This window comes from Aythya marila (genome assembly GCF_965140915.1).
Source record: "Aythya marila genome assembly, chromosome: 22".
NCBI classification, from domain to species: domain Eukaryota; kingdom Metazoa; phylum Chordata; class Aves; order Anseriformes; family Anatidae; genus Aythya; species Aythya marila.
This window is the reverse complement of record NC_139063.1, coordinates 5,529,173-5,647,329: the sequence shown is the minus strand read 5'-3', so window position 1 is coordinate 5,647,329 and position 118,157 is coordinate 5,529,173. Positions and strand designations below refer to the sequence as shown.

The window sequence follows — 118,157 nt, the reverse complement described above, 5'->3', positions numbered from 1 at the left end:
GACAAGGCCCACGAGGAGCCCTTTGGGGTGCTCCCATCGCCTCCAGTCCCTGGAGGGTGACACCAAGGGGACCCTGCCCACACCTTGGCCCGTCCCATGGGGACAAGGCACAGCTCCAGGACCCAAACCCACGTCCTTCACCCTGTGGGAGCTGCCCCACACCGGGCCCAGCCCCGTTTGCCCCAGGATCTGGCTGTTCCCCAAACACCCTGCCCATATAACAGATATATGGACTGCTGGCCCCCTTGCTCCCTGGAGAGCAGTTGGGATGCCTCCACCACGGCAAAGCGTGTCGTGCTCTGCTCCTGAAACACACCTGGACTTCAGCTCCGGAGCACCAGTAAGGGGCCAGGGGTGGGATGGAGCCTGCCTGGGAGCAGCTCCATTGCCAAAACCATGGGGAAAGCAGAGCAAGGTGAGGGCTGAGTTTGCAGCGGGTTTGGTGCCAGAAAGGTGGGAGCCATGTGGGTGCTGGGGGGACAGTAAAGGCCCTGTTCTGCCCCCAAAAGCAGAGCTGGTGCCAGCCGTGTCACACCATCCCCGAAGCTGCCTCCCTGCCCTGTTGCCATGGGATTCCCAGTGCTGCTCCTGGCACCGTGCCCCTGCTCCCTGCAGACAGGGAGAGGCTGCGCCCAGCACATGGAGCTCGCTCTCCCCGTGGTTTCCTTACGTTCCCTGGGGGTTCCTCCATGGAGCTGCTCTCCTGAACCCCCCCCGGTCCCACTGCCCTGCACCAAAGGCAGCATTTGCAGGTCCAGCTCGTGCAAAGCTCCCGAAGGCAGCTGCTGCCCGTGCTCCATCTGTAAAGCCTGGGCATCGCCCCCAGGAGACCCCGCACTGCTGCTGGCCACATGGCAGGGTCCCGGGTGGTCCCCCAGATACCAGCAGAAGGCTGCACATCCCCTCCTCGGCACACACAGCACCCAGCTGCCACCCAGCCCCTGCAGTTATGGGCAAGAATGGTGTAAAAAAGGGGAATAATGGGCCAGCTGGGGAAGGCTGGACAGTTTTCCTCCCTTGGCTGCCACTCCTGGGCCGTGCCCAGCTCCTCTCGCTGCTCTTGAAGCCCTTGGGGTCAGCCTGACAGCTGTCCTGTGCCTCGTCCCAGGGAGGTAACACAGGGCTGCCTCCAAGAGCCCTGGGTCAGTGGTGGTTGGTGGTTCAAAACCATGGGAAATGAGGGGTTCACACCACTTCAGCAGGCAAGGTGGACGGGACACATTTTCTTTGATCTCACACATGCAACAAATGGGAAAAGTGCTCACGGCTGCTCTTGTCTCCTGGGGAACGTCCTCGGACCACCCCAGGCCAGATGTCCCTGGGGTCTCTGCAATGCATTGCCCCTCCACATGTGCAAAGCTCTTGCCAGCACCCATTGAAGCTTTGCTCAAACAATGCAGCCTCCTGGTCTGCAGCCGGGCACCCTGAGGAGGAGGAGGATGTCCTGAAGCCTGGATTCGCCCCGTGCTGCATCAGGCACCTCGGCTGGGTGCTGGGGGCAGTCGGGTTCCCCTGCTGGCAAGGACGGTGCCAGCCCTGCAGGGGAGCCAGCAGTAGGCAGAGGTGCAGGAGCCGCTGGGTTCTCAGCTGGAGCAGGAAGGCGGAATAAAGGCAGCTCCACCCAGCGCCCAGGCACGTCCGGGCACCCAAATCAAAGGGGTGTGTGGGTGGAGGGGCGCTGAGCAGCACGGCTGTGCACATGGAGCCACGCGGGGAGGCAGCCAGGCAGCCCCACGCACCGGGAGGGTGGTGAGGGGGCTCGGGGTGCTGGCTGCAGCAGGGTTTGGGGGTGCAGCGAGGAGCCTCTGCCTGCCCCAGCCCTGTGGGAGCTGGATCCCTGTGCTCCATCGCAGCACTTCATAACCAAACCCTCCAGCACCCCGAGTTTTAGCCAAATCTCTGGGGTTAAAAAGGACTAGAAAAGCAGGCAAGCATTTCAAGCATCAGCAATGCCTTTTCCCTCCTCCCAGCTCCTGCAGGAGGGGACGCGGGGGTCCCATGGAGACGTCCCCCCCCTCGCAGAGCCAGCCCGGGCACTAACTGGGCCACAGGCGTCGTGGGAAAAACTTCGTCTGCGAACCTGTAATTAAAGGCTGGATCACAAAGCACGCGCCCAAGGGGGCTGAATTAAGGTTGCGCAGGCAAATTTAATTCTGGTATTTCCTAAATTTGAGCGGGCGAGTCTGCAGCTGGGCCGGTGATCTGAACAGCTTGGGTTTTTCTTTTTTTTCTTCACCGGGAACGTAACAGGAAGCAAAATGCAAAGGGCAGACAGCTGTGCCGTGGGGGGGCCACCACCACCGTGGGCTGGTGGCAGCACCGTGTCACTTCCCTGGGGTGACAGAGACAGCAGCAAACTGAGCTCTGCCTCAGCCTATACGTAGGCAGGGTGGGCGATGTATAGCTGGCTCTGCGGGGGAAGGACCAGCTGCTATCAATGCCAGGTCCTGCTCCAGCCCAGCTCAGCCCAGGAAATGCCACGGAAGCAGGAGAAGGTGGGAGCATCCCCCCCGTGCACCCCGCAGCACCGATTTAATGCAAATGGCAACGCGGAGCCGACGGAGGGAAATCGCTCCCCACGAGGTGCAATCAGGCTACGGGACTTGTTGAATTCCGGCTGAGAAGGCAGAGAGCTTCCAAAGGGCTTAGTCATGTAATTGCCTGTCAAGAAAAATCCAGAGCTGATGTGCTTAATGATAACAAACAATCTGGAAAGCTTAATCAGCCTCCTGCTTCAGAGCTCTGACGATTAGAAACCAGGATGAGCCACCACGTGGGGGATGATCCTCCGAGAAGGGGAATCTCGCTGCCCCCCGTTGTGCTGCTTCCACCTGCGATGAGATATGGGGACAACCTGCCCCTGGTGGACACAAAACCCCCCCGGCAGCATTTCCCCACCTCGCTGCCCCCGAGCCGGGACAAATCCCTGCTCCAGCTTGGCACGAGCCAGCCAGGAGCAGCCGCGGAGCCTCTGCCCAACTGCGTATCGCCTGCCGGGCAACACGGTGACACCACCTGAACCCCCCTGCCCTGCTGAGCAGTGGGATTTTGGGGATCCCCCCCTGCTCCTGGGAGCACCCCGGTGTCCCCACGAAGCGTGGTCCTGCCCAAATGCACGGCTCTCTGTGGGGAACAGGCGCTTACATCCCAAACGTTCGGTTTTGTTATCCTCAGCATCTCTCTGAGCTCCCGTTCTGTCCAGGCTCTGGGTGGCTCAGCAGCTCTCCGAGATGCCTGACGGAAGGGTGGGGACATGGAGCAGGGCCCCGTCCCCTGGCTCTGGCCCTGTGGTGCTGAGCTGGGGTCACCGAGCCTTGCACCCCAAAAAACCTGCACCCCAAAACAGGACAGCCCTGACTCCCTCCCACTCCTCACTGCAGCGATGCTGCTCAGCAGCCAGGTCCAGCGGAAAAACCCATGTGGTTTTAAAAAGAAACAAGAATTTCCTTTTTCCTGGTTTATGCCCTTTGTCAGTGGTTTCTGCTGCTGTTTTTCTGCAGGTATTTCTGCTACCTTGCCCTGCATGGACTGTGTCCTGGTCCCCTGGTCCTGTGTGCCTCGAGTGGCCAGCGACCTCACAAAAATCATTTCTCACCTCCTGGTCTGTGGGGAAAACTTCTTCCTGACCCCATAGGAGTGGGAAGAAGTCCTATATGTCTCCTCTCATCCTTCCCATCCCCGGACCTAGCGAGGCGGAGGAAGGCACTGGCATGGTGTGGGTGTTATTCTCTGACCGTGGGACGTGTGTCAGTGCTTCGCCAGCTGCCCTGCTGCACAGAGAGAGGAAAGAGCTGGGTTTGTGGGTACAGACCCTTGAGACATTGCCCAGAGCTTGGCTGCTGGGGCTGTGCCCAGGATCAGGGGATCTGGGCTGGGCTGAGCACAGCACGAGGCTGGGAGGAGTTGCTTCCATCTTAGGGGGTGTATTTTTTTTGCAAGAAAAAGTGATTTTTTTCAGCCAAAATGAAACTTTCTGCCTTGACTGTCGTCAGGTGGGTCTGCAGCCAGGATTTCTTTCAGCTTTCAGGAACCACAAAACTCCACCAGCTGCTTTCAGACACTTGGCTGCTGACTCCCAAAAACGTCTGCGTTGTTTCTCAACAAGAGCGTGGAAACCTGTAGGCGAAAAGCGCCGGCGAAAACGGTGCTTTATCTGATGGTGGAAAGATGCTGCAGAACTGACGTGATGTTTCCCGTCTAGGTCTGCCAGTGATGACAGGTCCAGCCCCGAAAGCATCTCCGTGCATGCCCCGTGCCCACACCTGCAGGACAGGACTGGCCCAGTGGCGTTTCCAGGAACGGGGACGGCTGTTTCTTGGAGATGAAGCTGTCGGTGTCTTGGAAACGGGCAAGCTGCGAGCCCAGAGAAATGCTTCTTCTATGGGGTGCCTGCAGCTACCTGCGAGGAAGCTGGTTTTTCCACCTGGCCACAGTTTTAGGACCCTGGCCGTCTTTGCAAGGTTGCTGATGCGGCGATCGATGTGCTGGCACATGGCCCCCGTTTGGGAATAAGTAGCAGAGCCGCCCAGCCGCGGGGCTGGTTGCTGCTTTTTTTTGGCTGAAGGCAGCCGGGTTTGAGGAAATGCTGTCCCACTGGTGAAGCTGGGTGGTGTAATTGGTGCCTAAAGCTTTTTGTTCAAGCATATTTTGAAAGCATGCCACGTGAAGATCTCAGCAAGTTTTGGCTATGTTTAGGGAAAAACAAAACAAACAAACAAAAAAAACAAGAAAACAACAACAACAACAACAAACTATTTCAGTAGATGATTTATTTTGGAATTTATTTATGGTGTTCCTGACTAAACATTGCTGCTCCACAGAAGAACTTTGCAGCAGGGAGAAATGCTCTTTCCTCTAATTTCACTTTTAATTTCAGAGACAAAAAAAAAAATTGCACTTTTGGCCTTGAAATGAAAGTGCTCACTTGCCCCACCTTCATGTCCCCAAGGCTGTGCAGGGCCAGATCTGCCTGGGGACGCTGAGGGAGCTGCAGTGGTAAGCCCAGCTCCTGCTCACCCATGATTTATGGGATCACTCCGTCCATTTTCTTTTCCATCCAAACTCCCTGTCCTGTGCACGTGCTTCCTCCATGGGGCTGTGGGAAGTTGTGCTGGGTTTATTTGCTGTAATTCTCTCTCAAAGATCAGCTACTGCTGTGCTGGGTGTCACACTGCAAGAAACAGATTTGGGCAGAGCACGTATAGGGGATCTGGATTTGGACACATCAGCTGGGTGTTGGATGAAGAGTGCACAAAGCCCCCCCTGTAGCCCATGGGGGGAGAAAGGAACTTCTAGGGAGAGCTTCAGGGGTCGGGGTGGCAGCAGGCACCTCCTGGGGGCTGCCTTCTCTTCTTAGACCAGGGACGAAGCCCAGGGTGACTGATGCCAGGTGGGGTGGTGAGCCAGGACGTGGTGCCAGGGCTGTCTGTGATGGTCCAGTGGGGACACAAAGAAAGGGAGGCCCTTTCCACCTCCCAGGCCCAAGCCGTGGGGCAGTGTTGGTAAGAAATGGGTCTTCATTGCCTAGCACCACCTGCACCCTGAGCAGAAGGCTTCCCATCGCATCACACACGTTGTGGGACCGCAGCATCACCCCTGAGCTTGTTTCCACCTGGCTATTGCTGAGGAAGGTCCAAGAGGACCAAGAGGAAGGTTTGGATCCACTGAGCAGACCCAAGGTGCTTCCCAGGGAGCTTGAAGTTATTTCTGCTGTTTGGCAGGGAAGGGATGCACGTGGTGACTTCGGGCAGGATGGAAGTGAAGGCAGGGCTCAGCACCGTGCCGCAAGGCAGGAGCAGCCTGGCCATGGCCAGCCCTGTCCCCAAAGCCCCAGGCCCACGCTGCTGCTGTCCAGGCCAGCTCGCAGCCCAACACCCAGAGGTCAGGGCCCCGTGTTTTTATTGCTGGTGCTCCACGCTCTGAGGCTGTAGGGAGAGATCTGGCTGAGGAAACCAGGTCAGACCTCCATCCCGGCAGCATTATCCCAAACCAGAGGGCTGCCAGCCCCTCCAGCAGTGACCGTGAAGGAGCCCGGGTGGTAAGCTCAGCGGTCATCAGTCTCTGCAGGAAAATGCTGCTCCAGCCTTTGATCACATCCCGGGAGGGGAACAGGCCCTCACTTCAGAGGAACTGAGTAAACCCAAGCATCCATTTAGTGTCATGATAAAAGGCTCACATTTTCCCTTTATCGCCCTGCCCAAGGCACCCTCAAACCGCGGCTCCCTCAGGAAGGTGAGCACAGCACGAGGGGAGGCCCTGGTCCCGCACAGCTCTGGTGGCTCGTGGCTCATCCACCTGCAGGAACCCTGTCCTTTTCCCCGTCCCCATTTCATTCCTGGAAGTCTTTGCTGCTGTTCTGCCATCCCCATGCTCCAGCACACCACAGACAATACAAATAACAACTGCACTTCCAGCAGCACAAGGGAGCACGGGGGCAGGAGGAGACGAGCTGGTCCCAGGTGCTTCCTGCTGCTGCAGCCCCAGAGCCTGGGCACATCCCCAGGGGCCATGGGGAACTTCCCAGGGGTTGTAACAAGCTTTGGCTCATGGCAGGGGCTGAGGGTGGGAGGGAGAAGGGGCTGCTGGCAGGAGGGAGGTGCTGGAGGAGAGGCCCAAACCCAGGCTTTGAGCCGCGGGGCCCGCCTTGTGCCATTTCCCCAACCTGCATAACCCACCTGCTGACCTAACTGGGTTTTAACCACTAATCCTTCACCCACAGACAGACTCCTTCCCTCCCCCTCTCATTACACGGGCATAAATGCCATTATCCCAGGTGTAATTAACACAAACCCCGTTCCTAGTGTCAGCAAGCCACTTGCTGCAGCCTGGGTGTGTGCTGCAAACCCGCTGCGGTGCGGCTGTTATCTCTGACCCACACCGGGTGCTCGCGGGCCTCTGCACCCCCAGCGGCACGATAGCCCTGGGCCACGCGGCCACACCAGTGAGATGGTGGCCAGTTTGTACGTGTTGTGCCCCAAAACTGGCCAGCAGCAGCGGGTATGGTCCCACCAGCCCCCCTTTCCCGGACTGTGTGGTGGGGACACTGTGACAGCGTGTGAAACACCTCCTGCCCCAGCTCTGGCTGCTTCCCAGCCCAAATATTAGTGACCCGGCAGTCAGCGCTGATGGATTGTAACATATCAGTGCCGTGCAGGGCTTGTTGCAAAAGTTCAACCCTGCTTTGCAGGGGTGCCAAAGGAGAAGGGTGTGTGGCCAGATTTATTTCCCCTGGTGCCAAGATGGCAAGATTTTACTGTCGGTATCTCCCGTGGGGTTCTGTTACACCATGAGGTTGGGCTTGCTCACACCGCTGTCATTTGGGGATGTTGGACGGGGCACCAGGACAAGGCAGAATTGGGTTTAGGGCTCTACCGACTGGAAGCTGGAGAATCGGTATGGGGTCACTGCGAAGCTGTGCTTCTGACAGGGTGACTGCACCACTGATGTGGTTTTCCTGCAGCAGGACAGTGCAGCTTTGCAGAATTAGCTGTCTTCATTAGGAACGCTTGCCAGAAGAACCTGCTGATGTTCTTATTCTGGTGAAGGGCTCAGAGAGCCTCGGGGTGGCCCGGCCTCGCGAACTTGTTGCACAGGATCCATGTTGGCAGCAGTTCTTAAGGTGCTTAGGGCCCGTCAGGGCTTTGTGTCAGCAGAGCAGCCGGCTCGGTGCTGCACGTTACACACCTGTACGGGCAATGTGCTCCTGCGGTAAACGGGGCTGAACCCAGCAAAGCTGAGCTGAATCTATTACAGCAGGACTTTGCCCTGCTTTAGGTTGAATAACCCACACCAGCTCCAGCAGAAGAATGCTTTGGGAGGATATACGAGGCTTGGCTTTAAAAACAGTATCTGCAGTGAAACCCTTTTCTAACAGCTCTCTTTATCCCAAAAGTTGCCAGTCACACCCGGCTTGGGGTACTCAGAGCTCCCAGGCTGCAGCCACATCTCCCCAGGGTTTTGGGGTGGCCGGGATCAGGCCTTGCTCCCTGCAAGCCCTGCCTGATGGCTGCACAGTGTGCCCGGCTGGCAGAGGCAGCGTGGCAGCAGAGGGCTGGATGCCCGTCACCCTGGTAGCCATTCGGTGAGGAAATGGATACGAGCTGAGCTACGCAGTCAGATCGCAGCTGGATCCAGCCCCGCTCAGGCTTAATTCCCGTGATAAACGGGGCTCAGACTAACTTCTTGTACCTGAAACCACACCAAAAAAGCTCGACCCCAAAAAGCTCGCACTTTGGGGACGCAAAATCCCCCGCTGAGATTTCTGCAGCTCGAAGGACGCCGTTGCCTGACAGAGCCCTCTGAGAGCCGCAGCGGCCGTGCCGTGCTGCTGTTTGTTTGCTTACTTTGTGCATGTGGCGGCATGCCCCGTGCCGCTTCCCTGCGCCGGCAGCTTCCTCCTGCCGCCGGCGTGCTTCGCTTGCCTGGCGAGGAGGGATGGAAATGATCCTTTTGAAGCATCGGGTGCAGGTGGCAAACTGCCCCGAAACGTATGAGGGGAACACCAAAATTGGGGAGAGGGATCAGAAGTGATAGTGGGAGGTTTTGACTGAGCTGCCCCTTTAACATGGAGGTGTTCTGGCAGAAACTACTGGTCCCAGGGTGCTGCGCTTTGTTTTATGCCCAGGCTGCAAGCCTGGCCGGGGAGGCAGCGCTGCATGCCGGGGCGCGTAGTCTGCAGTTCAGAGAAGGGGAGCGAGGGGAACAAAGGGAAAACATCCAAAAGCTGTGCCTGGCTTTTAGGGCTGGGCTTGTGAATGCACAGAGCAAGAAAGAGTGCCTCTGGTGCACCTGCTTGTCTGTTTAATGCACCTCCAGTCTGGGGCTGCATCCCCTCCGGCTCTGTGCGGGCAGGCCCGGCACAAAGCCGCTGTTTGTTGTTTGGGCAGGGTGAGCCCAGCTCGCAGAGCTGGGGACGGGGGCTGCAGCTGCCCGCAGGCATTTCCACAGTGGAACGTGGGTCCGTGAAGGGGCTCGGGGGGGTCTGACGGGGTCCTGGCAGGGAGCACAGAAGGGCACTGGGTGTGAAAAGCGTAGTCCTGCGGCAGTGCTGCGAATAAATAGAGTTTGTGTCAATAACGCAGAGTTCAGCGCCACGCTGCCAGGGAAGGAGAGCTGAGGACAGCTTGTGCTTTCACCTATCGTGCTTGCCCAAAGCTGGGAAAAGGCAAAGTTTAATGATTAAAGTACCTAGCTGGGAACTGGAGAGATCTGGCTCCTCTGATCACCTCACTGCCCCAAACTAAGCCGAACTCTGCATGCACTTGATTTTACTGATCAGTTTCACCAAAAGCAAAATATTCTTACAGTAGTAATTGTTTTAATGACCATACTTATAATACAAATAACGAACTATTATACCTAGCAAGGAATTGCCCTAATGGCAGTTAACGCCTGAGCTAGCTCCAATCCAACTTTGCTGTGCCCCCAGTAGCCCCCACCCAGGGCTGGGCCTCGTTTGCTGTTAGTGCTTGAGTGAGAGGCTTGGAAGCAAGTGAGCAGGGGGCTGGTGGTAAAACTGAGACAACACTGGAGGCTCTCAAACTGGGGCTTTGCTGGGAAATGCCAGGCACTTCAGCACGGCGTCCGTTCCGGGGTAGGAACAGATACCCCAGTGTATCGCGCAGAGGCATCTCTCACGCGCTGCAGCGCTTCTGTGTGGGACAGCCCGCTGACCTGCCAGTGAAAGGTGAGTATATTTTATTAAATATGTGGGGATGAAGCAGGGGTGCAGGAGGTGCCCCCACACGCTGCCTCTCCCATCTGGCGGGCCCAGAGCACACAGCCGGTGCTTGGGACCCGCTGTGGGTCATCACTCAGGGACCGTGCTGCTTCATATTTCCACGTAGGTAGTGCCCGTGAAGGTGTTTGGCAGGGAGTGCGCACATTTTGGGGGAAAAAAACCACGGAAAATGGCGTTGGGGAGCAGCGGGTGGCGAGGGCCCGGCGCGGGGAGCTGCAACAACCGGGACGCGGCGGCGCCGCGCGCGGCCGGCCGCCTTCCACGGGCTGTGCGGGACGGTCCCCGGCCTCCGGTCGCCACCCCTAAGCCCACGGTCGCCATCCCCGGGCTTCGGTCGCCATCCCCGAGGCCCTCTGGCCGTCGGCGGGCGGCGCGGAGCCGTCCCCGGGCCGCGGCCCCTCAGCCGGGGCCGGCCTCGCCTTCCCGGCATGCAGCGCGCCGCCCGTCCCCAGTGGGCCGCCATGTTGTCGGAGTGAAAGGCCGGGGGAGAGGCAGGCGGCGAGCGGCCTGGGGGGGGCCGAGATCCATCTTCATCCTACCGCTCCGCCCGTGAGTACCGGCACCGGAGCGGGCCCGCGGCGCGCCGCGAAGCCCAGCGGAGCCGCCGGTGGGGCCATATTGGCGGGGGGGCCGGGAGGAGCGGCGCCAGGCCGCCCCGAAGGCGAGCGGTGGCGGCGGGGCGCCCCGGCCGGCTCGGCGCCTCGGCCGGGAGTCGGGGCCGGGCCCCTTTTGTTAGCGGGGAGCGGCCCCCGGAGGGGTGGGGGGCGGCGATTCGGGGCCCGGTGTGGGTTTGGGGGGCGTTGTTTTGGGGGGGGGGGGCGTTGTTTTGGGGGGCCTCGTCCCTCCCCGGGGGGGCCGCGGCCCCGCTTTGTTGGCTGGGGAGGAGCTGGGGGGGGTGGGGGGGAGTTAAGGGGGAGTTGGGGGGGGGGGATTGGGGGGAATTGGGGGGGTTGGGGGGGATCGGAAGGAATTAGGGGGGTTTGGGGGGAAGCTGGGGAGGTTTGGGGAGGAACTGGAAGGAATTGGGGGGCCCTGGGGGGCCCTAACAGGCAGCGGGGACGAAGGGGAGGGAGCGAAAATCCAGACAATACTTTTGGGATGTGCTGGGTGACCCTGGGGGGGTTGTGTTTTTTTTTTCGGTGGGTTTTTTTTTTTTTCCTTTTTTTCTTTTCCCCCCCCTGCTTGTTTTTCTGGCTTTCTCTTAATCACAGTGTTTGGCCATTTTTAATTACACGCTTGCGATTTTTAACAGGAGATTCTTGTTTTTCACCCCATCGAGAGAAATACTTGGTTTGTTGTTTTATTTTTATTTTTTGTTCTGTTTCGGTGCGTTTTTTTTGTTTTGTTTTTGTTTTTTTGTTTTTTTGTTTTTTTCTTTTGGTCAGTGTTTAATAACTTTGTTCTGAGCAGAGGTTTTATTAGACAGATCATGAGTAAGGAATTTCCTTTATTAAGAGTGAGGGAGGTGGGGTAAGGGGTAGAATTTATCTTACGATGTTTTAATGGTGGCTGGAGCGGTTGGGCTGGCTATCGATTTACCCACTTCCTGCTGGGTCTCCCTGGGTTTTAAGGAAAACATAAGCTTTAACGTTAAAAGTTCTTGTAGGCCACACGGCTCTCAAACAATGGGTAGGCAGCTTTAATTTCCAGCCTAACTTTCAAAAAAAAAAAAAAAAAAATCACTGAAACCCTCTCACCTAGCCCATGATTTAACTTCCTGAAGCGCTCCTTGGGTGCTGATGTGAGTTTTTTAACATTGCCTGGAGTTTTTGGAGGAGCGGCGGGGTCTGAGCACAAAGCTGGGCTCTCTGCGGCTCGGAGCTGCCTGGCGGGGAGACGTCGCTGCTCGCACTTCAAACTTGCTCCGTGATGTCTGCGAAGTTCTGTTGGTTGTGGAGAGTCTCATAATCTAAACTATTTGCCTCGTAATGATAACACAGAGCAGCTTATTTACATACTATGTTTTTTTTTCTGGGGAAAAGGAAAGCTGCCTGCTTCGAGTGCTTTGTAGCCGTGTTCTCTCAAAATCTGCGACTGCTCTGCCTTTGTTTGTAGATGTGTAACTTTTCACGGGGAGCTGTTTATGCAGGAGAGGTTTATTGCATATTTTTGCTAAGAGTTTGGAAATGAAAAGGGCCCTGGTAGCCATTAGCTCTTTGCAGCAGTAGGTCTTGCAGCTGCTGGGTAGCTAATGAATGTGCGTTGTGTAGGTGACTGAACGTGTTTCTGATGCTCTGTGCGCTTTGAATGACAGTATTCAGCTGTCTGCTACATTTAACATGGCATTTCTATAAAAACACATCTTGGAACTAAACTTGAACTACCCAGAATGCTCCTTTCCCCTTTGCTCCCTTTCAAAATGTCTCCTTTGCCAAGTTTTCTCTCTTGTTTAGAGCTGCCTCGTCTATATTCGACGAAAGAGGAAGCTGCTTGGAGTAGGAGTTGCCTGTGCAGAAATTCGTAGTACCTTTACCGGATCTTGTCTGAGATTGTCTGGAGGCTCAGACGACGTGATTTTTATAGCAGTGCAGTTCCTAACGAGCTGCGTGCAGATTGAACAGCCGAGGTAGCAGGGCAGCACCTGTAGTGTTAGGGACCTCATTAAGCAAATAAGCAGAAATCCAGAATTTTACGAATTTTAAGTTTGCATTTAAAAAGAACAAAACTTGCCAGGATACTTTGTGTTGGCTGAATGAGCGCCTGGTACTACAGTGGCACTCCTGCCTTGATTGAGGACCTGCCTTGTAATTTGCAAGGTGTAAACAAGGACGGCAGGCACTGGCGGTGCAGTTTGTGTCACGCGGTGTGTTCTTGGGGATTTTTTTCTCCTAGTTTTGTGGCAGCACTTCAGTCGGTGTCTTGTCCGTCGCATAAAGCGACGTGCTGCTTTCAGTGTCACGGGCGCCTTACGTGAATCCCACGCGTGCTGACGAGACCTGAGAACACAAAATGTGGGAGTTCTGTGTGTTGGTACCTGGTGTCACGTGGAGTTGCTAGGTTAATAGAGCAACTGGCGGTGTTGTTAGGAGTCGGACGTGGCCTCGTGGCCATTCCCCTCGGTTCCAAGGGGGCTGTGCTGCTGAGCGTACGAAGCCGAATCTGCGAGGATTTAATGTTCCCTTTTCCTTCTCCCTTTCTCTCTGTCTCGCCTCCCTCCCCTCACCCCCGTAGGTGTTGGTGGAATGAGCGTTGCGTGCGTGTTGAAGAGAAAAGCAGTGCTCTGGCAGGACTCGTTCAGCCCCCACCTGAAACAGCACGCTCAAGACACAGCTAATCCCAACATGCCTGTTGTACTGACATCTGGAGCAGGGTCCCAGGCTCAGCCGCAGCCAGCTGCAAATCAGGCACTTGCAGCGGGGACGCACTCCAGCCCTGTTCCCGGATCCATAGGAGTCGCAGGCCGCTCCCAGGACGACGCAATGGTGGATTACTTCTTTCAGAGGCAGCATGGTGAGCAGCTTGGGGGAGGAGGAAGTGGCGGAGGCGGCTATAATAACAGCAAACATCGCTGGCCTACTGGGGATAACATTCATGCAGAACATCAGGTAAAAAAAAAAGTTAAATGTTTCCAAACCGAGCACGTGAACGCACCGGGCTTGTGATAGATGCTTTTAATGACTTTCTTTTTCTTTTAAAAAAAGCTTAAGGTGTTTTTTGTGTGGTTGGAATTACAACAGTCCTACTTCTTGTTTTCTCTTTTCAGGATTGCAGTGCCTTGCTAGCTATAAACTGAAATGTTTCTGCTCTAGACAATGTTGAAATCCCAATCCTCTCTCTGACAGTCGAATGCATGTTTGCAAAATTTATCGTTCTCTTTATTGATTTTTTCCTTGTTTCTGTGTGTATGTGTGAACCAGTTTAGCAGTGACTGCTGCTGCTTTTCAGATCTGTTGCTGTAGTTAAATAATTCTTATGTAATGCTATTACAAAACTGCCAATGCATCTAGGTTGAGCTTTTACCATTCCCAATATCGAAAAACACAGTTCTGGACGTTGCTCGTGGTGTGTACTTCTCTGGTTTTCTTGCTTGTTTGTTTTGGGTTGTTTTTTTTAATGTTCTAATTGGGAGGGGAAGGTGCCACCAGTGTGCTCATCTGAACTGAGAAGAGAACAGCACAAAGAACATCATGAAACAACAGCACTTGTACAAACCCGCCTAACTCAGGGACTTAACGTTTCTAAAAGGGTAGTGGGCCAAAACATGCCTTGGTAGTAGTGTTTACTAGAAGTCCTTTCAGTAGTTGCATTGTCAGATGTGCTGCGACTTAAGCGAGCGCATGAGTCACTCTGGCTTGCCGACTGTGACCTGTAAGTAACTCGTCAAACACAGCAGTGAGCTAAGGAGACGTGCTTCCTCTGCTGAGGGTGGCGCGAGAGCAGAGCCGAGGTGTAAGCACATTTTTAAAATGTATGATTCCCACAAATCTATTCAGAGCAGCAGACACAAAGCTTTTGCAACCTTTATTAATATCTCCTGCCTCTAATTTTTAAAATAAAAATGATCAAGCCCTTGTGCCTCTGCTGTGCCTCCCCGGGGGATGTGTTGTCATCCGGACCATTTAAAAGCAAACATTGCAGGGAATTTTGCAACCTCACTGAAGTCAGTGTGTACATCAGTAGAGAAGAAAGCCCAAGTGCCCTGTTAATTTGTTTTGTAAGAAAACCCATATAAAATGCTGCCGTGTGAAATAAGCAGCTGGAAGAATATTGTAGTTATTCCCTTCTGTGGAAGCACAGTGCTGAGTTAAGTTATCCTTCCACAGGAGATAACTGTTGAAATGAGATGCAGTTTTATCAGTTAACTAAGCTTTCAGTCACTAAATGTACAGCTTGTTTCCAGAGACAGAGATGGAAGAGATTTGAATGTGCTTTAAGCAAAAGAAGCAATAAGCAAAAATTCTTCCTCGGTGGTTTTAACTTGTAGGTTTTAAAGTAAAAACTGTCTTGTGGTCTGATGTGGAGATGTTTAGGCAGGAGCTGCTGTTGTTTGGTTATTTGTGTAAAGATGACTTTATAAACTGAAAGATGTGTCATAAAATTCTTAGTTCTGTTTTCCTTCAACTCCAACTTTCATCTTCCTTTCTCTGAAAAGCACTAAAAGCAAAGAGGACTCATGAGAGGTGGAGGGGGTGAGGTGGGGTGGACCTTGCAGGCATTACAAATTGCACTGGCATTTGAACTCTTTTTACTGCATTCTTTTATAGTCAGGAGACTTAAAAACTCTCCCTGAAAGGATGCTACCTGTCCTCACAGTGGCTGATGTGCTGCTTTTCCTCAGCTTGGTTTTATTCAGAAGTTTCTTGAACCCAGTGATAAAACCACTTGTGGCACTTACTGGGGAAAAACCAGCATGCACCAGTTTGAAGAAACTTTAAAAAACCATGCACGTAATCTTTGAAGGCAGAACAGTTCTGAGAAGATTGTCTGGGTGGAATATACCTGCAAGATTAAGCCCCAGATGCTGTGCGTGGTGCTTTCTTTTTTTTTTTTTTTTTTTTTGTTTCCACATGTTCTGTGACCTGATGCTTAAGCAATACTCACCCTAATGTAGTTAAGTTGGAACCGTCTGTCCTATTTCCTGGGGGTTTGTCCGTCAGCTGTAATGTATTTGCTCTTCAGTCCTGGTGTTTTGCATTCAGTGTCCATCCGTAAACCAATCTTTGTGTTTAATTTCTTCGAAGTTAGCTCTGAGATGGGGCAGTAACCCTTTGCGCTGGTGTCTTATGCTGTATACACCAGTGATTGGTCTTTTAAAGTACACGTCTTGCTTCAGCCTTTCTCGGGTGCCTTTTTTTCTGCAGTTCTTGTTGCTTCAGGGTTTTACTCATGGGAAGCAGAACGCAGGATACATGTAATCCTGATACTGCCATTCCTTTTGACTTTTTGGCCACCTCTGCATGTGTTTCTTAAATTATAAGTTCCTTGGAGCGGGAGCTAGTCTTATGCATACAAACTGGTTTAATTCAATCTGGGCTTAATCAGGGTAGAATTGAATTTGTCCTGCAAGAACAGAAGAAGTGGAAGGAAGTGGTGGGACGTGCAGAGAGGTGGGGCATCCTTCTGGAGGTCTGCTGGGTCCTGATTTCTTGGAGATCAGGATACATTTGTATTACTGGACACTTGATTTAAAACTTCCAAATATACTGCAACTGTAGCCCTTCTCGTTGCCTCGAAGACTGGTTAAGAAAATCAGTAGCTAAAAGATAATGGAAAGTCAGAAAAACTAATTATAGGGTAATATAGGTTAATGTTTGCCTAGAGCTTAGGACCTCGTAATTAAAGGTAGAGGGATTTTTTTTTTTAATTGTTGAATCCCAGTTTTCTTCTTTATGTATGGAGACAAGCATCTGTCCCTGTCTGTTGGTGATAATACTCCAGTGGTTTTACAAAATGAGAGTATTTCATCATGTGTTATTAAATGCTTGAGTGCTATGAGTCAGAAGTTATTTACACTATCTTTGCTTTCCATTTTTTATTGTGCTGGCTGTTTCTCTCATCTGTTTGTCCTTTGACTAGCAGCTCTGAGAATTGAGCTGTGAATGTCTTTAACAGTGATGACTGAAGAAAGTGTTTTTTTCTGCTCCCTAGAAAGTAGGTAATGTCCTCTTGTTGTAAACAGGAGGAAAGTTCCATTTCTTTTATATTTTATCCAAAAAGTTACCTTCCCTTTGTATTTTTGCCTTCTCCTTCAAAGGAAAAATGTTATATGGTAATACAAAATTTAGGAATTGAAGATACTTCTGTCACTTTGCATATTTAGTTGATAGAGACACGGCCTCTGTCTAAATAGCTTGCGCTGTAAGTCCTTCAGCCTCAGCAGGAACAAAGAGGTGATGTTGAAATTCGACTTCTCCTAGACTTGAATGCCTGAACTCCTGAACAAACTTCCAGCTTTCTGCAGCTACAGGCATTTAAATTGTCAGACTCTTACATGGAGGACCCTTCTGCCAGCTGGGTCCTGGCTGCAGGACGTACGTTTTCCCCCCAGAAGCAGCCAGATAAGGCTGAGTGTCAGTGTCTGCCAGTGATTCTGAGATTCAAACCAAGGCTGTAACTCATCTGCAGTGCCTCACGACTTCAGGCTGTGTGGGCAGACTGCTCGGCTAGCTGCACTAGGGTGTTTTTATGCTGTTTGTCCTGCAGAAAATGGTTGGGGACCTGAACTTCCCTTTGCAGGGGTGAGTGGAGAGGTGCGGGGTGGTTCCTGACCACTAAGGGCCCAGCTTGGATTTGACTTGCTTATGGAAGTCGCCTGTCTCGTTAAAAATCCAGCCAGCCACACATTCTCCTGAGGGAACTGAACAGGCAGTCGAGACGCTCAGCTGGGAGAAGTTATCAACACCGAGCAGGCTTTTAGGGAAATTGGGTGGGTTTTCTTGGATGGGGTCTCCTGTGGCTTGTTTGCGTGCGTGCATGTTCTTGAACTGGAGCAAAGAGAGTTTCTCTGGTGGTGGTCCCTCCTGAATTGCAGTAAATGGATATACTTAGACTGTCTGAATTGCAGTTAGAGTAATATGGGAGTTGCTTAGTAGAAGCAAATGATTTGAGGGATTAACTTTCTTTGAGAGCATGTTTAATTAATAATTTGAGACAATAGAACTCTGCAGGGATCATCTTCTTGAATGCGGGGAATTTTTCACATGCAGTTGGTGAAGAATAGTGAGAGCAACACGGCTGGAACCGGGTTTTCTGCTCGGATTTGCCCTCTGGCAACGTGGCTGCAGCTTCTGAACTGAGAAGTTGCATTGGAGTGGAGACAGAAGGTGATTCTGGCAGCTGCCCTCATAGAGCACAGCTATGCCAGCTGTGGTGCTGTGCAAACGTCTGGATGTGGTGGCACCTAACATTGGGGTGCCTGCTGGCTGGCACCGTTACCAGGAGATGCCTTGAAGTCGTGGCAGGGCCCTCTGCAATGATCGTGGAAGCTATGGAAGCCACAGCGTTCCTCCACAGTGAATCCCATTCAAGTGACCAGATTTTGTCATCTGTCTGTGGAAGGCACCCTTGTGGTCTAAATAATTTGGCTAACTGGATGTGCGAGAGGTGAGGGCACCCAGAGAGTCCTCTGGGTGCCACAGTGCATGGCTCCATTCCTGGGCCTTTTCTCACCTAGGTTTCATTAAGGCTGTTGAATTTGGATGCAGTAGCTCCAGGTATCACAGTCAACTCGTGAGGGCCTCTCTTACATGAACGCGGGGTGACCGTGCTGCTTTGATCCCAGGTAATGCAGACCAGTGCCCTCCTGAACTGAAATGCCTGGTTTGGCTGATGTATTTCACGGTGTTCCTCTCTAGTGAAGGAGAGGGGTGTCTTGGAGGAGGGGATTCAGAGCATTTAACTGAGTTTTCTGCGTTACACTGCCCTTTGGAAACCCCTGCTGGGGTCGGGGGCATGAGTAGCTGGCCGCGTTCTGTGTTTGTAGCTGGGCGCTGGGAAATCCTTTCCCTGTGGGGGAGAGGGGAGTGGGAAACAACCCTGACATTTTCAGGAAGTCACTTTAAGAGTTTGTTCCCCCTGAAGCTGGGGGTCTGGCTGTCCCTGCCAGGCAGTTGCAAGCTGTCTGGCCGTAGCCGTGTTGGTGTGAGCAGCCCGGCAGCGGTGTGTCGGCTTTGTGGTCGCTTCCTTGCTGCGGCGCTAGCTCAGGAAGAGCAAAAGATTTTCACACTATTGAACTCGCAGATTTCAATGCTTCAGTAAGACTTCAGGTATTTCAGTTAATACGTGGTGCCCAAGCGTGCTTTGAAAAGAGCTTTGTTGGAGTGCAGTTTCTACTTGTTTTCTTCCTCCCCTGTATCCAGCTTTGGCTTCCACTTACCCGCTCTCTTGTGGTTTGAGTTGGTGTGGCCTATCTGGGCTTCTGCAGAGCAGGTTGTGATACCCGTAGCGTTTTTGTAAATGGGTGCCTGTTACAGAACAGAAACTTCACACAAGATGGCAGCCGAATAATCCATCCCCGGGAGTGCCGCAGTGGTAAATGTACACAGTGAAGTTTGACCACTGATCAGAAATCTCCTTAACAGAGCTGTTCCAGAGCACTGAACGCGGTGATGCTTCTGAGGACTGGTGCAGGTTTGTGTCTAGGTGTATGGTGAGAGGATTTTAAGGCTGTCTTCTCCGAATGATGTTCTTGCAGGTCTGTGAAGAACAAACTTGCCTTTGTTTGCGGATATCATGTGATGCTGCACTCCCTCTCCTCGAGTGATCTGCTCAAAGATACTGTGTTACTCCTCTTCCTTTGTTAAGGGCAACTTTTGTTCTAAGGCAGTTGTTTTTATTGGGAGCATCTGCCTTTGTTATTGTCTCGTACTGAAGCTCTGCTTTAGCCCCTGAGTCTGTAGTGGGGTAAAACTCGACTGGTTGTAACCCCCCAAATGAGTCCCTCGCCCTGCTGCAAGCAGTCAGCGTGGCAAGGAGCTGCTTGAGTCTGTTTCTGACAGCGGTACTGAGCTTGGCACCGGACTGACACCTCGCTGGGTCCCTTGCTTACACCTCTTCCCCCTCTGAACTTAAACCTCAGAAGGTGAGAGTGAAAGGAAGAGCCCTCCAGGGGTCGGACGGGGCAGCCCTCCGTGGGGTGCTGAGTGCCTGCACACAAACGCCGACCTGAGCGCACGTCCCCAGGTACTGCCAGCTCCAGCGGGGCAGAATTAAGGTCGCCCCTTCTGTAATCTAATATTTTGGAGATTTGTGCCCCAACAATACGTGCCCAAGACATCAGAGGGTAACCTAAATTCCACGTTAATGAAGTGCTTCCCTCAGTGAATAAAATGTGAAGAAAAACATAATTAGCTAACTAAGCTGCGCCATGCTGAACGGCTGCCTTTCTTGCGTTTATTTCTGTACCCTGAATCATTAATCATCTTGGCTACATGCCACGCAAAGCATCAGCCAATCTGTAATTTCAATAGCTTTTTGCTTCGAGTGCTAATGGTAGTAGCAATTCTAACGATGAGCCCTTTACTACAAAAATAGTAGTTAAACCACCTAATCCTGCCTAATACTTGTGACTTCACGTTCTCTCTTTACTGACTATTGTTATAGGAGAGGACTAAAAATAGTGCAGTAATCAGTTGGTGGAACAACAAATTTTAACCCTGGATCTAGCTGTTAGTGGAAAGCCTGTTGTTGAGTGTGTGCTGCTTTTCTTATTGTCAGCTGGTAAATACTTTTTTTTTTTTTTCCTAGGTACTATATATAGTGTGCATGCATGCAAAGCAGATTTTTTTTTAAATAACGTGCTACAAGAGCTGTTCAAACAAGACAAATGCAGGCAGTCTCCCACAGCTGAGCAAGAGACATTTGTTTCCATCTGAAATTTGTAAACCCTTGGTGATAGTTAATTTAAAAGTCTTTAACAACTTGTAAGTATATAAATCAGGTGCTACAAAGTATTTAGGCTGTTAAACCACTTGAAGTTACCTTTTTTGTTTCCCCCTTCCCTCTCTCCATTCTAAGAATGTTTTAATCAGGCAGCTGTTTGAGTATTTCTGTTTCTTGTCCTTACTGTCCTAATCCTGGCATTCGTGGAGTAATGTTTACTTTCTTGAGAAATGTTTCAGCAGAAAATAAAAGTATTTTCCCCCTCATTACAAATTGAGCAAGACTTAAATTGTGGGAGCCTAACGAATGGAAACTTTTCAAGACACTTGCCTTTTCATACTTGCACATGAGTTAAATAAATATCCAAGAAATAATCACACTTTGAGGTTATGTGAGCACCTGTCAGGTACCTGTGCAGACTGAGAGCTTGGAATGTTATTTATCTTCTCACAGAAACAAACACACAAACACTACTCATTTTAAGAGCAGAGAAATCACAGTTTTCTCTCCTGCCAAGTACAGCAGTAAGGTGATTTCGTGTATTACTCTGCAGGAGTAGAAGAGCAAACCAAGTGGTCTCGGGACAGGGAGGAGGTCGGTGCATCAGCACCGGGCAGAGCTTAAAATACAATTTTTGGAGGGCTTCCTGCAGGCTCGCCGAGAGCACAGCAGCAAAGGCCGAGCATTTCCCATGGATTTGTGGTCCTAGGGCCCTGCCCCTGCCTCTGCCTGTGCTGTTTGCCAGGACGGGAGATAAGGGGCTCTGGGCAGAGTGCTCAGAGCTTAGGGCAGAGTCTGTGGGATGCCCCGGAGTTCCTTCGCTTGGCTGGCAGGGCTGAGGGCAGCAGTCAGCCCTGTAATTTACTGCACATCAAAGATATTCTGGAAGCAGCCACTGGCGTGTTCCAGCACAGCCCAGTCCTGCCCTCGCAGTGCCCGGCCTCGCGAGGGTTTAGCAGATGGAGGCCTGGGTGCTTGCCTGCTGGTCGGAGGGGGAAGGAGAGCTGTGACCCGGGGCAGAGGCGAGGAGGAGTGGAGGAGCCTGGTTTAAGAAAGTGCTGGGGAAGGAGAAAGGGAGCCTTTGAAATGGGGCCGCAGAGCTTCAGGGGGAGGGGGAATGGGGAAACTGGAGTTGGGGCTTGCAGAAGCAGCCTGCTAGCTTGCTTTGGTTACCCAATGTAATGTAATTGGCTTAGTAGGAATAGATGGTTTCAATCTTCCTCAATCACCGGTTGCTGCTAATAATGCAGACATTTGGTCTCTTTAACATCGTACTACGTACAAAAATAAAAACCAATCCCTCAAGCTTCATGGTGTGCTCTTAGAGATGATTTTTATTTATTTATGGATCATTGGCAGTAACTGTCTGGGTAGTTTTCAGAGAGAAAGCTGCTTTTCCACCAAAGAACATTTTTTTACCACTATGTTGTTTTTTTTAATTCAACCCCAGTCCCTCTTACAGGGAAATGTTCCTTGCATGAGGAGAGGAAGAAGAAATCCTGTGACTCTCCATTGTGATTAAGGATGAAATTTAGCTTTTGTTAGTTTTGCAGCATGTCAGTCTCAGTGAATATGAGCTCTGTAGAAATGAGGATTCCTCAGTCTATAAGGCCAGCGTGCGATCCCCGGAGCTACCTGCGGATCCCGGAGCGTGGTGCAGCGTTACCTTTGCATTCGTATGTAAAGGTCACCTGAGGAGTCTGTAGCGCCCGTGTTTGTTTAATGTAAGGTACGGTGTTACCTTGGATTATTGACACTAATATTTACTTAAAATTACAATTCAGCTACTTTGCTGGTAGCTATCACTGCTGGGGGAAAAACACATTTCTGGAATGCATTTCTAGAAGCTGCAGTGCCATTTCTCCTGGCGCTGGAGATGGGGAAGGTAAATACACTGGTGCCCTCCTGTTAATTTGGTAGGTCCTTCAAGTCCCTGTTTAGTAATCGCGAGGACAGTTCAGGGCCCCGGTTCCTGTTAATTTAGCTGACTGCAGAATTCCTTTTGACAAGTGCCATTTAGCCCTGTGGGCCTTGTTGTTTGCTGGGTTAAATTTAACAGCAGGTTTAAGCTGGCAGCACAGCGTGCCCGCTAGGTGCTTGGCTTTCGGGTGGGTTTGCACCCAGCTTGCTGGGGGCGATGCTTCTGCAGGGAACCCGTGGACGCTGCCTGCTGCTCCTGGGGTCACAGCTCCCCAGCACTGCTTTGTGCCAGAGCTGTGCCACAGCTGGGTCTGTGACAGCGTCCTTTGGGGGCCCTGGGGACAGGGAAGAGAGCTTTGCCTGGGTTTGTGCGTGCCGGGTCTGGCACCAAATGGCAGAGCGCAGCTGCTGGTTCACTGCCGCCCCCATTTCTGCTGCGTCCATGCAGTGAAGTGCTCCAGGTACGGGCAGGGTCTGGGTAGTTTGGGAGTGAGGAAACAGTTGTTTTGGAGTTGTTGTCATTCAGTTTTGCAGTGATGAGGCCCTCGGATCTAATTGAGAGGGGGGAAAAAAAGAAGTGATTGCCCTGTGTGAGCTGGCTCCCTGGCAGGACGAGCTGCTCGAGGGGATGCAGAGCCCGGCGTGGGGCTGCCGGGAGGCTCTGCTGCTGCGTAGGAGGCTGAGTTTTGAAAGTGGCCATTGACCTAGAGATAAATCGGTTTGCGTTGCTGAAATCTGCAGTGGCAAAGAGTAGAAAGTGTTCTGCTTTGTCTCGTCCTCTCCAGAGCAGGCGGTGGGCGTCAGCGCTGTGGAAACTTGGAAGGGCCGGGGTTCCTCCATGGCCTCACGTGGCTGAGACCAAGGGGCTTTGATTCAGGGGACTGAAAACAAGAACTGGAGGTGTGACCTGGAGTGACCGTGTGCTGAGCCATGCAGCTGAATCCTGCTTCATTTTTTTTTTTTCAGAGCAAAGGTGAAAATGGGTTAAGAGGCTTTGGAGAGGCCGGGGTGAAGCAGCCCTGGGGTTTGCTGTAGCTCCTCAGCAGGGCACACGGTCTGGGGCATGCGAGGAAGCAGCTGTGAGCTGGAGCGTGCTCCAGTGACACACTTTGGTATATTGGTGTGCATGGAAATCGCTCTCCTTGAATGAGATCCTCATTAAGTTTGAGATTTACATAATTCCTGAGCGTGCAGGCAGCGCAGCGTGAAGGTGAGGAGCGCTCCCGCGCAGTGACATCGCGTTGTAGCGCTCATTCAGGAGCTGTGCTTCTGACAGACGGCCTGAGTGGTGCTGAGCTGGCTTCAGAAGCGAGCTTGCTGGCTTTCTGTGCAACCAGAGAGTGGAAGCACTCCTCAGAGGGGGTCAGGAGGTGTCTGTTCTGTGGGGCTGGTAAGGACGGGCACGTCGTTTCACTCCGCAGAGGCACGGTGCCGCGAAGAGGCTGCCGTGGGGCTGGGAGCAGAGGCTGGATGTTTAGGATCCCTTACATGGTGGCTGTGGCAGAGGCCTGACCTCTCCTTGTGCGATTCCCGATGTTTCTCGGGGTCACCTCTTCCTCCAAGGAACCAGGTTAGCATGTCACACACAGATAGCAGGGCACTGCTTCCTTGGGCAGCTGGTTTATCTTGGCACGGCCTGCTGGACTTCTTTCAAAACTCGCGATCAGTGAGAGAACCAGAGAACCAGACTTTATGGTAATCAAATCTCGTACGCAGCAGTGCTAACCTGTGAATGAGCTCTGCCTCAGTGCAGCTCCTCCTTTCCAGTGCTTGCACCATCGTGGCTCTGTCTCGCAGGTCTGTGCTCGTTCTAGGCCAAGGAGAGTTAGCAGGAATAGATCCCGGTGAGGTGCGAGGCCGTCTGTGTGTTTCAGTTAGCAGAGTGCGGCCTGCCTCTTGGCATACGAAGGTGTAAGCACTCGTGGCTTTGGTCTTGAGCTCTGCTGGTCCCGAAGGTGTTTGTTCTTTGACAGGGAAATAAAGGAACTCTGCTATTTGTGCACGTCGTGTGAGAAAACAGGGTGAAGAGGTGTTGCTGTTTGATATTGTAAAAGCGGGAAAGAGGTCTTTGCAAGTGGAATAATAAGACTATATTGCAAACAAATCAATGAGATGATCAGGAGAGAGAAAGGACTGATGTGACTGAGAGGGGGCCTCGATATTGGTGGTAATGGGCTGTTTGAGCAGCCCGTACATGGAAGTCGAGACAGAAACCTGATTTAGGAAATAGTTTTATCCATAATTGGCAGGATTGATCATAGGAGTGTGACATAAATATCTGAAATGGATGATTTCTCCTGTTACCTGATATACCTGACAGCAGACAGAGAAGCTGAAACCTTTTTTAATAGTGACTGGAGCAGCTTTGGGAAGGACGTGGTGGCAGCCCATTTTCCCCATGTATCACTTTGTGGGGAAGGCTGGGATCTGCAGGCTGTGAGGTGTTTGACAGAAGGCTTCCTTCAGACCTTCAGCAGTAAAAATAACAGTGCTCAGTTAGGTGTACAGTCAGACCAACCAGGTGTGAAGCAGGCACTGGGCTTTCGTGGTTCTGCTTTTTGCCTTCTGCCACTCGTCTCATCTCAGTCCCTGTATCCCTCGGTGCTGCTAAACCCACTGCAGCTCTCCTGGCAGTGTTCTGTTGGAGACAAACGTGCTTCTCCACTTGGAAATGGACAAATGGTCAGCACTGTGAGGAGAGCTACCTATGCTTACTGGTCTGTAGCCCTTCAAAAACCATGACGATGTAGCAGCTGATGTTTCTCCGTGGAAGATCTTGAGCTTGCATTGGAGGTGTTCACCATTTTAGAGGTGATGGTGGTGTTAACAGTTGCACCAGCTTTAGCTTCTCTGCTACCAATCCAGCCAGCGTGGGAACGTGGCTTCCCACTCGGATGTAAATCACGTCCTTGTGCTGCTGCAATTGGTTTAACTTGGTGATAACATGGTTTCCTACTCAGGACAAATGCTCAAACAAGACACCTCTGAAAATGTTCTTGCATCTAACACAAACAAAACAGCGATTCTAGCGTTTTCTTAAATGAATTACGTTTGGTAGAGTACAAGCAACCTTGTAACACACCAAAATGCTGTAAAAAAGCAGGGAGGAAAGGGGCTGAGGCAAGAAGGAGAGTTCTTGTTCCAAGATTACCTTCATAACCTGAGCGGGGATCACCGGGGATGTGCGTGCAGCTGAAGCTGGGGAGGGGAATTCATGTCGGCAGCCTGGAGTCACTGGGGCTGGGACGTGACCAAAATAAAAAAGTCTCTTAAATTCCTTGCAGAAATCTGAAGACTTGTAGTGATAATATCTTTCTTGTAGCTTTCTTTCAAGGTTCCCATAGCATAATATCCACCTCTGGGAGTGCATTTGTTTTGGTGAAGCAGGGGGGACACAAAGCAGCCTCTTTCTGCATTGTCACTGTCTACAGCCCTGCGAGTCCTGGATCGGTGCCACCGTGGCTGCATCTGTGGTTTGCTGGGACATGGCTTTAGCAGTGAGAGTAATGCACATCACCCACCAAATCTTTGTTTAGCCTCTCGATTCCTCACGTCTCATCCAAATAATAATGTGCTACTGATGGGCTGTTGTGGCTTAGCGTGTCTGGGGGTTGCTGCGTTTTCCGCGAGTTCGGCTGGAAACGCTTCGCAGAATTTCCTGCACGAGGCAGCCGAGGCGCATTAGCTGGCAGATGAGCGGTGGGGCTGGCAGCAGAGCCGAGTCTTTCTTGTCTGGTGCTGTAGTTTCTGGAAAGCGAAGTCCTGTTTTCTCCAAGCGTGCTCGCAGTGCGCTTCACCGCAGAACAAGGCGAGGCTGAGGCAAAACTGGAAGCACCTTTGAACCGAGAGAGAGATTAAACTCTTGCAAAGCGGTGCTGTCACCGAATAGTAACAGAATTCACACGGGAGGGGACTTTGCTTTCCTTACATCTGATATTCTCAGATGATGTCTACTGAACCTTATCTTAAAGTAGAACCAAAAGCATGCTCACAGCGACGTCTTGACTTGGTTCTGCTGGAAATAGTAGCACGAGGATCAGGAGCCAAGGTCAGGCTTAAGCTCAGTGCACACGGTGTAACCGTATGGCACCAGCCCATTAGTGAGGTGGGGCACGGATCAGCTAAACCATTTTTTTTCCCTTTGTGCCCCAAACTGCCCAGTGGGTGCCATAACTGACCTGGCTTGGCTTGGGGGCGGCTGTGCCCAAATCTTCTGCAGGTCTGTGGCGGTGCCGTGGCTCAGCACTGTCAGTCTGCAGCGTCCCAGAGAGCTCCCGTAGAGGACCGCAGTGAGCAGCAGCGCGTGGGTTACTCATAAACACAAGTCTTATAAACTCTTACCACTGCGCCAGCAGAAACGTGTATCAGATCTGTTGGGTTGCAGGGTTATGTAAACACGGAGTAGGAGGCGCGTCGTGCTGCTGGGGTGCCATCCGAAGGGCTTGTGGCTGCTGTAATAACCTGCTCCGAGACGGCGTGGTGGCTGGCGAGGGCAAGGATTATTCCACCTCAATCCTAGCACGTAGCTGAACCTCGGTGCTTCGTCCTCAAGTCCCTAGTTAGGGCTCTTGCTTATTGTTTTTTTCTCCTGCACATGTGCTCAGTGGTTCCATGTGTACGGGCTTGCCCGGTGAGATTTGGGGATGCAAATCAGAAAAGTTTTCTCGTGTTTTCAGCACCATGATTTATGTAGCTAACACTCTCTGCTGCTTTTTGCTGTTCTCATTGAACCTGTTTTCATCTAATCATGATCTGCAGCAGCAGCACTTCAGGTAACTGCTCAGGTAAATGCACGGCCGTGGGTCCTCCCATGCGCACAGGGCACCAACCAGCACCTTCCCCGTGCCCCTCGGTGCCCTGCGGGGACCTGGACGGACCCCTCTGCCATTGCGCTTTTCCTCGCACACCTTGGGTCCCCTGGTATGGCCGTGGCACCACGTGGCTGCCATGCACGCCCCTTGGGAAGGAGCGAACAGTCCTGCCCCATCAGGAGCCTTCCCAAGGCCTCCTGCACCCCTGGGGTACAGTTTGTGCCTCGGGGCTCGTGCTTCGAGGCGTTGGTACGGGTGTAGTAATGAACAGCAGCTGATCTCGAGACACTATTTGTTCTCTTCATCCTCAGCCTTCCACTTCACACAGTTCTGTTTCACTTAACTTGCTTTCTGTCCTCTTTTGTGTTGCTGTAAGTGGAATATAAACCTGCCTGGTTTGTGAGTCTGTATTTGATCTTGCCTGAAAGGAAATGATCCTGACTTGCTTACGCATTGACTCCCTCAACCAAAATTATGCAACTCGATGTGAAATATTAATCTTCATTATAAACTGAGCAGAGGCAGTTGTGTTAGACCTCGTGTCTTAAAATAATTGCTCATTTTGCCCTTTTTGTGCATGTATAAATAACACTAGAAGTTGGAACTTCTAAAGGTAAGTTGTCTTTCGGAGCTCAGCAGCTTTGTTGTGTGCTGCGATGTAGAACGTAGCTCAGTCTGTATCAGAAATGGCTGTAAACTATAATTGTCATTGGAAGAAAAAAAGAGCATTTCCTGATGTATTTTTCTTACCCATCTCTAAATAGGTGCGTTCTATGGATGAACTGAATCATGATTTCCAAGCGCTTGCTCTGGAAGGACGGGCTATGGGAGAGGTAAGCGAAAGACATACAGAAAAAATCTTGTGTTTTGGGGGGGAGGGGGAAAATAAGAGTTTTTTTGAAGCTGCTGGTATGATTCTGAACTTGAAAGTTCTCCATTGTGGCTGTGAAGGTTGTGTGTGTGTGCTGTAACAAAATAAAAACCTGTCAGGCTAGAATGCGTCTTAGTAGGAGGAACAGCTAAGCCCTCCACCTGTTGTTATCACTGACCAGCAAAATGGTGGTTGTAAAAGAACAGTTAGAAATCTGTCTTGTGACAAGTGTTACAATACTGGTAGCATGTTTATTTTGGGATCCGGTGATCTCAGACCCCGTAATGTTGTGGGGTTTAGCTGTCTGTCATTGTCTGCTGCCCGGTTTCTGCTCCTGGCCACCTTCTGGCTCTTGCCATAAAGCGTAGGCTGTGTTTAGTGTTTGAAGTAGCTGGGCAACATAATCGAGGGTTGCAGAAGTGATAAGTGCTTCGGACAGGTCAAAGGACTGAGCAGGAGCTGTCAGAGAGTGGGTCCTCCAGTTCCAGCTTCAGAGCAAAACAGGAAGAATTACCTGAATCTCGCAAGTGCAGTGAGCAGCAGCAGATTTGGGGATCGTGACCTTTGGTTTTTCTTTGAAGAAAGAACTTGCGTATTTACGGTGACTTGGAAGAATAGCAAGTTACTTCAGTTAGCTGTTCTAGGTTCCTAGAAGTGGGATGTAAACGCTTCTTTTCCTTGACTTCTTTCCTTTCCTTTGTAGCCAGTCCCTTCAGAGGTTTGTGGAAGAACAGAGATGAGAAAATCATGTCTTGTAGGAGAGGGTTGATGTGCAGCAGGTCTGCCTCTAGCTTGCTACAGGTCTGTTTTGCTGGAGAGGCTTCCTTCCTGTGCTCCTGTCTGGCAAATTCAGAGTAGTTTTTCTGCATCTCGAGTGCATCCTATTTCTGCAGCCCAGTTTATGAACCAGGTTAAAAAGCAGTCTGTAGAATCCAGAAATGATTGGTGTGGAGGAAACACAAAGCCAACATCTTTGGGTAGTGTGCCTCTGTCAGGTGAAGGACCTCTGTGAGTTCCTGTTGCTGGATGCCTGGCTTCTCTGCTCTTCTTCCATTCTTCTCAGCAAGATTGTAATACTGAATTGTTCAGTGTGGTGCTGTTTGGTAGGAAAATCTCTGGTTCTCTAGGTTACATTAGCCTACACGGAGACTCTTGACTAAGAGTAGATGAAGATGATTTAGAAAGGAGAAATCACGACGTTAAAAAATCCATCTAAAGCTGCTGAAAAACAGCTGATGTGCCTCCATATGAAACATGCCGGGGAATGACAGGGGTGTGAATGTTCTGTGAATCCTCCTTTTCTTTTTTTTTTTTTTTTTTTTAACACCTCACTGGGGCAAGACGTTCGTTTTCAGATATAGAGTGTACAGGCTCTTCGAAAGCCTGCTAAGAGTAAGTATAGCACTTATTTTGTGCTTAATACGGCATTAGATCGTGCCACTTTAAACGCCTAAAGGCATTCCGAAGCTTGCTGGCTTCTACCAGCCCTGAGTGATTTCTGGAGAGAAGTGAATTTCGGGTTTTGGGGGTGGGGTGTTGGATCCGAGGTTTTTTTCACTGGATCTTTTTAAATGATGACTCATTCTTTTTTTTCCTTCTCCGTTCTTGTTACTGTGATACTGGAAGTTCTGGAGATGGCATCCTTTTGTCACTGGGCTTTTCCCCATTCTGGCGTGTCTGTTTTTTCCAGGAGAGGTGACATTTCACATTTTCTTTGTCTGAGCTAAGACACCATTTCTTACTCCTCTTAGGTTTTTCTCTGTTAGTCACCGCAGTTTCCTTTCTTTATCCATTGAATTTTCTCTGTATTTCCTGAGGTATTTCAGCACACATCCAGCTGGCCAATTTAAGGAGCTGTAAGCCGAGATCTGTGCTTCTGATTCTTACCTGCAGGAAGTGTTGATAATCTTGTACTTTGAGTTGATATTGAAAACCCTGGAGGAGAACGATGAGGAAAAGAGTGTTTATTTATACATCTGGGAAAACAAGGCATTTAGTGTATCTTTTATCTTCCCGTTGCCTTGCTTCTCAGTAAGCAATATCATAATTTTAGTGGTTTAAGGAGTTTCTGCCTCTGAACACATCAGAGCTTTTTAAAAGGGCGCTGTCAAACATTTAATGTCTGATCTGTGCTGCTGTCAAAATCCAGATAACTTTTGATATGTGATGAACAGATATCCTAATCTGGGGAAATTAAGAGTAGTTTTAAAAAAAACCACCACAGCTTTGATCTGCAGTGCATCTCTCTCGATCTCCAGAATCCTGCTCTCCCGTTGCAGCTGGCCTTGTGCCCCCTCGCTGTGTGTGCAAGTGGCAGCGCGGTGCTTTTGGAAGTGAAGCTGAAAAGATCTGTGGAAAACCCCTTTGCCTTGCTCTGAAATGGAAACGGTTTGGTTCATGTGTAGCAGACGTGGTCAGTAATGTTAAAAGTCATCTTCCAAAGGGGACATCTGATTTCCCTCCTTATGCTTTTAGCACTTGGTCCAGATTGCTAGTAATGGAAGCATCCTGAAGTCTTCACTGGATCTGTATCCAACTCTGCTTCTCAGCAGATGTTGCACTGGAGAGTAATAAAAGAGACGGTGTCTGGCAGTTGGTGAAGCCAGAAGCAAAACGATGGAGAAGGGCATTTCAGAGAGAGCACGTAGGGGCTGCCTGGCTTTGCTGCTTTAGCACACGGACCAGAATGTGTGTCCTTGCCTCTTGTGCTGTCTTCAGAGGTCTTTGATCATGCAGCAGCGATGTTTATCTGAAGCTTAACACAAGCTATGCGAGTGTTTTTTTCTTTTCAGGCCTTCAAGACAAGGAGCTGGATGTCTGCTTTTCTTCACATAAATCCCTCTTATCTGGAGCTTAGCGATACTGAATATTCGTGCGGTGTCTTTTTGGTGTAGTGGACAGTGCAGAGAGACTGAGGTGGCATTTGTCATCGTGCATTACACGAGTTTTGAGCTGCGGAGGCATTCTTGGTTTGCTAGGCGGTTATGCTGGGCCGTGAGCCTGCAGCACTGAGCAGCTGGGTGAGCAGCGAGCTGTAACGTAATCCAGGAGGGTGGGAGGGGAATGGGAATGGGAAGACATGGGGTAGCTGGGGGGCCCGTAGCTTCAAACCTGCCAAGAATTGAACCAAAGATTTCCAAGTAAGAATATCTGGGGTAACAGCCCCGTGGTGCCTTGCAGCAGGTATCTTAATGGCAGAGGCTGAGGCAGTTTGTGTTCTCCATGTCTGTGCGCCCCTTGATGCAGCTGGTTGGGGCCTCAATAAGACCCTGCCTCCAGTGAGCAGTGCTTTTTCTGAATCACCGTGGTTGTAACGTTGGGCTCAGGCTGCTTTTATCTGGTACAAAAGCAAACAAAGCCCACGTGGCGCTGCTTTCACCAGCAGTGATCGCTCCCTTCTCATCGAGTCATCGCTGGAGCTGGGCTGGGGACTACTGGGAGGTGTGAATAATGTTTCTGTGCAGTGTTTTAGCTACCTAGTGCTAGCAGCGTGAGGAACAGGAGGACTGAAGCAGTCTGTAAGCACCTGGTGGCCCAGGTGCAGGGGCTGAGCAGGAGCCCAGCAGGGATGGGGGGCCCAAACTGGTGCAGACTGGCAGCTGCTGCTCACGGCCGTGGGTTTGGTGGCACGCAGTTAACAGCACGTTGTGGCAGGGTGGATTTTTTTTGTTTAACCTTCCCCAGTGTTCCCAGACGTGACATCCTGCCTCCTGCTACGTGCAGGCTCTTCTGCCAGAGCCCTGCGAGGTGGGAGCTGGCAGGGGCTGCCCCTGCTTGGGGTCGGGGACCAAGAGCTGGGGGGTGGCAGTGAGCATTCACCCCGGTGCTGCTGCCAGTGGGACGCCAGCTCTCCTTGCACGCCGCGTCTGGCCATCGTGGCTGGTTTTGGGAGCAGTGCGCTGCTGCCTGAGTGTGACCGTGAGCTCTGCCCCCTTGTACCTGTTGCTGCGGGTAAGCCGAGTTCCCCAGCTGCTGCGGTGGGGCACAGGTGGCTTCTGTGATCGTAGCGTCCCCTTGTCTGAAGGGGATCAGTTCACTTAATTTGTCTAATTGATAATCCCATCTCAGTGGGGTCTGTACGCCCAGGCTCAGTACTTGTTGATGGTAGAATTGCTTTTGTTGATGTGTAAGTCGCCCCCCCCTCGCCTCCTCCCCCTCTGCTAAATTGAATATTGGCCTAAATCTGTAAGTCTTCTGTAAGAGGGCTTAGAAGGATTATTTTTGTACTAGATAGGGTCAATTTTAATAAATAAATAGGAAGAAAATCACCAGGGAACAAATAAACTGGTTTTGTATCCTCTGCATTTTCTCTTTTTAATTTTCAACCTGAAAAACTGGATTATTTTTACTTAAACAAGTTTTCTTTTTCTCCATTGCAACTAACAACTTTCCCTGAGGAAAAATTCATCATCTTGGCAGCCTGTTGTGTAATTCAGTACAAGATAATTACTGCCTGCTAAACCTCTAGTTTTGGATGGAGCACTACTTGACAGAGCAAGGACCCCCTTGCCATCTGTTTAAATTGTCTCTTGCTTTATTTTTCCCCCCCGATATCAGTAAATACATCCAGAATACAGATGTAAATTAAACCTTAATATTCTGTTTCTTTCTGCTAATGTTACAGAGCTTTCAGTCTGAAATTTTATGTTCATCTTCTAGGGGAAAAGAGGAAATTACAGGGGGGCAGAGTTGTGGTTTGCTCGTTGTGCAGTGGCACAGCGAGTATCAGAATGTTTTTTCTGCCCCTTGTTTGTGATTCAGCACAGAACTGTAAGGTGGTCAGGTACAGTTCTTCAGGATGGCATTGTGAAGTGTCAAAACACGTGCACGTAACCACTTAACGGAGTAAAAGGCAGTTGAAATGAAGGATTCAGTCTCAGCTCATCCTCTAGCTAGAGGAAAGGATCTTGCTACCTTCTGTGGTAGGGAATCAGTTTGGATTTTCAAGAAAATAGCAGTGTTTATTATAGAAGCCACCAGAATGCAAATAAAAGCGTGCTCTGTATGTGGCACTTCGTGGCAGAGCTTGTTGCTGTGGTTCATTCACACGTCTTCATGGGAGGGGTTGTTCTCTTCCCTTCCCTTCCAGTTGTGAGTGCACCTAGTTCGTGCAGCTGTGTAGCAGGTGTGCATGTGAGCATGGGGGTTGTATCTGTGGATATCCCTTTCCACGTGTTCACTGTATGATTTTATAATTGAAATTTGAGAGCATTTTGTGAGAAAGTGCTTTGGAGTTCTGCAAGAGGAAAAATCTCATTTTGTTGCCACTGCTGATATTGTCTGGGAAGGCAGCGAGCTGAAAAGCACCAAGGACGGAGACTGAATGTAGTTACCTGCAACAGGCTTCCTTGGGAGAAGGAGCTACTCCTAATAATCTGAACCCCTAATCATGTTTGCTTCAGATTTTAGGATTGCTGTAGAAATGTTGAGATTCCACAGTGCTTCGGCTCTACGGGCCAGGCAGTTCCTGGGCTCCCCGGCAATCCTCGGGCTGCTTTACAGATGCCAATTTCCCCTCCTGCTTGATTTTTTTTTTTTTTTTTTTTAGCTTAAATTTAAACTCCCTTTTTCTCTTAAAATAGAAATAATTTTTGTAAACTTAAAATTTGCTATTGCTTTCTGGAGCATACGAGGGAAATTTATTTACATTTTGGAAACTCAAGAGCTTATGGTAGGAGCTTAATTTTCCTCTAAACGAGATGATGCTCGTGGATAAAAATACTCTGTTCTGCTCAGCTCTTCCTGCCTCCTTTCTGCAAGTCCACACTCCTCATCTTTTTATTTCAGGCTTGTCTGCCAAACAGCTCTCGTCCTTTTACACTGCGAGGTATTGTTAAAGGGCTTGAGAAGTTGTAGCTGCAGCTGAGGTTTAGTTTAATTGCTCCATGTTGCTTTCTTCTCAACTTCCTGAGAGCGAGGAAGGAGAGGACCTACGGTGGGGCGGCGTCAGCAGGAGTGGAAAAGCCTGTGGCATCAGTGGAAAAGTCCTGTGACATCCAGGAACGGCAGAGGCTTTAAGAAACAAAAATCCCCGCGATGAGCTTGTAACGCGTGCTGTGTGTTTATGCAGATCAGTGCTGGAAAGGCCCGACCCGACTGCCTCACCTCCTCCAACCTGACCGCCTCACCTCCTCGGCGGTGCCCCTGGCGCCGATGGAGCAGCAGCAGGCCCAGGGGCTCTGAGAGGCGTTCGCTGCTGGGCTGCTCTCGTCCTTGCCGCTGTGTTAGAACTGCAGGGGCACAGTGCAGCTTCTCCTTGGGCTTGAGAGCCTTATAGGCAGGCTTCTGCTGTGTTGCCAGTGCAATAACAGATCCTAAAATCACCGGAGGATGCCTAAAAAGAAGTGGCTTGCTGGTATCTTGTGTTCCTGCAGAGGAGGAGCAGCCAGGGAAAACACTGTGCTTCCTACTTAGTGGTTTGAGAGTTAAAATAACAAGCTGAGGCTTGTTCTCGCAGTAAAAAGAAGACGATAAAACCCAGAGGAAGCTTAGTGCTTAGACTACAATGCCTTCTTGGTGTTTTTTTCCTCCTCCTTGAGAAGTTTGGGTGGAAATGACTCACTGCCAAATAAAGAGCTTGAAAATAGCCTGGGACACCTTGTAGGGCAAACAGGCCATTAAATGGCCTCGCTTGGACAGACTGTGTGCAGGATGGGAGTTCGTGGGTGTGGATGGTGTGCCCTGTGTCGAAGAGCTGGGAATAGCAAAAGTTTGGTGTTGGTGTGTTGAAACTTTTTGGTACAGAAAGCCAGTGTTTAGTTCAGAACTTGGGAAAGGGCCATTGTCTCCTTCAGTGTGCTAAAGAGAGACCTCTCACACGGCGTTTATACCTGCTGGGAAGCAAGGTGGGTCCGAGTCCCGTGTGTTCCTGGCACTAATAAATCCGTGTATTGAAGCGTTTGTCCCTGCCATAGGGACAGACGGGTAACAGGGCACGTGTGCGGCTGTGCTTGGAGCGTCACATCGCTTCAAGGACTTTGGAGTGTGCTGCGTTGTGCTCAGACATAGAAAAGGTGAATGAGCTTATCTCATCCTTTACTTCAAATCTGTGCTCCAAAGTATTTTGCTCCTGAATTAGTAGATGGGAGGCTGTGACAACAGTGTGAGCTGGAAGAGGAGCTTTACGGCGGGGAAACAGCTCATACAGGCGCATGTTTTAAGAGAAACCACGGCGTTGTTGAGCTGTATTCATCTGTAACTAGTTTTTTTGCAGCACTGTGGCAGCAAACGATGTCTCCTTTTGCTAGGGACCGCGTGTGCAGACGTGAGTGGTGTTCCCAGCCCTGCCAGGAGCGTCTGGGCTCCTCCGGCGGGTGGGCAGCGGGAGGCTGGGGGCGGAGGCGCGGCGCTGTGCTGGCGCTGTGCTGGCGCTCCTGCTGCGCCCGCTGGGAGGAGCGCTGCTGGCACGTGGCCTCCGAAAATGTGACCTCCTGGATGCTACGGTTGGAAATGTTGATCTGCCCCGCGTGGGTGCGGATTGCTTCGGTTTACGTTCCCGTCAGCGTGCAGAGCCCACATGCAGGTGTCCGTGCACGAGTTGTGCCCGGGCTGCGGCGTGCGGCTGGCACGAGGAGCTGGGAGCGAGCTTCAGCCACCCCAGCACTGCGTGGAGCCAGTGGTTTGGGGCATGGCCGAAAGCTTCTGCCCCGGGTTCTGCTCAGATGGCCTGGCTGTCCTCCATCTCGTGGCTGCACGAGCTCTTTCCCAACGTATCACGCTTGCTTATCTATTTTTTCCCTGTGCTTGTTTGTTGTGGATTGATTTTGTTCTCGGCGCAAAAGCGGCATTACTCTTAGGTAACAGGCAGCAGCAACTTGGAGTGTCTGTTCGATAACTGGATGGAGCCTCCCTCTTATCTGTTCTGTGGTGGGGCTTTCTGAGAATTTGGAAGGAATTCTGCTTCTCACGTGCTGGCTGAGATGGGTGGTGTTCCCATCCTAATACCCAGTTGAGGTGTAATCATTCCAGTTATCCAAACCTGTGTACCTCAGATTGTATCTCACACACACAGACCTGCTTCACAAGATGTTTCTGACTAAACAGATCTTCCTTAAGTAAAAAGTAAATAGTGAGCACGACCTCCCTGATTGTCGGTGTTAAGGCAGCGTGCTGTGAACGCTGTGAGCTGGGAACTTGTTCACGCTCTTTGTCCTCATCCAGCACTCTGTTTGCTGTAGCCTTAAATTTGCACGCCTGCTGATGGAGTATGGAGTTATCAGCACTTATAATATATAGAAGACGTTGAGTAATCTAATGATTGTTGTTTGTGCTATGGTAATTTTGTACAGATGTGAGTACTTGTTAATCTTCCAGTTCCTTTAGTTTTATTCCAACTTCAGCAGGCGAGGCTCATTTATCTTGTTAATTTGCTATGGATGCGCTGTTGTTTGCCGTCTGAATTGCACACATCTCATTCAGCCTGAAGATTTAATTTGAAGATTGTACACTTGACATCTAAGGCACTTAAGGAGGGCTTGAAATTCCTTCTGCCATATGTGGATGCCACACGGCAGGTGTTCCTTCTGTGAGGCTGGGATTTTCAAAGCACATCCCCTAAATAGGGCACGTTGTTCTTTTAGCCATCTTCTGGACTTCAGTGCGAGCTTCCTTGGATTCATCCAAGCCAAGGATGTCTTTGTCTCGTTCTCAGTAAGTGCATAACCTCTCTCCTCTCCTCCCGTAGGAGCAATGCATGCGTGGCAGGTGTGGTGGCCCAGAACTGTTCACTCTTATTAGCGTTTAAAAATAACCTTCAGAGCATTGAGAGTCCTCAGCAGTCATTAAATAAGCAAGAAGTGAGAGCTCTTGGCACCTCTTGATGTATTCTGTCCCTGCTGGCATCACAACCTCGGGTTTTGTTCCTGCTGGAAATGCGGGGTAGTTTGAGAGGAGAGGTATCTGTGCAGCTCAGGTGGAAGTCACAACAATATTCTGCTCAGAACAGCTTTTCTGCTAATATTTTTTCTCGCAAGTAGCTCTCGTGTTAAGAGGCTGGAGAATGCAAATTGTATGTGTGCGCTTACGTGTGTGTTGTTCATAAAGCATTTAAGAATGTAAGAGGATTGCTGAGATTGAATTACTGTCTCAGTTGTATGGCTTTCGCCCTAGGAGTGTATAAATATTTTGATTATAAAGCATGTATCAGTTTGTGTTTAATGATTGACTCATGTTTAGAAGGGAGACGCTTATGGTTTATGTTTGCATTTTATACTTATTTTAATCATGCTTTGTTTTTTTTTTAATTGCAGCAGCTGTTGCCGGGTAAAAAGTTTTGGGAATCTGATGATTCCAGCAAAGATGGACCAAAAGGGATATTTCTGGGAGATCAGTGGAGAGACAGTGCTTGGGGAACATCAGGTAGCTCAATTATTTACTTAATGTAGTTGGGGTTGAACATAGAAATGTGCAATTCATCTACTCAAAATTGCTGGCCAGTCTGGACGACGCAGTTTTTAAGAAAAAAAATATAAAATAAAATCTTGTGTTATGTGATAGAAAACTTTAAAAACCCACATTGCTTTGTGATAGAGTTAAAAAGATATCTGTAGCTATAAAATAAATTGTCTAACATGAACGTATGTACCCTTATGTTTATCTGCTTAAAAATTTTAGATTGCAACTCAAATTTGAATTTAAACTTTCTCATGCGTTTCCTGCCCTAGGATGGATTGAAGTTTGAACAAAGATGTTAGAGAACAAGATTAGTGGGGGGATAAAAACAATTTTTAAATACTTAACCAACCAAAGCCCAACAACATAAATTTTAAAATAAATAAATACAATGATGTTTTGAATTAGCTTTGTTGAAGTTTATCTGCCAAGAATTTTGTTCTTGGATGAGAGACCATCCCATATTTTGAACTAAAGGGGAAAGCATTCAGGTTTGTTTTAGTTAAATGGCAAAAAAAAAAAAAAAAAAAATCACATGCATGTGCTGAATTTGAAATGCTAACCTTTTACTCTTTATTTTTTGTGCTTTCCATGTGTACTGAATATGCTCCTTAGACACTGCTGAGTATCCTGGGCAGTTTCCAAACAACTGTGCAGAACTACAGCTCCAGAGGAGAGCAACTTTACTGTTGTTTTCTTTTTAGTTATTGTTTTTTTTATTTTGCCTGCCAAAAATATCCTTATTGGAGCAAAGGCATTGGGATAGAAAGACTATTCTAGTAAACTATGTGATAAGAGCATTTTTTATTGTTTAAATTTCAAAATGGCTGTGAAAAAGGGTTGTAGCTTCTCAAAACCTTCTCGGCTGAACCTTGCAGGCTCGCCGAGTGCTGGGGAGATTTCGGGGAGCTGCAGCCTCCAGCTGTTTGGCCTGCCTGCAAGGGGTCTCCCTAGCAGCACGTGCATCCAGTCCTCAACAACAGCTTGTGCATGCTTGTATTAATGTAAACTGAAGCTGAGGGTGGATTAAAAAGGGCTGGAGCCAGACTCTACAGTAATAGCTGAAACTTTCTCCTTTGCTGCCCCTGCTGGGCTGGCTGCACCCACTAGCCAAGCAGGGTAGACGTGGGGGAGGCAACCTCCTACGCTGGCTGATCACAGATCTCCATGAGTCAAAGCCCTCAGTCTCACGTCTTCCTTTGTTTATTCTCAATTAGTCCTGTGCACCTCGCAGCCTTTATTCCTGAGCCATGACCTGCGCTGCTGTGTGTGAGTCAGGGAAGTCAGAGTTTCCCCTTTTGCTCATCTAAAACGAAGAAACGGCCGTGGTCTGGCAGTGACCCCAGGGAGCGAGGAGCACGGTTTGGAGGTGGGGTGCAGAAGTGTCCTGGGCCAGCAGTCTGCTTTGTTCCACGAGCAGTGGAACTGATGAAGCCCGGCCTTCTGCTGCATCCCTTTCCCCTTCTGTCTGCGTCCCCAGTGCTGCAGGCATCCCACACGGCTTTGGTTCTTCGCTGCTTTAGCTTGTGGTAGTTTGTGGGCACTTACAGCCAGTACCACTGAAAGAAACAGTCCTGTCTGATGCAGGCTGCTCTCTTCTTCTCCTCGTGGTACAATTAATTACGCAGCAGTGTGATGAAGTCTGCCGGGGAAATGATCTAGGTTAAAACTAGCTCCTCTTTTTGTTAGCTTTATCCCAGAGAAGCCTCCTCAGCCCCGCTTTACTTGCGGCCACAAAGATGCTCGTGCTGGATTGAGAGAGAAGGCAGGGAGTGCAGCTCGGAGCAGTGATGGAATTTCTTCTCTTGATGGCTTACGCCTTACAAGAAAATGACAGCATCGATGACATTCCATGTCCCTTCACCATCCCCGGGCACCTACTATGTCTTCTGCCTGTAATTTTTGGCTTACTGGCTGCTACCAGTCATAACACGCAGGAGCTGAGTACACGTTCCCTTCCCTCGCTGGGATGTAAGGTCACCTCCTGCCCAGGCAGCAGTTTTCGCAGAGCCTGCTAGGACTTGGAGACATCTCTCCTTAGTCAGCTCTGGTGCAGAATCTCAAACGCTCAGACTGCAGAGGGGATAAAGGGATGGGGCTGGTGCAGGAGGCCAGAGAAAGAAGTGAAGTTTTCAAACTTTTCCTTGAGGAAATAATAGCTGAGAGAAACTGTGATCATGAGTTACGAGAATGTGAACTCATACGACCAAGAAAACAAATGGCAGCTGGTGTAACCATAGGATGACACTTGGGATGACAGTTAAAACAGAGACTGATTGTTTTTCGCACTGTATTAACACAGGAGTTCTAGTATTTACATTTAATAAAACTTTTTAAAAATTACATCCTTTACTTAGACACACATTTCTGAAATTTTATGATTTTAGAGTTCGAATGCAGTTGTCACTTGTAAGCTTTACAGGTTCTAGTATTTTTTGAATGAGAGAGCAATCCTTCTCTTCCCAATGGACATCATCAGAGTCAAAAAGCTGGCGCTTCTTAGTACAATTAAGACACTAGAGTACGTATTAATGACTTGTCTCCTTTGAATAGTTGGATCTGCTTATAAGAATTGCACATGTTTTTGTTCCAGATCACTCTGTTTCCCAACCAATTATGGTTCAGAGAAGACCTGGTCAGGGCTTTCATGTGAATAGTGAAGTCAACTCAGTGCTTTCACCACGGTCAGAGAGTGGAGGACTTGGAGTTAGCATGGTGGAGTATGTGTTGAGCTCATCTCCGGGAGATTCCTGCCTAAGGAAAGGAGGATTTGTAAGTGTGCCTGATTCTGAACTTTGAGTTCCCATTGTGTTGTTTTCTCCATTTGCTGCTTGGTTTGTTTGTTTGTTAATCCATCCCTAGAGGCAGATGTTCCTTCTTCCTTTTACGTGCTCCAGTAGCTCAGCAGTTCGGCGCTTCTCGACGGAGGGGTGCAGTGGGGGAGGCGGCTGTGAAGGACAGGGAGGTTGCTCTGAGGATAAGCACGCCTGCAGTAATGCCAGCTGAGCGCGTGGTTGGGAGAGCATGCAGACGTACCTGTAGTGAGCAGCGTGGTTCTTGAGTGAGCGTGTGGATGCTTTGTTGCTGGCTAAGAACAGAAAGCTCCATGTAACGATGCTAGAGACGTAACGTAGCTGCAAAAGCCACTGCAGGCTGGGAATGCTGTCAAGGGCATATTGTTTCCTGAGGAGGAATGGCATTAGTCACTGTGCTCGGTGGGGTGGGGAGGAGAGTGCAGTCACTGCTGCCTCTAACATAAGGATGTGGCAGGAGAGGCATCATCGAGCCCCGTCCCCATACTGGGGGAAAAAAGAGCTGCATCTCAGCTCTGCCTCGTCAGCCGGGTGCTGGGTCAGTGTCGGAGAACAGAAAAGCTGAGTGGGTTTGTTACTGTTGGAAGACTGCCGTGCTCATCCCTTCAGGGAGATGGTTTGTGGCCTCCTTCATCCATCCTCTTAGTTTTGACCCTCATTAGTGGGCACCTGGTAACTTCCTTGAATCCAGAGCCTAGGAAAGATGACTTGGGGGAGGGGAGCAGTCAGTGGAGGGAGCAGATTTATCATCCAGAATTGGGGTCAGGGAGGCGTCTGCTCTGCAGCACTGGTGGTCAGGATGGCAGTTCTGAAACAAAGGGAAAACTTATAAATACCGTGTTGTGTGGGTGAAAATAGGGCTCCGAATTTGTGTTTGTAATTGGCATTTCCAATTCTGCTCTCTAGTATCAGTGAAGAAGGATTGGATTTTATTTAAGAAACATCAGAATATGGTCACTTTTAAAATGATCTTTTTTTTTTTTTTTTTTTTTTTTTTTTTTTTAAGTATGGGAGGAAAGCTACCCCTCCATCCCTCCAAAAAAAAAAAAAACCCACAAGACTAACAAAAAACAAACCAACAACAAAAAAAAAAGAGAATGGAAAAATGATTTAGCTGATACAGGGTCCAAATGCCCTGGTATGTATGCGGAGTGTTTTTCCCTCTGTTGAAGTGGAAGAGAGGGTTTCAGTGTCTGTCTTTTGACAGCACCAAAACTATCTATGATAAATATGTTTATATGCCCCTTGCTGTTTTTTTATCATAAATTTTGTTGTTTTTCCTCTTCCTTTTGTTGTTCAAAATTGTGCCCCTGGCATAATCACCCTTTATTCTTCTCCCAAGTGAAATAAAATGCAGACATTAGGGGTGGGAACGCTGCAGATGCCATGCCACTTACAAAATGCTCAACAAGAAATCAAATCCTTTTTTTTTTTTTTTTTTTTTTTTCCCCTGCAAAAAGTGCTGTAGGTTTACATGATCTGAGCCAGTCATTGACTCGGGTGCTCTTAGGAGCTGCACCGTGGAGTTTCCTGTGCAAATCCCCGTAATGCCCCCCAAAAGCGAGGCAGCTGCGTGCTGCTCCTGTTTGCTCCTGTTGTGCTTGGGTGCATGCACTTGCCCAGTCAGTTCCCGCATCTCCGACGTGGAGGCATTACCAATGGAGAGGCTCTAGTTCAGTTTTTACACCTCCGTGCATGCTGTTGTGTTTAAAAGCTCCCGAGTTAATTTTGAAGTGTGCTCAAGTCCCATTTCTAAAGAGGATTTGGGTAAATTCTCTTTAAAATTATCTTGGGGTGGGATTTTTTTAGAGCTGATAGAGTTGGACCCTGATTTACTGAATGGAAAAACTGAACAGGTAGCTGAAACCTCTTTTGGAAGGGAATGAGAACCGATTCCCTTGTTTCTTTGATTATGACTTATGATTTTGCTCTTTTTATGTTTTTATTTGTAAGAACTAATGCTCAAAAGCAACTTAACTTGATTGTGACATGTTTCTTTGATTTGTTAATGTCTTGGAACGAAAGCAAAATTGATCTGAAACCTAAGCTTATTAAAATATTGTCTCTTTTGCCTAGGGGCCAAGGGATGCAGAGAATGATGAGAATGACAAAGGGGATAAGAAAAATAAGGGCACATTTGATGGCGATAAATTAGGAGATCTGAAGGAGGAGGGGGATGTGATGGATAAAACAAATGGTTTGCCTGTGCAGAATGGAATCGACACAGATGTCAAAGACTTCAGGTATGTGCACCATCAGTTAATAATTAATCAGTGTCACACTTTTCTGAAAGATCTTTCATGCTCTGGGAACAGTAGTGAAAAGCCTTTGTTGGCTCACTGAAGCAGTGTCCTAAGGACTATAGCATACGCAGGGACGTGCTTGTGAGGAAGTGGAGGATAACTGATGGCCTGCGCACACCTGGTTCCATATTGTGTAGTCTTGGGATTGTTTTCACATGCAGTTTTAGCTACTTTGCATGGGATTCTTCTGGAAATACCTACCGAGATGTTGACCCTGCCTGTAGAGTGGTCTGAGCTGTAGTTGAGTTCTTGGACTTGTTCCTCGTAGCTCTCGAGATTAAGGCCTTGTGAAATCTGGCTATTGATAAAATCAAAGAATGTATTTCTGTTTCTTGCTAGCTCACCTGCTTGCTGAGCCTTGTGTTGGCATGTAGGAAAGCTGTAAAAGGAAAACAAATGCACTGCGAGCCCATACTGCTGGCCCTTGAATAGAGACGAACCAGTTCTCAATTCAGCCCAGTGCTTGTGTTAGGCGAATAGGAAACCATGGCAGCTGTTTCAGAAAGGTTTCAAGTGAGATACAGTGTCAGAGCTTTATGTTGTTAGTAGTTATGGAATAGCTTTATGAAAAATAACATTGCCATTTCTGAAATGTCTTGTTATGGCTTTCTCCTCACTTGAGGAGGAAAAAAAGAAGAGTACTTGTACACTTGTACTGGAGCAGGTCTTTGAAGTGCAGAGGGTTGGGGATTTTGTGGTGTGTGTGGTGTTTTGTTTTTTTTTTTTTTTTTTTAAATACACAAATTATTCTGTAGAATTCATACCAGGAGGGTCTGGAATAGCTGCCTACATCTTCTTTCTTTTTTCCCACGATCTTTGAGTATCTCTGGGTAGTAGTGTCTGCTGCTGAGAGCTGATGCTGTGTGACAGAGCATTAAATGGATGTGCCCAGTGATGGATGTGTTTTCTCTCCGTGTAGCCGCACACCTGGTAATTGCCAGAACTCTGCTAGTGAAGTAGATCTGCTGGGTCCAAACCAGAACGGATCCGAGGGCTTAGCCCAGCTGGCGAGTACTAATGGTGCCAAGCCGGTGGAAGATTTCTCCAACATAGAGTCCCAGAGTGTTCCTCTGGATCCCATGGAGCACGTTGGCATGGAGCCTCTGCAGTTTGATTATTCTGGCACTCAAGTACCCGTGGACTCAGCCGCAGCCACCGTGGGGCTCTTCGATTACAATTCCCAGCAGCAGGTAACGTACCGACAGGGCTCCTCTGCCGGAGGCATCCTGGGGTCAGTGTGAGCTCAGGCTCTCGCCTTGGGGCGTTACGGAGGAAGACTCAGGATGGTTTTATCGTTCCTGTGCCATACGTGTGTCTGCAGCGTGCTGCACGTAGCCTCCTCGTCAGCTCGACGCAGGAGACCTGTGTTAATTGCAGTCCGAGCGGCAGGTGGAAGGGCCTGTAGCGAACAGCCAGACACAGCAGGGTGCTGGTGATCGATCATCTGTAGCTTTTGAGTAAGCTTGCCTTGGAGAAGAGCTTTTAATTAGTGAGGTGTACTAAGCAACAAAACCCTTGAGCCCTTAACGTGACTTAGAGGCCAAACCACTGCTCAGCCTGGGTGCTGCAGCCCCGCTCTGGGGTCTCGGCAGTACTGATCAGAGGAGGCTGAAGGGATGGTGAATCTGAACCAGCTCGATCTTACTGGAGCGTGGTTCAAAACCCGGGGTCAGAGTCCAGCACTACAGAACTTTATCTCAGCCCGGTGGGTTTGTTTGACCTTTTCTCCCATAACAGCAGCCCAGACTCCTCAGCCCGGACAAGTAAGGCGAGTCCTGGCCTTGCTGTTTGGCCTCTCTTGAATGCTGGGCCTAGATCCAACGATCGACTTGTAATCTGCTCCTGTTCCTGCCCGTTTGGGTAACGACTGTAAATGTTTATTGCTTTCCTTTTGTAAGCGTAATATCCTTCAAAGAAGAATAAAAACCTTTGTTGGAGCTTATTGCAGGAGTATATTACTGGCCCTGGGTTTCCTGAAATATCTGATCGGTTTTTAGCAAAACAGCCTGATTGACACCGAGTACAGAGGAAGGACTGTTGCCATGTTTATATGAAAGCCCTGCCTTCAGAGACTTATCGTAGTCTTAAAGGCAATGTAAATAACCGTTAGTTTAGTCGGTTGTTCTCTTATGTAGCACGTTGGGGAGGTTAATGGAGGAAATTTTTTTAATGATTAAGCTAAATAGTCGCTGTATAGCTCAGAAAGGAGAAAAAAGCAAGCTGTTCCCAAGTCTTTGTCTTACTCAGGTGTAGGACCTTGAATGCAAAACTTACTTTGGCTTTTTTTTTTTTTTAAGCAATTAAACAATGAAACTTGTTTTGCTTATTTTTAAGCACGTTGCAGCTATCTGACTTTTAAAGAACCATCCTGTATGGGAAAACAACCGCAGAGATGCGAAGCCTGTGATTTCTATTTTGTCTGGCAGTGTTTTCTGTTTAAGGCTCATTTACAAGTTGGTTCAAGCTAGTTTTTTTTTTTTCCTAGCCTTTAAAAAATAGGACTAAAAAAAACCTGTTGAAGCAAGGCATCCCTGGAAAGCATGTTTTACCAAAGTGCATTTCTGGGTTCAGGCTCTGGATGGCCCTGTAGACATGCCTGTGTTTTCTCTGTATAGTGCATAGTAATACCGGTGTGGGGCTGATGTAATCTCTATGTAATCATCCGTAAAGCTTTTTTCTGTGTTGCCTGTGAAGCTGTGGTTCTGTCATTTCTGTAAACCGAAATTTGGTGGGAGAGCAGGAGATGTCCTGGTGCTCTGAGTGTGGCTGGGTGCCTTCTGCCTGGGTCTGGCACGCTCAGCGCTGGCTGGGAGACGCGGAGGGCAGGCAGGGCAGGCTGCTCAGTGCGGGCTGTTATTGTAAAATTCCAGCTTTGTTGCAACAGCTACTCACAACGACAGTAAGCGCGAATGACAGGCTTTTGTAAGCATGAATGTTGCATTAAAGATAGAAAATCATTAATTTTTTTTCACTGCCACACGACCTCTCACTGCACGCCGGTGTAAGCGCAGCGTGCCTTGGCTCAGAGTTGGACCCATTTCCTTAATATGTTCTATCCAGCAGCCGGGGCTCCTTAGTATTTGCTGCAGCTTGGATGAAAGAGGTCTGTCTTCTGAAAGTACAGGGCTTCTTCCATTCATTTGTCAGAAACACATCCCGAGTATCCTGAACAAAAAGATCTCTTTAAAAGCGTCTCTCTTGGTTCTTTGGGAAGCGTCACATACGTTGAAGGGATTACAAGCAAGTGCAGCTAAAAGCAATATTAAGAAGGGAAGGTCTTAATCACGTGTAATCTGATTAGAGATGTCAGATGTTTATATTGCAGAAGAAACTGGATTACAGAAATCTAATTGCACAGTGTTTCCATAACCACGTAACACGGGCCGGGCTGTGCTGGTTTCTTGGAATTCCCTCTGAGCTCCCCCGCACGCTGCTAGAGATACTTCACTCCTGTACCTGTGTGAGAGAGAAAATAGCCTCAGTCTTTGAAATGTCAAGTGACACTGCTGAACCCCTCCAAAGCTATGGCACTTGTTCGTGGGTTGTCACCAAATGCCATTTGTAAGAGGTTAAAATGCTCCTTGTGGGGATTTGTGTGAATTCCAGCTAATAGCTCTTTAAGGACTATTCTTCTCTTTCTTTCCACTTACTGGAAACTACAATTTAACGTGGAAATGTAGTTTAACCTTGATTTAATGTAAGTTTCTGAGTAAGATGACAAAAATCTTTTACTGGAGATTGACCTTTGGTCTTCTGCGATCTGTTGGAACGTGGGGCTGTGCTGGCAGCAGACCGAGACCGTGCATCCAGGCCTTGGTAAGGCTGCCATTAAATACATCGGGTTGATGATTCCCAGAGCTCGTGTGGCGTAGGGGCTTAGCTGGCTGAGCACGGCCTGAAATTCCGACAGTGTTGGCTCTGCTCCCCTGCGTGTGGTACAGGCAGTGCACAACCCCCAGCTGCACAGAGCTCCAGCTGCTCACACAGCTGGGGAAGTCGAGTCTTGGTTTGGAGGCTTAGAGAAACTGCCTTTTAAAGCATACGGGGGGGGAGAGAGAGGTGGCTGGCTGACGCTGCCAGAGTCCAGGGCTTAGGTATCAACATTCACCTGTTCTGCCTTTGAAAGGAAAGCTCTGTACAGATTTGAGAGGTTTTCTGCAGCCAGGAGGAATGCAGCCCTGCCTGCGGCGCAGTGTAAGCGGCCGAGTGTTTGCCCGTGGCTTTACAGAAGCTCAGGAGCATGGTCTGGGGAAGTAATGGTAACAAAGCTGGGGCCAGATCATTAGTTCTCTTACTTAGCTTAGGATGCAGATGTAGAGATTCTCGTTTGTTTTTTTCTGAAGCAGATGAAAGGGCTCTGCCCTGCCATTGTGTTCCATATTCTTCCCTTCTGTTACACCAGTTGCAACTTTAGGTAAAGGAGCATCCTTTCTGTCTCATCTTTGGGTCTGTGAACTCTGCAGCAGCCGTTTGCAGGGTGCGCTGGGCACTGTGCCTTCATTTCAGCAACAGCACAATGCACGTGGGTACCTGCGGGGCTGCAGGTCAGATCCAGCGGTCATCAGCTGTGGTCACAAGAGGGAGAGAGGGCAAGCAGACAGCGATGATGATTAAAAAAAAAAATATAAAAAATATTAGGTCAAATATTTATGTTTTGAGTTTTTTTGCTGCTACTACTAATTTAAAAATGAATCATTGAGATGCATTTTGGAGGTGTAGAAATCACTGCATGTGTAGGCTGGGCAAAAGATAACTTCGTTTCAGAGGAGACAATGAGCTGCTGAGCTGAAGGGCAAAAAGAAAACCCACTTACCTAGCCATTTCTTCCACTGTTCGCTTGACAGAACGCAGCTTAGCGTGATGGAAGATCTGATACCAGGGATGCAAGAGCACGGAAAGTTAAAAGTTTGAGTCAAGCTTTTGCAGCTGAAGAAAGCTAGAATATTTGATCACTGAATTCAGCCCAAAAGCAGACCAGAAAAGCAAGCACGGCTGTTCTAGATGTGTCTAGAGCAATGAAGCAGTTGAAGGTTGTTTCTTGTTTTGTTTTTAAACTCTTCTGCTGGTTCTGATCCCAGCGACATGCTGCTGGAGACTCCTACAGCGCCGCTACCCTTCAGTCCATTTCCTGGAGGTCACGGTGTCCGCGATGTGCTTGCTTTATTTAACTAAGAGATGTCACTAAGTATTTGATCCAGCTGCTAATGACAGATGATATATTAGTGAAGATTACACCCCTTGCAAGCACTCAGCGTTGTGTAAGCATAAAGTATTGTTGAATGGTGTTTAATTAAAAAGAATGAAAGGCAGGGGGAATGTTTTCTGAGTAAAGACTGCTAGGAATGCTTTCTGAGGTTAGGCCTGGGGAGGTGAGAAAAGACCTGTGGATTTGATGCATTTTCCATGAGCAGCATTAGGGCCCTCCTTGGACATGTGGAGCCATCCTGGCATGTTTGGGGTAAGCAGCCTTTAGGGAAGGCATAGGTTGTGATCCCCCAGGTATTGAGTTTCCAGTTCTTAAATCTGGGTCTGATCTGTTGCATGTTGTTTCTCCTTTGGAACCTAAAATAGACTATTACTTTTTTTTTTTTTTTTTTTCCCCACATTTTCTCCTTAAAAAGCACAATTGCTTATCTTCTTAGGAGAACCGTGTCCAATTTTCACTTACAAAGCCCCTCGCTTCCGAACTGATTCTGTCCTTGTTGATAGCTGCAAGTTTCTGCCAGAAATCTGGGCGGAATTATTATTGCAGCTTCTGACAACTGCAGCTTGGCTGTCTTGCTGGAGACCTGAGAGGAGGGCAGAGATAATAGGTGTGAAAACTCTGTAGCGTTTAGGCCCCTTTTATTTCCAGGTGATTAGAGAGAGAAAACACTTATCACAGCAGCTCGTGGAGTCATTCACACTTCAGAAATGATCACTTTTGGAAATAAATGGGTATGAACATTGCTTCTGGCTAGTTCAGAGTGGCCGTCCGCATGTGCTTTAAATGTTTTTACTGGAGATGAGCAGTGGTCTGCTGAGGTTTTGATTCAGGGAGTTATGTTTGCGTAGAGACATCTAGTTGGGCACAGGAGAAGGGGAAGTAAGTTTAGCAAGTTCAGTAAGTTTATGCAGTGTCTCAGTAACACTGCACGTCGCTCCTAAAGGCTGTAGTGAACATTAAGTTGGCAAACTTGTATGTGCCTTGGGTGACTTAACCAGAAAGTCCCAGGGGCTGTTTTCTGACTGTGGCAAAGAAGAATTCATGCTCCTCGCCTGGATTTATGTAGGTGATTTTGGGGATGAAGGCAAGAATGGAAAGAAAAAAGCATTTTGTCCCTCATTTGTCCGAGGGGCTGTGGGCTCCTGACTCTGGAGGACCTCTGAAGCTGTCCCGAGTCTATCATCTCTCCCGCTCCAAGCTTTACACCATGCTGGTGTCTCGCTGGCCGTTTCAGAGCATCTCTGAAAGCAGCTTGGGCTGCCTGGTGCTGCAGCTGTGTTCTCGGTGTACCTGGTGCTGTTGGAGCTCTGAGAGAGGCTGTGGCAGCCACCAGTGGTCCCCCTGCTGCAGCGAGGGGTGCGTGTGCCTGCGGAGCTGGGAAGGCGAGGCCTTTGGGCAGCGTGCAGAGAGCAGAGAAAACCCTGGGTAGGGCTCAGCTGTATTTCAGAAATGCTTTCTTTTTAGGCGGATTATTGTGGGCAATTGGTTTCAAATACGGTTTTGTCATTTCACTTTGAGATGTTTCCTGTTAAAGAGGAGTGGCTGTGGCTGTGGAAATGAATCTAGTATAAAGGGATTGCTGTAAAAGACTGAGAGAATGCTTTTTGTGCATGAGTAAAGGATCCTATTTGTTCTTTTGTCCCTTCAGTTGTTCCAAAGACCGAATGCACTTGCTGTCCAACAACTAACAGCAGCCCAGCAGCAGCAATATGCATTGGCAGCTGCCCATCAGCCTCACATAGGTAAGTCTAGCACTCGATACGTTACCTTGTATTAGATGTCTTTTAGCCCTCAACGTCCTGGGAAAACGGCAGGAAAAAAGATTGGGCCGATTTTAGAGAATCCTAAACATGTTTTTGCAACTGGTAAGTACTTGACATATAAGCAGAAGAATATTGTTTGAAGATATACTTGAAAAATTCTGGAGATGTCTTTTGTGCACTTTAAAAGCTCTAGAGCATTCTTGTCTGGAAGGAACGACACTCGCTCTTGCTGAGAGTGCTGTTCAGTAATGAGAGCATTTTGAAGTGCTTGCTTGCTATGAATTGGGCTGAGCAGCATAGTGAAGTGAGGGGAAAAATGCTCAGTCCAGTGGATGCCTGAATGTGCTTCCTGTGGTTCAGCTGTAAAACTCATGTTTAAATTATCGCAGGGTAGAATTTTAGGCTGCCTGGGGTCTGACTTTAACTTAAAGCAGTAATTTATGCAAGCACATGATCCGTATCATTAAAACAGTATGGATTGACTGGGAAGAAAGCACTTGATCCTCTGCAGAGAAAGAGAACTGTGAAAGGGTCTACTCCTGGATGATTAGAGTTTAACTATCTCAAGGTTAAATGTTTTTTAGCACAATAGGCAAATTAATCTGTAGTTCTTGGTACCCAGAAGCCCATTACAAATGTGTTGTGGCTCTCAGCTCTGTGCAATGCAGTTCTGTAGTTTTTGGAGTTCAGGGATAGAGCTGAATTAAGCTCTTCGGCTTTAACTTATTCTTCTTCACCTTTACGTGGCCACCAGTAATTTCTCTAATGATTAACTCTTTCCTTGCAGAGGAGGTAATGCCTGCAGGCACTGTCAGTGCCGTGATGCTGTCCATACATTGCTGAGCTCCTTCCAAAGTAACGCATTGAGTGCTGGTATTGTGTAGTTGGCCTGGAGCTCAGAAAGTAGGCTAAACTGGTTCTTGATTAACTTGCTACTCCAAACAAGCAATTAGATAGCCTTCATATCTAGCTGCTGTTAATAAGCACTTAAACAGTGAGGGTTTATCTGCACTGCAGAGGTACCCGAGCAGGTATGGGTACTATATGTAGACTGTTTTGCCAATCTAGCCTTCCTTATGGGGCACTGCGGTGTTAGAATTAGGTTGATTTTTCAATGTAAACCTTATTCTCTGTAGTTTCCTATAATAAGACTCTAGGAAACACAGAGGCTACTCACTGCCTATAGAGAGCAACCTATAAAAAGCTTGAAAATAGTAAAGCAACATGAGCCTTTCTTCCACACTGTTCAGTCAGACAATTTGTCAGCCAAATAGCCAGAGGTATTTTGGTAGGGCTTCAGTTCTAGTCAAGTCTGTTTTTACTGACAGGTATGTTTTCAGCAGGTTTAGCTCCTGCTGCCTTTGTCCCCAATCCATACATCATCAGCGCCGCTCCTCCAGGCACGGATCCCTACGCAGCCGGACTTGCAGCAGCTGCAACGTTAGGTGAGGTACTTCCAGTTGTCTGTGCATTCCTTGCCATGTTCTGTACCAAAACTGTTTTTGAGACTCTGCTGATTGTGGCAATAAATTATTAGTACACTGTAACTTCTGCAGGGAGATAATTGTATATCATTGTGGAGTTGAAGCGGAATTTGTCTCAGAAACCATGTTTTCTGTAGATTAAATGTGATAATTCTTGTATAGCACTTGCTGTGGGCTCTCTTTCTGCTGAGGATAAACAAGCAGAGCAAATTTGAAGTGAAGCACTTGCAGAGATAAGTGTTGCTACATGTTTGGGACGCTTGGGTAACTGACAGTAGTGAAAGATACCTTTATAAATACACTTTTTAAATGCTATGAAGATGGAGGATGTGTTTTCCTGCCAGGAATATTGCATCTTGTTGCTACTTAGCTTGATTTACTGCAGTGTATCCTGCAAACGATATCTTTTCCCTTTGCTAGCTGCCTCTTAAAAATATATGCTTTTTAGATCGTGTAGGTGAAAACATCCCGTGTCTGCTGTGAGGCTTACGCGATGAGTGTGTCGCTTTCCAGATGGCAGGCAAAGATGGTGGTTCTAGGCTTTGTGCAGGATCTTTCTCCCAAACGTTCAAGTATCAGTTTCCAAATTCTTTCCAACTGTCGTAGCCAAAATTGTTGTATCTCGAGATGACAGCTCGGGAAAACAGCTTATCAGACGGTGTGAAGAACACATTGCACGTTGAACTTCTGCTGCATATGCCACAAAGTTCTGGCCTTAGCGGTGAGGACAAAAGAAGAATGTACTTTCAGAAGAGTATTTTTATAATCATGCTTCACTTTTTTTGAGCCACCTGGAGTGGAAGCCGCCTTAGTTTTAAATAGAAGCCGCTTAGCTGAGAGCAGTGGTTATTTTGTAGTGAAAGCTGCACACCGTTGCCGCGTTCCACTTACATGTAGCTTGCTTGCTCCTTGCAAACCTCTTCTGCTGTGAGATAGTTTGTGCCCAATGGGAGCTGTGAAACCTTGGGTGTACGTGAGCAGAGCGCTCTGTCAGACAGCATTGTAGGTTTGGGCTGTGACTCCTTACAGCTTTAGCAGTTAGGTACGTGCTGCTGAGCTTCTAAGCTTTGGGGCCAGTATCAGGTCAGGCTTTGAAATGGGATTTTAGCAAGTGCTACCTGCTTGTATGGCATTTTTAATAGATCACAGGGAATTATGTAAGGAATCGAGTTTGTAATTCAAAGATGTGAGCTTTGGACTTCTTTGGCTGTTGTGAATTTTGTATGCTGATTGCATAATGGCAATGAAAGATAAGTGTAAGTAACAGTGTGTTGTGGGCAAACAGATGATGCTGTGATTAAATGGAGGAAAGCCAAGAGCTAGAGTACAAGGATATTTCTAATAGTCCAGGAGTCAATAAATCAGCACGTGATGAAGAAAGCATAACAATGAATGAATGACCTGAACTCATTGTGGAAAATGTAGGGAGCTGTAGGCAGGCCTTGCTGGGGAAGAGGGTGCTGGAACGGGATCAGGGCCAGTTACAGTCGGCAGAGTGCTGTGGAGCACTTCCTAAGGAAGTATTATAGGAAGAGGCTTCTGGGTGGCCTTTTTGTGTCACCTTAATGTGCCTAAAGCTGGTGTTTGTTCTTAAGCAGGACACTGAAGTGCAGCGGAGCAGGAGGACAGGGTCTTCTTTTCATAGAAAGACCACGTGTAACTGCTGCTGGATTTCTAGGAAATGGCAAGGGTGTTCTCAGCCCCCCCTTTCCCCTCCCACCCTTTTCTCAGCAGGGTTGAAGCTGCAAATGCCCGAATCTCTGACTGAGGCCTTATAAATCTGAACTAGAAAATCCCCCCCCAGGATAGCTGAAGCTTCCCAAAAACTGGCAGGAAAGTCTCGACCTGAATAATTTTTAAACTTTATGGCTCTTGAAAACAAAGTGAAAGTGTGTAACGCACTGCAGTGTGCTCACAGCGTTACAGCTCCGAGATGTGAGTTACTTGGTCTGTCCTGTTGGGCTTTGGACTCGGCTAAAAATGGCAATGCAACAAACTTTGCTTCTGGGTGGTGTTTGTTTTAGCGAAGGCACCTCTTCTGTCTAGACTCAGAGCTGTTTGGAAAGCCTTTTCTCTAATAAGAGTGAGTGATGCACTGCAGGGGGGTGGAACTATTTAGCTGTTCAGAGTTACAAGTCTAGCAGACAGCCTTCCTGATTTGTATGGGAGCATTAAATTGGGAAGACTTGGAGAAGTTAATGAGATGGAAGAAATGAGTTTGGAGTTGTCGGTAGCCTATTGTTCGCAGCTTCTCTTAAGAGTGGAGGGGAAACTTTTGTGTGTTCTATGGCAGAGATGATTCTGCCAATTAAGATTCGATCATTATGGCAGCTTTTTCATGATTGTAAGGCTGTCAGCCCTGTGATAATACTCTTTTCTTCTCAACAATAGCAGCACTTAAAAGAAGAGCAAATTTGAATAGAGGGAAGGGCATCCTAGACCTAGGAGAATAGCTTGTGAGTTTAAACTTTGGGGAAGATGCTGCTGGCTTTAGGAAGTGTTGTGAAATTGCCTTCTGTCACTTGAGAGAGACGTCAACAACAGAAAAAGAAATTTCGCCTTTAGATTTTCCCTCTAAGTTGGAGAATGTTGATTCCTTCTGAGGTGATGCGTTACAGGTGGAAAAGTGTTTCTGTTCTTTGTAGAAAAGTGGATGCTGGAATAATCTGCACGCAGGAAAAACAGTGCTCCTAGACTGAAGGTAGAGTCTGTTCGGAAGTGTCTGTGCTGGGCTTCTCAACTTGGGTTTCTTGGAAGCCTCGTTCACTTGGTGCCGAGCTGTGTCCCTTGCAGAGCCAGCCTGGAGCTGGAAGCGGGTATGGTCGCATGCACATAGCGCCTGGGACCGGGCTTTGGGGAGCACGCACAGCTGGATCTTTCCCAGCTGCCTTGGGCACGGGGTCGTGCAAGGGTGCTTCTCCTGGTCTGGATTGGTGCTGGCCCCAGAGGGTTTGCACGGGGCTGCACAAGAGCCTTGTAGTTGAGCTGTTTCTCCCTCCCTCCCTAAAAAGTCACCACTCCTGGGACTCCTGGGATGTCCGTGGTTGCCCTACTGTTAATTCTGAAGCCGTCAGCCCACAAGCTGTAAATATTTGATAAAGCTGCTGTTTGCAGCCTCGCATTTTCAGACATGGGGTACCTGAGGCTCTGTAGCTGGGTGTTCACTAGGTCCAGGAATCCCGGCACGTCTGGTGCAGCTCTGCTGAGAGCAGCTACGGCTTCTGCTTAAAGTGACTGGAGAGGGAAGGCCGAGAGTAAAAGGGGAAAGCCTGCCCCAAACACACTTTGATATGTTTTTCCTGGTGTTTCCTGGAAGAAGTATTTGTGGGTGTCTGTGGCCAGTAAGTGAGACACGGTAGTGGGAACATTTGATTGCAAAGACACTAAATGGCTTTTGTTTTCTCGTGTGTGTGTATCATTAATAAGTGTAAAAGCAGGTGTAACATCTGCAGTAAAGAAACACTTCGCATGGTTTTTTTTATGTCTGGCGATGATGACACACTTGCCCTCACTGAGAACGTGGTTCAGTAATGAGAACCTCATCGAGTACTCAGCTGAGCCAGACTTGCAGAAATACCTGCAGCTCTTTTAAGCCTAGCTACCTGCAGACTTCAAAGGACTTGTCTCTTCTCCTTTTAAACACCCAAGGCTTTTGCAGATCTGATGAGCAATCTCTAACTAGGAGGGAAAAAAGAAAACACTCTAGACTATGCTTGCTTGATAATTAAAACCGAGATTAAAATAACCCAGAGAGCTGCCTAAATTCTGCCCAGGTAAGGTGTATCGCAGCAACTTCCCAGTAGCCCAAGGACAGAGGCAAACCAGTTCCCTGCATGTGATGGAGCACTTAGAACTGTTTTCTCTGGAGTGCAGAACCACTCCAGCGTTTTGCATCTGATCTGTGTTAGCTGGATGCAAACAGGGTGTGAGCCATCGATAACTGCGTGTCTGGAGCTGCTCAGGTCAGGAAGGGCAGGGCTGGTGGGGTTAAATCTGTTCTCTGGTGCAGTGACTTGTAAGACATAACTAACAGTGATACTTAAATGACTTAGTTAGAACTCAAATGCTAACTCTTAAAATAGTTTTTTTTCTTCATCTAAGAACAACTGTGGTTCAAATTCACTAACTACTTGTTTATTCGACAGTGTTGACCATGTGGCACTATCCTAAAAGGCTCCCCTGCTGTAAGGTGCTTTTGCTGTGGGGAAAAAAGCCACACATCATGGGATAGGTGTTGTGCTTGAAAAGCTAAGGAAATACTTCTCCTCCTCCGCTGACCTTTCCAAAAGATACAGAGCAGGCATATTAAAAATATTATTAGATTCACATAGGTGTTAGTTGGTGGGAGGGACCCCGCTGCTCAGCGCCAAGGACTCGTTTCTTCTGCCATGTTATCGCAGTTCTTCACCAGCCAGAATTGGTTAAGGATATGTTCTGCTGTTTTATTATCACAAAATTAAGGGTACGATGTCCTGAGGCTTGAGAACTTCTGAAGATTCCTTGTGTTTTATGTTTTCCCTATTTTCCAAGATTATTATTTTTTTTTTTAAAGTCCCTTAAATGTAGCCAGCAGTTCAAGGACAGTGGAATAGGGAAAGATACAGAATCTTCTGGGCTCTTTAATGGTTATTTGTGAATACAAGGTAGGACTCGGTGGCTAGAGGAATGGCATTTTAGACACTTGCGAATTGATGCTATCCAGCTATGAAGAGGGATTTTTTAAAATGATGATCGATGTTACTGAGCCATGAGTGTCAGCTGAGATCAGGAGAGACTTGCACATCTCTGTTGTGCTTAAACAAATTTCCTTCTCCTTTTTGTTAGAGGCTAAAAAAAAAAAGTTTTGGTGCTTCACTATGTAATTAGGGTTCAGCAATAAAAACGTGGAATTTCAGCAGGATCACCGGCAGCAGAATTGGACTTCATCTGGTAAGGTAAAAGCGAGTAAAGATGAAATTTCAGGTCTGACTTGTAAGCTCTCTTAAAGTGAATAATGCAAATGGCAGAATGCCTTCGTATTTTCAAAGGATTTAAAGCAGATCACCTTGAAATAGGATTTGTTAAACCAAGCATGAGGTGCAGGTATTTTTGGTGACCGTTTGCTGTGTGACGGCTGTGACACTCCACAAGCTCACTGATTCCCTTGGCGTTTTAGGCCCTGCGGTTGTCCCTCACCAGTACTATGGAGTTACGCCCTGGGGAGTTTATCCTGCCAGTCTCTTCCAGCAGCAGGCTGCTGCAGCTGCCGCTGCAACTAACTCGGCAAATCAGCAGACCACTCAGCAAACCCAGCAGGGCCAGCAACAGGTAAGTGGGCGGATGCTTTTGCACCTGAAGTCATTCGCAGCCATTTGTTGGCAAACACGTGTCCTTGGCGTGCGAGCAGAAATCATCACCGCACAATCGGTTTTCATGGTGAAGGCCCCGGAGAGGATGAAAATGCCCGTCAAATACTAGCTGTCAGTAAGTGGTGTGCTCTCATCTTCAGGATGATGCTTTTCCCGTCAAGACTAGATTTAAAAGGGTCAAAATAACAGCAAAATGAATTAGTTTGGTATCTGTGCGAGGACTTGGAAACAAAAGTTGTGTGAAAAGAAAACACTGAACTTGCTATTTTTATAAGGCTAAGCCTACAGCTGTTATGCTTTAGTCACACAAAAATAGAAGAATTTAACACCTAAAAGGACAAAATTAAGGATTTTTTTGGTGAGATCAGTTGTTACCCTATAAGTATGTTAGAGTTGAATATAGAGGTAGGTGTGTGTTGTTTAAATGGCGTTTACATTTCACAAAACAGGCAACGAAGGGCTGATGAGGGGACGCTCCTGCTTACACACTTCGTAAATGAGGTTGGTGGGGTTTGCACCATCCAACTGTTCTGTCTTAATCTCTTGGCAGGGGCAGAATATTGGCTTACATAGCTTGTATGTTTTCCAACAGAAGAGTAAAAGAATACGTTTTTTGTAATTCTTTGTCCATTTTTGTTCTGAACTAGAAAAATCAACCTAGGTAAATCTTAATTTTTACCTAGTAAACCTTAATTTCAGTTAAGTAAAATAAGCATTTTGAATGTCTGGTATTTAATCACAGTTGTAACTCTGCAGATGACACTTGAATTCAGCAACTGCTGGAGGAAAAGGTGGAAAATGAGAGACTGCTTTGAGAATTAATACAGAACAATTTATATATATATATATATATATATATATATATATATATATATATATATATATAAAATATATATAAAAGTGTAATTCAGCTTTTCATTAAAGAGTATGGGAGTGCAAATCATAAAACTATGGAATCGTGGAATATCTGATTTGAAAGGGACCCACAAGGATCACTGAGTCCAAATTCTGGGACCCTAAAGGACCACCCCCCCAAAAATTGTCAAGTTGCTGTTTATACTGGCACTAAAAAAAAAAAAAAAAAAAAACAACAAAACTTTCACACTAAATCAATGGTAAAAGTGTAATTATTGTTACTAAAGCTCTGTAGTCAACTCAGGTGCTAAAGGATTAGAGGCGCTGTGCTGTCACTGCGTTGGGCTGTGCTCCCATTAGACGTGCTCAGATATATTCCACTTCTCCCCTTTCATGCCAAAGGAGGGGTCTGCAGGGCAGGTGTCAGGAGCTGGACCGGGCTCCTGTTACTTGGCTGCCTCTGCTGCCCAGCTGTCTGCTGTTTGGTTAAAGCACTGGGCCTCCTGGAGCTGGCTTTACACAGTGTTATCAGCTGCTGTCCCACGGTAGTTCCTGCTTGGAAACAAAATGGGTTCATTATCTGACTGAAAAGCGAGGAGATTGCGTCGTAGCAGCGCAGAGCCTTCCCTTCTGGTGCTTGTACTTTGGAGATTTCAACCCTCAGAGAAGATCGCAATTGGTAACTGCATTTATTAGCTTCTGCTTCAAAACAAAAAAATCTAAAGCAAAAAAGTGGTTGTGTAGTATTATAAGGCCTTTTCGGATAATAAAAGCAGTGATGTTTTCACACCAATGATTCTGGACCAGTGACCAGAAGGAGAACACTTTGCTCCTGACAAAGTTAATCATCAAACCTCCCCACCTGGCAGGTCACTGACAGGAGCGCATTGAGCAGCCCTTCTGCACACATCCATGCACCCAGGTAAACGGAGTTGAGTGTGGCACATTTATGCTTTGGCATTCAGACTGGGAGCCTTTCCCCTTTAAATAGGTATGTGCTAAGAGAGCTTCTGCACAGGCTTAAGCTATTAAAACAACACATATCAATCATAGTAGCCTTGGTGATATTTTTCATTACTTCATAGCCACGGAGCAGGTGTGAGTGGGGATTGTGTGTATTGTTTTTAATGCAGGCCTTCCCTCTGTAAGAAGATGAGTGGGTAATTTTGGATGAAATTCTTCAAAGAAGTGCTGAGGCACGTGTTTTAGAAACCTAGAATGATGATTATGGACAGTTGATTTGTGATGCTCACGACATCTTACACAGGGGGGTGTATTTATAAACATGCCAGCGTTTCACTTCTGCAGCACGTCGTCCATCACACGCGTTCTGCAGTGCCCGTGTGCCGTGCCTGCTTACCGAGAGCTGCAGCTCGTTTCCAGCCTAGGAATTCTCCCAGGTTAGGAGTTCACATTCAGGCTTTGACAGCCATAGCTGACTCTGGGATGTCTCCAAATCTATTGGCTTCAGTATCCTCTCCCAGCCTCTGTGCACGGAGTAATTTTTCCTTTAAATAACTTTATCGGGTAACACACATGATGTTAATTTCTGCAACCAGACGTGCTGAGTACCAGAGGACAGCTTTTTTAATAAGCTGACCTCGCAAGTGGGTGCAGACTCTTGCATCACCACTGAGTAAAAGGCTTTTGCAAACAAAGCCTGTCGCAGGTAATTACAGGAAAGGTCAGTTTGCCATCTTCCCCTCTGAGAGCAACATGTGCTTAAACCACAAGAGCTACATACACAAAGCCAGTGTGTGATCTCTGGTCATTATTTCCAGTGAGTAAGTGTCGTGTCACTGGGTCACCATTCTCTATGGTGGCTGGAAAAACCCAGGTCACCTCGTGTCATCAGCCCACAGCTCCAAAGTCAGGCTTTTAAGGTTTCTGCTCAAGTGGGCCTTTCTGGCAGAGACCGAATGCCATCTGTAATGGGACAGAGGCTCGCAGACACTTCTGACAGAGGATGAATGTTGGAGGTATGTCACGAAATGAAAAAGGTCAGAAAATGAAGCTCTTCCAGTTTATGCTCAGGGAGCCTGACAAAGGGTGTATTGTTTCCATCGGGTCCTATGCATTTACCCATGGTGATAGTGTTAAAACGTCCTGATGGAGAAGGCAGGATTTTTCCAAGTAAAGGGAAGGGGCTGTCACACACTGGTTGTGACACAGCTGCTGCTGCGTGCAAGAACTTAAAGTAGGTTGCTGCTGGTGTCCTGCAAGTGTCTGGTTATCGTGGTTTACTCCTGGGGCTCGAGCTAAACAGGCTGATTTTCCTCTGTTTTCTTCAGGTTCTCCGTGGAGGAGCCAGTCAGCGTCCTTTGACCCCAAATCAGAACCAGCAGGGACAGCAGACTGATCCGCTGGTGGCTGCTGCAGCCGTCAACTCTGCCCTTGCCTTTGGACAAGGGCTGGCAGCAGGGATGCCAGGTAGGGAGCCCGAGGGGGCTGTGACTTCTCCAGTGCCCAGCGAGATCCACGAAAATTACATTTTGTGTCTCTGCATGGTGTCATGTTTGCCTGGCGCTCAGCAGTGTTTTGTTTTTATTACAGTATTGGTAGGTTTTAATCTGTGGGTATCCAGGGCGTTTTGGAGAGGCTGTTAGATGCGAGCAGAGCTACCTGCGCCGCAGTTAAGTGAAAGCAGGGCTCGGGTCCCTGTGCCACAGGTGAAACAAATGTTATCAACTGGATTGCTGTACTGGCACGTTAGCTGCTTGCCTACCCAAAAGAATTGATGGCTTCTATGGAAAGTTGTGTTCAGGTTTTTCTGTGGCTCATGCTAGCTTATGTGATCTTTATTTTAAGACCACCGAGACACCTTAGTCGTGTTCATTAGCCTTGTCTCTGCATCCTGGTGGGTGTTAGACTTTAACAGATTAAGGACTTCCTCCTCGTAATTTCTTCCAGACAAAAACTGGTGGCTTAAAAAATGAGAAAAAGAGACAAAGGCAGGGGTTTGTTATAATTTATTGTTCTGCGAGAGAGAAGCTGCAATATAAGCCTTAGCTCTGATCCGTGAGGCTGTACAAATGGTAAGACGTCGGTTATACAGGATGTGGTTGTAATGACCAAGGGCATACGTAAGTTTTTTGAATAATGTGCAAGTATGTCCTGTTGGTCAAATGTAACCAAACCAGATCATTTTGGCTTCAGACCTTCCCTCTAGAAGTGTCACAGCGTTGCTTCATGGTGGTTTTATGGCTAAAAAAGAATGCTGCCATATTAAGTTACCCAGTGAGTAGCAGCAGATGTGCTTTCAAGTGATCTGTGAATTTTCTTAAATCTGCTTTTCTGAGGTTCTGGGGGCCGTAGTTTCAGAACAAATATCCACAGAACAATTTCTGCTTTGTGACCTCGCTGTGGAGAATGATGTAATTTTTTCGTGAATGTGGGTTTCTTATGTGTGTGTGGTGTTCTAAACTATGGGATTCTGGAGCTGGGTACCTAAATTAACAGTTGTACTCTATAGAAAGTCTGCTGCTGTGTGTGTTACCAGCATATTTAAGAGTATTCATAAATACTGAAGGATGCTTTATTATAAATATGTATCTTTTTTAAAAAAAAAAAGCACCTTAGATAAGTTTGGTGTCTTGTTTGCACGTGTGCACACAGCCCCTCCAGCATACAGCGGGAGAGTTGGAAGTGCGGTGTGCTCACATATGTGACAAGTGCCAGCACAGGCTGTACTTGTCAGGGGAAAGAAATAGTGCTGTAGTATTTTAAGACATTTTTTTATCTGGATAACAGAATTTACACAGAGGATAATGTTAGTGTAGTAGTTTCAGGGGAAAAAAATCTTCCCTAACTGAAAGACTTAGTAAGGTAGAAATGGAGGTATGAAAGTTGTGGAATAATTCAGGATATAACTGTTAATTAAACAATCTTGCTTAACAAGAATCAAAACTGTTGTTCTCTCGCTTTATCTGTTGTGATCTTCCTTTAACAATGTTTCTGAACAGTCACTGTCGGATGGTAGCTGTCTGCTGTGCTGCTTGGTGAGCTCTGTGCTGTGCCTTCCCCCAGGTTACCCGGTGCTGGCTCCTGCCGCGTACTACGACCAAACGGGTGCTCTCGTGGTGAACGCAGGAGCCAGGAATGGCCTGGGGGCCCCTGTGCGTCTCGTGGCCCCCGCACCCGTCATCATCAGCTCCTCTGCAGCACAAGCAGGTGAGTCCCAGACCAGCCAGGTGAAAATCTGCCTCGACCTGCGGGGAGTGGGACCGAGCCCCCCCGCGCCCTGCTGGCGATGATGATCCACTTGCCCTCACTGAGATCCAATGCAGGGATTGTTGCTGAGAACTTCCTCTGGACTCACTGTGGGCTGAGCCTCGAGAAATCCCCCTGAGAGGTAGCATGGCTTAGACCGTGTTATTCTGCAGGGTTTCGTGACAGTTATTTAAACTGGTCTGCTGGCATCCAGTTTCCCACGTAATAAAAGGCTTTTAGCCTGTGTGAAACTCCCAGCTGATCACCTTACTTGCATACACTGTTATGGGCCTGGTCTTTGCCATGAGTTCTGTTGGATTTTATTAGGGTTCTTTTGGGAGGTCAAGGCTTTAAAAGGAATTTTTCAGCAAGAATCTGTGTGTGTAAGCAGTCCTTGCCAGTGCTGGTAACAGATTATGAAATGGGCTTTTTAATTGTTTCCTTGTAGCTCTCATTTTGCTTTTTCTTTAGAACTGGCTGGAAAACAGAAGTATTTGGTTTTGATGTTCTTAACACTGCAGGGTTTGGTTTCATGCACCAAAGGACAATTCTGATTGTTTCAAAACTTGTTTCTTGATTAGATATTACTCTGTGTGTGGCTGAATTGATTTGAATCTCAGTTTTTAGGAGAAAGGGAACTTTGTTTGATCTATGTAGCTCCAATAATACCAACAGCAGTAATAACAACTTTGCATTGTTGTTGTTTGCTGTCTCTGTGCAGGACTTGTGGAGCATAGGTGTAAAGTACAGAGATGTTTACAGATTTTTGATGTGAAAGGGAGGTTTTCTTGCTGAGGGGGGAAAAAAAAGTCTGTGTGAAATAAAAGGATCCTGCTGAGGTTTAACTTCCAAAATGGATACAGAAACACATTTTTCAAACTCTGCATGCTGTTACTTTCTCTACAGCAGTTGCAGCAGCTGCAGCTTCGGCCAGTGGTGCAGCTGGTGGCCTGGCAGGAACAACAAACGGACCATTTCGCCCTCTGGGAACGCAGCAGCCTCAGCCCCAGCCTCAGCAGCAGCCTACCAACAACCTGGCCTCCAGCTCGTTTTATGGCAACAACTCTCTCAGCAGCAATTCCCAGAGCAGCTCCCTCTTCTCTCAGGGCTCTGCCCAGCCTGCCAACACCTCCCTGGGGTTTGGGAGCAGCAGCTCTCTCGGTGCCACGCTGGGGTCGGCGCTGGGAGGCTTCGGAACAGCAGGTAGGAGCTGCAGCTTCGTCACAGCTTTGGCTTTAAAAATGGGCAGTCCAGGCTGCTGAAACTTCTTCTGGCAGCTAATATGGTAGAGGTAACATGGCAAGTTTGTTATTTTGCTGTAAGCGTTTGGCGCATTATCAGCCATCCCCTTGTAGCTACAGATGTTGTTAAACAGCTCTGGGTTGCCTTGCCTTTACTTGCATGTGCTCGGTGGAGATACTGGACTGACAGGAACGGGCTCTGGAGGGGTAACTGTGTGTGCTAGCTCTTACCTCAGAGTAATGGCTAAGTAACTTGCTTTTTGTAATTTAAAGACTCTTTTTATTTGAGGTGGTTTCTATGCTTTATTCTGGTCATTATTTCTATCATACACCCAAAAACCAGTCACTTTTTGTGGTTGCAAGAAATATTATGCACATCATTTCTTTGTTCAGATTTGTTCTGATTTGTTTGTTAGCCAGTTGGAGACAAAGATTTTTCAGAATAAAACCAACCCAGAAAGATGTTTATGGGTTGGGGTTTTTTCCTTTTTTCTTCCTTTTAAGTAGAACAATTGTTTTAATTGCTGCTTAGTCTTAGAGGTAGTAATTATATCCTGAACTTTCCTGCTTTCATCCGTCTGAAGGGGAAGTTAAAACATGCCTTTTGAACCTGGTTCATCAAAAAAAAAAAGACAGTGTCACTGCATCAAGTCACGATTTTAAATAAATTTATTCTAAATATTTTTCTTAATCCCAATGTGAACCATCTTGGATGAAGTAAATGCAGTATTCACTTCTTCCATTCCAGTTTATTCAACTAATTGAATTCAGTGACTAGTTTGCCCAAAGCCAAGATGCACAAACCGGTTTTCCCTTAATCCATGAATAAAATGTGAGGCTGTTGCTTCTAGAAATTATTTACAGTCATGGAAAAAAAAAAATCATTAAAATTGTTATCAATTCCAGTATTTACTAAACCAGATTTTAATGCAAAAATGACTTTTTTCCTCAAGTAGACAGTGTTTTTAAAGAGGTTTTTATTTGGCTAGCAAGTAAACTCTTCAAAAACGTTAGTTTTGTGTTTAGCTTGAATTCTGATTACCATCTCAATAAAGCTGGATGCAAATGAGTAAAAAGAAATGACTCTTCAGCTCTTTTAGTACAGTGAAAGGTGAGAATAAGGATTCCAAGTAAACATCCAAGAAACTGTACATGATCTTAAACATTAATAGACAAAATCTCTTGTTGGATTTGTTTGAGCTCTAATGGCCAAAGGATAAGTACGAGGCACTGCTTGTAGGGTGATGCAGTATCTTATGTTGCACTAAGTGATATGCGTAGGGAAGAAGCCCTTTGAAGTACACAGACTTTTCTTTTGAGGGTTCAGATGCAAAGTGCAAGTGGTTGTGCCCAAAAGCCAAAATGCTCGCTGTTGTTTCTCGTTCTGTCGCTTCCTGTAGGTAGTTTGTATCTTCTTGATCTTTCGGCTTTTAGGTTTTTGGGGCTGTTTTTCTGGAAGTGTTCTCTCAGTATGAAAACTCTTCAACTATACGAGACAGACAGGATTCAAGCTAATTATTTAAATTGAGGATTTCTGCTTGATCATTAGCAATGTGACTTTATTAAATGCATTTCACATGGGCTCATACACCACCTGTAGGAGAACAACAGCCTGCTGCAGTGGCGTTGTTAATAGGTGCTGTTCTATTTTTGCCTGTTTTGCACGCCTCCCCAGCTCTCCGGTTGTCTCGGGCCCTTGTTGTCTTCACTCACTTCTGCTCTTGTCCTCCTTCCAGTTGCTAACTCCAACACTGGCAGCGGCTCCCGCCGAGACTCCCTCACAGGGAGCAGTGACCTGTACAAGAGGACATCCAGCAGTTTGACACCCATAGGACACAGTTTTTATAATGGCCTTGGGTTTTCCTCGTCTCCTGGACCTGTGGGTATGCCTCTGCCCAGCCAAGGACCTGGCCACTCTCAGACTCCACCACCTTCCTTATCCTCACACGGATCTTCTTCAAGTCTAAACCTGGGTAAGAGCCCCAGGGCCGCTGCCCCAGCACGGCACGGTGCTGCTGGTCTGCTCTCCTGCCGGGCAGAGACACAAACACCCCCGCTGCTGGGTGGGTGAGGTGCTTGCGGTCTGGTCGCTGCTCTTAGTCCTGCGAGAGGTTCCCTGATTTTGCAGAAGTAGGTGAAACACTGAGGCAGGATCTGTAGTACCTGTGTTGTGTGTCGGTGCCTCTCTGAATAGCTGAGCTGTCAGACAGGAAGGTACATGCATGGCCCGCTTGCTTCCTCATTTCTAAATTCAGGATAACATTTACAAGTGCTTAAAAAAGATTTTTTTTGCACAGATCTCAGTACCAGCACCAGTTGCTTGTTACCCTTGGGTTGAATAGATACGTAGGACTCACCCTTAAACTTGTCAAATGTTTTAAATTATCCATTCAGTAATTAATGAGCTTAGGATACAGCTTCTTTCAACCAAAATAGGTAACATTATCAGGAGTGATACTCAACTTTTAGTGGAGGATTTTGTGAGTTTGCTTTTCAGAAATTCCCATCTGTATGCCCTTATCAAAAGCAGCTTAGTGCATGGCAGAGGCTTTCTTAATTCTGGTAAAGTCACTTGCATAAAGTAATGTATGTCTTCCATTTGAAATTTCAATTGGTCCAGAACTCCTGCATACAATGAAGTAAATCTTTTAGAATGAATAAAGGACATATTAAATAACAAAGCAGTGCTCATCTGAGCTTCCTGAAGTGTTCATTCCAGGGCCTCATAAACAAAAAAGATGGGTTATTCTTTGCCTTTGCACCAAATAATTTAGCAGTTGTTTAAAAAATGACTTTTTGTTTGTCAAGCATCAGTCTGGATGTGGGTGATCAGAATGCTTCCTAGATGCACACACGCTATTACTCATCAGATAGATTTGTTTACCACAAGCATATGTGTTCAGTGTCGATGCTGGCTAAAAGTTTGCATGAAATGGTAACAAATATGATTTTTAGATTTACCATCTCTTGTTCAGAGCTTTAATAGAATTTGAAGGGCTTTTAGCTTTATTTATGCAGCTGTACGGTCCTTCAGCTGACAGTTAAATAGCTACGATAAATTAGTGCTGAAGACTAACCAGATTCAGATTCTGGCACTAGGAAAAGGCTGTTGCCCCTGCAGGCAAACAAAAGAATGAATCTTAAAAACTGGATCAGAGAAAGGTTAATCTGTTCTAAGAACAAACACTGGGAAGGAAGGAGAGTTCCCATTTACATAAATGGCCTGTGCCCCCGAGCAGTGAGCCTGGGTCTTCCCACTCTGACAAAACGCTCCTCTCCTTGTAGCCACGGGTCCTCTGTGCCTGACTTCATGCTTGGGAGCTACTGTGAGAGAAACCTCGTAGCTCTGTGTGGTTTTTACCTGGAAATCTGTAAGAGGTCGCTTTATTAAGGTTATCTTCCACCCATAGCATAAGATGTTAGTGCTGAATGTAATCACCATTTCCTTTGGTTTTAAAGTAAGTTTTAATGCTATAAAAACAGCCCTGACACTACTACTTCCCTACAAGAAGCTTGAGGCAGGCCCCTTTCCTGTTTTGGGGTGATATCAAAAGTCATTGGTGATGGAGGCTGAGGAGAGTTACTAAATATCTAAAAATGAAAGGACAGATGGGAACACGCAAACGTGGTGTTTGCAGAAAGGGAAATGAGGGCGGCCAGGTTTAGAACAGCCCTATCGCTGTGTCGTGGGGGCAGACGACACGACATGGGGGAGCCGTTTGATTTCAGGGTTACACGGTGAGGTAAGCTGGTGTTAAATCCTGCTCACCATCAGCGGATGTACAATTAAATGCCATGTAAGCCGTGGATTTGACTTTGTCCTGTCTCATGGATGTGAAAGTCGATCATCTCTTGGGCTTGTGTGCTTTGTGGAAGTAGTAACGATTCAGCTCCTGCTCCTCTGGCTTTCTGAAGGCTCATAGCTGTGAAAAGCGGTGTGTATTTGTCGCGTTAGGTGTTTGCTGGGCTTGTAAAGTGACCTTGTGAAATGTCTGGGCAATTGCAAGTACCTGAAATAGCCGTGCAGGCAGTTCTTATAAGAAGAACTGCAGGAGGAGGCAGTCTGAGCTAACCGCATGCTTTAAGCTCAAAGGTGTGTGCACCACGTGCAGCTGGGGTACAACAGCTGTCGGTAAGTACGTGCTGAGGGGCTCTGAAGGCAGCAGGGCTCCTCTCCTTTCCTGGTACTGATCAAAATTCTGAAATACCACATACATTATTTAAAAATAAATGAATTGTAACATTTATTTTTGGCCAGGTTACAGCTCCATCAGTTCACGTAGGCAGTGCCAGCAGCAGTTCTGTCACTGATGACCAGGGGCACTGGGTGGTACGGGCAGGGGACACCGGGGATGCCCCGGGGGCTGCTGGCTCCTGCGCTTCCCAGTGGGACCTGCCTGGTGCTGAGCTGCAGTGCAACCCAGTGCAAGACAGTGCCGGCTGTCTTGGAGCTGTCTGTCTGTCTTCCTGTTTTCCACCGCTCTGCCCTGTGCACGCAGGCAACTCCCATGTTTCTGAGCAGTTTGGGGGCCCTGCAAAAGTCCACTGGAAGCTTGCTTAGGAAGTGCTTTGTCTTTCCTAAGCAGCCTAGGAAAGACAAAGCAGCTTCTATGTTTCTTCCCCTGTGTGTTTTATTTTTTTTGCTCATCCTTTTGTCATTTTTTCCTGAAATCAGTAGTTCTTTTAATTTAACGTCTGTCTTAAGTGTCCCAGCAAGCACTAGGAAGATGACTTAGTGTTTGAAAATAGGAAGCAGTTGTTAGGGCTGCAGCGGGCCTCCGAGCATCTCCTCTGCATTGGCGTCCTGGGATAAAGTCTGTGCACATGTCGCTCTCCAGATACAGATTTCTCTGCATATATCCCACACACTGTAAAGACAACCTGGTCTTCCCCTGTCAGTCTGTTCAGAGACAACCGTGCCACAGCTGTGACTGCACAGCTCTGTGTCCTGGCTCCCTGTCGGAGGGGCGGCGCTCAGCCTGGGCAGCCTGGTGTTAGCGGGACCGGGAGGATGGCTGCAGGCAGCTTGCAGAGCTGCTTTGGGGGTTTGTTGGGGCTGAGGACACAGGAGAAACTGTCAGGGCCAGCATCTTGCAGGAGGCATCTCTGTTCTTTGGGATTTTGTCCCTCTATTCTAGCTTAGTGTCCCAATGAGCCTCAGCAGCGCTGCTTCCAGCCCGTGCTGCTCTCAAGGAGGAGCTGTTAGGAACTGGTAAAATCACACGAATTACACGAGCATCCTTTGCCTGTCTCCTTGTGCTCCCACACCCGTTGGCATAGAGGAGCCTGAGCTTCTCCAGGGTTTCTGCCCTTGGTGGTGACAGATGGGTTTCAGAAGCAGTTGCTTTGTTAGGAAACCTGTCCCCCCCCCAGTCTCTAATTCCCAGTACAGCACTGACCCTTGTGGAGAGACTGTGGGTCAGCATCTCCAGCAGGAGGAGGCAGAACTTCAGTGCCTGAATTGGGATCTCCAAAATGATCTGAAGCCCTTACTGGGCAAACCTCTGACCACAAAGGTTTTGCACGTGCCGGTGAGGCTTCCCCTCTGAATTCAGACACAAGGCACAGATGGGAACGGCGTGCTGACCCCTTCCCTCGTACAGCCGTTGGCAGGAGCTGCTCAGGACACGGTTTGTCATTTTAGTGTCTGTGTTCTGACTCTCACCTGCTCCAGGCTTCTGAAAACAAACGCTAACTCTGAGTGCTTCGGATGCAGCGCAGAATGCCGGTACCCCACGCTTTGTTCAGTGTTACCTTGGGTATCCCGCTTCTCCCAGCAGCAAGGAATTTGGGTCACATCAGAGCTCTGGCTCCAAGAGGAAGGCAGGTGGAGGAACCGATGGGCACACCATTGGCAAGGCAGCCCAGGAAGGAGGGGAAGAGGAAGTTCTCGGGTCGCTTTCTCCTTGAGAAAGCCGAGGCTTGGCACCAGCTCGGGAGGTGTCAGAACATGCTTGCCCAGCTCAGAGACAGGGGAACTTAATTAGCCCCGTATCGGATACTTAGTTCTCACCTAGTGCTTCCTGCAGGCAAGCTTCCTCCAGGCATTGTTGGCAGAGGACTGCAGTTCACTCCTTTTTGAAACATTTTTAAATCCTGTTTTGACCCTGTCATTCGCGTGGCTGCCAGGAGGTCTGTTCGTGTGGACAGACCTACAGCCCGTTGCCTCGAAGGTCCTTCCTTCTCTTCCTTTGCAAAGATTCCCTGTGGATTTTTCAGGTGACCTGCCCTTGCTGCCTCTTGTTGGTCTCTCAGGTGGCAGATCCCCAAGCCAGAAGAATATTTTTCTGGTGGGAACCCGCTTCCTCCCAGGAAAATCCCTCTTGCCCAAGTAGCTTGCGGCCTTTGGCCAGCAGAGGGATCCCGAGCCTCACAGGAAAGGGAAGAGCCCTGTGCAGTGCTGCTGCGTGCTCAGAAATCACGGGCAGGGAAATGGTGAGGAAAGGTTTAGCTGGTTCCTGTCAACACTCAGTCTGCTGACTGTGAGTGTTCCCCATCCCCATCACTGGGTAGCAAAGTGCTCTCAGTATGGATGAAAATCTTTAGGGCAATGTGAAAGCACAGGATTTTTTTTTTGTGGTCTTTATTGCTTTTATTTTTTTTAACCTATACTGAATAGTGATTTTCTGTAATCTCTAAACTTTTTGTTCTTGCTTCTTGCTGCCTTTTTGTAGTCTGATTTCATCTGGATTTTGTCCCTACCACCGGTGGGCTTCTGTTTAGCTCAGTCCTTTGCACAGCAGCGAAGGGCTGTGTGAGTGAGAATGGGGGATAAAGCAATTAGAAACTTCACGTGAGCAAAAAGATCCCAGCAGTGGGATTGCCACTTGTCAGTTTTAGGCATTTTGAACACGTGGCGAGGAACAGCAATTGTTCCAGCCTGTTCTGTGCTGAAATCTTGAGCTCAACCCATCTTGGTGGAAGAGGAGTAAATAGAAGCAAAACGGCATGCAGAGGCTGTGCTTCTTTTTTGTAAACTACTTCCTCGGCCGCTTTATTTCATCTTTTGAACCCCCCCTTGTTTTTTATGCCTTGCAGGAGGGCTGACAAACGGCAGTGGCCGCTACATCTCTGCTGCTCCTGGAGCTGAAGCCAAGTACCGCAGCGCGAGCAGTGCCTCCAGCCTCTTCAGCCCCAGCAGTACGCTCTTCCCTTCGTCTCGCTTGCGCTATGGGATGTCTGACGTTATGCCCTCTGGCCGAAGCAGGCTGCTCGAAGACTTTCGCAATAACCGGTACCCCAATTTACAGCTGAGGGAGATTGCCGGGCACATCATGGAGTTCTCCCAGGATCAGCATGGATCCAGGTGGGATTGAGAACGTTGCGCTGTGGGGAGCTTTTGGAACGGCTGCTCTTTGATTTAGCGTAGCTGGCACTTTGTGTCACGTCCTGAAGCAAGGGAAAAGGAGGTGTAAAGAGGGAAAGGGGGTGTGAAGAGACAAAGCCAAGTAGTGTAACACTCAGACCTTCCTTTTTAAAGGCTGGCGACAAGTCCTGGTAGCATGACTCCCCTCTCCAAAGATAGGTTGCTTGCTTCAAAATTTGCCTGGATGCAAGACCTTGCTGTATTACCGAGTTATGATTTGCTTTGCTTAAGATTTTGGGATACAGATGACACGTAGACATAGGTCTCATGACTGCCACCACTCAAGGTTTCAGATCCCTGTTGTACAGGGCACCTGTGATTTAAAGATCTTTGTTCTGTAAGAGCTCAGTGTGTGAGCCTTATGAATGGATTTGTATTAGTGCTTTGAGGGCACAAGTGCCAGTGGCATCATACCAACCTTATGTTTCAGGTTTATTCAGCTGAAACTGGAGCGTGCTACCCCAGCAGAACGCCAGCTTGTGTTCAACGAGATCCTCCAGGCGGCTTATCAGTTGATGGTCGATGTATTTGGAAATTACGTTATCCAGAAGTTCTTTGAAGTAAGTCTTAATTCCTTTCTTCACGACTCCTGTTCTTCCTGCTGTCCTGAGGCACAGGATGAGCTCTTAGAAGCCTTGCCATTTGGCTAAGAGGATGGATGTCTGTCATCGCTGATGTCATCTCATCCCCACATGCTGCTGCATCATTCCTCTTGGGGTGAATGAAATGGGGTCTCAAAAATTCTTATGAAGAGTAAATCCTTGCTTTGAGAGGTGCAAAAGGTATAGGAATAAGTAACAGCGCATCCAGGAGATTTAGGGCCAAGGAGACTTCATTTTCCCATTTCCAAGGATGCTGTGCTGAGCAGTCAGTACTCATGTGTTTAGAAACACAACAATCAGCATTCACTGACAGAAAACGTGTAATTCTGTACAAGGAAGGTGAGCAGACAGCCATCTCTTTATTGAAACTGGTCTGTTCCTTCTACACTAAGCCGTGGTTATTTATTTATCTTGAATCCAATAACTTCAGAGCCCCAGTCTCAAGGGTTGCCGCATTAGCAGACTGGCACGTCGCCCTGGTGGTTGTAGCACCTTTGACTCTGGAATTTGTTTCAAACATGTCAGGCATGTCAGAGACAGAACAGACATCTCACTTGTGCCTGGTGAGATCTGTTGAGCTATGGCTGGTGTTTTTTTTCAGTAGGTGCAGTGTTTCTTGTTTAACACTTCGGCACCACAGGACGGGAGGGCTGCTGTGCTGCTTGGCCGCGTGAGGGTTTTGTGTCTGTAGTGATTGGTTTTAATCTTTCCAGTTTGGCAGCCTGGAGCAGAAGTTGGCCTTGGCAGAACGTATCCGTGGGCATGTTCTGTCCCTGGCTTTGCAGATGTACGGCTGTAGGGTGATCCAGAAGGCCCTTGAGTTTATTCCCCCAGACCAGCAGGTAATTGTAAGTTTCAATTTTAACTTTCTTCTTGATGTTTAACGTTCCTTGCTGTTTGGTGACCCGGACTGCAAACTTCTGTTACTCTTGCTTTTGTTTGTGGCTGGTGTTCTTTTGGTTTGGTTTATGGTATATTTGTTATGTTTCTTGTGGTTGGTAAGTGTGTGATATGTTCTTGGGTCTCGTTGTCATCTCATTGTCCTACTGAGCACTTAATGGTGTTGGTTCTCCATTAATTCCCTTCAGTCAGGTGATGTAGGCTGGCTGAGGGGGAAATTGTGAATAATAGTGAATAAGGAGATATTTTAAATCCCTTGAAGTAAGCAGTGCCAGAGTTCTACCTTCATTATTCACGGAGATATTGCTGCTTTGATATGTGGGTCAATGTTCTGCTTCCCCACAGAGAGAGGAGAATGAGGAGCCCCTGGTTCCTGCTGAGCCAGGCCTAGCATTGGGAAAGGTGGAGAATAGCCTAAATTCTACTGAAAGCTCGTTAATAAAGCTGTTCCTCTAGGATTTTATTAGCAATGAATTAAGATGAAAAATATGCTACGCAAGCTAGCTAATAAAGGCATTAGGAATCACAATAGAAGAATCTTAATGTGGGTTATTAAGTTAAAAAGCTGAAACAGGATTTAGAAATGCGTGTTGCCTCCGAGTCAAGCCTGAGCGCACCTATTGCCTTAGCAATACGTGTGGCTTTGGATAACGGTGGAAGTGTGATGGCACAAACTGTGGCACTGCTGGTCCAAGGATTTGCTAATGTCTTCTTCTAGAAAGCTGTCTGGGTGCGCTGTGTGTTCCCGAAATGCCCGTTTTTGTACCAATAGAATAAGTCCATCATCCTGTTTGTAGTGTTGTTAAATTAGTCAAGTGCCATCCATCCTTTTCCAGTTGCTTTCAGCCTGTGTGTTTGTCACATTAGTCATATCTAAAACTTAGCTGCTCCATTTCCTTAATTACCATGTAATATTAGCCTGCATATGTAAGATGCCAGCAAGTTTTTATCCCAGTGCTGACTCCATTTGAGTGGTGTGAAGCTGATACCTGGGAAGTTTGTGAAGTTTGAACATCTCAGATTTCTTTCTTTATGAGGGGAGCAGATGAGGGAATGAGGGACACAAAAAAAAAAAAAAAAAGCTATATATTTGCGGGGGGGAATCTTAAATTTTATATTTGCACATGGGTGTCCTCTTAAAGTTAATGAAAAGTGTTTCATCTTCCTGTAGTATTTTTCTAGATGGTTTCTGTAGCACAGCAGGCTTCATCTCAGCTCTCAGCCACTGGAAAACTTCACTGAGATAACTGAAATACATCAGTGCATCCTTCATGCCTTTCGTGTTCCTGTACCGTGTGTAGCAGTGAAAACTTTGCATTTATCAGCCGTGAGTCCTGGTGGTGCTTTCTGTTTGTCTTTCTCTCCTCCTAATAGAACGAGATGGTACGGGAGCTGGACGGCCATGTCCTCAAGTGTGTGAAAGACCAGAACGGTAACCACGTGGTGCAGAAGTGCATCGAGTGCGTGCAGCCTCAGTCCCTGCAGTTTATCATTGATGCATTTAAGGGGCAGGTAAGTTCTTAACCAAGATCTAAGTCTCGTTCTTCGTGTTCTTACGTTGCTTTGAGTAGCACAATAGTGACCGTAACTCATTAAAATCTTTGGGAATTTAAATTTTAGCGAGCATTGGGTGAAAGGGTTATGCAGCTATGTGAGTGAGCCTAGGAACTCTTCGATCACATCTCTGCTTGTCATTTTCATGCAGGTGTATCACAGCAAAGCAGCCTTGCAAAAGTCTGTTCTCCTGGAACATACACTATTTTTGACTGATGGGGGAAAAGCAAGTCTGTTATTAATCCATCTTCATAGTAAAGGTGGTGAGCAGAGTGTTTTGTGGTGGGTGTAGGACATTTTCATTAAGATCTGCTCTGTGGGAGTGGATTATCAGGCTGCTGTTTCCCAAGGATCCCAGACCAGGGGCAAAATAAAAGCTTCATCTAGCAAAGGGCAGTTACTTGTTTTATTCCTTTTTTTTTTTTTTCCTTCTTCATTTTCCCTTGTGAATTGATGTTCTGGGTATTAATGCCTTTATTCTGGTTGTAGTTGGCTTGTCTTCCATTCCAAAAGTGCTGTTCAGGGTGTTTCCAGCTTCAGCTTAATTGGCTTTGGTGGGGGACTTTGAAGTACTGAGGGTTTTGCCACAGGGATGTGAGGATAGCCTGGGGTTATTGTAGCAGGAACCAGGCTTTATTAGTTTGGCTGCTCCTGGAACAGCTGTGGTAGTGTGAACTTGCTTGGCTGTGTCAAAACAAGCAGGGCTCTGGCCAGAAACTTGCTCAGCAAATCTGCTGGCTAACCTTTAGTTTTGGACCTTCGAGGAGGGAGTTAGGCAAGGCAGAAATACATCTGGGAACTTGGCTGATGGCACTGCAGTTTCTCTGACTGGCTGTCCCAGGTCCATCTGAACTTTCATGTGCAAGATTAAACTTATCACCTCAAGAACGTTTTTTGGTGGTTAATTACATTTTAAAGTCCTGTTTTCCTGCACGGTTTATTCAAAATGGTTATTAAAAATTTGTAGACTATTTGACTTCAGTGCTTGGATTTGCTATGTTTTTTAATTTATTTTAAGCAAGCAGATAGGACTTCGTGCTTTAGAAAGAAAATTGCACAGCAATAATAAAATGAATAAGGTGTTCTTACTGACAGATTTGATAATCCTCTAGAAATGAGCAAGAAGATTCCTTGTTGTCGCTTCTGCTAAGCACAGTTAAGGCTTTTAAACAAATCTGGGTACTTGAAGAAAATCCTTGTCTGAGCATTTTTAACCTTTCTGTTTCATACTACACTTTCATTACATAGCTGTAATTAGGTAACCAGCAAACTGTGTGCTGAATTTATTCCTCTGAAACTGTTTTAACACCGCTTCCAATAATGCTTGGCTGTCCAAGTGTTCTCTTCATTAATCAAGACACTTTACTGCTTGTGTTCCTGTTTCATGATGGAGAAGCTGAAGCAGGGGTGGGGATGTGATGTGCCTGTGGTCACCCAGGCAGTCCTGGGGCAGCGAGATGTATCCAGTTTCAGTTTGTTACCTGGTGCTGCAAGCAGAGTTCTGCAGCTGGCATTGCCTACCATGCCCAGGAAAAACCACCACGCGTTCATTTAATTCAGAAAGGTTTTCAGGACCCACAAAGACTAACAGATGTGTTGCTGCCTGTGCTTGCCTGTCTCCTCGAACGCAGGTTTTTGCGTTGTCTACACATCCATATGGCTGTCGTGTGATTCAGAGGATCCTAGAGCACTGTCTTCCTGAGCAGACTCTTCCCATCTTGGAGGAACTCCACCAACACACCGAGCAGCTTGTGCAGGTCAGTCTGAGGGGATGTGGGTGCTGCGAGATTTGTGGTTGCTGCTTCGTATTAGGAAAGGTAACACCACGTTTGAGACTGTAGCTGTGGTGTTAGTGGGGCTGTGTGAACATAGGAATTCCGTTCCTGGGGTGGGGTGGAAGGGAAAATGGCAGGCAAGAAATGCATCGTCACTAATTGTTCTGGCTACGTGCAAATATCCAGCAGGTATCAAAGCTGGAGTTGGATCCTGTTCAGAAGGGGTTCTTAAAATGTGTTTTTATGCACATCCCTTCCTGCCCGCCTTTTCTCTTCTTTGCAGTCTGAGAACCCTTTTTTTTTATTTATTTATTTTTTTTTTTAGGGTTCACGCACTGGGGCATGGTGGATCTAACATCAAACAAACCCTGTCCTGTGTGCTCATACATAGCATGTGGATAGTGGGAAGAGGTTGGGTGTGGAGGTGAGGCATCCAAGGCATGCCTCTGGAATTAGAGTGAAATAAACATGTATCTTGTCTGAATATAGACATGTCTAGAATATGAATGTAGATAAGAACAGTATCTTGTAGCTAGAACAAAGAAAAATTGAGAAGAGCAGAGTATTGGCATTTCATGTTAAAGGAAATTGTTTTGAGCTTTATAATCAGGACAAAGATGTAGTATTTTACCTCCTGGTGAAAATCTAGGGTGCATGTTTCTGTAGAAGTATAAAGTATTTGTATGATTTAAACAGTAGATGTTTTAATTAGTGTTTAGTCCAAGTTTGTAAGACTTAATTAATGCACATTGGGAACTAGCTTGGTACTAATGGTTCCTGTCCAGATTTTGTCTCACACTTCTGCTGTCTCTCAAACAGGATCAGTATGGGAACTATGTTATCCAGCATGTACTAGAACATGGTCGGCCTGAGGATAAGAGCAAGATTGTAGCAGAAATTAGAGGCAACGTGCTTGTGTTGAGTCAACATAAATTTGCTAGGTATGAATTTGTTTCTTAAAGTCTTCATGCCCCGTGGGAGTATGGACATGTGCTAGAGTTGCAGAAGTTAGAGGTGGGGTGTAAGTAGGTGAAAGGAGTTGATAAAATAACTTTCTGTTTAACAGCAGAATGCTATTTATAACTGCTTAAAAACTGGGATGAGCAACCTGCAAGGTAAGTTTTACTTGTAACAAAGGAGGATGAGGAAGCAAAAGAGTAGTTCCAATTCAGGCTCCTGAACTTGACCAACAGTTTGTGTGGTGTGTTGTTTTGTTTTATTTTTTTTTTTGTAAGTGATCACTATCCCTTGAATGATAACATTTTAAGAGCCTTTCAGTACCTCTGGGATGTTGTGTCAAGCCACAAGGGAGCTTAGGAAATCGATGTAGCAAGAGTTCTTTTTCATCCTGCTTTTCTTACACAACGCCTTGTGGTCCTTTCTGAGATGCATGCCTGAGGATATCCTCTTAGGGAAGCTGAAGCAGTCTGAGCTTGTTAGACCAGGTGCTATGGAGCTAGTCTTGGGTAGAAGCAAAATTCAGGTACCTTAATGGATGCAAAAACTGAGTAATGCTTCCCACATTTGTGAATTCCTTTTGTGTGTGTTCCTAGCCATTCGAACATGAAGGCTGATGTCTTCAAAGGCGTAACACACCTCCCTCTTTGCATTGGGTAACATAGTGCTTTAATTCTTATGGGCACAAGGGAAGTATAACATTAACAAGAATTAGAAGAGTGCGGTCTGAACGCTGTTATTTCAGCCTCTTTCTCCCTGCCTTGCCTCGCTCTTTTTTCTAACCTTCTTTCCAGATGGAGTGTTAATTAGCGTATCATGTCCCCCGAGCTGAGCGCTAGTTGTGGCAAATCACTTGGTGATTTTGTGATTCAGGGGGTGCAGCAGATAAGGCTAGCAAAACTCTTTTCTCTTTCGTATATCCTATTTAACTCTGCTCTCTGGAGAGCAGAGACTAGTCATCTAATGTATTCAGGAATTTGGGAAGTTCTTTGCTAAGTTCTTTCATTCCTGAATCATATTTCCCTGTTGTTATAACCTTGGACCTCTGTTCCTGCCGAGCTCCACTACTGAGAAAGCCAAACAAAGAGCAGCGCATCTGCTTCTCTAATGGGCGTGCTGTGAGAACAGACATTGATCTCCACTACAGCGTCACTGTAGAGACAGACAAATAAATCTGGGTGAAATAAAACCTGAATTGGTCCTCTACCCAAATTCTCACTCAGATCCTGAGGTCCTTGGACCTGTTTGTTTCACATTACTCAACTTCTGCACCAGCACATACGTCTTTCCCAAATGGTCTGCCCTCCTTAGAAGCTTGAGGAGATCTCCTTGGGGTGGAACGAAAAGCCCAGTGGGGATGTTGCGTGCTCACTGCTCGTCCTCTTATTGTTACAGCAACGTTGTGGAGAAATGCGTTACCCATGCCTCCCGCACGGAGCGTGCCATGTTGATCGATGAGGTGTGCACTATGAATGATGGCCCTCACAGTGCCTTATACACCATGATGAAGGATCAGTATGCCAACTACGTGGTACAGAAGATGATCGATGTGGCAGAGCCATCTCAGCGCAAGATTGTCATGCACAAGGTAAGCAGCTGCTGTCGATTGATAAGGGTACAGGGCTTGTGCTGGAAGAAGTGGCACTGCCACACTGGTTGCAGGGAGAAACGAAGGCTGAGATAATTGTTTTTGCCTTTAGAACTTCCTAACGACCCAGGTATTTCAAAGTTGCAGGAAAGTAGTAGTTGGAATATATTCATGTTATATGAATTAATGAGATGCCGTTTGGACTTAAAACTAGCTGGTTGCTTCTAGCAATCTTCTCTGACCTAGTAACCCAGTTCTGCACTTGTGGCGTAGTGAGCGATGATAAAAAACGCTAAGATGTCTCCTGTAGCAGTGCCACCAATTTGGTGCCTGGCGAGGTGCCTTTTGAAAGTCTGGCAATGATGACACACTTGCCCTCTCTGAGAAGAGCGTTTGCTAATGAGAGATGTGTTATGTACTCAGCGGAGCTGAGCCAGACCTCGGAGCACCTCAAGCACTAACGCAGAACTGCTGGCTGCCTCTCGAAGGGCTGCCAAGCTCTGCCTGTCACTTCGTGTCCCAGCTCTGCAGCGCTGATCAGGAAAGTCAGGTTAGCCGTTTGCATCGTGCTAATGGGGCACGCGTGGTGCTCCTGTAGCTGCTGAGCCCGGAGTCATTAATCAAGTCCCGTGTTTCTCAGGTTTGGATATGTTTTTGACGAGAAACTTCCAGGGATTAGCACTATGCTGCAGTGTTGGAGTGTGTAACAGTTTGAGGACTTCCTGTTTGTCAAAAATGAAGACATTTGGGAATTCAGTAAGCATTGCTGCCAGTCCTGCCTTCCAGGGCTTATAGGGCTGCTCCACAAGGGTGGGAGGCTCTAAACATCAGGTGATGTCTTCATTTTCCTGCTTTATAAACAACAAACACGCAATTGAAATAATCAAGTAGGCTAGTTCTTAGGTTTAGGAATCATCCACAGTAGTTACTTTAAACCAAAGCCTGTATTAGTCCAGAAGAAAAACAAACAAAAGTGTACAGCCTCACTGGAGCAAAATGACCCGTAGCTCTGCTAATCTGTGAGGTGTGTGCACATACATTTAAAATCTTTACCGACACGTTCCTGTTCTTGTCAAGCGGAGTCTTTTGAATAATATGCTAATCAGGTTATCAGTGTGGCTGTCAAAAATAGAAGCAGGATGACAGCTAAATAAGACTGGCTGAATGTGAAGATGTTAGCTGCGTTACCGAGCTGAATGAAAGCCTGGGAAAACTGAGCATTGCCCGTTGGTTTGGGATTGTAAAAATTGTTCGTAGTGCAAACAAGCAGTTTGCATCGTGCTTTTAACAGCACTTTTTTTCTAAATAAAAATAATCTTAACAGTCAGTTCTGTCATTTAAAAAAAAAAAAAAAAAAAAAGGCTTAGAAATGAAGATGAACAAAGAAAGTGCTGTTGGACTTGGGAATGTTCTCCTGTAACCTCAGTGAAGCAGCCTGACCTCCTTGGGAATGCGATGTGGGGAGGGCCGAGACATAAATCCAATTTTTACAAAACTGGTTCTTGAAGTCGAGTAAGAATCCAAACAGCTAGTGACTGAGCTGATGGATAGGATGAGTATGGGGTGGACTTCCCATGGGAGTTCAGTCAGCCCTGGCTAGAGCAAGCAATGGTGATGTGTCCGCCCCAGGAGCAGGGGAGGAGAGGGGAGGGCTGTACGTCGTGTTCTGGCTGCTCCTCGTCCTGTCTGCACTTTCCACCATGCAGTAAAAAGTCTGTAGTAGTTGCCTTATCAGAGGAACTTGCTGGTGGTGTGGGACAGTAACAGTAATGAAAATAAATGGCTCTTAGGTCTCGTTGCTCTGAAGCTCTCCAGGAGAACTTCAGCAGCACAAGGACGCTAGTGCAGCTACTACAGAGGTTTTCCTCATCTGGTTCTTCCAGTAAAGGTGGCTTTACTCCAGCTACAGGAATTCTGGTGGAGCTGCAGATGACTTTTACTCTGAAATAGTATGACTGTGTGAAGTCTGCGTAAAAATAAGGGAAAAAGGTGTATTTAGGTTCAGAAATTAAACGGCTGTTCAGCCCAGGCTGCTTGCCTTTCCCACTATCTCTCCAAATATACTGCTGAAATTGATAGTGGGAGCCCTTCTGGGCTTTGAGCCCTTCAGAAGCTGAGCGTGGAAGGAGGGTGAGGCCCTGCTCAGCTGTCTCACTTCTCGGGGCTGCTGAGGTGCAGTAAAAGCTGCTCAGCTGTACCACCCCTTGCAGTGTATTTTCTGTGGTAGCAGTCAGTCTGTCCCCAGGCCAGAGAGGTGGAGGTGGGCAGGGGGTCAGAGCACCCTTGGGAAGCTCGAGCATCCAGGAGTCCTGTCTTGCCAGCCTCACTTTGGACAATGCTTTAGGTTCATCCACAAGACAGGGATTCAGCTTGATCCTGTATTAGGCCTCAAGATCCCACCTGCTTGACCAGGAATTCATTTTGCCATTAACCTGAAAAATACCATCAGTGAGTTACGAAACGTTGATTTGGTTCACAGATTGAGGTGGTTACAGCAAAGGGTACCCTACTCCTTGAGGCATTTTCAGGTCACCTGTGCTGGCTCCGGCCATGGCGTGGGATGGGATCGCTGCGGCTGCGGGTCAGGTCACCAACCCCAACCCCTCTCTTTTGCCTCCTAGATCCGGCCTCACATCGCCACCCTGCGCAAGTACACCTACGGCAAACACATCCTGGCCAAGCTGGAGAAGTACTACATGAAGAACGGGGTTGACCTCGGGCCCATCTGCGGCCCCCCCAACGGCATCATCTGAGGCGGCGCGCTGCGGGGCTCGCTGCCAGCAGGCACTCGTTCACAACCAGCAACCCACCTTGTTCCAGTACAGTTAGAAAACGGTCTGTGGTTGCTAAACTACTAAAAGAAAAAAAAAAAAAAAAAAGGAAAAGAAAAAAAGAGAAGCCTTTGTAAATTTCTTTAATTTTATTATGCATAACATGTACTAATTATTTTTTTTAATTAACTAATTGCCCTGCTGTTTTACTGGTGTATAGAATACTTGTACATAGGTATCAAATGTACATGGAAGGCCACATTTTTGTTCACTGTTGTATCTATATTCCAAATGTGGAAACTTTCAGGGTGGTTGGTTTGAAGAAAAAAACAAACAAACACGTTTTTAATTCATCTGCCTTGCAGGCAACTTTTTTGCAAATACCTGTTTTTTCTCCTTTTAGTCAAAAGTCAGCAAGAATTTTTGAATTTTAGTTAAATGGCACAAAGGATGCCTTTAACACTGTTTATAAATATAAAAAAAATTCAACTTGCTAAAGCTTCAGTTTAAAAAGAATTAAGTTTTTGAAACTTTTTAATTGCTTTTTTTTGTTTTGTTTTTTTTGAGTATAACATGCTAAAGGAGGTAGCTTAGTGGTCGTTTTTGGAAGAAAACGTACACACCCAGAAAGTTTTTAAAGCAAGGGGGCGGGGGGCGGGTGTACTTGTTTACTGCCTACTCAGTTTGTTCTGTTAACATTGAGAGACACAATTTGATTATTTAGCATGAGGAAAAAAAAAATCCAACTCGGCTTTGGTCTTGCTTCTATAAATATATAGTGTATACTTGGTGTAGACTTTACATATATAAAAATTTGTAGTATTTTCTTGTTTTGATGTCTGATCTGTATCTATAATGTACCCTAGTAGTGGAACATACTTCTGACTGTACAATTGTACATTTGTAAACCTCTGTAATGTAAATGTGGAGAAGTTTGAATCGACATAAACCCGTTTTTTGGTAAGAAAAAAGAATTAGCAAAACCTGTGCATTTCAGTGTATATTCACACCTTTTATGGTCGTAGCATATAGTGTTGTATATTGTAAATTGTAATTTCAACCAGAAGTAAATTTTTTCTTTTGAAGGAAATGTTCTCTTTATACAGCCTAGTTAATGTTTAAAAAAAAAATTGCTTGGTTTTATTTGTCACCTAGTTGAACAGTAGCGATCCTTTCTAAATGTTATACAAAATGATTCAGTTCAAAATAGTGTTTTTTTGAATCTTAAAAAGTAATGTTTTGCTTATTTTGTGACAGTAAGAAACAAAAAGTGCAAAAGTACAGAATCCCCTAGTTTTCCTTACAATCAGAGTCCCTTTTCACCTTGTAAAGTGTGAATCACCTTCCCTTTTTGTACAGAAGATGAACTGTATTTTGCATTTTGTCTACTTGTAAGTGAATGTAACATACTGTCAATTTTCCTTGTTTGAATATAGAATTGTAACACTACACGGTGTACATTTACAGAGCCTTGTGTATATTTCCAATGAACTTTTTTGCAAGCACACTTGTAACCATATGTGTATAATTAACAAACCTGTGTATGCTTATGCCTGGGCGACTATTTTTTGTAACTCTTGTGTAGATTGTCTCTAAACAACGTGTGATCTTTATTTTGAAAAATACAGAACTTTGGAATCTGGCTTGGTGCTTTATTTGGACGCTCTGAGTGGAGTGCCACCGCCACACCTCCCTCTCTGCTTTCGCCTTTCTTTGCAAGCCTCCAACTCTGTGAGCAGCAACGTGCAGAGACGAGGGAGCAGAGTGAGTGCTTGGTGCTGGCTTAGTGCTGCTTCCCCCTTCTGGCACCCGTCCTGCTGCTGTCTGGGGCTTGCTGGCCCCTGCCTGACCTGTGCTCTTGGGATTTCTAAACCTCTTTGGAGCCTGTACCAACTCAAAGCAAACACAACATCCATCCTCTGGTGGTAAGTTCAAGCCGAATAACCACCTTCTGTAGGTAAACTGCCTCTTGGTTGCTTTTTAAGCACTGCAGCTCTTGCTGAGAAGGGCAGGGAATAATTTTCCCCATTACCTCTCGTGCTCTACTCATGCTTTCCTCGGCTTTTGTCATCCTCCTCTCCACCCTGCCCTTGTTGCAGTCCAGGACTGTCACTCCAGGGAGCTGCTAGTTGTGCAGAAGCTTTTTCATACTTTTTTTCATATCCTTTGGTTTGTGTGTGCAGGAGGAAGGGTCAGGGGAGCAGCACCACGAGCTGTGCCCAGCAGGCAGGGTGGGGACGCTCCAAGGGCAGGGAGCGGTTCGAGGAGCAATTTGGGGCTGCTGAGCATCGCCACAACCAGCAGCCTGCAGTTGCTGTGGCTGCAGCTGAGCACGAGCTCGTGTTTCCATAGAAACTTCCCCAGCTCTGAGGATCTCTGAGGATCTGGTTCCCCAGGGGCCGTGTTCAGCCCCGTGCCTGGCGCTGGGTGAGTGATGCTGGGGTTGTTCTTCCTCCAGCACCGTTCCTCACCCTGACCCTGAGGTCAGCAGCAGCCGCTCTGTCCCAGAGCCCTGGGAGGTTCTTGTGCGGCTCCTCAGGGTCCTTTATTACCCTAATTAAGTGCTACAAGGCAGCCCCGTGTCTGTTTCCCATCCCCTTTGCCAGATCCCTTCTGGATGCTTTGAGCAGCCCGCCCCGAACGCAGATCCCCTCAGGACTCTGACCGCGACCTCTGCTCGGAGAGAAAATTGGCCTCTGCTTACCACCAATTTTTCTTCATTTACGAGCATAAAGGATCCTCCCTGCCACTGCTGCACTTCAGGGGCTGCTGGGTCTTAACCCTTTTCTGAAGGTTGCCATCAGCATCGCTGGAAATCCTGATTAAGTTCAAAGCACTTGTGCAAAGCCCCTGATGGAGGAGGGGAGGAAACGTCACATTTTGTGGGATTATTTTTTTTTAATTTTTGCTTTAGCTTGTTAAAACATTTTCAATTTCGTAGTAGAACGTGATGCTGCTTGTTTCCATCTGAAATTAGCATTTTAAAAGAACTGATGCCCAGCACAGACGTCAGTGTGATGGCTTTCACTGGACCAAACTTGACTCCAACAGCACACCGAGCTGCTCCGGGAGCGCAGATGCTGCTGGAAGGGTTGTGCAGGCTCCAGTAACGCCCGCTCCTTTCAAAGGGCTTTTACTTTTTCTGTGTCAAATGCCTACAGCTTCCCACGCTGCCACTTTCCCATCACCAAAAGGCGGTGCCCGTGTGGCCCAACAGTGGTTTTAATCAGTTTTCACACCTGTCGTTAAACTCAGCCGAGCGCTGGTTTGGCTTTCGGACACCTTTTTTTTCACCAGGTTTGGGGCCACGAGGTTTGGGTGGTGCTGGGGCCCCGCGTCCCTGAGCTTTGGGAGTTGCTTGAGCAGCACCTCGGAAACAGAGGGGGCTCAGTGCTGGCCCTGACCCTGTTCCCCAGCACGGCTCTGCGGGACTTCAGGAACCGCCCCTGGAGGTTTTGGTGTTGCCTGCGGGCTTCTGCTCCACGCCTGGCCATGGAAGAAGGATGTGGGTGCCGGCACAGGGACCGTGGGTGCTGGTGGGGGCGTCCTGTTGGGGACAGGATGGGGACCCTGTGGGGGGATGGGGCCCTGCTGCCACCACCGGGGAAGGGACGCGGGGCTGAGGGGTGGAGGAGCCCTGACCCAGCCCCCAGCTCAGCCACATCCCACCCCATGGGGCCGGCATCCCCTTGGGGTCGGCATCCCCGCTGCCCCTGGAGCCGCAGCGAGGCCGAGGATCGGGGCCGGTGGCAGCGGCTGCGCCCAGACCCCTCCGGGGACCCCGCTGGGACCCCCCCGAGTCCCAGCCGAGCCACGGGGCCGCCGCCGGGTGCCCACCCGTGGGTGCCCATCGCCGGGTGCCCACCCGGGGGTGCTCGGGGCTGCTTTTGGGGACGCGGCGGGGCCGGGGGCGGCTGCAGGGAGCGCGGCAGCCACAGCGGGGCGGTGCAGCCTCAGCAACCGGCCCCGGCTCGGCCTTAGCGCAGCTCCGTGCTCTAGGATCATCATTATTATTATTATTACTATTATTATTATTATTATTATTATTATTATTATTATTATTATTATTATTATTATTATTATTATTATCATCATCATCATCATCATCATCCCGTTAATTACTGCACAATGAGGAGGGGCAGAAGGGGCAGCGACGCCCCCGAGATCAGGCCCGGGGCTCTGCCCCCCCCCCCTCGGAGAGACCCCAGCCGGGGCCGGGGCTCGTTTTTTAGCTGATTTTGCCTGATTTCCCCTCTGACCCCAGGTAAGGCCGCTGCTCCTCACCTGCAGTCATTCACCGCAGCGCTTGGAGTTCAGACGGGGCTTTTGTGATTTTATTTGTTCAGATTTGCACAGGGAAGGTGTGAAACCCGCTAGGGCTGCCCCGAGAGAGAACCCCCCGCGTCCTTCCCCCTGCTCCCACCTCTCCCAGAGCCACCACCTCCCGTGCCTGTGACCCGCTGTCCCCTTTGGTGCCAGGTCCCTCCTCCAGCTGCCCCTCGCCCCCCCCAGCTGCCCGCTGCCCCCCATCTCCCCTGAGTACCCGCACCTACCCCTGGGTACCCCCAGCTGCCCAGGGTCCCTCAGCACCTCCCCATTTGCCCCAGGTTTCCCCCATCTCCCCCCGTTCCCCCCACTTTACCCCATGCCCCCCCTCTGCCTCTGCATCCCCCTCTCTGCCCCTGTGTCCCCCCCCCTCTGCCCCACTTTCCCCCACTAATGCCTGTGTCCCCCCAGATGCCCCCATAAGCTCCCCATACACCCCCTGTGTCCCCCCATCTTCCCCATTCCCCCTCCCTACTCCTGGGTGCCCCCCATCTACCCTCACATCCCCCCCCCCGTGTCCGTCCCCATGTGCCCCCTGACCCCCCTCAACTGCCCCTGGCTCCCCCCCATCCTCCCCATGCCCCCCTTATCTGTCCCTGTGTCCCCCCCTCTTCCCCCATGCCCCCCCTATACACCCTTTGGGCTCCCCCCATTCCACCCTACATAATCCCTAAATTCCCCCCTCCCCCCCCAACCTACCCCCGGGTCCCCCCACCTTCCTCATAACCCCCATACTCTCCTTGATCTCCTCCTTTTCCCCATATCCCCTATCTGTCCCTGCACCCCCTCATCTGCCCCCATACCCCCCCATACACTCCCTGGGCCTCCCCATCTTCCCCATATCCCTGTATCTACCCCCATCTCCCCCCATGCCCCCCATATGTTCTCTGTGTCCCCCCACCTTCCCCATACCCCCCTATCTACTCCCCCCCTCACCCTACATACCCCTGCTTCCCCCCATCTGCCCCCATACCCCCCTATATACGCCCTGGGTCCCCCTCCCCCCGTACACCCCTGCACACCCCCCATCTACCCCCATAACCCCATAGCCCCCCCACCTTCCCCGATACCCCCCATATACTCCCTGCGCCCCCCCATCTACCCCCACATCCCCCTATTTACCCCATACCCCTCCATCTACTCCTCGGCTCCCCCATTCCCCCCCCGCGCCCCCTTATTCCCCCCCACCCCATATCCCCACAAATCCCCCCATAACCCCCCCACCCCTCATATTCCCCCCATTTCCCATTCCCCCTACCACCCCATAACCCCCCACCCCCAATTTTCCCCCATCCCCCCCATTCCCCCAACCCTCCCCACACCCCCCATTCCCCCCAACTCCCCATATTCCCCCTGCCCCCCTATTCCTCCAACCCCTCCCATATTCCCCCTACTCCCTCATTTCCCCCCCACCCCCTATATTCCCCCCAACCCCTCATTTCCCCCCACCCCCCAGATTCCCCCAGATTCCCCCATACCCTCCCATTTTCCCCCACCCTCCCATTCCCCCCTGCCACCCCATAACCCCCCCAACCCCAATTTTCCCCCAACCCCCCCATTCCCCCCAACCCTCCCAATCCCCCCCCACACCCCCCATTCCCCCCAACTCCCCATATTCCCCTTACCCCCCCATATTCCCTCAACCCCCCCCATACCCCCCATACACCCCCCCACCCCCAATTTCCCCCCTACCCCCCCACGCCCCCCCCCCTCTTAGGGGCGTCCCCCTCCCCTCCCATCCCCTCTCAGCGGGGCGGGGCGGGGCAGAGCCGTGCGGGCCGGGGGAGGGCCGTGCCGTGCCGTTGCCGTGCCGGGGAGGGTCGGGCTCGGGCTGGGGCTGGGGCTGGGGCTGAGGCTGGGGCTGTGCCGGGCGGCTCGGCGGCGGCCCCCCCCCCGCTCGCACACCGCCTCCCGCGGGCGGCGGCGGCAACAAAGGCTCCGTCCCCGCCCCGCCGCCGCCGCCGCTGCCCGAAGATGCCCGCGGAGCCGCCGCCGCCGCCGCCCGCCCGGGGCCCGCGGGGCCTCGCGGTGCCGCTGCTGCTGCTGCTGCTGCTGGGGGGGGGCGCCCGCCCCGCCGCGGTGAGTGTGGGGGGCGAGGGGCCGGGGGGGTGTTTAGGGGGGTGAGGGTGAGGGGACCCCAATGTTGGATGTCGGGGGGTGGGCGCGGGTCTTTGGAGGGTGGGGTTCGGGCTCGGGGTTGGTTTGGTTTTGGGGGGGGTGATGGGGAGTTTTGGGGCAGAGAGAACCTATACAAATATCTTCAGCCCCCCCCCCTCCACCACCCGCTGCAGCCCCCCTGAAGAGCAGCAGCCCCCACCCCAACCTCTCCCCACACAGCGGGTGCCCCCCCACAACCTCCTCCCCTACAGCCCCCCCCCCCCCAAAGGATGCTCCCCCCAACCCCAAGGGATGCCCCCCACCCCCCTCAGAGGGTGCCCCCCTAAGCCGTGTTCCAGCCCCCCAACGCCTGCCCTCCCGGCCCCCAAGGGATGCTCCTGTCCCCAAGGGATGTCCGTCCCCCCCCCCCCCCCCAAGTGATGCTCGCCCCCAGCCGGGTGCAGGCTGAGGTTTGTGGGGTGCAGGCAGCCGGGAGGGGGGCGCAGGGTGTGCGGGAGGGGGCTGCAGGTAGATGCCGTTTGAAGGTCACGGGGAAATGCGCCTTGAAGCAGCCCCGAGGGGCGGCTGGGGGGAAAATCCCACCTGTGCCCCCTCCCCGCTTCTGGAGGGGGAGAGAAACTTGTGGGGTTTGGCCCCGACCCTGCAAAGATCCAGCCCCGGTGCTGCCCCCCCTGTGGGGCTGAGCCCCCCGGACCCCAGCGTTTCCCATCCCCGCGCTGGTCCCCAGCTCCCCATCCAGGAGGATTTTACAGCCCTGCTCCCAGGAGAGGAATTTGGGCAGGGGCAGGAGGAAGGGGTCAGGGCTGTGGCACTCCCGTCCTCCGTGCAGCCGGGGGAACCCCTCTGCCGGAGCCAGCCTCGAGCAGGTACCCCGTGCCCTGCGCTCCCTGTGCCGTGGTTTGGTTATGGGGACACCCGAGGGACCCGGGTGGCTCTTGGGGTGGCAGCTGTAGGGCGATGCTGTGCGTGCCGGGTCCCGGAACGGGGCTTTCCCTGCGCGCGGAGCGACGGTGGCACCGCACGGCTCGTCGGGGTGTGGGAAGCAGGCAGGCAGGGAGGGATGCAGGCTGCCTTCCCTGCCTTTCCCTCTCCTCGTGAAAAAGTCCCAGGGCCTGGCTGCTTGGTGCTGGACGCCCTGCTGGATTTAATGCTGGATTTAATGCTGGATGTAATGCCACGGAGCCCGCCCCGCTCCCCGGGGGTCCCGGTACCCCCGTTACCACTGCAGTGGGTGTGCGGGGCTGTGGCGGGGGTGTTTGCAGCTCCCCGAAGCAGCAGCTGCAACTTCTGCGTCTCCCAGGGGGCTGCTGAGGCTGTGCCGGGCACACACCGAGCGAGGGCTGCGATTTCCTCGATACAGCAGCCCCGAGCGCTGTGTGGCTCTGGGCACGATGCCGCACGGTCGCGGCGCACCGGGCGTTTATGGCACCCAACATCACACTGGGGAAGAAGGCGTTCAGCCTACAACCCGGGGGGGACCGTGGTGGGGGCTCAGGTCCAGCTTTGGGACAGGTCGTGGTGATGCAGCGCCGGGTGGTCCCAGTCCCTCGCCCATCACAGCCGAGGACCCGCTGGACCCATTTTTGCCGCTGGGTGCCCGCGGTAGTGAGCGCTGTGTCTCCAGCACCCGGTTGTGTGTGTGCCTCCTGCTCCCCCCTCGGTGATCTTAATTTCTTCCATTTGGGGATCTGCAGCTGGCGGGTGGCGGTGCAGCCATTTGCTGAGGATAATTAGCGAGGAAGGGCCGCGGGCTCGTTAAACACGAGGCTTGGAGCTGCCGGGCTGGGGGGGTTCGCTGGGGACCTGGGGGACACGGAGCATCCTCAGCTGGAGGGGGCCAAGGCCTCGCTGCTCCCCTGCTGCTCCTCGCAGTCACTTTACAGCTGTTTGGTGGCACTGGGCAAAGTCTCACCTGTCCCCCCTCCCCAGGTTCTCCAGGATGGGGGCAATGACTTGGAACAGCTCCAGTGCACCCCAGCCGAGTGTCAGGGGGCTGAGAGATGGATTTGGGGACCCCCTTGTGTGTAGGGACAGGGTGACGCTGCCCACAAACCCATCCCTGTGTTGTTGCTGGATCCTGGTCCCCACCTGGCTGGTGGCATCGGGGCCGCAACCTGTGTGAGAGCTGCGGGGTGTGCACAGGATGCGTTTTGGGTGAAAATCCTCCTTGGGTATGGAGCGCCCCATCCCCATCCCCTGAATGCTGAGGGGCTGGGTGCTCTGAGCCCTGGGTGTCCCCGGGGACACCGAGCCTGGGGACGCCGTGTCCTGCCCCGTCCCCAGCCCGGCGGATGTTTGCTGACGTCCTGTTTTGTCTCTGTGCCAGCGAGCCCTGCCCGCGCCTTCTCCGGAGCAGCATCCGTCATCCCTAACGAAGCAGCTCTCCTGAAGAGGTTTATTAAAATTCAAATTAATATTTGCACCAAGCGAGCTGACAAATAGCTCCGGCTCCCGGGCTGGGTGCCAGGAGGAGCTGCTCCAGGATGGGACCATCGGGGCGCTGGGCTCGGGGCACGGAGCGGGGTCCCCGTCCTGTCCCCCCTGCTGGGACAGAGCCCGGCTGTGGCGGGTGGCTGGCCCCAGGCTGGGGGAGGTGGCAGCGTGATTCTGGCTGCTCTTGCCCACTCCCTGCCCCGTGTTTTCGCCTTGGAGCTGGTTCTGTCCCCGTTGGGCAGAGGATGAAGTTTTGGATCTGTTTGGGAAATCCAGGTGGCTTGGTGGAGAGGAGACCCTGCTCATGGGGCCACCAGCTCAACCCCATAGCAGCCACCTGAGAAGCCAAGTGTGGCCCCAGGAGCCAGGCAGAAGGGAAAGGAGCCTGGTCCCAGCTGGAAGATGGAGGCAGGCAGGGAAATGGGCATGAGATGGGGGTGAGATGGGAAGGAGCGGGGCCACCGAGCTCGTTGGGGAGCCCAGGGCTGGGGACGACAAGCGTGGTGCTGGTACCAGGGCTGCTCTGTGCCGGGAGGGCGGGCTGGTGATCACTCCCTCCTCCTCCTCCTCCTCTTCTCATGCAGAGCCGGGGCTTTTGCAGCCAAGTGGCATCCAGGGCTGTTTCCTCATGCTCACATTAATTGGGTGCTGTGGGCAAAGGGTGGGTTAATGAGTGTTAATTGGTGAGGGTGACCCCTGCACCGTGGTGGTGCCACCAGTGCTGGGCTCCCGGAGGAGCGGGTTGGCCTCGTCCCCGTGATGGGAGTCCCAGCTTGGGATGGGATGAGAGGAGCCCCCAGCCCCTGCCACCCCAGCCCCTGGGCAGGATTTTGTCCTGGCCCCTTCTGGCAGCCCGCAGCTTAGGGATCAGCTCGGCACCGTAATCGCTGAGGGCGCAGATCAGCCGTAACCTCTCGCAGGTGCCGGTGGCTCGGGTCTGTGTCCCTGCCGGAGCCCTGCCGAGGTGGACGGACAGATGGACACGTGGCGGGTCTGAGGAAGCAGCCAAGGGCTGTGGATCACCTTTCCTTGCTCTGGCTCCATCACCCCCAGCCCCTCCTGGGATGGCTTCAGGCACGGGCTGGGTTTTTTTGGGGTGGGTTCTGTGGGGTTACATCGCTGTGCCCACCGCGGCGCTGGAGACGGAGCCTCAGCTCGTGTGCGGAGGGAGGAGCGGAGCCTCGGGAGCATTTTCCAGCTTTTCCCTCCTCTCTTTGTGCCTTTCCCTGGTCCCTCGATGTGCATTGACAGGGGGGAGCAGGAATTCCTCCCCCCGGGAGCAGCGTACCCAGCGGCAGGGCTGCTGCCAGCCTCAGCATCCCCGGGGACAGCAGGGGTGGGAGGCAGGGAGCCGGGGCGGAACAGAGGGAGCAGAGGGAACAGAGGGAACAGAGGGAACAGAGGGCTTTTTGTGGCGGCGCGTAGAGCTCGCCCAGTTAATTAATGTGACATTTACGCCGAGCTCCCCGTGCAGGGCTGCGCGGGGCAAAAGCCCTTTGTGGCCAGCACCGCGGAGCAGGATGGGGCCCCCCAAAGGTGAAGGGCAGCTCCTGGGGTCGCCAAACCCAGCCCTGCCGGAGCATCCCCCCCCGCCTCCAAGTGAGGTTTGGGGGAAGAAATGGGTTTCAGGGGGTGGCACAGGATGCCTTTTGTTGTTGTTGTTGCTTTGAAGGGGAAAGCGTTTTCAGAGCTGGTTATTTTAAAGCTTTTTTTTGTTTTGTTTTGTTTTAAAAAAATGATTTCAGCTAATTCCAGTCCTGGTTAAAGCCGAATTTAACCCAGCTGTGCTGCTGCAAGCAGTGCCCGGAGCTGGGGGGTGGCGTTGGATGGGGTGGGCAGCAATGAGGAGCACAGCAGCACCACCTCCTGCCCTGGGGGGTGCTCCCCAAACCAAGCATCCCCCTCTCGTGCTTCAGCACCACAAAATGAGCGATTCGAGCCCACAAAACGAGCGATTTGAGTCCTGCCTGCTCTGGGCCGGGACATTTGCTCTGCCCCGGCTGTGTTTATGTCCCCGCAGCTCTCCGCGGCCGCGCTGCAAAACATCTCCCTGCCTTGGAGAGGCTTGGACGCGGCTCAGAGGAGTTATTTCCAGATAAAAATAACAGCAGTGATCTTGGGGCTGCTGCTTCTTTCCTGGCCAAGGGAGAAATGAGGCTGGTTTTAGCGACAAGAGGGGGTGAATCCTTGCTGAAGGATTGCCCCCGGCCGCTTTCACCTCCTGCAGTCGGGGTGGAGGCAGCTGGGGGAGGCTGGAGCTGGGGCAGCCTCATCCCTCGGGCAGCTCTGAGCAAAACTTGTTGGCAAAAGGGTTTCTTTGCCAAAAAATGCTGTTTTCTGGAGGAGGAGGCCGAAGCTATTTCGTGAGCCGCGTTGGTCGGGCTGAAGAACTGCTGTGAGGAGGGCATGCCTTGCCGAGCACGTGCTCGCCTTGTTTTTTTTTTTAAGTGATGCTCATGTTAGCAAACATCCAAAATACACCAGAGGGCTGTGTTTTGGGAAAGGAGAGTGGGAGTTCTGGTTAAAAATGGTCTTATATATATATATATATATATATATATATATATATATATATATATATATATATATATATATATATATATATAATTTTTTTTTCTCCAGGAAATGTAGAACTTTTTTTTCCTCTTTTGGAGGCTTTTTGGCAAGTAGCATCACCCAACCTCTAATTTTCCTTCTCCCTCTTGTGCAGGCTGCCCGTCCATTTGCTAAAGGCAAGGTGAGGGTTTGGTGGGGGTCCCCCACCCCCAGCACAGGGCTCTGCAGATCTGAGCAGGGTGACAGCGGCGGTGGCACTAGGGGGCATGGGGAGAAAGTGGGGGCCTGCTGGGGATGGTGCTCAGCCTGCTCCGAAGCCCTGGCTCTGTCTCAGTGGAAAATCGTGGAGCTGCCAGGTATTTGTTGATGGAAGGGGGTGATTCTGTGCAGCGATGCTCTCGTCTGTGCCTGGCAGAGCGCAGGGTTCCCTTTTTTGGCGCTGCGGCGAGCTGGCACAGACGGAGAGGGGACCTGTGCCGGGAGGACATCGGGGCGATTTGGGGCTGGGAAATGCCGGGGTTGTGGCTCTGTGAACCAGCATCACTGCTTCCTCCTCCTCCTCTTCCTCTGTGCTGCGGGGCTGCGATACGGACCACCAGCTCCTTCTGCGCTGTGAGCACTAATCAGGCTCTAATTAGCCACAAGCCCGTTGCAGGTCACTGCCCGAGGGGCTGAGCTGTGCCTGGAGGCTCACATCCACGTGTGTCCGCCACTGCCTCCATCCCAGGAGGGCTTCAGACCTCGGGGGGCTCCCGATGTGGGTTAAAATCCATCACCACCAGTGGGAGCGTGCTGGCACACACCTGCAGATGGGGCATAAATCGGGGCTCAAGACACCACGGGTGGTGATCTGGGATGCAATAGGGTCCTGAGCTGGCCTTGGTGGCTGTGGGATGTCACCATCCCACCGGGGATACAGGCGCTGGAGGTGCTGGGACCCGCAGGTGAGCTCCAGGCACTGCCCCGCAGCAGCCGGCTGCCTCTGCTCACAGCGCCTGGCCTCTGTAATTGGTTGTTTTTGTTTGCTCCTGGCGCTGAAAGGAGCTGTTTCTCCCCATTTATCAGCAGATAATTGTTTTGGGTGCAACTTGGTAGTTAGCTGCCTGGCAGGCTGCAATTAGGCTCCTGGAGAGGGCTGCGGGAGGGTTGGCGAGCTGGCTGGGCTCTTGGGTGTCCCTCCCCCGGTACTGGGGTGTCCCCAGCACTGCTCTGGTCAGGGACTGTTCCCAGCCATCGGTGGGGCTGCGGGTTGCAAGGGCTGCAGAAGTTTGAGTGCTAATTAGCAGCTGTAATTGGGGTAACCCAGTATGTTCTCCCTCACCCCCCTCCTGCCTTACATTCAGGGCTGAATTGTTTTTTTCCTGCAGCACCCCCGTGCTCCTCTGACCCCAGACACTTCCTGGCCGTGGCACTTAGAGCCATGTAGGACCCACAACGGGGGTCCCAAATGCCCTTAAAGCCACCCTGCTTGCAAGCCCCAGGGATGTGGGCACTGCCCATGTGGGGTGGGGGGACGAGTCCTGGCTGCAGAACTTCCCCCATCCCTTTGTTTTCCAGGAGGAGGAGGAGGGAGGTGAAGGCTCTTCTTGTGGGGAATCAGGGGACCCCACCAAGTGCCAGCTGGCATGTGGGGGTCCGAGGGGCATTTATGGGCTTGTAGGGGCTACCAGGGGCTGTATTGTCCCTAGAGGGGCACATACGTCCCTATGGATGCTTCCCCTCAGTGGCAGTGCCGACCACATCTGGAGCAGATGAGGCTCCTCGCGTATTTTTGGCAGAGAGGGGATGAAGCCCAGCCAGGCTGTGTGTGTGCAGCATCCAGCCTCAGCTGGGCTCAGCCTGGGGAGGAAATGGGATTTATCCCGCCCGCAAAGGGAGCGCAGCTGGGGCTGAAGGAAGCAAGAAGGGCTCCGTGTCCTGCCTCTCTGCTGCTGGAGGAGTGAGTTTCTGGGCTAAAACTGTGAATTTTGGGGTCTCACTGGGGCTGTCTCCTTGGGGTGCTTTGGGCATTTGCGTTTGGTTTTGCTCTGGGCTAAAGTCACCGGGGAAGGGCTGTGGGCTCCTCCGTATCGCCCCTGGGATGATACCCACTGAGCAGCAGGAGGGTTCCGGGGTTCTGGAGATGGGGCTGTGCTCCCCGGTGGATGAATTTTGGGGACCAGGCAGGGTCCCCCCTGTGCCTCCCTCCTGCAGACTGGGGCCGCATCCTGCCCTTCCCGGTGTGATTCCAGCCGCTCCTTCCCACGTGTCCTCGGAGCTCGCCTGCAGCTATAAATACCTCGGAAAGCAGCAGCCCCCCGAAGGCTCTGGGTGCTATATTTAGTTCCCTGCAGCAGAAAGACATCTTGCGAGGAGGCCGGGTGGTGGTGGCACCTCCTGCATCCCTCCAGGAGGAGGAGAAGGGGATGTGGCCGGGCTGTCCGTGTCCCCTGTCCCCGTGCTGTGCCGTCCCCGGCTGGTGGCACCGCCGTGGCTCCGTGCCGGGTCTCCGCTTGTGCCAAGCATCAGCACCAGGCTGATGTCTGGGCGGAGAGGAAAGGGGCATAAAACATTTATAGCCCTTGAAAATCGTCAAGGAAATGTCTGTCTCGGTTAAAATAGCTGGAGCAATTAGAGGGAGAGGAAAAAAAAAAAGGCTCGGTTTGTGTTATTGCAGCCCGGCTCTTTTCCAGGCATTTCCCATCCACAGGGGCTGCAGCCTCCCTGCTCCCCATGCCCTGCAGGCAGGGGTAAGGTCCAAGCCCAGCTCTCCTACCTCCAGCACCTCCAGGCCTGCAAGCACAACCTTGTGTCCCCCCTGGGGATGTGGAGAAACCCCCTGGGCTCCCAGGGAGGTGTGAACGTCCCTGGGATGGTGCCTGCTGCTACCCGGAGCCTGGAAAGTCATGTTGCTGTGCTGCTGAAGTGTAGGGAAGTGGAGGGAAAAAAGAGCCCTTTATGAGGACGAGGTGGCCTGTTGGGACACGAAACCAGGGGCTGGTTGGAGTTTCAGGCTAATAAACGTCCCGACTTTGTTTGCTTTTGCAGCGTTGTGCCTTTCCCATGCAGTCACAGCTGCTCTCTGAAAACCCTCAGTGTGTGAAAACCCCCTTCAGTTTCCTTCAGAAACCAAGACCTGGGCTCTGTTTCCTTCCCCCTCTGGGCTGTGAGCTCCTTGGGGCCGTGCCTTCAAAGCTCCGCCAGGCAGAAGCGGCGCTGGGGTCTCCCGGCTTTGGTTTCCCTCCTGGTCTGACAATTTGGGGGCTGTGGCGAGGACAGCAGCAGGTCTCAGGAGATGGTGAGGCCGTATCCTGGCTGTGGCTGGCGTGGGGACACTGGTGTGTGCCACCAGTCCACCTGGTGGGATGCTGGTACCCAACCCATGCAGGGATGCTGCTGGATTTGGCAGTCCCCATGTGGGGATGCTGCTGTGTTTGTCAGTGCACTGACCACCCACCCTCAGAAAAAAGACTCATTTCTTCCCCTCTCAGGCCATGACACAGAGGCAAGCCAGGCAGAATCCATCTCTTTTTCCTCTTGTCTCATCCTCTCGTGCTTTCAGCAGCCGGGCGGTAAAGCAAAGTGCTCTGGGTGTGGAAAAGAGCCTCCGACAAGGGGTGCCGAGGAGCAGCCTCCTCCTGCAGCTGCCGTTTGTTCCTCACCTGCTTGCAGTGACTCAAGCTGTGAGCGAGCTGAGATTTTTTATTTTTTTTTTCCCCCTTTCATTAATAAGTTTTTCTTCAACAGCAGAGCCTGGGAGCGCTGCACAGCTCTGAGTAACGCTGAATGTGCCGGGGAGGGGGCTCTCCTGTGGAAGGCGAAAGCTGCTCTGAATCTTTTTGCTGCTGGAGGAATGTGGAGCACAAACCTCCCTCCTGCCTGCGAGCGGGGCAATGCATGGCAGCAGCAGGTTATGTCTTTTTTTTTTTTTTTTTTTTTTAAATGGCAAAAAGCAGCATTTGTGTGGAAACGAGTCACTTTCTGTGGTCCTTGAGGGAAGGAGCACCCCAGAGGCACTGCCAGCAGCTCCTCGCTCTGTGCTCTGCTGTGCGAAAGATTTGGCTGAGCCCCTGCAGCTCGTGACACAAGTGGGGCCAGATCCTGAGCTCCCTTGTGGAAACTGGTGGCTACTCAGAGCCCCTTGGCCGTTTCCCCTGGGTATTGGTGCTGGGGAGGCTCAGAGGGGCTGAGCTGAGCCCCGGTCCCCCCGTGGGGCTCCCCCAGCCGTGCTGTCCAAAAGTAGGTCGTGGCTGTGCTGGCGTGCAGGCTCCGTCCTCCATCTGTAACCCGGGGATGTAACCCAGGGATGTAACCTGGGGCTACTTATGGGGCTGTGGGATCGGGCATCTCGCACTGCTGCCTCCTCACCCCAGGTGCGCTGCACATCTCCAGCGGCACTTTTCCCCATGGGATCTCTTTTCTCTGAGTGATGTGGCTGGAAAAAAAATAAAGAAATCCCCTTAAAGACGCATTTGCAAAGCGTGAAGCCCACCCAGGCTCGTTTCCCTCTGCGTCCCCATCCCCGAAAGCTGGCCGTGTCCCCCCGGGGTGCCCCTTTGTGCCGGTGCAGGGTGAGTGCAGCTGCTCAGGTCCCTTGGGGAGCAGCGCAGGGCTCGGGGCTGCAGCACGCAGGGGTTTGGAAGCGCAGCATCGTCCTCGCCATCCATCACCATTTCCATGACAACTCCGGGGAAGGTGGGCACAGCTCCTTCCGCGGAGAGCAGGCAGGCTTGGAAACGCCGTGTCCTACTGCTGGGGACAGCGGGCAGCAAAGCACCCCCTGGATTAATTACTCCTAATTAAATGCTGTTTGGGAAAGGCCTGGGAATAGCCACCCCTCCTCCAGCAGCGGTCGAGGGAGCTGCAGTTTGGGAGGGGGGCTCTGTATAAGGCTCCAAGCAGCAAAGCTGTGTGCAGGAGGCTCTGATGTATTCCTGATTAATCATTATTAGGAGGTTCGTTAGCTACAGCTCAGCATGGGAACGGGTTGGGAGGGGCAGCGGGACTCCGGTAATTGAGCTGCAGCAGTTTTAGGAGCAGGTACGGGATGGTTCTCGTGGCACGCTTCACCCAGGACCCTGGTCATTTTTTTCCTTTAAAAGGTGCTTAAATGTGGGATGGACAAAGCTGCCCTCCTTGCCCCTCATAGTCCTTTTTTTTTTTTTTTTTTTATTATTATTTTATTTTAATGAATTTCTTGCCTTTTCTATGCTTGCTCTATAGCCCGGACCAGGATGCTGCCTGCATCCCCCAAACGGTGCTGAGCCCGCTGGTGTCAGGGCTTTCTGGTGGCTTTTAAATAACCACAGTTAAGCCAAGCCCAGAAAATGAAATGGTATTAAAAAATCATCCCACAATTGCTTATTGTGATCATTAAGGCACTTTTTGCTCTGTGGTTTTGGCAGAGTAGCCCCAGGCACACACCGACCCCGTGCCCCTTCTTTGTGAAGCCCCCGAGGGGGGGTCCCGGGTGTGTTTCAGCCCCTGCAGCGCCCACCTGCACAGCGTGGCCCCTGGGTTGCATCCCCCCCGGGGGCAGGAGCTGTCCCCATGTCCCCAGCTAACTGTGGGGCAGAGATGTGGGCTCTCCGAGGCAGGCGTTTGCAATCCCTCGTTGGAAGCTTTGCAGAAAAGAGTTTGGAAACACAGGTCCCACGTCCTGTAACAGGTGGGTAATTCCCCTCCTGTGCCCGCACGTTTCCACCCCAAACCTCGTCCCGCCAGCAGCAGTGAGGTCATTTTGGGCTCCCCGGCGGCGCCAGAAACAATTGCTCATTGTGCTCCCCGGGAAGCGAGGAAGGGGATGAGGTGGTGCAGCCAAAGCACCGGGATGGGCTTGCTGGTGGCTGCCCGCTCCCCACCCCACATTCAATAAGCTGGGCTTTGTTTTTTTTTTTCCTGCTCCTGGCCTTCCTGGAAGTGTTTTGGGAAGGGTTTTGCACTATTGGGCCTGCAAGGTTTTCGGGCTGGACCCCCCCCAGCTGGTTCCCAGCCGCGATTTGGCGCTGGGAGCCCGGTGCATGGGGGCGAGGGCTCGGGCGGTGCTCAGCTGCTCCTGCAGGGGAATTGCTCTGTCCTCGTGCTGCCGCTGTGTAGCAGAGGGCTGCAGCCTGGGCAGGCAGTGAGCGGCAGTGAGCTTGGCTCTGTGTTGCAGCTGATCCAAGGCTTCAGGTCAGCGGTTCAGGGATGAGAGGCGACGTCCCCGTCACTGTGGGGTTGTGGAGGAGCTCCAAGTGTGAACTGGGGAGGGCGAGGAGGAGGAGGGTGTACGGGGGCTCCCAGGATCTGTGCACCCAAATGGTGCTTGCAGGGTGCACAGAGGGGTCCTGAAGGGTCCCAGCATGAAGCTCCCGAGCAGCGTTGGCAGCATCACCCCCAGCACCAGACCCAGGGTGTTCTTACATCCCACCCTTTAGGCTCCCGTGCTGCAGGTCTCCCTCTGCAGCTCCCTGCTGCTCTGGGGGACAGCTTCCAGCTCTCCTTTTTTTGTTGTTTTTTTTTTTTTTTTTTCCCCCCTTAATTAAAGGAAACCGTCCAGGTGTTTAACAGCAGCGCCGGCTGACCTGTATTTCACATACAGACCGTGCTCCCCGGTGTGGCAAACCCTCTGTGGCCGTGATTTGGGGGAGGACACCACGGGATTTTGTAATCCACAGTGGGATGCGTGGCAGGCACAGAGCGAGCCCAGCGCTGCCTCCAGCCTCGTCCATCAGCTCCCGTCCCCTCTGTGCCATCCCAAGGCATGGGTCGGGTGGGATGTGTTGTGCTGGGGGGGTTAAGCCTGAAAAAGAGCAGGCAGGCATCAAATCTGCCTTGATGGCATGCGGCAGGGGGGTTATGTGGCTCACAGGGGCTGGTTTTCCTCCAAAGGATGCGGGTGCATGGCCAGAGCTCGCAGTGGCCTCAGCTCCCTGGCTGGGGACAGGGCAGGTGCCAGCCCCGCAGGGGAGCGCTCGGCCTCGGGAAGCTTCCCCATGGATTTTCCCTTGCCTCATCCCCCAGGGCAGGGATTTACCCCAAGCCCTTCCTCCTGCATCCTCCTCTCCAGATTAAATGCCAGATTTGCGGTTTGGTGCCATCCCTTTGGTTGGGCTCTTCCTATCCCCTGGGGATTTTCCCTCCAGGAGATGAGGTCCCGGACCCCTCCTCGCCCCCACTGGGCAGGATTAGGCTCCTGAGCCATCTGCTCCCTGCAGGAGCAGCCCTGGCTCTGCCCCTGCTTTGCCACAGCCCCTGCTGGGAATAGGGGCAGCAAACCTTTTGTGGCCGTAATTAGGGACGCCCCATGTTGGGGACGTGGTCAGTGGGTGCCAGGGATGGGTGCTGGTGCTGGGCACGTTTGTGCTTGTGGAAACCGAGAGGGAAACCCCCTGGGGACATCTCCCACCCACGTTCCAGGATGGTTTGGATCCGGCCCCTCCTGCTGTGGCTGGAAATGAGGTGGAGAACAAGGACACCTCCCCACGGGGAGCCCTGGGAGGATGCTCCGGGGTGGCACGTTGGCTCCTGCCCCACTGCCCCCAGCGCGTTTCGGCTGTAATTAATTCCCTGTAATCCTGCTGGGCTGGCTGCGGGCTGCGCCCCTTCACCTGGGGCCGGCGGGCACCGGGGGCTGGCTGCGGGGAGCAATCGGCTTATGGGAGATAAACCACGGGGACAGGAGGCACGGAGGGAGGTGGTGGGGCCTGGGGGCGAGGTGAGCAGTTGGGAGTCTTGTAATTAGGTTTTGGGCCCCCCCGAGTGACATCGGCATCCCCCCGGTGACAGCGGGCAGGTCACCCCCAGGGGCTGGATTGCCACCGTCGCCCACTGGGGACGTGCCCCGTGCAAGGCTAGTCTGGGGGACAGAGGGTGATGGCTGCCAGCACTGGAAAGCATCTTTTTGGGTTGGGAGGAGCAATCTGAGGGGGGATCACAGCATTCCTGACCTCCCCGGCTAAAGCCTGGCTGTGGGGTCCCTGCTCCTTGGGCAAGGAGTGGAGCCAGGCACAGCGAGCAGCCTCAAGTAGCCAAATATCCCCTGAGCATCCTCTGAGTGTCCTCCAGCATCCCTGCCACAGCATGAACCCAGCACGCCTGGGAGAAGCAAATCCTGCACCCACTGCCCGGTGTTTGGCTGAGCTGTGCCCAGCCCTGGTGGCTTTGGGGCAGCTCCCACCCCGCTGAGGCTGCAGGGCTGAGGGCTCCTTGCACCCACACTGCTGAAACCACCGTGCGATGGGTGAAAATGCTCTGACAGAGACCTCTCTGGGTTCCTCCTGGGCAAATAGCACTGCCCCGAGTGAAGATGTGGGCAGCAGGTCATCCACTGGACATGCAACGTGTGGCTCTGGAAACCCTGATGGCACCTGGGGAAGCGCTGGGGGGCTTGGTTGGGCTGGAGGCTGGGGATGGAGCTGGGCTGAGCACCACCTTCTTGTGCAATGCCCGGATTTCCTTCCTTGTTTTTATTCTGGCTGAGGGAAGCGTGCATTCCCCACCCCAGTGTTTGCTGCACCCTCCTGAGACGTGTCCCTGGGGACGCCTCGAGTGGCAGCGAGCCCAGGAGGTTGCTGACGTGGGGTGCCAAGAACAGCGCCGTATCTGCGCCTGTGTTTTTGGAAGTGAGCAGGAAGGGGAGCTGGGAGGATCACAAAGCCCAGGCTGCTCAGTGCCAGCTGGGTGTTGGGGAGCTTCATGGGGCGTGGGGCTCAGGCTGATGCTTGTGGCTGCAGCAAGGAACAGCAGGGGAAACTCACTCATCCCCTTGCTCGTGGTAATGCTGATGGCAGAGGGGATTTACAGCCCAGCCAGGGCTTTGCCCCGTGCCTCAGTTTCCCCTGGGGCAGAAGGGGCTGGCGGTGGGGAGTTGCTTGGCGTGGGGGCTGGGTTGTGGATTCCTGGGGAAAAAGAGCTCCTTTGATCGCCTGATCCTTTGGTCGAGTGCTGCCCACTCCTCGCAAACCAGTTGCTCGCTTCTGCCACGGTGTGTGCGCCCCAGTGGTGTAATTTTAGCATTTAAAGCCTCCCCAGGTAAATCCTGCATTTATTACACCACGAAATCCACCAAACGCAGAGGCACTGGGGCTTTGTGCTGCCCTCCCCCACGGCACGCACAATCTGCTGGGAGCCGGCCGAGGGCTGCGGTAATCCCTGCGCTCGCAGCCTTAATCCCGGCTCTGTCCCTCGCTGAACCGAGGGGGAGCGAGCCCAGTGCTCCCAGTTTGCTCTCCAAGAAGCCCTGGCAGAGCGATGGAGCCTAAATCTGCTGGAGCAGGGCGAGGGTTTGTGCGAGCCAGAGGGGTCCCAGCACCCAAATGTGGGTCCCCTGCGGTCCCCACCTGCACCAAGCAGCCAAAGAGGACCTGGACACCACGAGACAGATGCTTGTGGCCAGGTCTGGGCTCTGCCTGTGGCTTCACAACGTGCTTACACCCACATTTTGCTGCTTCCTTTGCTTCAAAACATCCCTGGGGGATTTTCCAGCACTGCTTTGGGCACCCAGGATTTGTGCTGAGCCATGTGTCGGGCTGGGAAGGTCTCACCGCTGAACATGGAAGTGAACTGGGAGAGGGAGGTAGATTCTAGGCATAAACTTTTGGCTTTTTAATTTTTTTTTGGCTGGCCAAATGTTGGGCCAGCTCTAATCTTGTCGTTCCTCTGACAGCAGCCTGGGCACGGCGGAGAGGTCGGCGTGGTGGTGGCCGGGTGGCTGCAGCCGTGCCAGGAGAAGGATACGGGCATGGGAGGTTTGCAGGGAGAGGTCACAGCTTTTATTAGAGCAACTGATACAGTTGGGGAAAAAATACTCCCAAGCAGATAAGCTTTTGGGCTCACAAGTCCTTATTTGGGTCCTAAATAGAAACAGCTAAGTCAGATCACGGGGGCTATTTTAATCAATTTTAGAGCTGGAAAAAAAAAATAGCGGTGGGCTGAGAGTCTGCTTGTGGGTTGCTTTGCCTGTGTTCTTGGCTTTTCCACATTTTTTTTTTTGTTTCCTGGGGAGCCCTGTCGCTGCCACAAGCGTCGGGTTTGATGTGTGCAGTGCCGGGTGCTCTCCCAGGTGGCTGCAGGCCTTGGGAGCGCCGTGCCTCAGTTTCCCCTGTGAGCCTGGCTGTCCCCACCTGGGCAGCTCCCTTGGACCTTCTCAGCACAGCGGATGCCTCGGGTTGTCTGTAACCCCTTTGTTTTCTGCAGTTTTTCAGCCCAAATCAAGGATGTCAGCCAGGAAATCAATATCAAAATGCTGCAACAAGCCTGTGGCTTCGCTCTCATTTTTCTTGATGCTTTTTTTTCAGCAGATTTTGATCCTTGCAGAGCAAAAGCCTCTCAGAGACTGGTTTGTTCTGAGGTTGTGGGGCAGGGCTGGATGCCCCAATGTGTTTTTAGCCTGGAAATTAGAGGTTTTGGGAACCCTGTGCTCTTTGGCAACTGTTTGGAGGCACGGAGCAGCTCAGGAGCTGCATGGTGCGTGGGCACTGCTGTGACCACAGGTGATGCCCAGTCCCACTGCAGGGCTCTGCTCTGCTCATCTCCCCACGGGACCTCCCATGAAGGAAAGGCGAAGGATCAAGGCTGTGCCTCAGTTTCCCTCTGCCCACCAAGCCCAGCAGGATGCTCTTCCTCCCGCATTGCATTCACTGCAGGCAGCTCAATGAAGACCAGCTCCAAAGCCTGCAGCCTTCAGCCCAATTCCTGCCCACAGTCCCACTGCTCCAGCTGCTTATTCCCCAACAAAACGAAATGCCCGCTGTGATTAGGGTGATATCCCGCACGGGCTCTGGGAAGAGAGGGTGAGCAGCAATCGGGGCACTGCTGGTGGTGGGGTTAACCTGCAGCACCAAGAGCATCCTTGTATCCTCCCCTCTTCGGCCATGCAGGGTCTGTCCCAGGAGGGTCTGAAGCAGCTTGGATATTTCTTTTCTTTTTCTTTTTTAATCTTTTTTTTTTTTTTTTTTTTTTCTTCTTTTTCTTCTTCCTCCCCTCCCGAGTTATGGGCATCATTGTGTGCATCGCTCTCCCAAAACCACCACTTACATCTCCTGCAGGATTTTGCCTCAGGACCAGTGATGCCACCTCAGTCTCGTGAGCATCCCGTCCACGTGGGCTGCTCTGATTGTTCACAGCCCAAATTTAAACCCTCTCCCAAAGCCCCAGGGCCAGAGCTGCGTGTTAGGAGAAGCTGCCTTGAGGATGCTGGTTTTCCTCTCTGCAGCGCGGTGTTGAAACTCTGCCATCCCTTTAGTGTATCAGCCGTAATTATCGTTGGAAAGGCAGAATGGAAACGGCTTGTTTAGTTACATTTCATTAAAAGGACTTCATCTGGGGGCAGGAAACAATGAGGCTTAGGCTGTATAAATATTTGAAGAGTGCTTTCCAGCAACATAACCCCTCGCGTGTGCATGCGCGCACGCACGCGCCCACAGCCCTGCTCACACACACACACATGGAGGGGAGAACTTGAAACGTTTCCCATCATGTGCCGAAATCCTGAAAATCCCCTGTGCCTGGTGAGGACTCAGCCAAGGCTCGGCCACAGCTTGGGTCGCTTTTGTCCATTAGCAGAAACTTTGCTCGTTTCCAAGGCTCAAACCCTCCTGCCCGTTTATTTTCATAGTAAAATGAGCCCTGCGGGGATGGAGGCGCTTCCTGGGCAAGGTAACCAGAGAAGGCAACACCGGGGTCAAGACTCTGCTCTTGGTTGTGTTCGGGAGTTTGCCTTTCATCTGGAAACCTCAGCCTTACTGGCGCAGCGCAGAGCCCGAGCGGTTGCAGATGGGGTCCCTGGGGGTCGCCTTTCGGGTGGTCCCCGCTGCACAGCCCCCCGCCACCCCCCGTGCTTTGCAAAAGGGCAAGGTTTCACCCAGTGCTTGAGCTGCTCCATGTGGGGAGCTGCCTTTTCGGTTTCTTCTACTTGCATTTCTGTTACTTTTTATTGCACGTCACGTGAGGTTGCTGAAAAGCACGATGCGGAGTGGGGAGCGGGGCTGGATGGGCCGGTGCCGTCGGAAAGGAGATTGATTGCATTTCCAGATGAATAACTGCAGCAGATAAAGTTCAGGGCAGATAAATATAGCCTAACGGCTCTTTGAGTGTGGACTAGAAAGAGGAAATACCTTTTTTTTCTTTTCTTCTTTCCCTAAATCGAGGAGCTCCGGTGGCAATCTGCTGGGGGTGGGAAACGTCTGTCTGCTCCCGAGCGCTTCGTGCAGAGGGAGGCGGGCTGCTTTCGCAGCCAAAAGGATGCAGCTGGAATGAATTTCCCAGCTGGGACCCGCTGCTGTCTGGCCCCGAGGGGCTGGGCAGAGCCAGGATGCGGCCCCGGGCTGGCTCCTGGCCTTTCCCTGCTCCGTGGTGGCCCTGGGCACAGGGACACCGGGTGTCCGGGGGCAATTGCTGGGAGTGGTCTGGGCGGAGGGGCAGACGGAAAATCTGAGGGGGGTTTCACACCACCTTTGCAGCTCCAGCACCAAGTTTCTCTGTATCTGATCATGCATCAGTCTATTTTTAAGGTGCAAAAACTTCAGATATCAAAGTGTCAGGCAAGCAACACTCTCCACTTGCGGGCTGTTTGAGCGCTGCCGGGTTAACCCCAGCCTGGGCACATCCTCTTGTGACAGTGGCACCTCGGTCCCAAAACACCTTGGTCCCAAACCACGGCAGTAGATCAGTGCCTGTCCCTGGGAGCACTCAAATCAGCATCCCCTCGGGGCTTGGCTTTGGGGTCATATCCCCAGGCATTAAATCACTGCATTGGGAGCCTGGAGGCACCGTAATGTTTTCCCAGCCCTGCTGCATGTCTTGGTGGTGCAAAAGCCTCCATGTCTGAGGCTGGGACGGTAGATATTTCCTCCTCACTCGAGAGCTGGTGGACCTGGGGGATGTTGGTGTAACCTGCAAGCGTGTCAGCAGCCAAAACCGGCTGGCTGGGGACATTGGGATGCGTGGAGCATCGCAAGCTGGGGCCAAAACACTCAGCTCGCCAAAATGCTGCTGGAGCCGGCGCTGCTGGAGGCTGTGTGAAAGCTGAACCTTCAGTGGCTGGCCAAGAAAAAGATGGCCCAGAGGAAGAGATTGCAAAATTGTGCTGCTTTTGGGGTGAAAAGCAGAAAATGCCTGTTTTCCTGTGCCTGAAATTGTTGCAGCAGCAGCAGGGACTTACAGACTTGCCAAAAAAACAATGGAGAAGGGAAACTGAAAAGGAAAAGGAAATAAAAGGCGATAAAGCTCAGGAAGAGAGATGCTGTTAGCTGCTTCCACCTTGCTGGGGTTACCTGTGTGCCCTAAGGGGGCTGGAGCAATAAATCAGCGAGGCGATGCAGTGAGAGCCCTGCTGCAGCCCCCGGTGCAGGCAAACATTGCATTTATTTAAGCAGGATCATCTCCCTGCTCCTGGGTGACACTTGTCCCACCCAAACTCTTCCCCAGACTGGGTAACACGAGCCCCTGGGGCCTGGCCGTGCTGCGGGGACTCCCCAGGGAGCTGGAGGAGTGAGAGGGGCATGCAAATTGCAAAACACCCAGGGCATGGTCCTGGAGCAGGGATGGTGCTGGGGAGGTGCTCAGCAGACAGGGTGGTGTCTGCATAAGGAGGGGGGACAGATCTAAAGTCCTATTTCCCGGCTCTTTGGAGAGCTGCGTCTCTTTCCGGAGAGCCAGCTTGGAAATGCGCCTTTGTGGAAGGTGAGAAAAGCCCGAGACGGTTTTGCATGCTAAGCTGCAATAGGATTATGGAGCCGAGCAAATTAAATCAATTCTGGGCTGCGGGGGGAAGGTCCCGCACGGTGCATTTCAGCCGCTGGGGCCATCTCCAACGTGCAGAGCCCAGGAAGGAGCAGCCCTGAGCCCACCTCATGGCGATGAGCTCACCGCACTCTTCCCATGGAAGACCCCAGCCTGGGGCCGAGCCCCAGATCATAGCACGTGCTGGCATTTTTCTGGGGTTGCCTGTGGGAATTGTTGATGCTCCCCACGCAGGGCACATCTCCCCAGCCCTCTGTGCTGGTTTATGGGCACTGATGTGGGTGTGTGGGTCCCTCATCCTCCAGCAGCTCGGGATGCTCCAGCTGGACCGAGGCACCAGAGGTTTGGGGTTTTCAGTGGGCAGAAAGCTTGATGCTCTGGCTGCAGCATCAGTGGGGGGCGTAGGGCCCAGCGTGGCTTTTCCCCTCCCCCAAAACACATCATCCCTGGGGTGGTTGGTGCTTGGGGCGAATCCATCCCTGGGAATCATCCTCAAGTGCCTGATGCAATCCCATCAGCAGCAGCCTCGCTGGGGCTCGTTTGTACCTCATCGTTTGGCGCTTTGCATACAGCAGGAGGTGGTGCTTTGTTTGTGGGTTGTTGTGTTTGCTTTTTTTTTTTTTCTTTTCCCTTCCATCTCCCCAGAGGCAGAAAGCGGAGCGTGCTGGGGGATGAGGTGTTAGCAACGATTTACGTCGAGAGGTTTGCTATTTTTCATGCCAGCCCTGGCTCGGGGATATTTATTGTGTAGCGGGGTAAGCTCTGGCACTAATCCATTGAGGAACAGGAATAAAAGATGCTGCCGGAGGCAGCCTGAGGAGCAGGAGGGGATGTTGGTGGAGGAGCTGAGCCCTCTCCAGGGCTGTGCACCCGGCGGTGACAGCGCTCACACATGTGCAGGGCTCGGGTTTGGGCAGCGCCTGCACCCTGCTCGGTGCGGAGCCGGTACGGAGCCAGAATAATTGCTGCCACTTGGTAACTGCTAATGATTATTTTACTCGCATAAAGTAACCGGCCTATTAAATCAAAATGCGCCAGGGCTTAGGCAGCTGTTATTCGGGGGCTTAATTAGGTTGAAAAAGAATAAAGTTACAAAAAAAAATAATTGGCTGCTGCTCGACTGAGCTCGCTCCACAGCTCGCGAGGTGGATCTGTGCCGGCCGTGAGCATCGGCCCCTCTGCTCCCCACCAGCACCCTACACCCCCAAAATCCCGCTGCCCTCTGCCCGGCCTCCTCAGCTCTCCTCGAGCAGCCCCGATGGTCTCCAGCACCAGTCCTCCTGCTGTCAGCAGCAGCTTCCCAACAGGTTTATTTTTAACTCAGCCTTGGATCAAAGCACGGAAATTCAGCGATTCTGTAGTGGGAAAAGAATCGTGGAGTCTTTAAGGTTCAGGAACAGTGTTTTCATTTCAGCTTTATGCGCAAGTTAATATTATTTCAACTGTTTATAGTATCGCTAAATCATGTGCTGGAATGAGTTACTAAGGCTGTATGTAGAAAGCACCAGAAAGGTGCTTTCAAGGAGCAATTTAATTGAAAATTTTCTCTGGAAAATATCTCAGAAATAATCAAGGCTTTTCCTGGGGTATGTTCTCAGTTCAGTGCACTTCCCTAGAGCAAACAGTGCTCGGCCACGGACAGGTTGGTGACTGGGGCTGTGTCCTGAGCCTCCCAACACTGCTGGCTTTGTCACCCGCCCTGGGTGCTGTGGCTGCGGGATCCTGTGGGGCACACAGAGCTTGGCTTCATCCAGAGGTCCCCATGCCCCTGTTGTGGGGATGGCAGCAGGGGGATGCTCAGTGCTGTTCTGCCTGGCTCAGTGATGCCTCCTGCAAGCTGCCACCTCCCCGTGCATCGCTCCATCCTGGCAAGGGGAGGCTGCTGCCCACGTCCCTCCCCTCACAAGCACATGGCCTTTGGCCTGCTTGTTTTTTTTTTTTTTTTTGTTTTGTTTTGTTTTGTTTTGTTTTGTTTTTTGTTTTGTTTTGTTTTGTTTTGTTTTGTTTTTTTCCTATTCATTTTGCAAGCAAAAGCTGAGTTCCCTGGCCATGGGCAGGGGATGGGATGCAGAGACCTGGAGGAGAAGCTCTGTTTGGCTACAAGGGACAAAGTGGGGACAGTCCAATCCCCACACTCCCCTGCACCACCCCATCCCATTCTCCAGGCTGCTTCCCACCGATTCAATCTTCTTTTTCCTCTTTAACCTCCTGCCCACAGAGACACAGAGCGGGCTGGTCCCCTGCATCCCTGCTGATGCCCTCCACATGCATCCTTACCCCTCAGCCTCGTGTCGTGCCCCAGGTTGTGCCAGAGACTGCTGCATTACAGTGGACATCCATATCACGGGGTGCTGGATGGCCGTGGACATCCAAATCCTGGGGTAAAACCATCTCTGTCTGCAGCCAGCCACACCAGGTCTCCATTCCTATCCCAAACCCCACACGTGGCACTAGGTGCTGGGGCCAGACCCTGTGGGGGGATGCAGGTGGGATCCCTGGGCTGGGAGACCCCTTCCCCTGGGCTTTGCTTCACGCAGTCCCTGGGGTTGCTCAGCCCTGCTCGCTGTGCACGCTGCTGATGGGCCTCAGGTGTGTGCTAGGGAAAGGATTTTACCACGCAGCTTTGTCCCCATTGCTGCCAGCCCAGGCGCTGGGCATGAACCAAGCCTGCAAGCCCTGTCCCCGTGCATCCCAGCTGCCTCAGAAACCACCATGTTTCAGTTTTTATCTCCCTTCTGATTCCTTCAGGGGAAATTCTCAAGTCCAGAGACACATCCACAGTCTTCAATAACTTCAGGCACCCAGGCTGGTGTGGATACACCCCATCCAGGGATGCGGGGAGATCCCCTGACCCTCTCCTAAATCCCATGGAAAGCGTGTGCGGGGCTTTCTGTCAGGATCTCCCCCCTCACAGAGCCTCCTGCCTGGGAGTTGCTCTGTGCTTTTTGGGGTTGCTCTTCCCCTTCTCACCCCTTCTGTCCCCCCTGGGGCCATCCCCTTCCCCATGTCCCCCCTGGGGAAGCAGAGCCCAGGGTTGGGGTGTGTGCGCCCGCGGACATCGCCCATCGCCCGCATCCAGGGATGCGTCGCCATGGAGGCGGTTTCCTTGGCGACCGTTGCCATGCCGATGGCTACCGGAGAAGGACCCGAGAGCATCCCGAGGAGGCTAGCCAGCCTTTCCCTGCCGTTAGAGATGGATTGATTTATGTTTCCTTCCTCCCGGTGTGACTGCAAGATGTTGAGTGGCAAAGCTCGCTTCTGCCACGGCAGCACTTTTTGGGGGAGCATTTGGGGTGAGGGTCCGGCTCCCCAAAAACCCCACAGTGGAGTGGGAATGCAGCAGGGTGTGCATAGGAGTTTGTGTGGGGGATTTAGGAGGACTCGAACCAACCATCCTGGTTCCCCAGGACATGTTCTGAGATGTGGGGAGCTCTGTGGCCACCCGCAGGAGGTGACAGGTCCCCTCCATGCCGTGGTTTCCCCAGCAAAGCACCCAACACTGCTGTGCATGGAAAGGGCTGTGTGCGCCATGGGGACCCTTGTCCCCATCTTTGAATTCTTCTGTGTGAAAAAACATGATAAACGCACCTTGATAAAGGGAGAGGATGGGGTGCTTGGGGGTTTGCTGTGCACAGACACTGTGGAGGGACCGAAGCTTCTCTAATCCCCAGCTCAGCTCTGATGGGGCCAGGCCAAAGGTCTGGAGCTTTCGCTCGCTTTCCAAGGCTCTTAGCGCTGGACTTGGCCGTGATTTCTGCTGCTGCTGCCCCTTGGCTGCGCATCCCAGCTGGCCCAGCCAAGCCCCAGTGTGGAGGCATCGAGGGGACAGCACGAGGCTGGGTCAGCATCGATGTGTGCCCGTGGGGGGCTGCGGGAGCAGAAGGGTCCCCTGGGCTCAGGGGGGCAGGGGGAGATGTCTCCCTTACCAATCTCCGTGTTCTGAGCTGGTGACATGGGAATCCCGTGTGCCTGGCACTGATTTGGGGTGGTTTCAGCTGACCAGTGCAGGGGCTGCGGGGTGGTGGCACTGGTGGGACAGGGTGGAGCTGGCGCCTTGCAGGGCACGGTGAAACCTTTCTGTTCCTTTCCACCTCCCACAGCCCCAGACCTTGCCAAAGGGAAAGCAGGGCCCCAGGAAAGCAGGGCTGAGCTGGTTGGTGAGCCCCCTGCCAAGGGACATGAGGCCTGAGAAGTTGGAGTTGCAGGGATGGGAGCTCCTGGCCCCTGGCTCGAGCTGGCTGTGCACATATCCCCATCCCTAAATTGATGTTTTAGGGTTCGGATGCAGCTTGCACGATGCCCAGCCACCAGCAGGCTTGCCAGGCTGTCATACACCCCATCCTGGCGTGCTGTAGACCTCAGGTAGCATCGCAGCCCGGGGGTGCCTTTGCCACCATGGGGACGTCCCTGTGTCTCCTCAGCACACCCAGGGGTGCTGCCAGCCGGCCCCCCAGCATTACTCTGAGCACCAGCAATAAAGCCTGGCTGAAGTTTCTTCCCCAGGACAAATCCAGCCAGCTGCATCCCTGCTGAGCAGCAGGCTGGGAGCCCTCATCCTTTGTGAGCTGGGGAATCGGCGCTCCCCCCAGCTGTGTCCCCCCTCGATGCCGGGGGGGCTGGGGCACGCAGAGCATTAACAGTCTAAGCAGCAGTAAATCCAAATAAACACCGCCTGGCCCCAAGATTTATTGCATGAGCCTGACCGATGGCGTCAGCGCTGCAGAGGGGGCAGCTCAGGCCGGGAGGGGCTTTATGTAAGGGAAGGGGAATGGTGGGCATCAAGAGGTGTGTGTGTGGCTTTGGGGGAACAACCACGTCCCCAGAACCTCCCCCTCTATACCAGGAACACCTGGAGGTGTCCTCGTGGCAGGGCCAGCCTTTTGCCTCCCTGCCCCAGGGTTTTCAGATCCCGAAGCTGGAGCATCCCTGCCCTTCGCCCATTCCAGATCCTGCTCTGTGGGCTCGGCTGCTGTCCAAGCAAAGTGCAGTGAGGTTGCTCCCATGGCAAGCTCTGCTTTTGGGTTTGGGGCTGGGAAATTCCCACGTGTGCCAGGCAGGCAGGAGTTTTAGGCAGCTGGAAGTAAACTGGCCATTGCCTTTGCCATGGGGAGCGGGGAAAGCACCAGGCATGCCCTGGCACAGCATGGCTCATCCCACAGCCAAGGGGTAATTTGTCTCTGTCACCGTGGGGTGTAGGGGGCTCAGCTGCGCTGAGTGCTGCGATCAGCTGCAGGCATTCTTTGCCCAGCTGCCCTCTTTACCCAGGCCCAGGCGATGTGCAGCGATTTCCATCATCTCCAGGACATCCCCACTGATTTGTCACCATGGGGCCGCCAGGACCAAGCCCAGTCTGCAAACAGCACCCGCAGCTGCCAGAGTTGCTTTGATTTGATGTTCCCAACCCAAAGTTCGGCTGGCTTTGGTTCTTTGCAGCAGGGTGGTGGCACGCTGCATTGCTCCTGCCTCTTCTCCTGGGCAAAACACGGCCAGGGCACACGCCAAGCCTCTCCTTTCCCATGGGATGGATGGATGGAGAGATGGATGGATGGATGGATGGATGGATGGATGGATGGATGGATGGATGGATGGATGGATGGATGGATGGAAGGACAGGTGGGGGCATGCTGGGTCCATGCTTTTTGCCTTTTCCTTTCCCCATCCAAGCACGGGGAGCCGGGGAGCCGATGGCTGGAGCTGCCTCGTCTGGTTCCAATTTAAGGGAGCTCAGCAGAGCTGGGCCATGTGGCTCCCATTACGGTGAGGCTCTGCAGGTCGAGCAGAGAGAATGTGACCTTCGGGGAGCTCGCCCGGATCGGCCGGCAGGGCTGAGGGGTGGCTGGGGAGCGCCTGTGCTACGAGCTCCTTGTTTCTTGGGGAGCCTTGATGTTTTTAGAATAAAAACTGGCTGAAGGTCTGGGATTAAATGACAGGATTAGTCCTCATTTATTTTAAAAAGTCATAAAAGAAGACAGATGCAAGTTTCTGGGCATCTCTGTCTTCTTTGGAAAGCTTTGATGTCTGACCATGCCGTATCCAACAAGCACAGAAATCAAACGGCAAAAAAAAGCAGCTCCAAATGTTCCTTCTCCCGACTCCCAAACCCTGCAATTTTTCCTTGTCCTCCCATCAATTTTGGTGGCCTTTCCCATAATTTATGGATGCCTGGGGGGCAGTAATAGAACCCCCAGTGCCTCCCAAGGCCCTCCTGTGCTGTGTTTGCAGCAGATCAGTCTTCAGAAGACACAGAACCAGCCCCTGTGTTGTCCCCTGTGATCTCCTGGTCTCTCCCTTGGCTTTTCCACGCTGGTCACAGTGGATGGGCTGGAAAAAGGAAAGGGAAATCCCACCTGTGGAAGAGGCAGGCTGCTCCCTCGCAGCCCTGACTACAAGACCTGGCTCATAAAACCCCTCTGGCACGCACAAAGCTTCCACCACCAGGCCAGTGGATGCGAGGTTCTGCGGGACGTCCACACTTCGATCCCAACCCGAGTGCTCCGTGTGGGAACCAGAGCGAGACACAGGCAGTTTTGTCCTTGTGGGGTCAGGCACGGGTTTATAGGTCAGACATTGCTTATTTAGCAAAGCCATTTGCACCGGTCCTTGGAGCAGCAGTTTTGCCCTGCTTTTACCATCTCCTCTCCGGCATCTGGAGCTCGGTCCTCCACGGGTCAGAGCAAAGAACTGCGAAGCTGTTGGAGCTCATGTCACTTGTCACCCCTCAATGACACCTCGATTTCCCCCATGGCAGCTGGGGCTTCTCTATTCGAGCTGATGGGTGCCAGGGGAAGGGACGTGGGGGCAAAGCTTGAGCCAAGCCCCACATTTCTCTATCATGAGACCTTTTGACATCTCAAACTTCATTTTTGTTCCAATCTGGAATGGGAACAAAGAAACTCGAAGTGGTTGTCAAGAGGTAAAACCCTGTAGGAGCGGAGGGGGGACCCTTCTACCCCCTTGTTTTACATTTAAGCACTAACCTGGCTCCTTACATCTTGAAACATCTGATGCTATCTCACAGATCAAAGCCTCCTTGTTTGGGTTGTAATGAAGTGTCAAACTGCTTCCTTGCAACACAAACAGCAGACACTTTGATCTGCAAAACAAGATGCTGAAGAGCCCTACTAGCAAGGGCTCTTCAAGTTTTAGCAGCCGTGGAATATCTGAAGTCTGACATTGTTTCATACTGTGACTTTCTGAGCTGATAGCATGCGTTGCTGTCACACCTAAGCCAGGAATTAAGTGAGAATCGTTTAAAACAGAACAATACCGAGCTGGAGAACTAAAATAATGTGTTCTCTAACAGTTTCCAAAATCATATATTTCCCCTTTTCCAGAGGGCTCGTTTCCATGGGAAATGTTATCAGTGCCAATGTGAACTTGCCACAAAATGTCAGCTTGTCTGAAAGATTTGTAACAGAGAATTATTTGGGGGGAAAAAAAACATTTCTGGGCAGCTCAGCCGGAGAGCACTGCCTGCAGTCCCGCTCTCTTGGCCTTGCTGTCCCCGTCCTGTCGCATGTAACCCACCCCAGGGGGGCCATGCAGGACCTAGCCTAACTTCGGTGACCCCCTTGTCCCCGTTGGGGCCAGCTAACACAGCTCTCCCTGCTTGTTTGCAGGCTCAGCGCTGGCGCAATGAGAACTACGAGAGGCCGGTGGACCTGGAGGGCTCCGGGGATGATGACCCCTTTGGGGACGACGAACTGGATGATGTCTACTCGGGCTCTGGTTCGGGCTGTGAGTAGCTCCTGGGGAAGGGTGCTGGGCCATGGGGAGCCTGGCCCTGGGTGCTGGGGGGGTGGATTGCCCCTTGCCCCTCTCCAGAGCAGCCTTTCTGCCCTCTCCTGGCCCAAAGCAAAAGGAAATGGCCCCAAAAGTTGGGCTTGAGTGACTCCATTTCCCATTTAGGTCTCCAGCCCTACCAGGCAGGATTAGCCCTCCCCTGATAGCCTGTGCTGGTGCTTTAGGGGTTTCATTGAACACAGAGGGGGGCTTTGTTCAGCACCTGGGAATTTGCAGCCCTTGGTTCCTCCTGAACCCACAACGGGTCCATGCCCCCTGGTTTTTGGGTGCTGAGGCCACGTGGATGTCAGTCCTGGGAAGCGCCTGCCTCACCCTTTGCTCTTCTCCCCCCTTTCAGACTTCGAGCAGGAGTCGGGGCTGGAGACGGCCGTCAGCCTCACCACGGACACGTCCATCACGCTCCCCACCACGGCAGCCGCGCTGCCTGTCACCGCGGTGCAGCCCGTGGCTACCCCCTTTGAAATGTCCCCCACCGAGGACACCGTCCCCGAGCAGACCACCGGCACCTCGTATATCCCCAGGGTGACGGAGGCACTGGTGATCCCCAGCTGGAAGGCCACCACCACCAGCACCACTGCCAGTGAGGCCCCCAGCACCACCACCACCACCACCACCACCACCACAGCTGCCACCACCACCACTGCGGCCACCACCACCACCACCACCAGCACCACCACCGTGGCCACTGCCAAGCCCACCACCGTCCGGAGGTTCCTGCCCCCCTTTGTCACCAAGGCAGCCACCACGAGGGCCACCACCCTGGAGACGCCCACCACGTCCGTCCTCGAAACCAGCACGCCGACGGAGGTGGCCACGACACAGCTTGTCCCCTCCAGCACGGCCAAGCCCAGGTCCCTGCCAAAACCAAGCACCTCCAGGACTGCAGACCTCACGGAAAAAAGCACTGCCTTGCCTTCCAGCCCCACCACGCTGCCACCCACAGAAGCCCCCCAGGTAGGAGCCTGGAGCCCTTTTTGCCTGGTGAAGGGCCCGTGGACCACATTTGAAGCCAAGCGATGGTGATGGGCAGCTTTTGGGGTGGCTCCATCCTGAGCCAGCAGCTCAGCAGGAGGTCAAGCCAGGTTGGGGGTCTTCCCAGCTCTGCAGAGAGTTGAACATTTGGGGAGATGGAAAGGGGAGATGGGAGGGTGGGGGCAGCTCCTGCACGAGCAGTGATGGGGCTGATGGGGGACTGCTGCTCCAGAGCGTCTTCACCAGAAAGCAGGAGGGGGAGCAGGGCCGGAGGCTGGGGGCTTTCCTCTGGGGTTTAGGGGCAGAGAGGGGCTTTCCTCTGGACACACTTGCTGAGCTCATCATACTGCAGCCCGGCTTGCAGCCTGGCGCTGGGAGTCCCAAATGCTCTGCAATTACTGCGTGATGGAGCATTTCCAGCCCGCTGGGGGTCCTGAGCTGGGGATTTAATCCACTGCTCCATCTCTCGTTCAGAGCCCCTGAGGGGCCCTTTGAAAACCGCTTTGACTGAGAGGTGGAGTGATTTGTCTAAACTAGTCCCTCTTTTCTGGGTACGTATATATGTGTGTAGTGCTCCGGGCTCCCGCTGACCTTCAATTAATCTCTGTCACAAAACCGCGTGCCTGTGGAAGCAGCGAGCCGTGCGCTCATGCCAGGGGCAGTGTGACACGGAGAGGGCCCCGTCTCGCCCACCCCAGCTTCATCCCCAAGGAGCTCTTTGCTCGTCTGCATTTGTAGTGGTCTGAGGGAGACGTGAGAGCAGGATGAAGGGAGAGAAGGAGAGGGAGGGGATCCCTGGGGCTTGGGGGGCTCATCTGATGGCATCCGATCCTCAGCCTTGCTGTGGTGCTGTAACACGAAGCCTTGCACCACCTCCTGCCTTTCAAGGAGGCGTCTGAGATGTTGCAGCCAGCTCTTGGTCTGTGCTGAGGACAGAGCCCAAGCAAGGGTCTGGGACTTGCCCCCCCCCGACTCTCCTTTGGTCTCTGGAGGAAGCCAGAGGAGAGAGCTGGGCACCTGGGTGGGGGCAGGCCAGAATGGTGTCAGCCCAGGTGGGCTCAGCCTTTTTGGTGACTGCCAAGTTGTGGGGCTGTGGTGCTCTCTGCAATCCAACCACCCACTGCAACGGCACGGCAAAGGGCTATCCCCCATGCCACCTGATCATCGGTGTTTTGGTGTCCTTCCTCTAGCCACATTGGTGCTGCTGGAGGCAGGAACCACCCCTAGGTCCTTGTCCGCTGCTCCACCTTGTCCTTTCTCCCAGGTGGAGCCAGGGGAGGTGTCAACGGTCCTCGACAGTGACCTGGAAGTCCCGGTCAGCAGTGGCCCCAGTGGGGACTTCGAGATCCGGGAGGAGGAGGATACAACTCGTCCCGAGCTGGGCAACGAGGTGGTGGCCGTGGTGACACCGCCATCGGCACCGGGGCCGGGCAGGAACGCGGAGCCGGGGCTCATCGACAACACGATAGAGTCGGGCAGCTCGGCCGCTCAGCTCCCCCAGAAGAACATCCTGGAGAGGAAGGAGGTGTTGATAGGTGAGAGCAGAGGTGGTGGGCTGGTGGGGGGATGGACAGCCCCCAGGAGAGGGCTTGGTCTTCAGCAGGGTGCTGGGGAGGTGCTGAGCCTGGGATAACCCCCTGTCACCCGCCGAAGTAGACACTTCAAGTGCCTGTACTGGGGGCTCCCTGGGGTCTTCCCGTCCTTGCAGGGAGAGCACAGAGCTGTGCACAGTTTGTGTTTGCTAGGAGGAATTTTATGGGAAGAAATAGGGTGTTTTAGGGAAAAGATGTCCTATGGTGATGGCTGAATGCCACCGGCCACCCTGACCACAAGAGAGGACAGAGGTGCCTTGGTCCTTTGGGTCCTGCCCATCCATCAACATCACGAAACTGTTTCAGCTCCTTGAATCACGCTGTTGCATGAGGCCAACACCTTCACTTTAGGTTTAAGCATGGATTCATCTCCCAAAGCACGCGGCAAGCATCCAGCAGGGTTCCCCAATTGTTTGCTCTGCGTGTTGGGCCGGGTTCCACCTCTGATGGCTGTTCCACCTTTCTGTTGCAGCGGTGATCGTGGGCGGCGTGGTGGGAGCCCTCTTCGCTGCCTTCCTGGTCATGCTGCTCATCTACCGGATGAAGAAGAAGGACGAGGGCAGCTACACACTGGAGGAACCCAAGCAAGCCAACGTCACCTACCAGAAGCCGGACAAGCAGGAGGAGTTTTACGCGTAGGACAAGAGCCCGGCGTGCCTCGCGCTCCCCTTCCTGCTCCAAACTCTCCCTTCTCCTCTCCTCCATCCCGTCTCTCTCTTTCTCTCTCTCTCTCTTTTGGATCAGACTGTGAATTTAAAAAGCAAAAAAAAAAAATGCAAAAGGAGAAACCGCATCTTCGGCATGAGGGACGTGCCGCTTTGCGGACGGCGGCTGGAGCTCATGGGGCTTTTCCCACCACCACATCGGACTCTGGGATCTGGACACCTTGTACCAGCCCTGGGGCGCAGGGGGGTTGGTTTGGATTTATCTTTTTTTTTTTTTTCCTGTTGGAAAGGAGGGAGGTTTATTTCCCCCTCTCTCTGTCTCTCTCTTTTTTTTTTTATTATTATTTTTTATTATTTTTTCAGTGGGACTGGTTGCTTTGCAGGAGTTACCTTGCTCCCTGCTTCTGTTTGACAAGAGGATGCGACTCTCAGATACGCTTCAAACCTTGAAAAAAGCACAAGGGGCCGGAATACCTGCAGCCCCGGGCTTTGCTCTTGGAGTGGGGGAAGACAAAATGAACACCACCACGGCCAGTACAGGAGGAGCAATGGAGCCAGCTTGCCTCTTCGAGCACCAAGGAGCCACCTTTGGGTGCCTCGTGCGGCACCGCCCTGGCCACCGCCACCCTCCTTGAGAGCACCAAGCACGGCTGGAGATCTGGTGGCTCCATGGTGTCGGTGGTGGAGGGGTGTGGTGGAGAAGGGACCATTATTTTGGGTGGCTGGAGAAGGGACCGTGCTTTTGCTGGGTTCTCACTGTGACCAATAAAACTCAGCTTGCGCAGCCCCACCAGCGGCTCTGGTTTTCAGATGGCACGGGATGGCGCTCGGTGGGGGCCTGGCAGGGAGGAAAAGGGGAAGCGAAGAAGCTGTTCGTGCAGGGGCGATGCCTAACACAGCTCAGCCAGCCGTGAGACACAGCAGCAAGGAAGAACCAGAGGCAATAAATCGCAGGGGGTCTGCACCAGGCGGGGCAGAGCGGTGGCTCAAAGCAGGGCAGCTCAGCTGCTGCTCTGCTTCGGCGAGCCCCAGCGCCGAGCGTTTCTGTTCCATTTGTTGTTGCCAAACTCCCAGCACCAGCCACAGGGCCGGGGCTCAGCTCGGGGTGCCCGGCAGCAGACGCTGGGAGCCACCATCACCGAGCAGTGGTTTCCCTTCCGATGGTCCCCGGGGCGCAAAGCAGCAGGGCCTGATCCAGAGCCCCCAGCCATGCCTTCGAGAAAGGCTGGGTTTTGGAGCAAGCCCTCTGTGCAGAAAAGTCAATTAGATATTTCAATTAGTTGGCTTTTAATTAGCTGAAGCACTGCTCGCCGTGCAGTCAAGGCTCTTGGTTTTAATGATGGTTGCGATCTCAGTGGTGTCCCGTGGAGACCTTGGCTTCACCCTTAGAGCAATTTAAATTGGGAAATAACAAAAAAAAAGGTTACTTTGACTCTGTTGCACCAAGAATTAAACTGCACAGACACAGAGATGCTTGGTCCCCCTCAGGGCATAGAGGGATTTATCACCCTGGTGGAGGCTTCAAGACAGCAGAGCTTCTTGTCATGTTAGGAATTTGACGGGCCAAACGCATATATTTTATATATATATATATATATATACACTCACATACATACACAGTTATATATATATATGAAATGAAATCCCTGTAAATTTTCGTTGCACTGCATCTGATGGCTGGGAGGGACTTTGTGATTGTGCCGAGCTGAGGTTTGGTGTCGGCGTTCGGTCCCTGAGCTCCAAACACCAACCTGGACTGATTTCAGGGTAGGGAGCAGAGTCCCTGTGCACAGGCCAGCTTTAATAATGCCAAATCTGGAGATGTCAGCCTCAAAACAGTCATTCTTTTGGTTGAGTTTGGGGAAGACTGTCCTGTTGGATGCCTGGGATGGTGATGCTGAAAGGCAGAGGGTGGTGTACATGTGTGTATATGCGCCCAGAGGCAGCGTGAGTGCCAGCATGAGGATGAGGATGCTCTGAAAGGGGACCATGTGGCTGAGGAAGGCTGGTGCCTGCTCCAAGGCTGCTTTCTCTGAGCTGCTGGAAGGGGAGAGTTTGATGGCTGTGTGTGTCTGGTCCCATTGGGATCACGCGAAGGGCCCCAGCTCTTGGTGCGTGGCAGGATCAAGCTTCTTGGCATCGTGAGCTGGGCATGGCAATTATCACGGCCACCCCAAATCACCATCTATTGGAATAACATGGACT

The 118,157-nt window shown here is 50.8% G+C and overlaps 2 protein-coding genes across 9 annotated transcripts; both read left to right on the top strand.

The window, feature by feature from the left end:
* The first annotated feature begins 10,171 nt into the window (after positions 1-10,171).
* Positions 10,172-81,428, top strand: PUM1 (pumilio RNA binding family member 1). 8 transcript variants are annotated; one of them, XM_082777297.1, is made up of 22 exons: positions 10,172-10,288; positions 12,911-13,284; positions 27,555-27,623; positions 36,913-37,018; positions 39,645-39,823; positions 41,941-42,107; positions 43,087-43,357; positions 49,022-49,115; positions 50,465-50,581; positions 55,776-55,927; positions 59,115-59,253; positions 60,850-60,993; positions 61,939-62,235; positions 64,010-64,246; positions 69,312-69,579; positions 70,070-70,199; positions 70,955-71,089; positions 72,516-72,653; positions 74,327-74,452; positions 75,290-75,411; positions 76,823-77,015; positions 79,637-81,428. In XM_082777297.1, exons 2-22 carry the CDS (start codon positions 12,922-12,924, stop codon positions 79,766-79,768), a joined length of 3,579 nt encoding a protein of 1,192 aa, XP_082633423.1. In that variant the 5' UTR covers positions 10,172-10,288; positions 12,911-12,921; the 3' UTR covers positions 79,769-81,428. The 8 variants fall into 8 exon arrangements, with proteins under 8 accessions (XP_082633423.1, XP_082633428.1, XP_082633427.1 ...); XM_082777302.1 differs by having other exon boundaries at positions 36,910-37,018; positions 50,480-50,581; positions 70,955-71,083; XM_082777301.1 differs by having other exon boundaries at positions 36,910-37,018; positions 50,480-50,581.
* A 4,574-nt stretch (positions 81,429-86,002) lies between these two features.
* SDC3 (syndecan 3) lies at positions 86,003-116,080 on the top strand. Its single transcript, XM_082777357.1, has 5 exons — positions 86,003-86,191; positions 112,540-112,657; positions 113,061-113,677; positions 114,960-115,230; positions 115,760-116,080. Exons 1-5 carry the CDS (start codon positions 86,087-86,089, stop codon positions 115,924-115,926), a joined length of 1,278 nt encoding a protein of 425 aa, XP_082633483.1. The 5' UTR covers positions 86,003-86,086; the 3' UTR covers positions 115,927-116,080.
* The last annotated feature ends 2,077 nt before the right edge of the window (positions 116,081-118,157 follow it).

Bases quoted from the DNA above. Each gene is read 5' to 3' on its own strand.
- SDC3 (XM_082777357.1), top strand. From the start codon at position 86,087: ATGCCCGCGGAGCCGCCGCCGCCGCCGCCCGCCCGGGGCCCGCGGGGC. The intron at 113,678-114,959 runs GTAGGAGCCTGG...CCTTTCTCCCAG, and splicing joins CACCCACAGAAGCCCCCCAG to GTGGAGCCAGGGGAGGTGTC. The intron at 115,231-115,759 runs GTGAGAGCAGAG...TTTCTGTTGCAG, and splicing joins GAGGAAGGAGGTGTTGATAG to CGGTGATCGTGGGCGGCGTG.
- PUM1 (XM_082777296.1), top strand. From the start codon at position 12,922: ATGAGCGTTGCGTGCGTGTTGAAGAGAAAAGCAGTGCTCTGGCAGGAC. The intron at 13,285-27,554 runs GTAAAAAAAAAA...ATCTCTAAATAG, and splicing joins ACATTCATGCAGAACATCAG to GTGCGTTCTATGGATGAACT. The intron at 39,824-41,940 runs GTAAGTGTGCCT...TCTTTTGCCTAG, and splicing joins GCCTAAGGAAAGGAGGATTT to GGGCCAAGGGATGCAGAGAA.